This window comes from Hibiscus syriacus, unplaced genomic scaffold, assembly GCF_006381635.1.
Source record: "Hibiscus syriacus cultivar Baekdansim isolate YM2019G1 unplaced genomic scaffold, ASM638163v2 tig00112530_pilon, whole genome shotgun sequence".
In the NCBI taxonomy this organism is placed as follows: Eukaryota; Viridiplantae; Streptophyta; class Magnoliopsida; order Malvales; family Malvaceae; genus Hibiscus; species Hibiscus syriacus.
In genome coordinates, this window is record NW_024063358.1 from 865,070 (window position 1) to 980,898 (window position 115,829).

Sequence of the window (115,829 nt, forward strand, 5' to 3'; positions counted from 1 at the left end):
GTTAACCTGTAGAGTGGGATATAATATAGTTTGATTCCAGAATCTCAAACAACTATCATATCTCAGTCGGTAAGTTAACGTCTAGCTCGAATTATCGTCAATATTTTAACGGAAAAGATGAGTTTGAAACACAATGAATATTTGGATGATCATTTTGTAACTTTTAATAATCAATAGACTTAATAGAACAACATTCTATAATCAGAAGACTATTTTATAATTTTTAATAATTGATGGTTTCAATAAAATAATTATATGTAACTAAGAGATTATTTGTGTACTTTACTCAATAATTATCTAATATATTTACGGTTAATATCACAATTAAGTGAATAAAATCACTAGCTGTTGTCGTTGGTGCTCGAACCCATAACCTCTAAAAAAGTATTAACGATTCTTTTAACCACTGAGATAAATTGATTCGTGCATTACAACCATTTCTTAATATATATATCAAAACACACAAAAGTTTAAAATTTACTAGTGGTAGGTACAGTTATCCTTTCATTTTTGTTGTTGGAACATGAATAGGCATATAAACATCACTCCCGGCAAAAGTGCCCAAAAAAAAAGTATGCGGAAATGTTTAATTTCCAAATTAATTAATGTATTCATTCGATTAATTTTTTATCTACTGTATTTTTTACAGTACCTCCTAAAGTTCTTAGGATATCTCGTTGCTCCATAGGATTATCTGGAGTCTTTAGTTTTTGCTATATAGGATTACCGGCGTCTTTAGTTAAATTATTTATGATTATTGTGTATTTTTTTAGATTTTCCAAAAAAAGTACATTTTCCTTAAATATTTACGTGTCAGACACCCTTTGAGATAATATTTCCTTAAATATCACCCGACAATCCTCTTATCTTTGATTCAGAAGTTCGTTCGATCTTTCGTTGTAAGGTAATTTTTTTAATATATAATTTTTTTTATAATTATATATGATTATTTGAAGAAAAAAAATATTATAGTAATTGTTTTCAATTAATTTTTACGAGAGCATACGTCGAAATATTTTTGTCGATACAGTAATAATATAAAATTATATTATTTAAATTATTTACGTTTATGTGTAAGAATGAAACGAGTTTCAGCTATTGTTTATTATGATGGAGAAATTCAGGAAGATAAAACCGGTGTTGTTTTCGTATCAAATCATTATGTTAAAATATCCTTCGAGAGAAACATAACTCTTGAAGAGGTGATAATAAAGATTTCAAATAATGTTTATGTTAGAAGTACTAGAAGAATGACGTCGCTTCAGTACAGATTTTAACATAATGATTTAAGGAAAAAACAAAATACAAAAAAAATAATAATACAAAGGGTGTTAGATCGGAAATATTATTTCAAAGGGTGTTTAACACGTAAATATTTAAGGAAAATGTGATTTTTCGGGAAAATCTCTAAAAATACACAGTAATCAGAAAAAAATTTAACTAAAGACGCCTAATAATTTATGGAACAAAATTTTAACCCTGAAGACGCTGATATATCCTGAAAACTTTAGGAAGTACTGTAAAAAAATACATTAGATAAAAAATTAATCAAATAAATATATTAATTTAAGAATTAAACATTCACACATACCTTGTTTTGGCACTTTTGCCACTCACTCCCATGTATTTTCACACAAAATTATAATAAAAAAGTCACTTCTTTTTTTTATTTTATTCTTCTTTCTTAATTTTTAAAGGGAAAGGTGGGATGGGGGGATGCTTTCGATTCTTCGATTTTAGATCCACTGCTCCTCCAAAAACAACTGCAATTGCAATTGTTTGTCTGGTTCTCATTCTCCGTTAGGTAAAGTTTTTTTTGTTTGGTGTTACGTTTTATCAACGAACTACAACAAGATTGCCGCCCGCCATTGAGTCCATGGCTTGTAGATTCCGGAACCGATTGAACTTGGATTAGATCGGATCCGATCTTGTGTTCATAGACTTGATCCTCCTCGTTTCTCTTTATCTACTCAGATGCTAGTGTATGATTCGTACTTCTCTTTTATGCTTCTTCTTTTTCGTATGGGCTGAACTATTGATGCTGCATTTGTTGTCAATATCTACTATACCTCTGCTGAAGTTCTCTACTGGATGTTGGCTTTTTCAGTTCTTCTTAGAGGGGAATCGTATTTCTAAACCATGGGAGATTGGGTTATTGGAGCGTTCATCAACCTGTTTGGCAGTATTGCCATAAACTTTGGGACAAACCTTCTTAAATTAGGTCATAATGAGGTAACGGTAGTTGCTAAATTTGTGCCTAAAAAAAAAGTAGTTGCTAAATTTGTGCCTAAAAAAAAGTAGTTGCCTAATTTATGTTCATATTCAGTATCCCCAACTCATGTACTTCTAGACATGATTGTGTTGCTGTGTTAGCATTCAACAACACTAGATTATGTTCCATAAAAAACTCATTGATCTGGTGGATTGGTCAGTCTTTAGTCTATACATCCAAAGTAAATAATTTTCTGCTTCTTTTTCCTAGCGTATGGTAAAGTTGAAACATCATCAAATTTGGAATAAAATGTCATTTTGGTTTCCTTACCTCATTATTGATTAATTTGTCCATTCAAAGTATAGTGTTAACAGCTTTGAGTTTCTATCTTAATACTTTTTCGCTTGTCCAATTGGGTCTTACTTAAATTTACAGAGAGAAAGATATTCCGCAATGGATGGGGAAGGAATGGCTGGAAAGGTCCCGTTGAAACCTATCATATACTTCCAAACATGGAGAGTTGGTACTGAATTTAATAAATGGGTTTTTATTTATGCTATGTGGAGTGAACTATTGTTAAAATGTTATTCTTTGTTTGCAGGTATTCTAATTTTCATTCTTGGAATTTGTCTAAACTTCATTTCCTTTGGTTATGCTGCTCAGGTTAGTACCCCCAGCCTTCTGATCTGAATAGGCTCAATTTCAACTAAATTACATAGAAAGTTTCCTCCATAAGGAAGCTCTGAATATCTTTACCTTAATTGTTGTGGGCTTGATGTAAAGTTTTATCCTTAACCACTTGTTAGTTGTAAGTAGCTTTAGAAAGCTGGACAATCGTTAAGTGTTTACTTACTATTGTGAATAATTGTTTGTTTGGGACACTGCAAAATAACATGGTCATTTGTTTGTGGGTAAAAGAGGCTTGGGTTTGACTTTTTTTTGTTATAACCATTGTACAAGGCTTTGTGTTGTAATTCTGCTTGTTTTTTTCTTTCTTTCTCACATTTTCCTTATTTCTTCCTCTGCAGTCACTTCTTGCAGCCTTGGGATCTGTTCAGTTTGTATCCAACATTGCATTTGCTTACTTCGTTCTAAACAAAATGGTTACTGTAAAGTATGTTTTACTCTGAAGCAAGAATTAAAGTTTGATAACTAGAAATGAGTCAATTTTATTTCCTGGAATATTGTCTCTAACTCTGTCTCATTGACGCTGTCGTTACTTCCAGGGTACTAGCAGCCACTACATTTATAGTTCTTGGAAATTTTTTTCTTGTCGCCTTCGGTAACCATCAGTCTCCCGGTATTTTATCTCACTTGATTTTTAGACATGATTGCATTAGTTTTCAAATCCTGGTTGCTTCCCTTTCTCCTGACCATCAGCCACTTGATGAGAAGGGGAAAAGGGAGAAATACAGCAATACACAGATATAAATGTGTTGGGTCTCTCTCTCTCTCTCTCTCTCTCTCTCGCTTATCCATCTATCTATATATATATAAAAATTACTTGTATATTTATTTATAAGCACTAAGAGAGAAAGAAAGACACTTGTCCGGAGACTGAGCTTTGGTTTCACTGGTTCTAAAACAAAATGCATGGGTGGTTTCTGTTTCCTTTTCAGTTTATACACCGGAACAATTGGCAGAGAAATACAGCAATATAACGTTCCTTCTATACTGGTTGATTTTGATCTTAGTTGTTGCATTTCATCACTATATCTACAGGTGAGATTTGTGAGTCTGTTGTTTTAGTGATGCTAATGTTTTCATCGAACATTTTTCTAACTGATTGTCATGCCTTAATATGAGAACATTCAGGAGAGGGGAAACTCTCCTTGCATTTTCTGGACACGAACTTAGACCTTATTGGAACATGCTGCTTCCTTTTTCGTATGCTGTAGTTTCAGGAGCTGTAGGATCATGCTCAGTGTTATTTGCAAAATCTCTGTAAGTTGGCTGTTTTAGATGTCATTTAAGTAGAAATTAGCATTGTGATAAAATCTAATTCTGAATTTCATAATATCCAGCTCTAACCTTCTAAGGCTGGCAATGTCCGATGGTTACCAGTTGCACAGCTGGTTCACGTACTCCATGATCCTTTTATTTCTTAGTACAGCTGGATTTTGGGTAAGAATCATGGCAGAATTTATATTTTATGCTTCTGCCATGAAGGGTGATTTTAGGAGACTTATACTAAGCTTTCTTACCACAGATGGCAAGGCTCAACGAAGGGTTGTCTCTCTTTGACGCAATCCTTATAGTTCCCATGTTTCAAATTGCTTGGACTTTCTTCTCCATTTGTACAGGATTTATATATTTCCAGGAATACCAGGTTCTCCTTCTCTTCTCCCTCTCTTACTCACACCCCAAAATATATATTAGGTTAAGATTCTTAGTTCAAATCACCTCCCTTCCTGCATTAATTAGTTTTCAATGTAATATACCTCCAGTGCGGTAACATTATTTTGCTGCAGTTTCTTTTTGCAGCTATTGTTTGCAGAACAACCTTGTGTGACATTTGCTTTCAAATAAGTAGTTGTCATTCAGTAAAAAGAACTAAAGTGAAAATTGATGGCCTTGTCCATTTTTCATAAAGCTAGTCTGAACAACCCGTATTCTTCAACTTAGCCCCTACCTTCTGGATAATGAAATTAGATGACCTCAAATGTATATTTTTTTGGACAGGTGTTCGACGCACTGAGAACAACCATGTTCATAATAGGAATGATCTCTGTGTTCATGGGCATTTCTTTATTGGCACCTGATGAGCCAAGAGGTACTTGGATTGAGGACTTTATGTGATTATATATAGATTTAAAAGGTGTGAGCTTATTCTGACTTCTATTTTTCCTCCTCTTAGGTGGTGAAGTAAAGGATAATTCACATATGAATTCTGTTGTCTTCCAGCACTGAAATGGACAGGTAAAAGATTTCTTGGTGTTAATAACTTAGGTCTGTCGTGGGTTGTAATAAGCGAGAGCTGATGAAATGTTGGGCACAAATAATTATTTTTCTGTTCATCATCATTGAAACTATAAGTGCCTTCTTGTACTTGCTTGGTGGTTTAACTATACTTCACCAGTTCTCATTTTTCCTCGTAGATTTATCTTGGCATCCGAAGATGCAGAAAATAAAGAGGTGAAATCACTTACACAAAAAACGATTATGAAGGTCACAGATATACTTTCCAAGGCAAAGGTACTGCAAACCAGATTCGGAGAATTATAACTCAACGAAACCATTGTAACACTAAATTAGTGCGGACATTGATATCGGTAAATCCATTTTTGCAGACATGTGCACTCTCACTAGGCTTCGGAGAGGATTCCATCAATGCATCCGCGGTTCTTGTAATGCCTATGATGTCATCAAAGATAACAGGGTTTAGGGGGAGCGGGTTCAATCGGAGTAGGATATTCTCCATGAGCAATTCAAGTTGGAGTCGGGATGCGGTGGACGAAGAAAGCGCAAAGATGTTGAACGTAGACAGGGTGCTCCCTCAAAGCCCCTGACAGGGGATTGCAATGAGCATTGATCATTGATTCTTTACATCGTTGGTTGTTTAGTAACACGGTAGCCTAAGATTGATTTGATAGTCTTGCGTACGTTATTGAAAGGAAATAGGAGTATGTAATGTAAATTAAGAAAAGAAAATGCACACTGCTGGCTGGAGTGGACTACTCTCCCAAAACAATTGTATTCAAGTGTACGGCAAATAATTTTTGTCACCAGGTTAGATTTTCAAGCCAATTCTTCTTCTTCTCCATTACAATAAATAAAGGTCAAATTATGGTTTTGACCCCTATGCTTTACTGAAATTCCGAATTTAATCCATGTACTTTAATTTAGTTATCTACCTGTGTAATGTAATCCCTTTATCTAAATAATCAATACATTAACTATAATAATTATGTATGGTTTGAAGGTTTTAATCGGTATAATAAACTCTCAATGTTTCGATACCGAACTAACTTCTTGTACGAATTATTTGAGTTGAAGGTTTGGACTTTTTTTATTAGAACATTATAGGTTAAAATTATTTCAAATTATAGTTACTTGATGTTTTGTGTTATTTCAGAGTTATAGTTACTTTAGGTTTTGTGTTATTTCAAAAGGGATAAACTTTTAGTATTTGAACTTCGACATTTTTTCCTTACATAGTCCATGAACTTTTTTTTTGCTTACATTAGTCCTTGAAGTTCTACTTTTTATTGTTTTGATGATGTGGTACAATATCAAAGGTCCATGTCACCAAAAAGAAAAGAGATGAGAAAAAATATAAAATTTAAAAATGATCATGGACAGAGAAAATAAAAGATCATGTTGGGAAAAATTATCAAATTTATAAATTAAAATTACTTTTTCCTGTATCAAAATATTTATAAATACCAACAATAAGTTGGTTTAGTAGGATGAAACATAGATTCCTTAAGCAAGATCAGGTGTTCGAAACCTGATGATTGCGAATGAAGCAAACTGTGTTAGGGTATCAGGTATTTGAAACCTGACGATTGCGAATGGAGCAAACTGGGTTAGGAGGGTCGTTTGCCTCTGTAGTACTCGATCCGAATTAGTCGATCAACAGATTGGATACCGATGGTTATACAAAAAAATTGTTATCATTTCGAGTTCTTGTAGGATTGACTTTGGATTAATTCTAGGACGGACCTTGTTGGAAAATAAATTTGGGGGATAAACAACAGAAAACAGAAGTTTAAAGGGGCTACGACGATAACAAGCAAAACAGCCCTCATCAAAAAGCAGCATGCGGTTCAAGCTGAAGACTCCAAGCAAAGTGGAAGACACATTCATCTCCTTGATCAAGAAATGCAACACCCTCAAGTCTCTGAAAACCCTTCATGCCTCCATCCTCAGAACCGTCGTCCACCTCGATCTCCACCGCTTCACCACCATCATCTCCCACTACGCTTCACTCGGCTCAATTCCCTACGCCTACACTCTCTTTTCCCACCGCGACTCCTCCTTCTTCAGCGACGGCTTCCTTTGGAACGTCATGCTGCGTGGCCTCGTCGACAATGCCTACTACCACCGCTCTTTACTTCTTTATACCCGAATGCAATATATTCCCATTGCGCCTGATAACTTCACCCTTCCATTTCTTCTCAAAGCCTGCGCTTCTCTCCGCAATCTCAATTTGGGTTCTCAGCTTCACGCGCATGCGTTTATTTACGGCTATTCCTCCCAGGTCTTCGTTGCTAACTCTCTTATTTCCATGTATGCTAGATGTGGCCTTTTTGGTTTTTCCAAAAGAGTGTTCGATAAAATGCCTCAGAGAAGTATAGTGTCGTGGAGCGCGATGATTGGTGCGTACTTGCAATGCGGATTTCATGACCAAGGGTTGTTTCTGTTTACCAGGATGCTGGATTTGGGAATCAAACCCAACAGAGCTTCCATTTTAAATGCTGCGGCTTGCGTTCGGAGTGAGGAAGTGGCTCGTCGTATGCATCAAGTCATTGTGGATAATGGATTTGATAAAGATCACTCCGGGCGAAATGCCACCATGCTCATGTTTGGTAGATGTGGAAGAATTGACATTGCTAAAACCTTGTTTGATGGGTTTGCATACAAGGATTTGGTTTGCTGGGCCTCGATGATCGACGCATACTCGCGGGCCGACTTGCCTCTTGAAGCTTTGCATCTCTTTAACGAAATGAGATTGCAGTGTATCTTTCCTGATTCCGTCGTCATTCTTGCCGTGAGTCAAGCTTGTTTGATACTAGCTTCTTCGCACCGTGCACGAGCCCTTCATGTCGTTATTATTCGTTGTCTCCCGGAGAGTCAGTTGGCGCTAGATACCGCGATCCTTTACCTTTACATGAAATGTGGGAGCTTAGCGTATGCTAGAAAAGTTTTTGATATAATGAAAGAAAGGAATATCATCTCCTGGAGCACTATGATATCTGGGTATGGTATGCATGGCTACGGTAGGGAAGCGCTTCGCCTCTTTGATCAGATGAAGGCCTTAATGAAACCAGACCATATCGCATTCGTATCGATATTGTCGGCATGTAGCCATGCCGGTTTAATCACGGAAGGATGGGAGTGCTTTAATACAATGGAAAGAGATTTTGGGGTAAAACCAAAATCCGAACACTATGCATGTATGATTGATCTGTTGGGCAGAGCTGGGCAGTTGAACCAAGCCTTGGAGTTCATCGAAAGGATGCCTGTGAAACCAGATGCTGGTGTCTGGGGTGCACTGCTTGGAGCTTGTAGAATTCATTCAAACATAGAACTGGCGGAAGTTGCAGCCGGATCATTACTCGATTTGGATGCCGAAAATCCAGGAAGATATGTGCTCTTGTCCAACATATATGCATCATTGGGAAAAGGAACAGAAGCTTTTAGGATTAGAAACTTGATGAAAAGCAGAGGTGTGAAGAAAATAGTTGGTCAGACTAGTATAGATATTAAGGGCAATATCTACACGTTCGTGTCCGGGGATCGGTCAAACCCCGAAACGGATCTAATCTATTCGGAGTTGGGAAAACTTATGGAGAGGATTAGACAAGAAGGGTATGTACCGGATTTAAGCTTTGCATTTCATGATGTGGAGGAGGAGACAAGGGAGATGATGTTGTATGCACATAGTGAGAAGCTGGCCATCGTTTTCGGGTTGATAAAGTCGGGGTATGAGAGTTCGATTCGAATAACGAAGAACTTGAGAGTGTGTGGGGATTGTCACACTGCTACAAAGTTCATTTCCAAGGTTACAGGAAGGGAAATTGTGGTGAGAGATTCCCAGAGATTCCATCATTTTGTGAATGGAACTTGTTCTTGTGGGGATTATTGGTGACTTATGTTCTGCCATAGTTATGAGCGTTGCTAATGCAGATTTGAGTTATAAACCTAACTCTTTCTGAACTCGGGTCCTTCACCAGGTATGATTAACTGCTAAGAGTATTTCTTTTTGGACTAATTACATGAAAGAAAGGAAGAGTTGGGTTGTAAATGAGGCGAGACAGATCGTGAGTCACTCGAGATCGACTCAATCAAAACTCGACTCGAGTTCTTAACGAGCCAAAACAAGCTACTTGATACTCGACTCGAAAAACTCATGAGCAGCTCGAAAATATAATAAATTAAGTTTTTATTTTTTTATAAAAAAATTATTAATAATATTAACATTTATATGTTGATTTAAAAAAAAACAGTGCAGTATAAGGGTTTCATGTATTTAAGTTTTAAGTTCGAGTTTAAATTTGAGGCTTCATTCGAGTTAAGTTTAAGATTTGAGTTAATACATATAAAATCAAATTACATTAAAATCTCGTTTCTTATGTGTGCTCTTTTCTTCATTAATTTTGTTTTTATTAATTCTATACTTGTAACACACATCTATAATCAATTCATCACATTTAATCCACACATATAACAATTTTTTAACTCACCTTTATCTGCTCTTTTAGATAGGGTTGTTGTGGAGGGAATCTTCAGGTTTCATCTGAAGTGTAGGAAGATAAACCTTAGTCATCTTTGTTTTGTTGATGATTTATTAATTTTCTGCCATGGTTCCATCGATTCTGTGTTTGGTGTTTTGAGCGTTTTGGAATTGTTTTATGGTTTATCTGGTTTGAAATTGAATGTTGAAAAGACCGAGATGTCTACTTGTGGCATGACTGAGGCCCAAATCAGCTCAATTCAGGTTGTTACGGGGTCTAACGTAGGGCACTTGCCAGTTCGATACTTGGGACTGTCTTTGGTTACAAAGAAACTGTCTGATAAGAATTGTGTGGCTTTGGTGGATAGGATTAAAACAAAGTTGGGACAATGATCTTGTAAGAATCTTAGCTATGTTGATCAATTGCAGTTAATAAAAGTTGTTCTTTGTGGTATGCTGAATCACTGGAACAGGCAGCTGGTTTTGCCTAAGTCTGTGATATCTAAAGTTGAGCAGTTATTCACGAGGTTTTTTTGGCATGATGGTGATTGTCCTATTGGGAGGGCTCGGGTCAATTGGACTCGTGTTTGTGCTGTGAAATCTGAAGGGTGTTTAGGCTTAAAGAGTCTTCTTGGTTGGAACAAGGCTTGCTGCTTGATGCTGATCAAGAAGATCTGAAGGCTCTCTTTCAGTGGCCTGGATTGGGGCTTATATTTTTAAAGAGGCTGATTTTATCTATGCTGTTTGTAAGCCTTGGTTTAGCTGGATTAAAAGGAAATTGCTGAGATTGAGGGAGGATGTTGAGGTCTTGTTTGATGGTGTTGTAAGTTGGTCGACTGTCACTAGTCGTGATAGGAGAGATAAAGTGAGTTGGCATAAGCTCATTTGGTTCCTTATGCACATCCCTAAACATTCGATTATTGCTTGGATGGCTTGCTTGGATGGATTGCCTACTAAAGATAGACTTGTTCGATTTGGTGTTATCTCGGATGGGCTTTGTGGCTTATGTGGAGTGGAGTTGGAATCTTGGGATCATTTGTTCGTTGATTGTTGGTTTTCTAAGGGTATTTGGCTTGGAATCTTGAGGCTTTGTAGGCTTCAGAGTTCCATGGATTGGGAGCAGTTTGTGCTTTGGGCGGCTGAGTATTGAAGAGATAATTCGCTTCTTACTTGTATTCTCAAGCTTGTTTTGGTTGATTATTTGTATAGTGTGTCACATAACTTTAGACAATTTAAGGGTGTTGTTCGGTCGAGTGATCTCATTATAGATAAAGGAGATAAGGTAAACATTAGGTTGTATGCTGCGAGGGAGGCTACCTTAATTGGGGGGTCCTTGTTGGTCAATTGTAGCAGCTTGGTTACTCTCATCTTATTTAATGGAATACTTGAATTATAAATAAATAAATAAAATCAACTCACCTAATTAGTTAAAAGTTTATTAAATGGATAAAAGAAATCTTATACTGAGTTTGGGCTGATGACGATGAAGGTGAAATTTATGAGGAGGATTTATTATATTACTAAAATCACAGAAATTTATCCCAACGGTGGCAGAGACAAATGGCTATGGAAGCAGAAGAGGAAATAAGAAAGAAGGCATTGATAATAGCAATGAAAGGGCATCCATGCCCCGGCAAATCCAGTGTAGCCCATGCCGTAGCCTCCGCCCTCAAATTCCCCCCTCATCGACAAAGACGACATCCGCGACTCCACTTTCCCTCTCCACCAACGCCAGCAACCGGCAGCTTCCCGCCGCCAGCTCAACGACCTCTCCTACGAAGCTATCTGACGAGTCTCTACGACTCAGCGTCATCATCGACTCTCCTCTCTCTCGCAGAACCCATCTCTACCGTCTGCTCGACTTGGCTGCGTCGGTCGGTGCTCAACTCCTGATCGAGGAGTGCTGGCCATCGGATGTGGCCAAGTGGAGGGATAGGCTTGAGGGGAGGGAAAAGAGTTGGCACAAGCCTGCCTCCTGGGGGGAACTTCAGGAGCTGATTAAAGGGTACGACGGATGCTAGGATTACGACGTCGGAAATGTGCAAAGGATGGTTGTTGAAACGGCGGAGCCGAATATTGGGGTAGAGGAGTTGGTTTCCAGTGTGGTGCAGTTCATTGCTTCTGCTTTGTGTCCGACCCCGCTTCCGATGTAATTATGACATCACGATAATACCGTGCTTACAAAAGAAAATACTGCCATAATTTACTCATGTCTTTACTGTTGAATTTTTTTATTACCATTTTTTTAATTTTAATTTATTATTAATAAAAATATATATTAAAAATTTTAGAGTAAGTAATTATTGAATATGTATTTTATAAATTTAGTTGATTAAAATATTTAAAATAATCATGAATAAAGTTTAAAAATTTTAATTTTTAAAAAGTGTCAATAATAGATATAATTAGTGAGACGGAGAAAATAATATAGTTTTAAAATTTCTTTATTTATAATTAATTTTATAATTTTATTTTATGTTTGTAAATAATGATTAAATTTAATTATATTCTAATTTGACACAAATTGTAATTTTATTTAATATAATAAATATTTAATTATGGAAAGTGTGATAATTTATTAACAAATCTTTTATTGATATAATTTCAAATTTAAACGTTGAACAAATTTTCTTCTATCTCTTATAAAAATAATTTAACTTATAAAAACAATAATTTAAATTTTTTTATCGAAACTATATATATATTAACATTACTTATCGCATGCCTTGCCCAATGGGTAAATTTCATTTTCAGTCTCTTCCTAATATTAAAAATTTAATTTACACCTTTAAGTATCTAGTTAAATGAAGAAATTGCGCTTTTGATTCTATTAAAATTTATTTAATTAATTATAATTATTTAAAAAATAACTTTCATTCCTTCAAAAAATTTATAATTTTATCTCAACTTAACACTTTAATTTGTAACTCACTTTGCTAGGTTTTCATGTATGAAAAATGGGCTCATTTAGTTCTTATATTAAATTTAAAATTTAATCCATTTATTTGTTTTCATACCCAATTTCATCGTTAATTTTTTTTATATTGGAATTGATACAGCAATTTAAGTAAAAACTATAACTCTGAAATCTCTTGAATGGTGTAGCAAAGAAGAGTAGTTTTATAAGGGACCTAAATATAATATAAAACCAATAATTAGACTCGATTTCTAAAATTAAGAAAATAAAAAGACTAAAATCAGATTGAATAAGCATCCAATCATTTATCTCTGGTCCTTACAAAATCATGAGATCCTTAAAAATTGAAAAATAATTGTGAGTAGAACGTGGATATAGACCCCGGGCCTTATCTTCAAAGGAAAACTTTGTCTGCAAGGAAACGAGAGGTCATTGGCCCAAAATGACAAAAACGAACCACAAATTATTTTAATATTATAATAAAAGAAGGAAGGAGAATTAAGCAAGGAATCTAGGCCTAGCAGCTTCTATTTCGTACTCTTTCCCCGGTAACTAAATCCCGATATTTCCCGCAATTCCCGTTGATTTGTTGTGTTTGATTCCGGTACTCATCTCCTTTGTTTCTCAACAATTTTTCGTTTTGATTGTTACATTGTTGGAAACCTTTTTTTTTGCTTTTAAATTGTTTTTAGTTGTTAATTTGATGTTTTAATTGCTTTCTCTGCTTTGATGTCCACGTTGAATGCACTTCTCTTGTTTTCTTTTGCCTTGCAGGATGATTGAATATGCTGCCTTAGATCAGTGGTAATTTTTTGTTTGCTTGTTTACTTTTTTAAGTAGCTTAAAATATTATTTGATGGAGGGGGTGACGATTGGCACGGAGGTGATGAGAGGAAAAAAGCCGATGATGGAGGTTCAAAGGTTGGGAAGGGTTTTTTTTGGTAGAGTTTTGGTATCGAGAATGTGTCTTGACTAAGTTTGACTGCTGGCTCGCTCAGCCGGGAGCCGGCCTTCCTCCGTCATCGGCTCTCATTACCTCCGTGCGAACCACCATGGTCCCTATCTTGTATCAATTAGTAGAATAATGAGAACTTCTTTAGTTTTGCTGATGCTTTAGTGGGGCAATTGTATCTCACGGCTGCAAAAAGATCAATGAGAAAGTTTGGTTCTTTGGCTCTGTTTTTTTCGTTCTTCTGAATCATTTATATAAATTACCATTGGTGGGGATGAAACATGCGTTCTTTGTTGATATGAATTAATTGTATATGGTACTTGAATTTGATGTCTTGGTGTTTAATACTTTAATATGCCCTGGGCTATGAAGTAATTCCTTGTTCCAAAAATTTTCTTGCGTGGACTCAAGATTGCTTTTACTGCAACGCAACCTTTAACTTAGATTACTGTTGCTTGATTGGTGAACTTGAAGGTATACGCATTGTAAATTAGTTTCCAAACCGCTAACTCTCTTTTGAGTACATGGTGTCCACATTTTCACATCATAGCCATCCTGACCTTGTCCCTATCTCTCATCGTTTTTTTTATATGGGGTGAAAAAAGTAAGAAAGACATTTAAGATAGTAATATGTTTCCCTGGTTGCCTTTCATACATTTTAGAGGAGAATGCAAAGTGGTGTGCATACTGTATTTGAAATGTGAAGTGCATTATTGTTCAAATTAAAGCAAATTATAGATTATATTTTCCCCTTTTTATATCTTTAATGATATTCATTTTTTCTTAATATTGTTTTAGATCTTAATCATCACAAAGGACGATAAGAATACAGAATAGAAGACATAACAGAAAGTTCATCTTTTTAGAGTGATTGATTGAGGAATTTGCTTCTATATTTGCTTCTGAGAGGAATCTATGGAGATAAAATCTTACCAGGATCAGGCTGAGCTGTTCGTGAAGGAATATTTACTATCTGATTCCATCATCCCATATACATCAGTTATTTGTGGGATTTGTGCTTGCATGATGGTATGTTTCTTAAATATATCTTATGATTGGTTTAATCAGTTTGAAAACAATTAAGTTGAATTCGAATGACTATTTGCATCTATATGATTATGAAGCTGTATTTATACTTTTTCATTTACTTGTGGCTCTTTTTCATCTAGCTTTTCTTTCTTTTTAGTTTTTATTGATATTTCTCTCATTTCTTTTTTCCATTCTTTTAGTATCATTCCCTTTTTCTTTCTCCAAAATTTTGACGATTGCCCTTTTCCAGGTCTATGATCTTACACAATTGTTTTGCAATGTTTACTTTAAGAGCTACCCGAGTCTATCAAAAATCAAGCAGATTGAGTGGAGCAACCGGTGAGTTATATCTCTAGTTAACATGAATGTCTTCTTACCATTTACTCTTATTGATACAGAATTAATATCTAGATTCTTTATGCAGATCCATATCAACCTTTCATGCCATTTTCATAGCAACTATGTCCTTATACTTTGTGTTTTGGTCAGATCTCTATTCTGACCACCAATATGCTGACCTGGTTACCTTCCGAAGTTCTACACTGTCTACATTCACGTTGGGGGTGAGGATACCCTTTGATTTTTACTCTTGGTGGAAAACTTTTGGATTGAGATTATTTTTGATCTTCTATGTTCTTTTATGCTTGGTTTAGCGTATTTGATATTACTAAGAAGTTGTTCTGCCTCACCTTTAGTAAAATGCCTTCACGATAATTTATCTCCAGTGTGAAGATTTATCATCAGAATGAGTATCACCATTACATGCTCGTGGCCTTGTATCCATTATATATGTCTGATAATTGATATCTGGTGCGTGGTTAGATCAATGAAGACCTGTCTCACTAGAAGGTTGATCAGTCGTTTGTCTATGATGTGTCTTAAACTGCCTTGCAGTCGGTGTTAAGAAGCAAATAGTCCAGGTCATGCTTGGAGCATTTCTAGTTAAAACAATCAAACCTAGGGAGCATATCTACCAAATTAAGTCTTTTGGCCTAGTATCTTGATTGTCGTTACTAGGATAACTAAATCCCATGAAAACTTGGGTGATAGCTCTTACTCACATTTGCCAGTACTTTCTGCTAGGATAACCTAATCCCAGGAAAACTTAGTTGATAGTTCTTTCACTATCCATATATCTAGAACAGGATGCAATATCTAGAACGTGCTTCTTTTAGGACTTGGTTGAAGTAAGCATTTTCTTGACTTCATTTCGATAGGCGTAAAATGTTAGAATATGTCTCAAATCTCTCATACCCTTTATAGATATTCCACTCAATTGAGCCCTTAGCCGGGAAATAAACAAGGATAGGGACTAATATAAGAAACTTGGAAAGAAGCTGATTAACTATCAAATGAATGAACACATAAACATGCAAAAAGCCATGAAATTGCATACCAACCTCAGACAAATTTATTTAATCTGTCAATCGGAGTCCGTTTTTGACGTCAACGGAAGCTAATTGTTGCCTATTTTACGTACAAGGGGGAGTGATATTGCAGTAAGTTCATCTTGCTGAAACTTCTCCTTTTTTGACAGGTATCTGTTGGTTACTTTCTGGTTGACCTTGGGATGATCATTTGGTTTTACCCTTTTCTGGGTGGAGTGGAGTATGTAAGCATTTTTATTGTTTGGCTATTATCTTTACTTACTGTCTCTTCTTTCTATAGAAGTCTAGTTGTGAGTGGTGATCGATCTTATTGTGATGTAAATCAACCTAAAATCTTTTATTTCAGGTCCTTCACCATCTTCTGTCGGTAGCAGCTGTAGCATACTCTATGTTGACAGGGGAGGGTCAGCTTTATACGTTCATGGTACTTATCTCCGAGACTACAACCCCTGGGATCAACTTGAGATGGTAAAGACTTAACTGCATATTAGTTGATTCTTCCTGTCATTCATAAAATGCAATTTAGTTTCATATGTTGAGGACACCTGGGTTCGTATAGGTATCTCGACACAGCTGGAATGAAGAGATCCAAAGCTTACTTGATTAATGGAGTTGTAATATTTGTAGCTTGGCTGGTGAGTGAAGTCTGTTTACTGCTTTTTGACCCTTTTTCTCCTCGACCATTTTGGAGTTTGGCTGCAAGGGTTTGAACCTAAGCTTTAATGCCATGCCTCACAGGGCTTTTGAACTTTGATGTTTTTGGCAGGTTGCAAGAGTAATCCTGTTTGTGCATATATTTTACCACATCTACTTGCACTACGATCAGGTTAAGCAGATGAACACCTACGGACGAGTGTTAATTGTCATTGTGCCGGTGGTCCTATCAGTTATGAACCTAATATGGTTCAGAAAGATTATCAAGGGAATGAGGAAGACATTAGCAAAGAGGCAGTGAAATGTGTATGTCAGAACCAACACCGGTAAGTGAGATTCGACAAAGAAAGCCTTCCTTTTTGGGTGTAATTATTGTCATTGCATCCCCTGTTCCACTTTGTTTATGTGTAAATGGTGCAAGTAGTTGAGGTAAAAAACTTGAAACTGTAATGGCTTCTGGTTTCAATGTAAAAAAGATCCATCTTATTAAATCTGTAAAATGATTTATCTGATATGAAATCCGGGCCATTTTTTTTGGGGGGGGGTTCTACGTTTAGGTAGTAAGTACTCGCATATTCTACGTGTAGATTTTCTCAAGTCGTATTGTTTCTGTAACACATCTATCTGGGAGATCAAATAAGAGATGTTATATTGATGAGTTCATTTTGGAAACCCAGTACTTAAGTACTAAAGTTGAGTTCATTTTAATGATGAGTTAATTGCAACACATATCCCCGAAACGTAACAACTAAATCAATAATGATATTTTTCACATTTTATGCAACTTCCATCAACAAATAGATTATTGTATTTAAGCCATGATGTTATCCTATGAATGCCAGCAATTTAGATGGTGTAAGATTAGATGATGTCTTGTTTGCTTATCCTTCTTGGTCAACTCATACTGTAAGTTGTTTTTATGTATGTTCTAAATAGAACGAGCATGTTCTATTGAACTTCGTAGACTTACTATTTGTCTTGTTCTTCAGTGACTATGTTTCAGCAAAAGCATAAGCTTAGATGCATCATGTTTACGTGAGAAATTTGTTCAACAAGACAGAAAACAAGCATCCTTGTATGCACCAAACCTTGTGATTAAAAAAACGGCTGATGCTGCCTTATGTTCAACCCTGAAGTGTTTATCTTTCACTAGCATAAATATGAATACCTCATGAAACTAAAACCGGAAACAAAAAAGGATCGACGAAAACAATATCGACATATTCCGTGCTCTAATGCAAGATGTGCAGGCTATCTAGCGCTCGAGCACTAAAGACCATCTTTTAAGGTATGGGCATGGCATGTTCACTAAAATTCTAGAGAATGATTTCCCTATGCCTCATCAAATGAAACCCAAAGTGGGGGGACTTCCATTGAATATCCAACAATTAGATTCTCTCAAGGTGGAGGGAGTTTTGAGATCTCTACAAATAGTTTGTGCAAGGCTTGAGGCTTTGAGAAAAATGGCGAGTGGTCGGCCCCTTTTAGACGGAATACTTTTTCTGGTGGGCTTGAGTTAATCATGCTTTCTTGAAGCACCATTGGTATGGCATTATCTTCGGGGGTTTCTATGTAAAAACGCCTCACGGATCCATATTTCATGTCAGAAAGTGAAAGCTTCTCCAAAACGGGTGCAAAAGGGATCGGCCTCATTGACACAGATGCTAATGCTACATCCTGGACCAGAGAAAAGTGGAATAAAATCAGCAGTTGTGATGGCACACGATCACAGACGCATTACAGACACATATACAAGAGAGAGAAAGTTTAATTTCAACAACAAAGAACCAGAAGACAAAATTAATCGATTAAGAGATTTCGACAATAAAGTTAGAAAGCGATGTCAAGATACTAACTGCATACTGCGTGCACATTGCCATTTACATATGAAATCATTAATCCCGAGTTCAGCAGTACCTTGGAAGAACTTTGGTTGAATAACAAATCCCTCAATAAAGACTTGTCTAGATCTATAGCAGTTGGAGGATGGTCAATTCCATTAGCATACACAAATATCTGAGCCTGTCGCATTAGATCATTTGAACCTGCCTGCAACAGTTTAAGCACTAGTTACATAAAGTCATAAAGTTGTAATTGTTAGATTAATTGTTCATGGAAAGTACTAACAAGCTATGCTTACTCAAACTCGGGTGCAAGTCAGATACGGATATTTGCTCAACCCAGGTACGTTCAGTTTTTTAAATTTTTTAACTATATTTTAAGGGTCATATCCCCATGCTTATGTCCAAAAATGCATCAAACACGGATGTCAGATACGGGTATTTAAAGAAAAATCAAAAGTTAAACATAGTTAACAAGTACTATATAGGAATATGGATGTCTTAATATATTCAATGTTCCTGCCGTTCTCACACTTGTTGAGAGATAAGGTTAGCTTCACTTCCTTCACAAGATTACAGTTTAAAGACTAGGGCAGACGTATATTGCGAAACAAGATGTTGATGCCAAAGATTCGGGCAAAATCAATAAGTTCCGGTAAAAGTGAAACTACAGACAAAACAGGCAATCAATGGAAGTGCATATTTCAAGTCCAACATCATCAATACACATCTGCAGAGAATGATTTCTGGAAATTAAAATAGTGATTGAACCAATGCAAACCTGTAAAGCAAACATATCAAGAGTACTTTGTCCATCTATCAGCATTGCAGCAGCCACAAAAACAGCCTTTGCAATTTTAAAAGGAAACAGCTCCATTGCATGCGATATGCATGCCCGACCAAAGATCACCTGCATAGTTTCAAGGCTATCAACAATGAGGCTTTGTTACCAATCTCTTAACTATATCAAACTTTCCAATAACTGCGAGGATGAAAAATTGTAAAAAAAAATGTTTTGCAAAACTTGGTTAGCAGAGATATACAAGCGCCGATATAAAGTAAAATTTAATATACCCCATAAGGGGTTATATTAACTATTTTATAAGCTTTCAGGTTTTAAAGCTAGGTATTGAGCAGGACACACGTTTAATTGATTAACAAGCTCGAAATTTAATGTTCATCCATCTCCATTACAAAAGGGTTCTTCCAACCAAGAAGAAGCAAGCTGAAAAGGGAGCATATGTGCTGGAACTAAACAAGGAAAGAAAGAAAAAGAGAAGAACGTTCTCGCCTTCAGAAAGTTTTTCAAGAAAATCAGTTAGTGGCTTTGCATATTGCGAGAGACTAGTGAGCCCTTTGTGCTGAACGAATGAATGCCGGAACCCGTTAGATCAACTGCAGTAGCTTTGAAACCACCTTCCTCTAGGAGTGCAATAGTTTTATACCAACACCAAGCACCGAAGCCTCCCCCATGGACAAGGACAAAATGATTTGTTTCCAAATTATCGAGCTTGTCCTGTCAAAAAAAAAAGAAAGAAAGATCATAATCGACATTCAAAAGGATTAAAGTACACCTAACAAGCAAAGTTACTTATAATAGAATTTACAAATTGACATGAAATGGTAACAAAGAACAGCAAATTAAACAAGACCTGTAAACATGCAGTCTTATAGACAAACCATTAACAGATTGATAGAATTTCTAGTAGGCCATAAAGAATTTGTCCAGAAATTGTATGAGCATAGCTTTATCTTATCCAGTTAAATTCCATAATTAAATAAACTTCTCAAATAGCAAATTCATTTCCTTGAACTCCAAAATCCAGCATTTAGTATCAAAATTAACACCCAGATTGCAAAGAATAAGCAAAAATCTTAATACCACAAGTAACCAATAAAAAAATTTGAATCATTATCTTCATTTCCCTCGTGATTCCAATAATTTAAAGTCATACAATCATCAAAAAATAATATAGTAACCCACAAAATAAAGTTAGAAAATTAAAACCCAACGCCCAACAATAATGACCCGCGCCAACCAAAAAAGCACTTAAACCTAATAAACTGATTAACAAGATGATTAACAAGCTGAAAAAAGTTAACACTAATGACTAACCTGATTAACAAGCTGATGAGGTTGCAAAAGCGGGTCAGTAAGGGACCTGGCTCTAGAACTGGAGCTCCGAGGCAACTGACCCGCTTTCTTAGACCCGGAACCAGAATTCGAGTACCTTAACGAAGCCGCCCTATCAAACGGCAATGAAGCTCCCCCGTTTTGCTGCCTGAATAAGAACGCAGCTGACAAAGCCTGCTCTTGAAGCACATCATCATCGAGCTTGTCCTTCCTCGACGATCGGACCCTGGCCCACCGGTTGCTGGAATTGGCCCCGTTCTGCTGGTGCTGCAACCGTTTCGCGACGGGCCGTTTCGCTACCGTTTTACGAGCAAAGCAGGTGCAAATGTTTCCCATTTTCCAGGCTGCATGAAGAGTAAAGAAGAGAAAAAGGCTAAGGAAAGAGAGAGAGAGACATAGTGGCTTTATATATAAGTTTTGCATCTGTGTATTTTGTACGTATAAATATACGGTATTTATCTACGTAGAAGGAGTGGTGTTGGGGGTGGCTGACGGCGGTTGGATGGTGAGAGATGGACAGTCTATAAAACCTCTTTTTATTTATTTTCTTTTGCAAATTGTAAACCCTACCCTCAGAAGTGTAAATTGCCTAACGTTACACATATATAGAGGGGGGAAATCTACATATCTGATTTTGCGTAAAAAATATCTGAAATTGAATTTAGAAAAAATTAGTTTTTTTAAATCGGATCGGATATTTAAAAATCGGATAGTATAATCGGTTTGAAAAAAAATTGGACGATCGGTTTTTTTACCGGATTAAAAACTGATTTGAAAAAAACCGGATAAAAAATCGGTTTTTATCCAAAAAAAATCCGGTCTGGGGTTTTAAAAACTAGCCGTTGGGGGGGTTTGTGACCCTTTTTTTCTTTAAAAAATCATCATTTTACCACCCTAAACATGTATAAATAGGTTGGGGATGTATTTGGTTGATTACAACTTTCTCAAATCTTATTACACAACACCTAAACATCTCTCAAATCTTATTTTTGTAATTTTTTGTTTATCATGGCTACAAATACCGACCCTAACACGGTTGAATATTCCGTCAAGAGAAACCTTGAAGTCGTGAGAGTGATCGAACACACTCGAAACAAGAGTAGTGTTGCTCACCACCACCGGTTTTTTAATATCCATTTTTTTTAAAATCAATTTTTTCAAACCGAAACCGATTACATTATCCGACCCTCCAAACCGGTTAGGATTCTAACCGATTTTTTTAAAATCCGATTTTTTAACTAGGTGAAAAAACCGGATCGATTTTTATCTGACTTTATGCATGTCTACATGTATATCATCTATATCTCTATATATTTATTTTCTTTTTTATTTATCATCTAAAGGCGATTTTTGTTGATCCTATAATTAAATTTATACCATCTTTATTTCTTTTTCAAATATCCCTAATTGGTTCCTTATTAATATTAGCATTTTTCTTTCTCTTTATAGGTAAATAATACAATATTATGAAATATTAATTCCCAGATAGGAATATTAAATTAAGTCTTGAAATTTGATAAAACAACCCGTTGATAATATAGTGAAAAAAAGGATTTGTTCATATAAGGGCAGATAAAATTATTATTTTTATATATGTCATTGCTACGTTATGTCTCGGAAGACATTTAGATTATCTGACGATATTTGAAAGATGTCTAGATTACTCAGCGTATTGGAGAATATATTGTCCAAACTATAACGTTATTAGCTTGTGGGCATGCATACATCTTGGGGGAGTCACCGAATGATCCATACGTCTTTTCAAAATCATGTGGTTCATGTGCCTTATAAAGTCTCCGGATGATCTAAACGTCTTCAATAAATTACTATAACAATTACCTTATAATTTACCATTCTTGTTATACACATTTGGATAAACTACGTATTTGATCACCTAATTATTCATATGATTCTATTTCGTGCATCCAAATATTTTTTAAATCGTAACTTAAGTTATATTTTGGTTTCATTTTGATCATTCGTCGTTAAAAAATTAATAATAATATTGATGTGTCACCATAAGACAATGTCGCGTCATCACTAAAAAAATGTCATGTTTCGTTAAATTTTTTAACTGCGGGTGACCAAAATAAAACTAAAACATAACATTAAGTATGATTTTGAAAAAGAATATAGTTTGATGACCAAAATGGAACCACATAATTAGTTAGATGACTACGTATGTAGTTTACCCTAACATTGTACAAAGATACCCAATTCTTTATCTCACGGGGAACTTTTCTTTTTCTTTTTCTTTTTCTTTTTCTTCTGAGCCTTTGGCCAACTTTTCCGTCCTTCCAAACAGAAAGTGACACCAATCTCTCTCCACCCTATAGAAATAAATAAATGTATAAATTTAAATTTTCACTAAAATATGTTAGGAAGATTCGTATCAGTGATAATCTTTTTCAAAGTTTTTCTTATTAAAAAAAGTAAAACAATACTTTAACGATGTGTACGAATCAAACGATTTTGATGATAAAAATGTTATTATTTTTTAAGATCCCAAGTTTGAGTACTATGAAAATAGGTGTGAGTGTTCAATTTAAATGATTAAATGTTATCTTTGAACATACATTGCATTGTACTTAGTCTAAATTAATAAAAAATATTTATTGAACGTGAATAATAATTTTATCATTCTTGTTATAAATTTCAATGCATGAATCGAGTGGTCTCCGTGGTAAAGGAACGGTTATCGTTCCTTGAGACCTGGGTTCGAGCATCGAGAATGTTAGGAGTGTGAGCGTTCAATGTTAAAAAGTTCATGATAGTTATCTTAAAACAAATATTATCTTGTACTTATTCCATGTTGATTAAAAAATAATTTTAGTAACTTATTAACTATGGGAGATTGATATATAAATTTTATCAAGTCCAACTCAAAAATTGATAATATAATATATTTAATTGCATTACTGGCACTTACCCTAATATCCATTAGTGTTACATACAATGCAAGATTAAAAAAGGGAAACCCCAACACAAATTTAGTCATGATAATTGAGTTCAACTCCACATTAATTTATGCCTGACCAAAATATTATATTGTCATTGTCAGATATATTTTTGCTCATGCACTGCATATGTTACATGTACTTGGTAGAGTGAACTGCCCACTTGCTTCCTCATTCTTTAAGCTTTCTTTAATGGCTTGACTTTTTTGGTACCCAATTCCTTAATTTAATGCCCATATATGCCATTGCTTAGTTATCAAAGTTTTTGTTAATTTTAGAGGGTTTACTACAATTTTTTTGGTGTCTAAATTATACTTTAAACTCACTTTTGGTTTCTAAGGATTTTTTCGATAAAAATAGATGTCTTATATTTTTTTCACTACACTTTAAGTATCTACCGTTAAAAAACCGTTAAGTGACATGTTTATATTTTTAATTTTATTTTAAAAAAACATATAAAAAAAGTTGAAACTGACATGTATCACTTAATAGTTTTTTTAACCGTTAACACCTAACAGTGTAACAGATAAAACATTAGGCACCTAAAAGTGTAATAGAGAAAATATTAGGCACCTATTTTTAACGAAAAATTCTTTAGGTTACAATGGTCAATTTGAAATACAGTTTAGGCACCTAAAGGTGTATTAAGACAATTTAGTAATATGTGAATTTGTATTGCATTTGTGTATTTTTTGTGTGTGCCAGTATTACATCTAAAATGTTTTATAATTATATATTTTATAAAAATATTAACCTATTAGTATATTTGTGTCGTGTATGATAAGAGTTTTATCCTTTGACTTTAGAAAATATATTTATAAAAATAGAGTGAATGTTACACTAAATACTAAAATCATCGACAAAATTAAATTTAATAAAATTGTTAAATATTGGCTTTTTTAATTATTAAAATGAAAAAGACAAAGGCTAAAGTACATAAATGGTCCCCAATTATAGGATATTATTTTATCGAGTCCCTTGACTATTAAAAGTTACAAAATGATCCCTCGACTATAGGGAGTTGATTTGTTGAGTCACTCAACTATTAAAAGTTATAAAATGGTCACTCGACTATTCATTATATTCCAGACTCGTACTTTTTCGTTAAAATATTAACGATCATCTGAGTTGGACCTTAACATGTTGACTAAGATATGATTGTCATTTGAGATTATGAGAACATATTTTGTCATATATCGGTCAGCATGTTAATGTATAGCTCAGTATGTCGTCAAATTTTTAATGGAAAATGTCGAGCTTAGAGCATAATGAATAGTCAAATAACTATTTCTTAACTTTCGATAGTCAACGGGCTCAATAAGGTAACTCCCTGTAGTCAGATGATCATTTTGTATTTTTAATAGTCGAGAGAGTTGATAAAGCAATATCATAAAGTAAGGGGACCATTTATGTACTTTACCTAAAATTAATTAAAAGTATAGGGAAAGTGATTTCCATGTATATGTGCATGTATGTATGATAACAAAGCATGTTGTTTCCATTTACATAGCGAGAGAACATCTTTTGTGTGACGTTGAGGGGCAAAAGTGATAAATATTTTATTGAATGAAATGGAAATAAAGCAGGGGTTTGAATAACCATGGCAAACATGATGTGCACGTGATCCTAATAAACTCACATGCACAAGCAATTAAACACATGGTAATTGGTTACATTTAGTCCTTATTACTTACATAATCTATCAAAATAGTCATAATTTTAAATTAATTCAATATATTTAATCCTCCATAGAAATGACATAAAATTGTGCTCCATTGGGGGTGGAGGGAATTGAACCTCTGCCTCTTTAGATGATATGGAACCACCTCAACCACTAGCCAAAGGCTATTTTTTGGTATAATGCTTACTTTAACTAATATTTATCTTATAATATAATGAAGGCTCGAACAATAAAAATAAAAGCAACACTAAAACTACTCAAGTCGAGGTAAACAATATATTTTAAAATATATTATTTTTCTGGGTGGGTTGAATATAATAAATATATTACTTTCGCCATTTAAGATATAATTAAAATAGAAGCAATACTAAAACGACTTGATTCAAATAAATTAATATTTTAAAATATATTGTTTATATTCAACCCGCCCCACCCATAAAATATATTGTTTACATTCGCCCCGTCTCGACTTGATTCGAATAAATTAATATTTTCAAATAGTTGAAACAATATTCTACCTTTGATCAAGTTAGAATATTTTAAATAGTTAAAATAATATTCGACCTGGATCGAATATATTATTTGAAAATATTAATTATACCAATTTTATTAACTGTCACGTCAGCACTTATGTTAACTGTTAACGGCTAGTGGCTTGGTTAAATGCATTTAAATAGTTGGGCGGTCTGATTGACAATAATTTAAAAATGGTGGTCGAAATGAAAAGAGGTTATAGTTGGATGGTCTCTGGTATAGTTTACCCAAAAGCTTTTGATCAAATAGTTATTAATCACGAAGTAACAGAATCAGCTGTGGTTAACCAACTCATAAATCCCTCTGAGCCGATTGATTTTCCAAATCCTTGTACTTCACTTGATGCAAGGGGGTGTATGGGGATATTATGATATGAGAATCTTCTTTTGTTTCTTTGTTCTAAGAAGGGTTTGAGTATGGGGATATTGTGATATGAGAATCTGGCCCCCAAATACATAAGAAGGTTTGGGGAAAATCGAACATATCCGCAACTCTTACTCGAGTTCGAGTAGCATAGGTTTGCGATGTAATATTTTAGCAGAATTCACTTGAGATCAATGGAGAGGGAGTTTTAGTTTCAACGGATAACGAATAGCGTCGAGCTTAAATTTAGTAACATACATTGCCTATGTTATGCTGTCAAGTTTGCTTCTGTGTAACTTTAGAGATAGGCAAGGACATTGCGCTGGCAGAGGTAAGATTAAGATCGTTTATAGAACGGGAAACCGAGTTTGGGAAAAGGATGGAAAAGCAGCAACCTGGTTCCTCAGATAATGGTGGTGAAGATCAAACTGATAGCATTTCTGAGAAATGGAGAGCCACATCCAGTGGAATCTGTAATTGATAGAAGTAGGTATGTACAGATAAGTAATCCTAAGATGTAGATGTGTTTGTAGTGCTATGCAACCCTTTATTTCGAGTGTGTGCTGCAGATATTTTGTTCTTCGAATTGAGGAGATCTTTTCTTACCCCCTTTCTTCAACCTGAAAGGATGTTTTTAGATGAACTGTGAGCACATGTCCCATAAGGATTATCATGTAGTTACATGCATTGTTTGTGACGAGCTGCTGGACATGCATATATTCCTTGATTATGTTCTTCCTTTCTGACGCTGTAAACCATGTAAGGTTAAATTTAAGAGAATAATAACAGAAGGAACACTTTGAAATCAATTAGAAACTCCTGTGGATCCACACCTCAATGTTTCCCTCCGAGAAGGAAAACCAAACATTGTATGGGTTTTATGCAAGGAAAGGGAACAATCCATCTTTTGTAATGAAGACGCAACTACTAAAAGTCTCTAGCGGACATTTTATCAAACAGTTGAGCTACAAAGTGAGCTGAGTCGGGCCGAATAAACCACCTGAATATTTCCCTTGCAATCAGATGCAGCGAGTAGGGTTGGCGGGCCGAATAAGCCAAGTTGAACACGTGCTGAAATCACTTATTTTATTGTTTAGGGTAAACTACATTGGTAATCACTATATTGCCCTACTTCACTTTGCTCATTTATTAGAGTTAATTTATGGCTTAATTATAAAATAAGAGTCCAAACTATAGTACTTTTCACGAATAGGTGCCTAAATTATTTTTTGATTGATCCCGGTGTCTAAAATATTTTTTGAATGATCCCGATGCTAACGTTATAAACGTTACCACTTTAGGTATTCGGGCTGTAAACACCGTTAATTCACTTCTTTAAGTGATATGTGTCACACTCTTGTAATTTTAAAATTTTTATTTAAAATTAAAAATTAAAATTATATACTTAAAAAACATAAAAAAAATAAATAGCCCAAGACTTTGAAAACCTTCATTTTGACCCCTAAACACATGTCGATCGCCGTCATTTGTCGTTAACGAAGCTCCACCCGACCTCACCTCCCCCGACGATCAATACCCCTAAGAAATCACAATCGGTCGACGATCAATTGACGCTTTGTATCCCTCGAATCTAAGATGAAAATCGTGATTTTGATTACCAATGACAATAACTACAATGGTGTATAAATAGGAGGATGACATGGAGTACGTTGTCAGTGATAATCATGGCCAGAAAGGGCGGCGACGGGGTAGAGAAATTAGGATTTTTAGGGAATTGGATTTTTATTATAATTTAAGAAAAATTATGGTTTTTTATAAATATAATAATGTTTTTTATTTTTTTTAAATAAATAAATTTCAAAATTATCAGAATGTAACACGTGTCACTTAACGAAAAAAACTAACATCAGTTACGAGCCGAGACCTAAAATAGTAATGTTTATAACATTAGACATATGTATCATTAAAAAATGATTTAGACATCTATTATGTGAAAAATGATATAGTCTAAACACATATTTTATAATTAAGTCTTAATTTATCGATAAAATTATACAATAACTTTTATTATTTTTGTCATAATTTAATCTAAATACATTTTTCTCTGTCAAAACATGACAAGTTGTCTTGTTTAGTTTAGATGTTGACTCTTTGTCGTTACTCTTAAATATCTTGAGTTCAATCTACCTTAATTTATTGGGAAAAAAACATGAGTGTATCAGTACCACGCCAACTGAACTGTTAAAAAAATAAATTATAATACAATAAGTAAATATATAATTTATGTATAACATAATGGTTAATAATAAAATTCAAATTATAAAAAATAGGATAAACTATATTGATAATCACTGAACTTTTAAGATATTTTCATTTTGGTCACCAAAATTGTATAACTTCCATTGGATTAACTTTCTTGGTATTATATTCATATTATTTTTAATGTTAAAATTGAACTGGATGCTAAATATTTGATATAATTATGACATTGCCACGTTATTGGTTGTATTAATTTTCTTTTATTTTCGTTTAAATATAAAGTTATAAAATAATCATTGATAAGATACAAATTTTTCTTCGAAATGATGACATGACATACTGTAAAGAATATATATATTGAATTTCAACGTACAACTTACTACAGCAACATATTCTAAAGAATGTCAAGCTCAAGCCAAATGACGATTGAAGTATGAATGCACTGGGGAAAAAGAACAACATTTCCTAAAGAAAATTTTCTCAAAGAGTTCTCACACAAACTTGTTTTCCCCTATAATATTTAACCGTACAACATCAAGACTGTGTTTGTGACATCTATTAATGCAGGAAACATTACCGTTTCACCGACGTTATTGGCGATGAGCAAAGTAGTAGAACCCCGAGAGCTGAAAACCAGCGGCAACACTCTGCTCGGTATCTCCTGTTAAAACCAGATTTCGATCAGACCATAACACATCGTCACAACAAATAACCGAGGTATGATGTGAGAGTAGCAATCGCGGATGGGAAAATACTAGTGGTGAATCCGGAAATACTTATAGGAATCGACTTATTTATCAAGGGATTATCAGAAAACCTACTAGGTTTCGTCGAACGGGACATTGTTTAATCTCTAAAGATGATAATCTTGATCCTCCATCTCCTCCTCAAGGATGACATACTTTGCGGCAGGATTACTTGGAGGTGACTCCTTGTGCAGCTTTAGGTACCTTAAAAAAGGGGTAAGAAAAGGCCATGTTGGTCAACTTGGCCATAGTACAAACCAAGGAAACACCGGCGCTGTATACATTCGATTTCTCAGCCACGGCGCAAAAAAGTAGATTAATTCACCACTTACTTGTACCAGTTGAATAAACCGACTCCGATCATTATCGTGAGAAGTCCGGCTCCTTTTAACCAGGTAAACTCATCATGGAAATAAAACACCGCAACCTGAATAAGTATCATAAAAAGAATTAGAAAACACACACAACTCAATCAGCTTTAGCAAGTAAAACAAGAAAATAACATTATGCATGTGAAGACTGCCACCGGATGAACTAAAGGGGGAACGGATTCAACTCCCAGCTCGAATACAAGCCAAAAAAATTAGTGAAAATTAAGTGAAACCTTGAACTAAGCAACTCCATGTCACATTCTTTCTTGTAAGGATTGTTCTAAAAATAATATTGAAAAAGCTAACCCAGAGAAAAACAGAAACTCAACCTAGTCCAAGTTGAATAGGCAAAAGTGTCTAGCACCAAACATATGCAATTCAAACCCCATAAACTTAAGACCCTGCAGAACCCAAACCCGATCCATATTTAGGTAATCGATTTTGGCTCAAGTTGAACCATGCAGATAATTTTTTTTCCATTTTCAATCACTCTCTGAAGTTACAAACTGAAATGTAAGTCTAAGGTAAGAGGGCTATATTCACCTTCGGACCTAAGTAACAGAGAGTCAAAATGCCACATGCGAACCTTAAGTAAAAAGCCAAGATTTTGCGAAAAACTATTAAACAATTCTACAAAACATATACCAATATGGTGACAGCCTCCTTCACAACTCCAGCTATTGTCACTGTCACTGCACTGGTTACAGAAACAAGGATGTACTCTGTTAAAACCTGCAAGAGAAGCAAAAAACTAAATTTCTTCAAACCACGACATATATCACAGCTGCATGAAGAGAAATGTAAAGCCTGTAATTTCAACAACGAGCGCTTCCAAAAACATTTACAAAGAAATAATCTCACCAACCTTCTGAAGGGTGAGAAAAGAAAATATTAAAAGAGAAAAGGATGCTATATTCCTACCATAAAGAATGCTAGAGTTCCACCAAAAAGCATCAACAAGGAAGTTCGAGCAAGATGCCATGAACTATTAAAATAGTTGTTATATCTGAATTCATGCCATGGATCCAAGAAGAGAGAAAGAACAGCTGTCGCAACTGCCATTATGGGTGTCACATAGCTCATGAAGGTAAGAGGGTTTTTCAAACCTGGAGAAATTAAACAGAGAAAATTAGACTAGCTTATATTTTTAAAATAATAATAATAACTTTTAGCCAAAATACTCGCAATATATCACTACATAAAAGCTAAACTTTTTTGTCATTAAAAGGAAGCTTACTAGAATAACATCATAAAAATGAAAATTAGGTTCCATATTGCCAACTCAGCATCCACTAAAATAACTACCCCTATTATAATTTATAAACTTTATATGCTCAACAAAATGATCACTAAAAAATAAACTATGACAAAACTAAACCAAACTATCAAGCAACCATAGATCAAATTCAGTTGATGCAACCCTATCACACTTATGAGTTACCTGGAGAAAAGAATAACACTGAGAATGCACTCTACTCTCTAGATTGAAAATATATGATGGTAATACCATGCAAACATACTGATCCAGAAACATAGAAAAAGCATGTAAATTACATCAAGATAATAAACCAGAAACAGGAACAAAAACAAATTAACTTAAGCAAAGAGGAGGGTATGGAGACCCTACCATATTCTTCTTTCTTTAGATAGCATCCCAATCCAGACGGCAGTATCATTGAAAAGTAAATTTGGAGACAAATAAAACAATTAATGTATTAGTAAAACGAAATTAAAAAACAATTTGAAAACTTGATAAAATAACTGAACTCTAATGTTTCATGCAAATAACAAATGAATCAAAGCTATACCTGCAAAAGTATTTGAGTCATACACCAGCGAAATCCAGACATGACAGCAGCAAGCATGACAAAGACAAAACCCCAAAAATCAAATTCTGTCTCCCTTGCAACTGGAATAAAAGAAGATCAAGTTTTGCAGGTGTTATAAATATTTGTAAAAGCTTGAGAGATAGATAGACAGGCAACAGAAGCACAAAGGCTGTCACAAGCTTCACAAATATTACACTGTAGAATGTATAGTCCGTGAGATTGATTTGGATGATTAGGGAATAGGGAGAGGCAGATAGATTTAAGATTGGAAAGAGCTTGTAATATTGCAATACAATGACAGCAATGTGATGAGCACTAAAATGACCAATAAGAATATCAATAAAAAAGATTTTTATAAATTACATATTCATGTCTAATTTTATAAGGCATTTGAAACAACCAAAGATAACAAGTCAATATTACCAGATAAATGATTTTCTTGAAAAATACAATCTTTTGCTAAAAAAATAAAAATATGTCACAATTACACAATAAAAGTAAACAATCGTTTGTTTTATGAAACATAGCTTCCAGAAAATTATTTCTATATTTTCTACTGTCATTTCACGGAAAATAACCTGGTCAATGAAAAATAAACATCAGTTCAACAGAAATTTAACCAAATTTCAGAAACTGTCTTACGTTATGAACTAAGACAATTACCAAAGCAAATTACAGAATTGACGAGAATCTTATACCTGTTAATAGAACCCCAACAGAGATTACCATCATGATACCAAAAAGTTTAAAGCTTGGGGACTCCAACCTTTCAAAATCAACCGTCAACATTAATATAAATGTATAAAAGAGAGCTTAAACAACCATATTACTAATAACTGTAAATTTTTTTAGCAGTAAGCACAAAAAACTTGAAATTTTCAGAGTTATACATGGTTTCAAGTTACTAATAAGCATACCAAATCCCTACATTTACAAAAGCTAGCTTCATTCCTACATTTGAAGACTATCTAAACAGTTCAGCATCATCCAAACATTAACGGACATGAAAATTTTAAAACTCACCTGAGTGCAAAAGCAAATATGAGAAGAAATATTGGAGCTGCAGATTTACACTGCAGGGTATATCCGTATATGGGAAGAAAATTTTAGTCAACAACACAAACAAGAAAAGAAATATCCAAAAGCAGATTCAGAGTATGAATGCTAATTTGTTCAGGATGAGACTAAATATTCATCACAAGATACAGAAGAGTTAACATACCATTGTGGCAAAAGTAACAGATATGAAAACCAGGGATGCATTGCTCAGGTTAACGTCCAGTGCAGTTGAAAGAGCCGTTGGTACAACTGTGAAAGGCAAAGTCTATCTGTAAATTAGTTCATACAAAAGTTAATTAAAAGAGAAATGCAGTTAGAAGAACAGGAAGGCACTTTGAAACCCTAAATCTAAGTGCAATGATGCACCTAGCTAATGATGCAGTCTTGAAAATAAATTACAAAATGTTACACAACGGACCATACGCAAGCACCATATTCACAATATAAAGAAGCAGAGAAAAGAACATTGTTTGATGAACTGACCCCTGTAAAAGTAATCCCTATATGACATTGGAACAGAGGGCTGAAATCTATGAGACCAATACCACGTTATCGCCTTCGATAATAAAGCTTGCAATGTGAAGTGGATAGTATTCATCAACAAGGGAGCAGGAAACTTCCCCAATTCATCTCCCAACAAGGTTTTGTTGTACCTACTCACAGCAAATTGTAAGAGTATAAAAGAACAAGCTTAAAAAATATGGCCTTAAATATAGCTAAAAATACTACAGCAATTAATTGACTCTGGACTTACAAGGTCAAAAATGTGCTGAAAGTGTACCACACAAGTATAAAGAACAATGTCTTCAACACATCCGCTGTAGAAACACTGTTGCTAGATGCTTTCGGACTGACAATAGAACTAGCTCCATCAACACCAATATTTGCTGATATATCCCCAACACACTCATTTTCAACATCGAAAGGTGTATATTTCCCGTTTCTATCTTTCCCGTTTAGATCTTCCATGGTACTTCCACCATTCAAGTGCATACGATGCTCTGGAAATTCACTGTATCTAATCCCTTCAACAAACCGGTTTTCTAACTCACTCTGATTAAGCATAGGCAACTCAAAATCAGAACCTTCTATGCTAGAAGCAGTATTCTCAGAACGGCCTTCCAAATGAATTGTCCCATCTTTATCAGCCCAGCGAGAGAAGGATGGCTCCCTGCGAAGACCTGAACCTTGATTTGCCCTATGAGTATCAGTTATCTCAATGTATTCAACTGTTTCTTTATTAAAGTTACTCTCTACCATCTCCTTTCTTACTCTAAGTTAATGCCATCTATGCACAGCATTGGAACACGACTATTATCATTTTGCTCGGGTTTATCAATCAAAGCTAGTATACAAACAAATATCCCGGGCATCAAATGAACTGAGAATCAGCCACTCAATGCTTATGTTAGATCAACCAAAATCCCATATATCACCTATGTAATCAAATATAACAACAAAACTTGTCAAAATTTGAGTACAAAACAGCCTCATCTAAAGATGTCAATAAAATATTAAGTTATGGAACTTTCAATTCCCTCTATCGACTCATTAGAACATATAAACCCCAAAATAGGACCAAATAAACAGAGAATAGCAGCCGGTAACTGGAAAACATGTAATACAGATAAATAAATTTCTTTTTTTTTCAATTAAAGAAAGAAGCAAGCTAAATCAAACAATGAAGAAGCTTCTATGAAATTCAAAAAAGAAAGAAAAATATGCAAAAAAAAGGGAAAAGACATTGAAGTGACCTGGTCAAGTTCCGACGAGATCCATAACAGCGAAGAAGAAGACTGAGAGGATCTGAAACAAAGAGAGGATCTTCAATATATATAACTATAATTATATATATATATAACAACATGAACCATTTGAGATCAGATCTGGTAATGGTTGAAGATGAAATAATATCAATCTTGGTTTGAGGGTCGTTATCTACTTTCTGCTTCCGCTGCTCTTTATAAATCAAAATCGTACATTCAATCGTAAAATTCAAACTACCAAAAAGAAATCATAAAAAATTCAAAATAACATATTAAGATTTTATTCAATATGTAGTTTAAAATGATTTTGATCCTATATAAGTATGTATAAGGTTAGTTGGTAGAGCACAAGGGTTTTAATTTTGTGGTCGTAGTATCGAGTCCCACTGAGGGCAATTCATAACGGAGATCTTCCATGGAAGTTGCTCTTAATCTGTCGTTGGGGCAACCTATTACCCTACCTACTCTTTATCCATTACATATGGGAATAGGGTTAGCTAATAAGTATGTATAGGGCAACTAAAGGGATTGATGCAAGTAGTAAGCAACTTGATATCGTTTATGTAAGGTCTCAAGTTCGACTCTTTGTGTATACAAAAAATATTTGTTGGAAGACTCACCTATTAAAATAAGTCAGTTGTGTGACCTAAATTGATCTAAATTAATCAGGACAAAACCTTGAAACCTAAGAGTAACAAAAAAAAAACATATGTATAGGTAACGTGTATGTTTAGTCACTAAAATATATGATAAGTTTTATTTAAATTATTGAACTAAAAATAAATTCAATCATATCACGTAATTATTTAAATAGTTTCAAAATAATTTCACCTATTTAAAAATAATGTATTTTTTTATTAAACATGATTTAATTAATATTATTTAAATAATTAAATAATCTTAATAAAGTTATTTTTTTCAATTGTTTGATTTTCTGTCTAGATTCATTTATGATCTTAAGTAATTAATTTTATATTAATAACAAAATATATTTTAATTAAATATTTAATTTATACTCATGATCATATTATAATATTAATAAGATATTAAAAATATTTAGTAACTTTAAAAAGACAAAAAGAATACTTGAGATATTTTAAAGTCGTCAGGTGTTTTTTTAGTCTTTATACTAATATTGTAACAAGAGTCTATTTTAAATGAATTCTTATTATCCTATGTAATTTATTTTTTTCAACTTCATTATTTGAGCAAATTTATCATAAACCATTATATATAAAATAAATATCTAATTACGCCAAAAAAAAGAAGGTAATTTTATAAAAAAAACAAAAAAAAATTGTATATCCATTCCTGAAAATTTATCAAACTAACACCCTTTATTAAATTGAGATAAGAAGGTGTATTTCCTGTAATATGCCTTGTCTATGTAGTAAGAAGGCGCATTTTATAGGATGCGCTTTCTCTGAGTTCGGTTGGCCTTGAAGATGCATTTTACAGGAAGTACCTTCTCTGAGTTCGGTTGATTTGGTAATACACCTAGCAAGCACATTTTATAAGCAGAACCCTCCCTAAAAATATATTTAACAAATAAAATTATAAGGACCAACATTGTAATTTAATACATATTATGTCCATGTATTCATGTTATGTTTGTTAACGATATGAGATAAAAGCTAAAACAAATATTATTTGTTATATTATCTTTATATCTAGCGAATCCAATTATATATTATTGTTAAATTCCATTAGTTTAATATAAACCTTAATAATAAATATTAACCCAATGAATACAAACCTTAATAATATTTATTAACCTAATAAAATTTAACAATAATGTATAAGTAGATTCATTAGATATAGAGATACTATTAAGAGGTTAAAAAAATACCCATTTTAACTTTTATCCCATATTATTAACAAATATAACATGAATACTTCAATGTGCATATAAAATAATAATATTAAACTCTTAAACTCACAAGATTATATGATATGTAGTAAATTACACTATCAATCCCTATAATTTTATTTTTTAATATATTTTTAGAAAAACTCTTCTTATGAAACACGCTTCTTGCGTGTACTGTTAAATCAGTCAAACTTAGAAACGACGTCCTGTGAAATACATCTTCTTTCCACATAGACAAATGGCGTTGCAGAAAACACACCTTCTTGCCTTGGTTTCACAAATGGTGTTAGTTTGATAAATTTTCGGAAATGAGCGTCAATATGAAATTTTTTAAAAAATGGGTGATTTCTTAATAAAATCGTAAAAAAAAATAGCTCCGTCGGAACAAAATTAATTTCCAACACGAACATATTCGGACAAGGCTGAAACTTTTAGAATAAAGTTCAATCATCCAGAGCAGATGCCATAATTTTAAGCAAGGAAAAAAAGAATCTGCATATAACAATAAGGGAAACAAAAATATGTGGAGCAGATCATAGAAGCCGATCGATTCGAAGAAAGAGTTTTTAGATTCAGATATGAAACAGATGAAGAGAAAATAATTCAAATCCGAAAACACGATTTGGGGATGGGAACTGCTGATTTCAATTTATAATTCTCTGTAAACCCTAAAACTCGCCTCCATCTAACAACGGCTGATTTCAAGACCAAAAAACAAAGGCTTTTTAAGGACTCGTAACGGGCTTCAGTCCAGTAACTGACCCAAAGATCGAAGATCATGTTTCATATATATATATATATATATATTATTTGCCTTTTTTTTTAATTTCATAATATTATATATTTCTTTGGAGATAATTGTTCAAGATGTATTTTAAATTTATATTTAAAATTTTAAAATATTTATATGAATTTATAAATTATGAATTTATTCAAAATTAATCTTTAAATTTCAGTATATTTATATCAATTCTCAAACTATTAATATCCTCTCGCTAATTTGACATTAATTTATTGATTAGAATATTTTAACATATTTTTAAATGTCTTAAGAATTAAATTTGTGACCTTTAAAAATATTTATAAAATTTTTAAAAATAAATTAAATTTACACATTTTGAAGACTACAGGTTCAATTCTCAATACATTTAAAAATAAATTAATTTTCTTAGAAAGTTATATGTTTAATTCTCCAGACCTTGAAAAAATAAAATTACTTTTAAAAGGTTACAAATTTAATACTCATGACTTTAAAACTCGTTAAAGTTAATATCACGTTTATGGAATGATCAAAATATAATCGTATCAATAATTTGAGAATTAAATATAGAGTGCTTCAAAATTTAAGACTCGATTTAAAATAAGATCATAATTTAAATAATGATATGAAATCTTAATATTTAAAATTATCTTTAATTATCGTACTAATAAGAATATGATAAAGTTTAAAATTTATCTTTGACAACTCAAAATCAATAAATTTTATCATGATATTTTTATATCTCACATTATTTATATGTATAATTTTTAAAATGTTTAATTATAATCCTATAAACATACACTTATTTAGTAATTGAAGACAATAATTATGCACACACGCCGTAATAATCGTCCGATTGATTCATGTAAATGCATGCCTTAAACACATATTGCATATAATATTTATTTATTTTTAAATAAATACAGTTATCTCATTTACATATTATGTAACCTATTTCACATAAATATTAAGAGCATAATACCAAATTACACCAAATATAGTGCTGATAAAAAATTCTAGCCGCTTTATTCCTCATTTTCTCTTTTTTTTTTCTTTATAATTTATGTCAATTTTATTGATCAATCCAACTTTTTATTCTTTAATTTTGTTTCACCGGTGGTGGCACCAGTTTTGATTCTGGTTGTCGCCCGTCGGTTATATTTTTTTTAATTTTTTAATTTTTTTAATAAGAATAATTATGTCTTTGAGGCATGTTTTCTGCCTTTATGGCACGTTTATATATACCTTTTGTGACACATTTTTCTCTGCCTTTTGGTAACTTATGATTTTTTGTTGTTATTTTCATTTATCTTTTTTCACAATGTTAGATTTGACAACGTCACGATTAATCAAGATATCGCTTATTTGTTACCATGATGATCTTCCCTGCTTTGGACCCTCAAATTGATTTGGAAACGCGTTTTGCGCTAGTGGATAGTTTTCTCACATCGCTTGACTCTAATTTACGATTTATCGATGATCTTTCAGTAGTTTCATCCCCTTTTATGATTCGTTTATCGATGCAGTCAGATTTGTTCGTATCTTTATTTTATTCGAGCATTTGTTAGGTTTTTTAACATTTTCATTTTATAGTCCTTGTGTGATCTAGGTGGTTAGTTTTTGTATTAACAATTATAAGAAAATGTACTAATTATAATTTAATTTACATTTACGTTTATGCTTGTAAAATTTTATTGTAATTCTGAATATTTTCCATTTTTAATAAAACCATAGGCTTTCTATATATAAAAAAACATAATACCATAATATAAATTTTGAAGATATATTAAATTATTTATATTTAAAAATTTAATAAAAGAATATTTCTATTATTAGATAAACATCGTGCAAATGCTGATATGATTTTAAGCTATCTATTTATAAATCTTAGCTAGGGTTACGCTAATGGAAATCGAGGGATCTTGAATGCTTTATAATTTCACAAATCTCATCATTTTCTTTAAAATATAATAATTACCCTCAAAATAATTTCTAGTTTGAATATATAATTGCAATCCATAAACATATACATGTAGCCATGTAGGTATGATAGGGCCGATCTCATGGACGGACATAAAATTTTATATTAGAAAAGTGATCTAAAATTTTAGAGGGATGATCTTATAAAATTATAAGGAAGCAAAAATAAAGTATCAATAAAAATATAAAAAATATCTAAAATATATGATGATTGAAATTTTCAAAAGGCAACTGTCCTGCCCCGGCCCCTGCCCTTCCCCTCGATCCATCCACCGAGGATTTGTAAGTACCCTCCATGAACATGTCCATTTTACCAAAAACTATGAGTCTTCGATTAAGTTTCTCAGAAATCTGTTGGTTCCAGAGTCTTTCAAGTGAAAAAAAAAATTCTTCAGCTCATATCAAACTAATAACTAGAAATCTCCCGGCCAAGATTCTGAACAGTGAACGAGGCCAGGATAATATTACAGGTTCGACATTATTCACTCCTAGTGTCATCACTAGAAGAAGATTCGGCCAGCCTAATATCACTGGAATACTTTTTGATCCTCAACGAAATAAGAATGCTCGACATAACCCCGAGTAAAGGGAAAACGTAAGACCAAACCTTTGATTTCTGAGAGCCAGATGCTGACGCAACCGCCGCACCAGCAAGGCTACCAATGGAAGTGTTCTGCAGGATCATCGGGATACCACCAATAACAGTAGGAAGCAGAAAATCCAGTATGAACCTAACATTTGTGGCAGCTAGAGCATAATTAATGACATACGAAGGGATGGGAGAGAAACGTGCAAGAATGACAAATCTCCAACCATCACGTTCGACACCACGAGAAAGGATATGGAAGTATTTATTGCTATGGACCCAGTTCTTTGCAGAAGATGAACTTTTGAAAACCAGCCTAAACAAATTGACAATACCCAAATTGGTTATTATATGCGAAGAGAAATACCCAAAAGAACGAATAATATTATAGTTCTCAAAAGAAAAAAAGATCAATCTAGCAACAGATTCAGAATGGCAAGGAAAATGAGTAGGCACACTCCTGGAATACAAAGCTAGATTTGGTTATAAGAAACCAAGTATAAACAATGTAAACTTGGTGTACTAAGATCATACCCTTTTCCAAAAGTCTTTACTAGTATATTTTTCTCAATTCTTTCGGTGAAAAAAAACTCTTGAGCTGGTTTTAAAACCAATATTTACTCAACTTCCAAGTTTTATCAAGAATTTCAGATCAGAAAGCTCTCATAAATTAACCAGCTATGTAGGTAACTGTTACTGTCCTACATCAGTTTCATGTTATAGCTTAAAGATCAAAACAATGCTGTAAGTATGGTTAAATATGAAGACAATTGCAAAACCAAGTCAAAGGCAAAGCTCTTTATCAGGATCAAAAAAGGCTGTACCAAGTGCGGAATGCTCTTACAATAAGCAGGAACAGGGGAAAGGTTGAAATTTGATTAAAAAACATTTTTTAATTCTTTAGTGTGTGTGCGTGCGTAAATGATAAGGTTTGAACTTTTAACCTTTGGTGTTATATTACAGAGCATACATTAACTCAACTGCATAATTTATATATTTAACAACTAAATTAATTTTTATCAAACCAACCAGTCCAATCGGTCAGACGATAAATCGGAGATCAGACTGGCTGGACTCCAATCTAGATATTATTAAGCTTCGGCCAACATCTCTTAGCTCGATATTTGAATTTTATGTCTCAGGTAAATGGGAATAGAATTGATAGTTCTAATGGGATTGACATCTTAGGAGTCTATTATTAAAGATTTTCAAGTATTGTTTGTTGCTCTTATGATATTGTAATTCAATTGACCTTAGGTGCCGTGCCGCCACTAAGGAACCCTGGGCATGAAGCTAGGGAGTTTCATCACTTCTCCTCTTTTCATTACTCATTTTCTCTATTTCATCAAGAAATCCAGATCAAAATAATATGATAAAGATAACCCAAAGATGCAAAGATAAATATTTAAATTGAAACTAATGAAGATCCGATCTAAACTACGCAATGGAAAAAGGTTGACCAACTTTGATCCGTTATGTAATTGAAAACCTAATTAGATAAGGTAATGTTCTACGAAATCTAGCTTTATTCTCACCATATCTACCCAAAATCCACTGGATTAATGAGGAGAAATCAATTCATTCAACCAAGATATATATGATAAATGGTTTACGAGAAAGATAACCGATATTGAATCAGAGAAGTGCCGTTCAAGCTCAAAAGAACACAAATTGGAACAAAAAAGGAGAACAGAGATGGGTACCTGCCAATCCAGAAAGAGAGGGAAGCCCCCATAAGCTTAGCGGAAAAGACGCAGAGTACGGCGGGGAAGAACCCGAAGAGCAAAGAAGCGCCGGCCTCGAAGAAGACGGCGTAGGGCAAGCAGAGGGAAATGGAGAGGGTGTGGAGGGAAACGTAAAGAGGGATGGCCCAAATCCCTAATCGGTCCGACCATTGCTGGAAATAGTGGAGAGCGGCGTCTTTGTCCAGTCCCAATGCGCCTCCGTATTGCTTGGCTATGGCAATTACAACCACCAAAGCCCCTACTTTGATCCACCTCCCTACCTTCATTTTTTTTCCTTGCACTACAATGTGTTACTCCTACCATCATGTATAAATACCCTTATTTGTATTCTTCTCGATCCACACCGCCTGAGTTTACAATTAGTCCACCATTAAGGTGATGGAAGCGAAATTGGATGGTCCATAACCAATTTTTGTAGTACTTGTCACAAAATTATTATTTATTTCATTTTAAAATTTGATTGAATTAGACGTTTTTTTATGTATTATAATATAATTGAATTTGACAAAATGGAATGAAATTTTCAAAAGTAATTATTGGTTTAAGGATTATATTTGTCTAGACTTAATTACCATATTTATATTTATAGTTTTTTAATATCAATTTAGTGTTTGAAGTTATTTGGGACATCATCTTAACCCTCAAAGTTTGTTGTGACTAACAGAATTGTTAGTGTTCTGCGTTTATCGACACCAACAACTTCCACATCAGCTAATATTATTGATGTTGCTTGAAGATGATGCAACATTTATTAAATAATATATAATAGAATATTTACTAAATACAATAGTTAGAAAAAAAATCTAAAAAATTTGATTTAATCCATTAACTTCATTGAAATAGATAATAAAATTTTGAGAATTTTTTTATGTTTAGTAAATTTTTAAGCTTCCTCTTAATTAAAATACTCATCGGATGCCCATCAGTACCTCCAGGGTCTACCTTACCATCAATGTGCTTCAGCAGATGGTCCAACAGCCCAGTATCACCAATAAGATTCCGGCTGCCATTCTCAGAGCAGGCCGAGATATTGGATGCTCATACACAGCCCCTTCAGCCTTCATGATCTCTAACATGCTTTCCTCAGCCAGATTATACCTTCAATAAATGTACGAAATAAAAGAATTTTTTTAGCATTAACAGAAGGGGAGAAAATTAACCAGTGGGTAACCAAAGTTTTCACCTTTCAACAGACCATCTATCTATAAATTTTTAATGTTTGTTTTGCTTGCCCTTGTTAGGACCATTACTTGGGCTTTGTTTCCCACATCTTGCAGCCTTCACATCCATGAAGGTATTACAAGCACAACAGGTGCTCCATTCACATCCAATCCATCCCAAAGCTCAAGCCAAGGTTGAGGATAGGAAGAACCAAATTTATAATGTCACATAATTAACCTTGACATAACAAATGACGTGATTCCTTGACTCAAGCGACCTCTGCCCGTGGAAGCCGGCCAATTAATGCAGGCTACTATACAGTTTTATTAGTAAGTTCAAAATGCAGTGGGTGCTCTGTCCTAATTTATACGGCGACAAAAGAAGAGTCTTTAACTGAGGGGCAGTTAAAGGCAGGTGACAGATTTCTACTCGAACCAAGTAAAAAAGAAAGAAGATGAGTTTCAAGCCGTTTAAATGAAAGGTGACAGAGCGGAAATGCTTAACCGATGAGAATAATTGCAGCAGATAGAGAGCATGTTGGCGGAGATGAAGACACCAGGAATCTCAATTACTTAATCTTCATCCCTCAAAGCAATAGCTTTCTAATCGTTTCATCTTACTCAAAATCCTCAGGAATCTCTCCATTCAGAGAATAAAATATTAATTAAATAATTTATTTATAATTGATTAAATAAATGTAATTATATTATGTGATGTTAAAAATATTATATATTGATACGATATATATATTTTTTTTAATTCTTTAATCATGAAAATTTCAAATTTCACATATCAGTAATTGAAAAGAATATTGTAAATATTTAGGTAATAATATAGATTCCAAGCATAAATTTCATTGATATCTTTTTTTCCTTCAAAATTAGCTATCAAATTATGAGAAAATCATATGAACTTTCCTTTTTTTTCACATTTAATTTTATTATAGACTTTGATTTGGTCCAAATCACCTTCAAATTTTTCAATTTCGTCGTTGAATTGGAACCTTTACTTTCACTTTCACCCATGACTTTAAGTCCTTGCAATTCACCTTCAAACTTGGGATTCCTTCCAAGTCACCATCTAATTTCAAATTATTTATGGAGAGTACTTTCATACAAACGTATAATTTTAGAAGAAAAAAAAAGTAAAGCCGAAAATCCGCAATAATAAAGCAGATTCAAATATCTAAATCTGTAGTTCGAATCTCTGCAAATCCGAATCCGAATATCCACCGGCATCCCTAGTTTTGCCTGGGGTCTGTTGTATGAACAAAAGATAAACCATTTAGGCCATGGATATTGTCATCTATAGGTTACTGGCTTTGCTAATGTTCTCAAAGGCACAAACTTTTCTTCCATTCTATTAACTAAATAACTGTACTACTCAAACCCCAGGTTCGATCTTCAGCACCCAACGCATACAATCCGGGTTTTGCAGAGATCATTCGAGAGTGGATGTAAACTAATAAGCTCAATGGAATAGTAACTCTAACCTGTCGCATTGAAGTTGCATCCGAGACTTATCAGTCTGCAGTTGTTCCTTCAGGTTATAGATCAAAGCAAAGGAAACCCAAAGCATTAATGGACCTGTTGACAGTCTAGAAGAGATGCATACGATAATGCACGCACAACATCAAGCGAAAACCATAGATAAGAAATCAACTAGAGAAGATGTTCAAAGTCCCACGTTGCCGATCAAATTCTAGGTGGAATGCTAAAAGACGCTTTCAAACAGCTAAATACAAGGCACTGAATATCAGAACAGGAGAAGGCAGGAAACATGATATGAAATTCAGCTGGTCTCTTATCTTATGCATGTACAATACATATTTATGAAAATTATACTATTCGTTCGTAGCATAAGGAATTATTCGACGATGACAGTTTAGGTAGAAATGTTCATTCACATTTTACTTTGAGGAGCGAGGTACTTAGTATGACGCCCCTGTGCGATAATTTTCCCACTCTTTTTCTTCCGAATCTCAACAGTGATGACGGCAACAGTCTTCCCAACACGCAATGCCTTAGCCTCTATCTCAATTTCCTCCTGCATGAGCAACAATATGAACATTAATAAAATGTCTTTGCATATCAGTTCTTTCTGCAAATGAAAGAGAGCCTTATTTTCCTCAAGAAAGATGCATTAGAAAAGCCTCAAGTAACTTTCTGGGCTAATTCCAGCATAGAATCATAAAAAGGAGCAATATTTTTCCCACCTAAACCCTTTTTTCCCAGCCTAAAATGGAACCACATTTTTTTCTTAGCTTTGCAGTCACTTGGGGTTGTGAGCATGAGATAGCTCCCCAAAGTTCTTTTACCAGAGCCCAAGCGTGCTACTCTAAACCTCTTCAAACATATTTAACAAAACAATGTTGGATTGAGTTTTTTTCGAAAACCGAGGTCTCTGAACTTTACAAAACATTATATTTCCAACATAGTGCATCTCATACAATTTAACTCCCATTTATGCTATTTTTTACTCATGGATCACAAATTCAACTGAAACCCCTTCATCAGATACTAGATAGCTTGACAGAAAGGACAACCACCGGAAAAACTAAATATCACAAGAGCTGTAAACTTGCATAACTAAACTAAATAAATGAAAAGAGATCGTGAGTTGAAACTCCGGCAAATAAATCAAGCAATCTAATAAATCAATGCAAATTCCAAACCCAAAGATTTCACATTCAAATGAACTTTGAAATGAAGTACAGACCATGTATCATGCATGTTAACCATCAAATATCATCAAAGTAAGGCTATTGTAGTCAGATATCGAATGTAAGGCTATAGTAGTCAGACGAGAAATGTTGGGAAAAGGTTAAATAAACAGATGGACTTAATTATTTTGTCATTAAATGCAATTAGGGTAAATAAAATAATTTCTCATGTATTGCTAACAATTAAAATTGTGTTAAAAAAATTGAACAATATTGTACCTGTATTTCAATCTGATATATTTCGGATGCATTTTATCAACAAAAAACAAGAGAGGCGAAAGAAAATTGTTTCTTAACAGAAGGCATAGTTTTGAGAGGGCTTTACTTTATCCGAAGACTACCTATCATCTGGTAGCCAAACTGGTTCCGATTCGAGCCGGGTCAATAGGGTCCTAGCTTCTATTTTCTCTGTTCACAATACTCAAAACCAAGATTACGGTGAAGGAGCACCTACGGATGGACCGATGGGAGCCTGGCAGGGGCGGTCCCCTGGAATTTTCAAGTTCTTATATAATTTCGATATTTTCTTTGTATTTTCTATCGATAATGTGTTTTCATCCCTTAAAATTTTATAACTTTGCTTCCTGGCATAAAATCATGCCTCGTGCCTGTGAGCACCTCCTACCACTCGGTTCAATAGGCGTTGGACCCGGAGACAAATTGTAGTTAACTAAACATCCCCCAAGATCTAAAGCAGTTTTCAGGAATTAACAAGCAGTTCTAAGATTCCTATTATCAGACCTCGGAGGGCAAATGTTGAATCAGTTTCCTATATATCTTTCAAGGAAATTCAAAAGATTCGAATTAAAAGATCAAGTCAAGCAATCAGGCAAAATTAGCAAATCCGGGAGGAAATTGGACACAAAAGATGAAAAGTAGGAGAAAGTCACTAACACCAACAAAAGCAGAATCCAAGTAAGTAATACTGATTTCAACAGAAACTCCACTCGAACTGGCTCCGTAGGTGAAAACAACCGCTGATCCGACCAAATCCACCAGCGATGCAGTGGCTCCGCCGTGCAAAAAATTGCCCGCGTTCTTTTTACACGATTCAAGCATCAACCCAAAAAAATCCAGATTAGAAAAAAAACAGCAACGATCAATTAAACTACCGAATTAAGAGCCACAAAATCAAATTTGTAGCGAAGAATTGAAAATGAAAGAACAGATCATACCAGCAATCGAGGTGGGACTTTCATGGAGCAAAGAACTCGACCCTTTTCGATGTGGTCAACATGTAGACCTTGCATGATGAAGTTTTCGAAGAACCTGGAAGGCATGCCATTGATGGTGGCGGCATTCTTGTCTTCCCCTTCGCCAACTCCTTTCTCCAAGTATTTCTTCACGCTTTCCAAATCCATCGGAAATTTTGTTCAAAATGACTAAACGAATTCATCTACTTATCGTAGCTTTTACCCCAAACGCAACGTTTTTCTAGATAGTCAAAGTGGGCGGCTGCTCGGCTCTCTGTCTACGATTTTTATGCATTATTTTAATAATGTTTTTAAAAATTTAAAAATAAATAATAAATTATTTATTTAATCACTCTTTTTTTTCTCATTCTCATATTATTAATTTAATTATTTTTATTTTAAAATTATACATAATGTTATATTTTATTTTTTTCACTCGTAATTAGAAAATCAATTATAATGTTAACATGATATTTTTTGTTTTTTCAATTTTTATATCATTATATTTTAGTAATATTTATTAATTAAATGATGATACATGTCATAAAAATAAATAATTTATTTATACTAAAATATCTTAATAAACATCTGACTTTGTTTAAAGAAACCAGTGTCTCATCCCACTAGACCAACTGATTGTTTTTAAGAAAACCAAATGTTTTAAAACTATGTTTAGATGATCTTTTATCACTAAAATCTAAAAGTAATAAATTGATTATAAAATTTACCAAATTATTTTAAAATGATCGTTAAATTTATTAAACTGTTATAAAATGGTAATTAATTTTTATTGAATCGTTACAAAATAGCCATTAAATTTATCGAATTGTATAAAAATGATCATTACATTTAGTGACCTTTATGATCATAAAAAAATTGGCGTTGATCATTTGTAACAATTCGATAAATTTAATGATCATTTTATAACTTTTAAAAGTTTAATATCCAAAAATATTATTTGAGAACAGTTTAGACACCTTTGATGTATCTTACCCTTTCTTTTTTAATCGCGTTAGGGCCTTCTCGTGATGTATTTTATCCATATTTTGGGCTCTATGGGGCTGTACTATTTCTTTGACTTATTAATATATTGTTTTAGTATGACTTATTATCATACTTATTGTATGAATAAAAAATATTGGATTATTTTATTTTATTTTCATCATTAAAAACATTGAAATATTTTGCCACGATTTATTTAATATTATAATGGTTGTTGGTCTCATAGACTATATGTTAAATGGTGTCGCATCTAACAAATTCAACCAATCATTGCCACCATGAAAACAATCCTTTGGCATAAGAATTAAGCTACTTTGTGCTAGATTCAATGTTTCTCTATTATTTTCGTTTATTCATCATTTAAACATGTTGTGTTCTTTTTTTTTTTATTAAAAAAATTAAAATACGATGGTTTAAACAGTTATGTTTGTAAAGCATGTATAATATTAAATTGATAATCGAACATATATAGGTATACAGAGCTCATTTATAATGTTAAACATGATGTGTTCTTTTCTATTAAAATTTGGTGGTTTAAACAAATGTGTTTGTAAATTACGTATAATGTTAAATTTGGTTGTTGCACAACATAATCACTCTATTAATGGGCATTTAAGAGAAGCATAGCATGTGGGGATGGAATTAGACAAGTAGAGGGTTTTTAATTAGTCCACCATTAGAGACCATTCATGAGAAAGCATGCCCCGACGCAGGGTGGACGGCAATTAACTTTATGAAACCAGTTAGTCAACAACAAGTCAGCCACGTTTATCAATCTTTCAAAGTTTTGGCCCACACACCCCTATCTCATTAGTTCTTAGGGTGTGTTTGGTTCACGGAATGTAAGATTATCAGTGAAAATAAAAGATTACCAGTGAGAATAAAAGATTACCAGGGAATATGATTACTGAGAATATTGTATTTTGTGTTTTGTTGGTTTAGCATGAATGTAAGATTATCGTGTTTGGTTAAAGTCTTAAAAGATTATTAAAATGTATATTTTATCAAATTGTCCTTATTATATATTTATTTTTTATCGAGTTGGAAAATATTTATATATTTTCTTTAAAAAATTTAAACTCATAAAATTTATTTAATTTTTTTACAAAATTAAAAATATAAAAAGGTTTAATGAAAGGGTAAATTTTATTTTAACCCATGAACTTCATATAAAATTTTAAGTATAGATTTTTTTTGTAAATCTAAAATATTTGAAGGATAAATTTGTAATTTAACATTAGTAGAATTTTTATTATTCAATGACAGAATAAGGATATTTTTTAAAGAAAAAAAATTTAAGGACATTTTAGTCCAAAACACCGATAATCCAACAATACCTAAGGAAAGGGAGGTAATGACATTCCCGATAATATACCCCAAAAAATCTACTATTGGTAATGTAAGATTACTAGGATTTTTTTGTAAATCTAAAATATTTGAAGGATAAATTTGTAATTTAACCTTCGTAGATTTTTTATTATTCAATGACAGAATAAGGATATTTTTTAAAGAAAAAAAATTAAGGACATTTTAGTCCAAAACACCGGTAATCCAACAATACCTAAGGAAATGGAGGTAATGACATTCCCGGTAATATACCCCAAAAAATCCACTATTGGTAATGTAAGATTACCAGGAATGACATTATCGGACAACCAAACGAGGGAATGTGGATTTCATTCCCATGTAAATCTTACATTCCCTCAACCAAACACACATTAAGGTAAACTTTAATTCCTTATAACTTGATTTGTCTTATTTTATAAAATAAAAAAAATTAGTCTCGTTTAAGAATGAGTTGGATCAAATCAAAATTGCTGACCTCAGTTCTTAATCAATTTAAAATTTAATTTGGTTTTTATAATAAAATTTATATTCGATTTGTTCGAATTCAACACAAGTATAAATATTTAATGATTACAGAGTTTTACAAATCAAGCGATCCCGATGGTAAAAGAGTTATTACTATTGCTTGAAATATCGAATTCGAATACCATGAATACAAACCTTCAATGTTAAATAGATAAAAGTTTTCCATAAGCAAACATTATCTTATACGTTTCCCTGATTAATACAAATAAAATAATTATAAATAAATAAATAAATAGAACATAAATAATTATCATAGAAATCTCAATTATTTATCAAAATATACTTAAAATGACAATAAAATCTTATTGTGTTATTTGTATTATCCAATTTATACTCCTAACAATCCGGCGTTAGATGGAATGACTCATAGTTGCTGACTTCGTAAATAATTTCGTCTTCTACTCGTATAAATATTTTCCTCACAGCCGCTCTCGACTCTAATCTGGTGAAATCAGCACCACCGCAAAGAGAGAACAATGGCGACGGAGGATTTTAGCTTCCCCCAAATCACCAATCCTTTACCTCAATTCACGTCTTTACCATCGTTATGGCGCGCATCTTCCTTGATCTATCCCGAATTCGAAGAAGAAGAACCGGCGAGCCTCCAAAGGAAGAGCTTCTCGATCTCCCCCCCGTCGGAAAGCGAAGCGAACGAGAGATATCCGGAGAGAATGGACGTGCTGTGGGAGGAGTTCAACGACGAACTCAAGCGAGCTGGTTCGTTGCGCAGCCGGAAGGAGGTGCAGGCCGTGGTGAAGAGGACCAAAACAGGCAACGGAACAGAGCTTATTTGCATAAAGAAACAGAGTAAGAGCTTGTTGACGGTGATGAAGAGGTTGAAGATCAAGATGTTTTATATTTGCAACTTTTGGATAAAGAACTGATTTAACACCATCGCCGATGAGGGAAAGGCCGTGCTTTATTTGATGTTTCACTTGTCGAGCGGGCTCTATCTTCTTGTTTATGCAATTAAGCCCATCATCAGTGTGCTTGCACTTCGCCCTCAAAAGTAACCTTTGGTATGTACATTATAAAATTAAGGGTAAAGTATATAAATGATCACTGAACTTTTCAAATAATAGCATTTATGTCCCCCAATTTACAGTCACCAAACATTTAGTTCGTTTATAATATTGTCCCCGACGTAACGGCCGTTTCACTGTCGTTAGGGTAAATTATATAAATGGTCACTGAACTTTTTAGACTCTTGTATTTAGGTCCTCAACTTTTAAAACTTGCAACATAGTCATCAATTATATTCTAAATCCCAAATTAAAAAATGTTTCAATTACATTCTAAACCTCAAATTTCAAAAAACTTCAATTACATACCCAACCCCAAATTCATAATCCATTCTCAAAACCTACCATAATAAATTGAACTTGAAACAACAACCCTAAACCCTCAAAACATAACTCTAACTACTAATTTTCCCCACCAATTAACCCAACATAATCAACAATATTTAGTTTATTTTGGGTCCATAACAATAAGTGATTATGTTGGGTTTAGGATTTAAAAGTTAGATTTAACCAACTATAAGTGAACAATACTCAACTTGATTGGAAAAAAAAAATACTTTTTTGACTTGAATTGATTAAAAAAATTGATACAAATTGCCTTTGAGTTGTAATTTCATAAACTCAACTTAAAAAAAATTCAAGTTAAAATCGAGTAGTAAAATACAACTCGAATATCTCAAAATTTTTAGTAATTAGTGGATTAATTTTTAAGTTTGAGTCAAGTCCATTGACTCTGTATGATATATGTATATCACATATGGAAAAAATATGAAGAAATATATGTATTGTATATGGTTAAAGACTATTTAAATTATAATCAAATAATTTTGTAGTATTATAAATATTTATAATTAAATTTAAATAGAAACTCGAAAATTCAATTCAATTCGACTTGATTTAAATTTTATAAACTCAAATCAAAAAAAATTTGAGTCAACTATTTTATAAATTGAACTAAATTAGAATAAAATAATATTATAATATGATAAATATTTATAATTAAATTGAAACATAAACTCAAAAATTCAATTCAATTCGACTTTATTTAAATTTTATAAACTCAAATCGAAACAAATTCACTTATAGTTCACTTATAATTGGTTAATTTTTTTCAAAATAGTTATGTTTTGAGGGTTTAGGGTTATTGTTTCAAGTTTAGTTTGTTATTACAAATTTCCAAAATGAATTATGAATTTGGGGTTGGGTATGTAATTGAAGTATTTTAGAATTTGAGGTTTAGAATATAATTGAAGCATTTTGGATTTTGGGGTTTAGAATGTAATTGATACATGTGTTGCAAGTTTTAAAAAGTTGGGGGACCTAAATGCAAGCTCCTGAAAAGTTTAGTGATCATTTATATAATTTACCCTAACGGCAGTGAAACGACGGTTACGTAGGGGACCATATTGCAAATAAACTAAATATTTGGTGAATGTATTGATAGTTTTAAAAGTTAGGACCTAAATGCAAGTATCTAAAAAGTTCAGTGACCATTTATATACTTTACCCTAAAATTAATTTTATTGTGAGTTTTTAAAATTTAAAATTGAAATCAAAATCGAATGACATAAAAATCGTGATTTTCGGTTCGGTTTGGTTTTGCATTTGTTGACTTTTCACTATTTTTAAAACTCAACCTTACAAAACAAATTTAAAGCAAATCAGATGCATATATATAAATTTATATTTATATTTTTTTTATATTTTGTTTATTTAAATTTATCTTATAATAAATTTAAAATGAATTTATTTTTGGTTATTTTTTAATTCAGTTTAATTCATTTCAAACATGTTTCATATGAAAAAACCGAAATTAAACTTATTGTATATTTATTTTTAAAATCTGAATCAAATCGAACCTTATAGTTCAATTTGGATCGAATTTTCAATTTTTCGGTTTCGTTACCGAGCCCTAATAATGTCAACGTTAGTTTTCAATGTTTATCAAAATGATCATTATTTGTATTGTTTTGGAACATTTTAGTCTTTAATATTTTATTTTAAGTTAAAAATGATTGATGTTTGATAGAATAGTCATTTTGACAATTATTTTTTTCTTAAATATTTTGACCATAATATTTTATTTTAGAATAAAAAACTCTTATTTAAAAACGTTAACCGTTTGTTAACTAACGATTTATGTTTATATACAAACTTTTTTCCCCAAAATAAAATATCAAGGATCAAAATATTTCTAAAAAAGAATAAAAACCAAATTACTTATTTTGATAAATTTTGGGGGTTTAATTTTGACATTACGTATGAATGCAGTTACTTGTTTTGAACTTGTGTTTACATAAGTTTTTTTTTTATTAATCTAGGGTGCGTACAAAGTAATATATTTTCAAAGATAAACTCTCAACATTTCGATATTGATCGCTCACAACTATGATATATATAGTGTTCAAACCGTAGTCTTCAAGAATAAAAACAATTCATTTATCACGAAGAACACTTGATTTTTGCGTGTTTACATAAGTTAAAGCCTTGAACAATCTGTTTTTGAAACCTAACTTCTTCGATAATCGAATGAGATATTTTTAGTCCGACCAAGTCTCCAAAACAAAGAGAAGATGTTACAAATAAATAATTATTTTAATTTGATATGAAGTGGGATAGAGCAAGCATTAATCAAAACTGCTCTACTCGTCTACATCCAGCTTAAAATCAATCTTCACGTGAAGCATATTGTGCAAAATTTAAGGGTTTCACCATCATTAACGTGACGTTATTAAATGAAAAACCTCCATTTATTATTTTATTACAAAAACAATTCCTAAACAGTATTAATTGAAAAATAATTTTTAAACTATTCATGTATAACTCGTGTTATGTGAAAAAATAAGGTTAGATCGTATGTTTTACGAAAATCGAGTTTCATGCATTTATTGTGTCTTTATCTAAAAATTAAATGAAAATTATAGGAAAAGTTTATGAATCTCAAGTTTTACAAAAATATGAGGTCTTTAAAAGCACGTTTCGTAGAATGCGAGATAATTATATGCGTGTAATTTAAAAGATATTTTTAATTAGTGATGTTTGAGGTTTATTTATCAATAAAATAATAAATTAGTTTTTTATTTAATAACCCCCTTAACGTTGAGCCATCTGTTTGACATTGATGGGATAGCATGCAGATTGGGGGCCTGAATAGGCCTTTTGAGCAATAATCTGATTGAAAGCTTGAGTCGGGTGATAAGCATCCCAGAAGACATATTCATCCCTGTTGGAGCACGGGATGGAAAATGGAAGACATGTTATTTCCCCCTTGTTTTTCCCAATGCCACAACACCCTCTGTCCATCACTTGAAACCCTGCAATTAGGGATGGGATTAGATCAAACTTTAAGATGAATCAACCGATTTGGTCTAATGAGATGAGAACTATATTCCTTAAGCAAGGTCAATGTTTGAAGCTCGACATTTGTGTATGAAGCAAACTATTATGAAATGATCATTAAATTTTAGGAATTCTTACACTTATTATAATGTCACAGTAATCATCTTATAATAGTTCAAGAAATTTAATGATTACTTTGTAACTTTTGAACATTTAATAACTAAAACGGTTGTTTTAGAATAGTTCTATGACCTATTGATAAACAGATGTTTTCCACATAGTTTAAGTTCTTACCGCAAGTCTTCGGATTACTTAGTATGTCGGTGAAGGCTCCATAGGTATTGCCATAAACAAAAATGGCATTGTTGGTGTAGTTAGCGTTCAACTGATCAACAAGAGTCTTGAGCCGCCTGTTGAACACTTGCACCACGTCGTTCACGGCCGTTATACACTTCCCCGGCGGCGCAAAGCCTTTGGCCAGCTGATTCGGAATGCAACCGAGTGGTCCGATTCCGGCCAACAAAAATTTTCTCAGCCCTGTTTTGTATAGTTCCTACAACAAGTGAACCAATTCCACAGATTCAGCACCAACTACATTCTAGCATAGCAAGTTACTTTTTAAATATTAATAAATAAATGGATAAACTACATTATTAATCCCTAAGTTCTAGATGTCATCTCATTTTAATCATTAAACTATAACAAGAGGAAAGGAACAACCTGCGAAAAAGGAAACTGAAAATTTGTGTCATCACATCATTAGTAATTTAATAATCCAATAACTAAAAATAAAACACTTTATAGTTCAATGATTAAAGAAGAGACAATACCTAAAGTTCAATAACTAATGGTACAGTTCAACCTATATAAATGGTAAACTAAGGTTCTATTCGATACACAACTTAGTAAAATTTATATTTTATAACCTTGCCAACTTTAATCCTAAAACCATACTCTAAATACAATAGACCTTAAATTCTAAATAAATCATATTAAAAAGATCAAAGTTGTGGAGTATGAATTTCAGACTGATTGGTCAAATTGCTCATCTTTGTTCCGTCGTATTCTCTTAGGTCATAGGTTCTAGATCTATTAGGGACATTCTCTTTTTTCTCCCGTAAAATCTTCTTTCCCTCTTCTCTAAATAGAATTAGATTTAAAATTTGCCCAAAAAAATAAAAATAGATAGCATGTATTACCGTTATTTGACCTGCATATTTGTTTATTAGAAGATTAGCAAAAGCTTCAGGTGTGTAAGTGGAGCTTGATGAGTAAATAGAGGGCATGAGATAATTGTTGATGTAGTCGTTGCTGCCAATGTTCGTGACAAGTAAAGATTTCCTCAAGTGTTGATTCAACATCTCCTGGTCCATTTGGTTTTGAAGCTGGTCCAATGTGCTTTTGAAATTCTCAACCTGCTGAGTCAAGCTGAACCTGTCCCCCTGCTCCATCAATTCATTCGTTAAGGGAGAGAAAAACTCAACCCTAAACTGATTTGATATCAGTTTTTACCAGATTTAGGCCACTTTCCTCGAGGATCCCAGCCGCGGCTGAAGCATAGTTCACTCCGGTTTCAATGTCTACTTCGCCGCCGAACGTTTCTGTGAAGGCGGGAAGTAGTGGAAGACCTAACAAATCTCCTGCAAAATGAGAAAAGTCATATTATGGATCTGAAGCCCAAAAAAAGAGAGTAAATTACGCAATCAGTATCTAAACTATTAGCTTTTATCTGTTTTAGTATCTAAACTTTTAATTTTTTTAAACCATACCTAAAGTATAGTTTTTGTTTCATTTTAGTACGCTTCCGTTAAAAACCTTTTCATTTTAGTACCCATTCAAAATTTTACGTTAAGTTTTGAAAAAAATTAAGAGTTTAGGTACTAAAACGGACCAAAATTGATAGTTTAGGTACTAAACGCGCTAAGTTTTTAACGATGAGGTACTAAAATGATATGAAAACTAAGCATTAGATATGATTTTAAAAAAATTGAAAGTTTAGATACTAAAATGGAATAAAACTGATAGTCTAAGTACTAAATGCATATTTTACCAAAAAAAGTTAGGGTCTAACAATGAGAGAATTGTCTCGATTGTTTTCTATAATACGTAATTCAGATTAATTAATCAACAAATCTAATATTAATAATTATACAAAACAAGTCAAAACTTTGTATTAAAAATATTTAAATTAAATTATTAATATAAGAAAAAGGCCAAAAGCCCAAAAGTATAAAAAAAAAATCATTTAATCAGAGACTAAGAAAATTTGGATTAAATGTATAAATATTTTAGATAAACTATAAAACAATTTATATTTAAGCAATGGGTAAAAACACTTACCTTCAATTGATATCAGTCATTTTTACCATTTATATCATTATCATAAACTCTAAAATATTCTACGATAATCCTCAAATTATATGGTTTACTCTAAATTAGTATTTAAACTTAAAAATATTTTATAACAACCTTCAAATTGCTATTGTCATTTTATTTTTTAAGATTTTGAAAATTTAACCACATCCTTCGAAATGTTAATTTATTTTTTAAAGTCTTAAGAATTAAATGTGTGACTTTCTAAGAGTTTTAATGGAAGAATTAAAATAAAATAATAATAATAATAATTGAAGGATTAATATAGAACATTTTAAAAAATTAATAATTAATTTAAAATGAAAGTTGTAATTAAGAAATAATATAATATTTTTTAAATTTAAATATCGATTTAAAATGATAATATAGTTCAAAAATGTTTTTGTAATTAACTCTGGTAATAATAATTCAATTCTGTGTTGAAATTTCTAGATATCATCTACCTGCGAACTTATATAAAACTTGGCTTTCTGAATAAAATTTTAAAATGCATAAACTAATTAAAACATGGTAGTAAGGTGGAAATAAATTTTCGTAGCTGCCAAACAATATATATATACTAAATCACGCACAGGGCTGAAACATATGAAAGAGAGAGATTGGATAGAGTTGGAGAAAAGCATGTACCGAGGAAATCTATGATGGTTTTCCCGTTGCAGAACCTCCCCGTTGGACCTCCATGGAAATCAATACCGTAGGGAGGATAATTTGATTTCGCCAAAGAACGCAAGCCGTTATTGTTCCCGTTATCCACTAACGAATCGCCGATCACAAACATCGCCGGAAACAGGGGAGCTCCCGCCGCCGCCACACCACCGGAGACCGAGATTGCAGCCGCCAAACAGAAGGCCAGTACTCTCAGGTACGCCAGCGTCGTTTCCATATCTTCTGTGTCGCTTTTAATTCCCTCCTCTGCAACAAATGTTAGAATATAAAGATAATTAAGCTAGCGGTGAATGACGATGGATAAGGATGATGCTAAACCGTGTTTAAAAAGGTTAAAAACGGCTTTGAATCAGCAATGATGCATGAAAAATAAAAGGCGAAAGAAGGATTTAAGAGGTGATGATGAGGATGATGTTCATTTTCTCAACTCCTCTGCAGATTTTCAGCAATTTCTCGTCCTTTTCCCCATACTTTTTCGGGCTGTTTTGCGAGAGCGTTTCCAAGCGTATTTTCCAATATTCTCATGCTTTCTGAGTATTCTCCTCGCACCAGCGGTTCCCTATACCTACAAATCGATTCTATTTTGTTAAAATCTAGTTTTTTGTACGTGTCTTATTTTATGTTGATATTATTTTGGTTATTTTTTCCGTTTACGAATTTATAACCATCTTGTCGAATTATTGAGAAAAAAACATGTACTGACCATCCCAACTCGAAATCCATGGCTCTCATTGCTGCCTCCATATCGAGTGATGTGTTTGGATATGGCTCAACATACTGTGCAACAAGACTTATTCCAATTTGTCCCCCTTGTGTTGCCTACCAAACCAAATTAAAACAACCAATGCATTAGTATGATTGCCCGAGTTTTCATTTCACATTGTATGGTATGGGGTTAGGGTTTACCTGGTAGTTTTGTTTGTAGAGACTAGCAGCAGTTGCATGGACCGCGAGAAGCAGGTTATGGGAAACAATGTAGGGCTCGGTTGCAGCATTACCATTTGGACAAAAGTTTCTATCGGAGCATCTGCCTGGTGGACCTATTCCCAATGCATACCCCATTTTAGCCATAATCAATGGCTCATTGATTGTAACCCAATGTTTAACCCTATCCCCATATGTTTTAAATTAAATTTCGGCATAGTCCTTGAAATCATTTCTGCAAGACTGCAAGAAGACAAATGAGCTCCAATTACATTTATTACAAGTTGCTGTGTTTTAAGAAACCTCCATACTTGTTCTCAAGGGCTTCCGGTTGATCAAAGTGTATTAGTTTGGTTAAGTTAAAAAATCCCGAAAAAAATCGATAAAGAAAAAATTCGATTAAAAAATTTTAAGTAGTTCGATTCGCTAAATTAATAGATTTAACACGAGTAAAGAATTTGTACAATCAATCCAAACATAGTCGGTTTTGCCTGCCTCATATAATAAGACATGCATTCGTATTAGTCAATCATTGCCACAGGTAGCCCCTTCACATGCAATGGACGTATTCATATTCCTTACTACACCTTTTCTGAATAATTAAATTTGACCTTCCCAAATCATCATGGAAACCAGTGGTTAGGTCAAGCCACAAACTAAATTAGCGTAAAATGTTTGATATGTTCGAGACATAAGCTTGTGAAGCAATAGGAGGGGACATGATATGCTATTTATTTCTAATAACAATTTAGATATTATAAAGGCTTAATATCGAAATAAATGTCTAAACTATACCTATTTTTCCCAAATAGGTGTCTAAACTATTTTTTGACTCGTCCAGGTGCCTAATGTTACACATTTAGGTGCCTGAGTCGTCAACGACATTAATTTCTTCCGTTAAGTGACACATGTTACAATCTAATGATTTTGAAATTTATTTTTTTAAAAATATTACAAATATTATGATATTTATAAAAAAACTAACTTTTCTTATATTATAAAACAACACTAAAATCCCAAAATCGTAACCTTAATCCGTTGTCGCCGCCCTTTCCGGCCACGACCACTGCCACCAACATAGTCCCTACCATCCTCCTACTCATACGTTGTCGTAGTTTCCGTCGATTGGCCGTCAGAATCGATTAGGATCACGATTTTCATCATAAGGTTCGCAGGTATAAAACTTTGATTCGTCATCGATCGACTGTCGATCGTTCACGATTGCATGGGGGTTTCGGTCGTCGGGGGGAGGGGAGGTCGGGTGGAGCTTCATCGACGGAAAAAGGCGACGATCGACGTGGGTTTAGGGGTTGAAATAAAGGTTTTCAAAGTTTTGATTTTTTTTCAAAATTTGTGTTTACTTATATATATATATATAATTTTTTAATTTTTTTTTTAAATTACCATGTTGTGACACGTGTCACTTAACGGATGAATTAACACCGTTGACGGCTCAGACACCTAAATGAGTAACGTTAGACACCAAGTTAAGTTAAAAAATAATTTAGGCGCTGTTGAAAATATTTTGATGTTTCGATATAACAAATTAAGTTAAATGAATTTTAAGATTTTACAAAAGATTTTCTAAGTATATTTGATGTAATTATTCGAATATCAAAATATTACTCCAAGTCTTTCAAAGTTCATTTGAATCCTTACTAAAGTGTAAAATTGTGTTTTATACTTAAACTATTTTAAAACAATTTTACAAAGTATTTTGAGCCTTAATCGAGCCAAAAATATTTTCTTTTTAAAGGGTTTCAAGAAAAATCAGATTGTCCGAGGGTACAGATTCCCCCCAGGGGGAACAGATTCCCCCCAGGGGGTATCGATTCCCCGGGAACAGATTCCCCCCAGGGGTATCGATTCCCCGGGTACAGATTCCCCCTGCATGGTTTGGCTCCGAGAAATAACAGATTACTCGGAGGGAACCGATTCCCCCTTGAGGGTACCGATTCCCTTACTGTTCATCAGCCCAACGGTCATAATATTTGAATATTATGAAGGGGTATCGATTCCTTATGAAGGGGTACCGATTCCCCCCATTCTGGGAAGCTTATTTTTGCAGAAAAATCATTCTCAAATGGCTCCAAAACATCCCCAACGGCTAAATATGACTTCAAACATATTCCAAGCTATAAATACAAGCTAAGGACACTTGAAGAAGTAAGAGAACAACTATCCAAGCAATCAAACACAAGAGAAGAGTTTTTCAATCTTATTTCATCTTTATCTTGTAAATATTTTGTTCTTGTGAGCTCAATCTTGTAAACACCTACCTTAGAGAGGTTTTCTTGTTTACATTTCTTATCCTTTTGTAAAGGGGAAATGTTCTAGCTAATCCGGTGTAAAAGCTAGGGAAAGGTTCTAGTTTATCCCGGAAAAATTAGGGAGTTTGTAAGGTTACTCTTTATCCTCAAAAGAAAGAACAAATTAGTGAATTTGTTGGAAAATCCTTGGTGATGAGCTAAGGTAGTGGACATAGACTTTGATTGAGAAAGTCGAACCACTATAAATCACTGTGCAATTCTCTATCTTTCAATCTCCTTACTCCCTAAACACAAAACCGTTTCGACCCCTCTTTGTAAACCGTTCCGATTGTCGATTCGAGCTTCCGAAAATCCTAACAATTGGCATCAGAGCCTAACTCATTAAGAAGGTTTAACCACCTTGAGACGATCCTAGAAGAAGCTCTACCAATTCCTGACGCAACCGACAAAGAAATGACTTTTTCCTCCGGTGCTTATTATCTTGAAGAATATCCTATTATGGATTCACAACCGGTCAACAAGCCACCCTTCTTCAATGGAGAAAATTATGCACATTGGAAGAATAAGATGATTGACTTCATTCAATCATACAATCTAGGAGCTTGGTACTCAATCATGGACGGTTACTCCTTTCCACCCGGCAAGTACAACGATTGGAGTAGAGAAGAACAGAAAAATTTTCAGCTTAATTCTAAGGCTATACATATTCTATTTTGTGCTTTAGGCCCATATGAATATGGAAAAGTCTCATCTTGTTCCAGTGCCAAAGAGATTTGGGATAAGCTCCAAGTCACTCATGAAGGAACCGACGAAGTGAGGGAATCAAAGAAAAGTCTTCTCAACCATAGCTACGAGAACTTCAAGATAAAACCCGATGAAGACATCAAAGCTATGACGGATAGATTCTCTATGATTGTCAACGGTCTCAATGGATATGGAGAAGTAATCCCAAATGAGAAGCTTGTGAGGAAGATGATTTACTCTCTTCCAAAGGAGTGACAATAAAAGAAAACGGCCATTATCGAAGCAAGAAACCTAAAGTCTCTCACTCTCGACGAGCTAATTGGTTCCCTTCTCACTCATGAGATTATGGTGAAGGAAGATGAAGAAAGGGAAGAGAAGAAAAACAAGAAGAAGAAGAATGAGGACGTAGGCATCAATGAAAGCTATCAAGATTCAAGTGATGAGGTGGGTGAAGACGATGATAAACAAAAAGAAGAGATGGTCAAGCTCTTGAACGAACTCAAGAGATTCATGATTTCCAAGGAAGTGAAACATGAATCAACCAAGAAGAAGAGTCCCCCGATATGTTTCGATTGTCAAAGAAAGGGGCATGTCATGTATGAATGTCCTCTTCTAAAGAAAAAGGGGAAGAAGGCATTTGTTGCATCTTGGAGTGATGAAGATGATTCCAATGATGAAGATGAAGTAGTCAACCTATGCTTCATGATCACTCAAGAAGAATTCGAGGTATCTTCTAACTCAAATGAATTTAATTCATTTACTTTTGTTGAGTTACAAGATGCTTATAATAGGTTGTATTTGGGATTTAAGACCATGAATTCCAAATATACGAAATTAATTTCAAAACTCAAAATTGAAAATAAATCGATTTTGAAAGCTAGAGTTGATTTTGAAAATCAAAATGAAATTTTGAAAAATGATTTAGAACTTTCAAAAATCAAAATAAATGATTTAAAAAAGAAAAATTTTGAGTTAGAAGTTAAGCTTGAAAGCTTAACAAAAGAAAAAGAATTAATTTCTAAAAACAATCTATTATGTTTAAAAATGGAAAAATGCTCACATTGCCATTATCATGGTCATATGGAACATACTTGTCCTTTGAAGAAAGGAAAACATTTTAAAATTAGGCAAGTATGGGTTCCAAAAGGAACAAGGGGCATTGTAACTAACGTTCAAGGATCCAAAGCAATTTGGATACCAAAATCTACTTAAATGTCTCTTGTAGTTGTGTGGAAGCAATTGTGATGAAAATGATGATATTCAAGATGCTCTAGCCACACATGAAAAAGGAATGGGTAACCTCTAAGCTTAATACTTTTAATTTTGGATTATTTGGTTGCTCATTTGATTTTAAGCATGCATGAGTTTTGGTTTTAAATGATTATGCATCATTGTTTTAATCTCATGTATGTTGAAAAGATGATTATGATGAACATTTTAAAATTGTAATGATTTTTCAGAATTTTTAGATCATCATAATAAAATTTTGGTCAAAATTTGTTTTAATGCAAATGATATCTCTCTAACAATTGATATCAACTTTTCAAATACTTTGATTTTATAAATCTTAAAAAACAAATTGACCTAAATTTAAATGTTTATGCATGTGGTTTAAATAAAAATGATATCCCTCTAATAATTGATATCAAAAATTTTCAAATGCATAACATTTTTAGAAAACTTTATGCATATGATCTTAAATTCAACAATTGGTATTGCATAAAGTATTTTAGTATTGGATATATTGAATTTCATATGCTACTAACATGTTTGTTATTCTTTGTTGAAATTCAATTTTGTTTAAGTGTCAAGATCCTAAAAGAAAATTTTTATTTGGAATGCATTTATTGAGGGGGAGATTTGATTTTTTTTTCAAATGATTTTTAAAATGTCAAATTTACTACTTACTCTCCAAAGTTATTTTGAACTTCAAAGATTAGAGTCTTTTTGATTTAACAAAAAGGGGGAGAAGTGTGAAGGTGTTAAAGTGGAGAAGTGTTAAAGTAAGGGGGAGTAATTTCAAACTTGATTTCAAAATCTTAAAATTACTCAAATGTTTTGTTATATCAAAAAGGGGGAGATTGTTGAAAACATTTTGATGTTTCGATATAACAAATTAAGTTAAATGAATTTTAAGATTTTACAAAAGATTTTCTAAGTATATTCGATGTAATTATTCGAATATCAAAATATTACTCCAAGTCTTTCAAAGTTCATTTTAATCCTTACTAAAGTGTAAAATTGTGTTTTATACTTAAAGTATTTTAAAACAATTTTACAAAGTATTTCGAGCCTTAATCGAGCCAAAAATATTTTCTTTTTAAAGGGTTTCAAGAAAATCAGATTGTCCAGGGGGTACAGATTCCCCCCAGGGGGTATCGATTCCCCTAGAACAGATTCCCCCAGGGGTATCGATTCGCCGGGTACAGATCCCCCTACATGGTTTGGCTCCGAGAAATAACAGATTACTCGGAGGGAACCGATTCCCCCTTGAGGGTACCGATTCCCTCACTGTTCATCAGCCCAACGGTCATAATATTTGAATATTATGAAGGGGCATCGATTCCCTATGAAGGGGTACCGATTCCCCCCATTCTGGGCAGCCTATTTTTGCAGAAAAATCATTCCCAAACGGCTCCAAAACATCCCCAATGGCTAGATATGACTTCAAACACATTCCAAGCTATAAATACAAGCTAAGGACACTTGAAGAAGTAAGAGAACAACTATCCAAGCAATCAAACACAAGAGAAGAGTTTTTCAATCTTATTTCATCTTTCTCTTGTAAATATTTTATTCTTGTGAGCTCAATCTTGTAAACACCTACCTTAGAGAGGTTTTCTTGTTTACATTTCTTATCCTTTTGTAAAGGGGAAATGTTCTAGCTAATCCCCTGTAAAAGCTAGGGAAAGGTTCTAGTTTATCTCGGAAAAACTAGGGAGTTTGTAAGGTTACTCTTTATCCTCAAAAGAAAGAACAAATTAGTGAATTTGTTGGAAAATCATTGGTGAGAAGCTAAGGTTGTGGACGTAGACTTTGATTGAGAAAGTCGAACCACTATAAATCGCTGTGCAATTCTCTATCATTCAATCTCCTTACTCCCTAAACACAAAACCGTTCCGACCCCTCTTTGCAAACCGTTCCGGTTGTCGATTCGAGCTTCCGAAAATCCTAACAGGCGCCTATTTAAGAAAAGTGGTATAAAGTGATTTGGTTTCCTCTTCACATACCCAAGCTCAACATTATCACTTGGATGGCCATTCTAGATCGCCTTCCTACTTGTGATAGGCTTATTAGAATGGGAATTGCTTCCAATAGTCTTTGTATTTTGTGTAATGAGGATCATGAATCCAGAAATCACTTGTTTGTTGAATGTAATTATGCTACTTATCTCTGGAATTCTATTATGAATCTATCTAGCATGTGAGATACTCACATGTCTTGGGATTCAAGGATTGAATGGGCTGCTAAAACATGGAAAGGTAGATCTCTCCTTTCCACTATATTGAGGATCGCCTGGACTGCTTATATATACTTCATTTGGGAGGAAAGAAATATAAGAATTTTCAACAGATGATCACGAACAACAGATCAACTCCTCACGTCTATAAAGGAGCTAGTTTGATTAAAAATCAGAGACAATGAGTTCAATAGACTTGATTATGTAAACTCCAGACTTTGTAATTATTGGAATATTGACTAATCTTTTTGTTTGTACTTATGTTTTTCTCCAAATTGGGAGGATTGTTGTACATTAAACCTTTTTACTTGGGTAATAAAATCTACTTATCCAAAAAAAAGTGGTATAGTTTGTGCACTTATTTTAGTATTAATTCTATTATAAATTATAAGATAAATTACATGGTAAAATATACAAATGGTCCATCGACTATAGGACATTGTTTTGTTGATTCCCTCGAGTATTAAAAATTATAAAATGGTCCATTGACTATAGGATGTTGCTTTGCCGAGTCATTCGTCTTCTAAAAGTTACAAAACAATCACTCGACTATTTATTATGTTCTAAACTTGTCCGTTTCTTTTAAAAAATTAACGATAGTTTGAGGTGGATGTTAATTTGTTGTATGAGATATGATAGTCCTTTGAGATTCTGAGATCATATTTTATCATATCTTAAACGATAAATTAACATCCAACTCAGACTATTGTCAATTTTTTAACGGAAAATGACGAATTTGAAACATAATGAATAGTCAAGTGATTATTTTGTAACTTTTAATAGTCGAGCTCAACAAAGCAACATCATATAGTCGAGGGATCGTTTTGTAACTTTTAATAGTCAGGAGACTCAACAAAGCAACACTCTAGTCCATGGACTATTTGTATACTTTATCCTAAATTATATTAAATATCATTAAATTTTAACTTATGTATCGTGTTTATTATTAAAACTTAAATTGTTTTCATTTTAGTGTGGAATTTAAATTTTAGATTTAGTCAGTATTGAATTATTAAATTATTAACAACATAACATAATCTATTTTTCATAAATTATAGTTTGCGTATCAATTTTATTATCAAAATGTAAAATATTTTAATTATAGTCACTGAACTTTAATTAGTATATTAATTTGGTCCATACAAAAAGTCATTAACTCCTTTGATGTTACAGTTAATTAATTATTGTTGTTTATCATTCGTCATTCATGATAATATAAATATCAAATTAAAAAAAATTAAATATAAAGGACTAAAACTATTCCATCGCAAATAAAAGGATGCCATGTCAGCCTCGCTTTTACTTATTTTAGCAAAGGTGACTTGATTGACACTAAAAGAGAAGTTTAATGATTTAATTAATAAAATTTGTTGTTTAGTGATTGAAACAGAATAAACCTATAATTAAGTGAGTAAATAGTTAGTTTACCCTAATAAATTATAATAATTTGGGTAAATTATATATTTAATTCACCCAATTATTATTGCGATTCTTTTTCCACTTAAAAGTTTTTTTTTAAATTATACCTAACATCACATTTTGATTTTATTTTGATCACTTATAGTTAAAAAATAATAAAATTATTAATGTGTTAATTTTTTTTAATGATGACATGCCGTTATCTTGCATTCTTGTGGTGATACATTAACATTAATATTAATTTTTAACGATAGGTGACCAAAATAGAATAAAATACAACATTAGATATAAATTTGAAAAAAAGAGTTGGATGGCTAAAACATAATCACAAAAATAGTTGAGTGATTAAATACGTAATTTATTCTGATAATTATTATTGGCGTGGCATGGCATGGATGAATCTCTGCCGGTTGCTGCAATGAAATATTATCGTCCTAGTTAAAACGCAGGCATGCTCTCGCGCCTTCCTCTTCCCTTTCCTCGGCCACTCCCACTCATTTCATTGCTTTTTCCTCATTGTATATGTTATTCTTTTCAAAATTTGGGATTCTAGGTTAGGGTTTGCATGATCGAGATTGGATTTGAGAATTTGATTAATTGGGAATCAATCGTGGGAGTAGGGGCATGGAGAACGGTCACGATGAGAAATTGGCGGAAAAATTGTCCGGATTGGCCCTCAACGACAAGGAGTCCTTCAACGACGATAGCTTGTTTCAGGTCATGAAAGCCGTCGAGGCCGCCGAAGCCACCATTAAACAACAGGTCTTCTTCTTCTTCTCGAATAGTAGTAATAATAGAATCATAATTTCTTCTTTGTTTTCTCAGGCGGAAGAGAACAGTCGATTGAGGTCTGAGCTCCAGAAGAAAATTGAGCAACTCGAAAAATATGTAGGAGAATTTATCTTTTTTCCCCTTCATTCTAATCAAAATTAAGCTCTATGTGACCGTTATGCTTCTTTTTTTCTCCTGCTGGAATTTGTTTATATTTAATGGAAATCAGAAAGTGGAAAGTGGTAGTAATCCAAATGCTTCCGCTAACGAAGCTGCCAATGCCAATTTTTATGGAACATTGAATCCACTTACGAGTGCTGCTTCTTCTTCTGACAATTACGTTGGCCCTTCTCTTTCTCTTTTCTCTCCACCCTTATCAGCCATTTCTTTTTCCCCTCCCAGGTTCATCTTCTGTACACTGCGTAGCTACAGTAAATTAATAACTGTAGGTGTATTAATATGAAATATACTGTTTTTCTGATTCACTTGTTTTGATACGGTAGGCATCAATTTGATGGAGAATATGATTCTAGATTGCCACAAGGTTTCTTGCCGATGCCCCGAGTAAATAGTTCCAATTCCCTATGGAAACAGGTTTCTTCATGCCCTTTTACCATGTCTTATTAGTAATTATTATTCATATAGAGATTCAGTAACCTCTATTTTTCTGCAGGATAATACCCATAAGGTTCGGGAACAAGAAGAAGAGATTTTACAGTTGCGCAAACAGCTTGCTGAATTTTCTGTCAAGGTTGTGTCTTGGTTATTTTTGCTTTTCTCTCTTCTTTGAATACGATTTAGTTTTGGATTTTTAGTAATCTATGGTTAATCACAGGAAGCCCAAATACGCAATGAAAAATATGTTCTTGAAAAGCGCATTTCCTATTTGCGAATGGTAGGCTATATCCCAGCTTTTCCTCTTGCACTATCACTAATTCTCTTCTTCCTTTTTTGATTACTTGTTCTGGAATGGAAATCTAATATATAATATATATTTTGACAAATATTCACATCAGGCCTTTGATCAGCAGCAACAGGACCTCGTTGATGCTGCATCAAAAGCTCTCTCTTATAGGCAAGACTTCATAGAGGAAAATATTCGTCTTGCTTACCAGTTACAGGTATTTTCATTTATTAGTATTATTCAATTTTTACTTTGATGGTTAATATATACTTATAATTATGTGATTGCTACTTGTCTTCTCTATATGTCTTGAATAATATGTGCGTGTATTCTATTTGGGCATTGAACCATGTTGTTTTCTTTGTGTTAAGACTTCTGATATTAAAACTCAAACTATTTTGCATGTGAAAATACTTTGTTTTCTTCACACTTTTCATGTTTGAAAATCTTCTATCTCCAACTTGCGTGGTTTTGGTTCTTTATATTGTAATATTTTGTTTTATTACACTGCTCATGATTACATCTGTTTTTAACATTGATTTTTTCAATGTTCTGTTTGTGGTTCTTTTTTCAGGCTGCACAGCAAGAAAGAACAACTTTTATTTCATCTCTGCTTCCTCTTCTAGGAGAGTATTCCCTGCAGCCACCTGTACCAGATGCTCAGTCCATCGTAAGTAATGTCAAGGTGAGTTTCAAAATGCGTTCAAATTGCATTGATGGAATTACACTTGTACAATCTATTTTGACGCAAAGCCCATATAAACCTGCAAGATAACTGGGAGGTAGTCTGTATTCTGTATGATATAATTTATTTTTTTAAATTCAAATACAAGTGTTCTATTCTATCCTATCAACAATGTCAAAATGTGAGTGACACACTTCAATGCTATTCATTGGGGCTGATTATCCATGCTCAGATATTAATACGGTCATTGTTGTGATAGCCTTGTTCTATCAAATCATTGAATCCGCTGATGATTTGCAATTGATTGGGTCATTTTCACTGTAGTTAGGCTAATTCCTTTTGAATAGGATAAAATAAGATTGCATCGTTAGAAATTTTATTTTAAAAATTGCTTTCATTTGTGGGTTTATTGGCATAATATTCCATTAGACAAATGGGGGATTTTTTTTTTCATTCCTTTCATGCATTCCTTGCATTTTATTTGTGTGTTTGTGAGTGTTTTTTTTGTTCTTATAATTTAAGGGGAACTTTAGCGACCATAATAGTACTTTGATTTGAAAGTTTATTAGCATTACTTGTAGCGAAGTATATTATATACCTAGTTTCTATTTGCTTTTAACCTTGAAATCTCTGAAGAGACCCTGTTAAAAAATTAGGCATATGTTAGATAAGGGCACAAGGCAGAAGAGCGAACAATTTTTTTTGAATAAGTTTAAACGTTTTTCTTTTCTTTAATCAGAAGCATGAGGCTAGTACTTTTGCAGGTTTTATTTAAACATCTGCAAGAGAAGCTTATTGTTATTGAGGTATTTTTTTTTCTTCTCGAAATGAAGTTGTTTATAATAGCTGAATGCAACTATTTTTTCAGTTCTGATGGAGTCAACCTGGCTTAACTTTCTAAGTGTATATATTTTTCTAAATACTTAATCATGTCTACCATCTTCTTTTATGGCCTCAGTCAAAGCTTAAGGAGTCGCAATATCAATTGGCACCTTGGCGGTCAGATGCCAATCATTCCAATTTCGCCCCCCAATCACCTTTACATTCCCTTGGTGCAGCATTGCCAGCATCGGTATGCTCATATATCTTCTTTTGGTTGTACTTTTATATCATATTGATTTTCTTAAATTCTTATACTTCTTGTTAGAGCAAAAATGGCCTTGAATTGGTGACACAGCCGACATATTCCCAAGGAAAGATGCAGATAAATTCTGATGCTCAAAAGGACGCACAATGGGATCTACCTGGTCAGCACCAAGGTGGCTTGGGTGGTGGTATTTTGTCAAAAGATTTGGAACTTGATGATTTGGGGAGGTATTCACCAATACCAAGCAGGTAAGCCTGGTCAAATGGAGACTGCTACTATGAACTGAATGTACAAATTACAACCATCTGCATTTGTTGGTGGGTTCTGTTTTCATTAAATTCTTTTTGATGCCATAAATAATTTCAAAAATTAAATTTTCATGATGCACCAATGTAAACCTTCCATTGTGACATATTACTGCTTTCACATATGATAATCTGTCAACTGGTTAACCTTAATGGTAGGCTTTATGTAGATTGTAACCGTATAAGTCCTAAAAGGTCATTACTTCATGTCATTGTGAATCACACCTGAGATATTTGCCTCTTGTTTTATGCTTATAAGTATTTCTGATAAATAGTCAAATTAGGATACAAAAGTTATGAAAAGATAATTGAGGAGTCACTTTTTCTTATGGTTTTTGTTTGATGAAAGACATGTAGAATTTTCTTTAAGAACATGCTGAGCATTCTTGTATGAAAAGGGCATGGCAACATTGAAATATGTTAACTGAAAAAGAAGGTTGATGTTAACGGTTGCCAGGACTTCCACTCCCAATGAGATAACAATACAGCTGGCAGTTACTCATAGTGACACACATACTACACGATATGGTGAAGAAAATATTAATAAACAAGTTACATTTCGTAACCCTGTTAGCAATAGTGAGATGGATTATCCTGATGCCGAGGGACACCAGAATGAAAGAGAGCCTCCCTCCAACTGGGGTTCAGGAAATACTCCTTACGCTGCCGCAGACGAATCCAGTTCATCATATCCTCCTTATCCACCACCAGTTCTTAAAGAGGCTTCATCTTCTTTTTCTGAGAGTACAGTTTTACAGCACTTTGTTGGTTGCAACTATTAATTACTTTATACTATCTTAATTTCTTTATTGCTTTCTGCAGCAGCAGAGGATGATCCACTTCCAGCTATAGAAGGTCTCCAAATTTCAGGGGAAGCTTATCCAGGAAGGGAACTCCAGGCATGTGGATATTCTATTAATGGAACTACCAGCTGTAATTTTGAGGTGTTTTTTCTGGATTTTCTTGCCCTCTATTTTAAGTTTTTAGGATTTTTGAACAATTATTTCTTTGATATTTTTGAAGAGGCTGTGGATTAGATAACATTCCTTTAGATTCTGTAGTATGAATATGTAATCCAGTAATGTGCTTGCGATGGCAGTGGGTGCGCCATATGGAAGATGGATCTGTTAATTATATTAATGGTAGTTGCTTATCCTTAATCTTTCCTTTGCTTCTCTTTCCATATAATCCCTGTTATTCATCGAATTCGTTTCTAAAGGAGCTTTGAAAAACAGGAGCAAAGCAACCAAATTATCTTGTTACTGCTGATGATGTTGATACATACCTTGCTATTGAAGTCCAGCCTCTAGATATCAGGAATCGCAAGGTATTGACTTTACTTCAATGCTGTTTTCCATAACGGGGACCTTGTGCATTCATGTGTAGTTTGTTATCTTTGGCTTTTCTGTTCCTGCCTGTGAATGTGGTTGAAGATTACTCTTGAACATTTTAGGACAAATTGCAATTGTGTTTAGAATACTGAGAAAAAAAGCCTTTTGAGAATGCAGCCACTTATTGAATTGTGGCTAAGAACCATAAGGGATATTCTAGAAGCTAAGAATCTAAGCCTTTAAATTGTGGCTCTTGTGTTTGATTCTTGGGATGGAAGAAGCAATAGGGGGATGGGAGACTTCTACTTCCCATTATGTAGCCAGAGATCATATAGTATTGAAAAAAGGAAAAATAAAAAATCAACACTTATTTGATTCTTTCCATTTTTGTATCTGCATTTTCTATTCTTTGCATCATTGGATTTCTTCCTACGATTCATATTGGTCTGGGTGCTAAACTCTGAAGTTCCCCATGCTGATGTGGCATCAGTAGGTGCTAAGTAGATTGGAGGGTGATTGCCATCTATGAAGATCAATAGTATTTGTTGTAAATGTTAAGTTTGCAATTATTTTTTGGGTATATTGCACTCAATAGTTCTGAAATTTGCACTAGGCACTATTTTGCAGTAGGGAAGCTATCTTTTTATTGCTGCCTGCCAAATTGTATAACACTTTTTTGTTGTCAATTTAGGGAGAGCTGGTGAAGGTCTTTGCCAATGAGCACAAGAAGATCTCATGTGGTGAGTGATATTGATAGTAGTACCTGATGTTTATCTAGAACACCTTTTCTTTTTAATGTTTTTAAATGAAATTAGAGAAAACTAACTTAGGGTGTGTTTGGAAAGCCACCCGATAATTGGATTTGGGTAAAAAAAATTGTAACTACACATGCATGGTATGTTTGAATAACTATTGAAATTAGGTGGTCTCATTGAAATGAGTGTAATTGGAGAACCCCATTTATGCTCTTCAATTCTTATATGAGGTTCTCCTTCCGCTGATTAAGGAGCTTTTTACGAGCTCCATTAATCATGAAGGGGGTTTTTAACGAGGCCTCTTATTCTTATCAAAAAAAAAATCTTATATGGGGTTGAGAATGGGGGGAATTACGTGAGTAATTAGCCACAGTGACTTTCAAACATTTTCTTAATCCATTTCTTTAATTAATGGGTCTCATGGAATTGTTTGTAATTACACGAGGATGTAATTACTACCCTAGACCCTAGTAATTACACTTTCTTGCAGTTAATGTGTGTTCAGTTGATTTTAGTAGTGTAGTTGTTGTGTATGGTGTTTAATAAAGAGTGCTAAATAAACAAAGACCCAATAGTCAACTTTTTTTAGATTGACAATTGGTCAACAGCAATAGCCATGCAGGTTTGGCTCTCCCCCCCCCCCCCCCCCCCCCCAAAATTACATTTGTGTTCAATACTTTCCAGTACACCACCAACATCATTTGCGAATTGGGGATCCATTATTAATAACTGAATCCCATATATCTAAATGATGATAGCTAAGGTTTTGGAATTTAATGGAGGGGATCTCAATTTGTATCTCCATGATCTTAGTTTTTATTTTTTTTACTCATAGAGTTGTAGTCTGTTTTGGTTATATATGTCTCTTCTTCTGATCAGATTAAGTTTGTCTTGCTTTGTGCTTGAACTATTTCTGTGCATTTTATCATTTGAAAATTGTTAGCATCTTGTTGACTCATGTTCTTGCACTTGATATGGAAAATTTATTTCCTGGCTTTTCTTTTTTCTCTCTTTCCCTTTCTTTTCTTTTTTATTCTACTTTAACAGATCCGGAGATGCTAGGCTATATAGAAAAGACTCTTTATAGTGGTCATGCTTCATACAAAGTTTCATATTCGGTACGATTTCTACACTTGGATGGTTGTTTATGTTGCTCATTGTTCGATAATGACTCCATCTAGTTATCCAATGCTTATCAGCATAATATGTACAGGCTATTATTTAGCTTGATAACGTCAGAGTAGTTTCTGACTCTTTTATATTACAGACAGGATATCTTGATATCTGGGAGCCGGCTACATTGGCTATTAAAAGGGACGGTTACACTATTAAGTGTAGTGGACCCCATGGTCTTGTAGTCTCTGAAAAGTTTTATCCAACTACTGAGGTAATTCACATAATTTATATATTCTTTTGAGATCCTGTTGGAGTGATGCAGGAGTAGGAGGTTAAGATTTATAGCAATTCTCAGGTTTGATTTGATGGAAATCATGAGAAGAATAGGGAAATTAATGATTAATGGATAAGAAAAAATCCCTGAAGATAAGCAGATTTTTTTTTTGATAAAAAAGGCCTCATTAAAAACCCCCTTCATACCCTACATGTTATAAACATAACATGAAGGGCATAGGAAGAAGGAAAAGAGTTATTTTATTATAACAATAGGGATCCAGGTTTACCCTAAGCTAAAAATATTGACTTAGAGGTGAACTTTCAGATCCTAGTCATAATTGATATTAACTTTACAATGTACCACATAAAATTCTGCATTTCTTGTTCATTCAAAAAAGTGAACCCTCTACTTAAAAAAAAAACCCAGTGAACCTTCTGTGCAGTTATAAAATTGCCTAAATATGTATATGCCCATTTAGAGCTTTTTGATGGACATATTGAAATTGAGAGCACTGATCTTGCTTGATTTTGATATATCATATTTTTTCCCGAAGCATTAGTGACGATGAGGAATCCCGAATTTATACTCTCATATATTTATATTGATATCTTTTTTCTGTGTTGTTTATTGTTTTCTCTAGATTAAGATAACATTTGGAGAGCCTACAGAGTTTATGATTGTGGGATCAAATGGTGTTCAGCGTCTCTTACGAGCAGATAGCAGCCCTACAGATATCAGCTGGTAAGTTTGAAGTTTCTCTTGTAAGAAACAAATAATTGCTGATTTAGAAAATAGCATGCCCCACATCCCTAAGCATAGTAAATCAGAGAAAAATGCCTCAGTTTACAAAATTAATATTATTCCAAGAACAGACAAGGTACTTCCATTTCATCTGAATGGAGATCATAATGTCCTTTGATGTCTCATCCTGGATGTTTTATGCTCTGGAATTGAAAATTTGGGTTGATTAGCTGTTCAAGAAAAACCAGATTTGGAAACTGCTTATTCTATCGTGAAAAGTACCGTGGAAGTACAATTGGGATTTTGCGGGCTAAATATTATTAGTATGTAATGCTGGTTGGTTTTAAAGAAATAAATCAGAACCTTTTTTTTTGCAAGTGCATGGAATACGCCATAGGTGGTTGGTTTAAAAGAAATTCCATGTGATTTCATAGATATGGTGACTAAGGTTATTTCCATTATGAACTTATAATGGCAATCCGCTGAAGACGGGGCTCTGATCAAATATGAGGAAATATTGGACGCAAAACACTTATCTTACGGGCGTCTAAATTTGCCTAAAAATATGGAGTGGCCTGTGATTCGGTTTCTATTATAACTTATAATGCCATATCGTGGAATTGGTGCATGCCAACTTAGTTTCATTTCAATTAAAACTTAGACATCTGTTTTCTGTTCCATTCTAAACTTATTTGCTCCCACTTTTCTCTCATCCCTAAGCTCGCACTTGTGCTATATGTCCACAACTTTGTCTCTTTAATATCTCTAGATAGAAAATCGTGAAATGTATAACTATTTTATTTTTACATTTCACTTGTGCAGTTCAAGAGATACAATTGTGCTCACCTTGAGATTATTTATCATACGGGTATTACTCATCTCTTCTATCCACTTCTCTTTAATTTCTATGTCATTTGCCGAAATTTCTTTACACCGTATGTTATCACGCCATTCTGAACTCTGCTTAGCCGAGTTTCTAGCATTTATATCGAATGTTGAAGGAACAAAGTTTAGTGTTCTGATAGGGTTTTATTGGGTTTGTAATAATCCTTGCATCATGTGTTTACTATTGTTTTTTTTTTGGGTATGTGATTAGCTTGCGCAGGCTGGTGAGAGAAAAAAGGGGAAAAAGAGAGGATTATTCTTTCACAAGGTACACAGTTAATTCAATGTGCAGCTCAGTATTGAGATTGTGTAGTATTCATTATTTGAAGACAGGCTATCTTGGCAGCGGCATAACCTGTTGAGTAGCTCTAGCTAGCTACCTTGTGTCCGAATATTTTTGTTTGCAGGCAGCCATCAATGTTGAGTTTTTTGTATTCAGCTAATTGTGTCGATATTTCCCCTCCAATGCTGCATCAGTCCAAATATCTTTGCTATTATTATTATTATTTAATATTTTTTTAATAGGTTTAAGGATGTAAGAAGCTCTCGAACTTTGAAAAAAATCAAGCCCCTAAACTAATTTTTGTGCTCAATTATTTTTATTTTTTAATTTCATTCATTCACATCTTTGACCAATGTCGATTGTTAAATCTAACGGCCTTTTGAATCAATTGGTGTCGCATGTTGTTATGCGACATTTTTTCAAAAAATTTATTTTTTTAGATTTTTCTTTAAATATGTACATATCATGATAAAATTATAGTATGCCATGTGACAATAATATATATATATATATATATATTTAATACACAAACTGTATAAACTCTAATGGTATCTATTCTATTTAGGGTTTAGGAAGTTGGGTGTAGAATTTAGAGTTTTAAAGTTTATGATTTTGGGTCTAGAGCTTAAAATTTAAAATTAAGGAATAAAATAGATATTTTTTAGGATTATAATACATATATTATGTAAAATTTAGGCTTATGATTTTGGGATTAGCAAAGTCTGCAAGCATGCTCAACATCATATTTCGCTGTAGATTATCTCTTTTAATAATAAAATCTGGGTGTGCATTAGGAAATCAGTGCATTGATGCTTGTGGGTATAAAATGATATGTATCTTTAAATATTCAGCTCAAATTCGTTACCAAGTGTATGCGTACCAAAACTGAATCGATGGACACGACCCTTGGGATCCTCAAATTTGAAACAAAATGAGTTTCCAAGGCCTAGGGAAGGATAGGATGATAGCTTCCCGGCATCTGCCCCCTCAGATGTCATCACTGCCGATATTTCACTGAAACGAACATTCTGCAGGGTTGGTTCATGTGTATAACATGTTGGAACCATAAGTGAGGCAGAATTAGTTACCTCTGTGTGTCATAATCATCTGGTGGCTGCAAAGAAAGGGCGGAATCCCAGAATTTTTGCATCAATGTACTTGCCATGCCATTAACACCTCCAGGGCTACTTTCAACCTTCAAAAGACGAAAATTTCAGAAATAAAAATTTAACTTGACCCAAAGGAGTAAGAGTACATAGAAAGCTAAACAGATAATGAAAAACATTAACCATGTTCACATAAGAAGCATACTACAAAGTATATGTTAAAACCTTACAATAGGGAATTTTTCCCTTTAACTTTTTGCTTGTTACTAGTAAGTTATATCCAGTAGGAAAGTCCGTAGACATGCCAAGTGCAATTGAATGACTCAATACCATATCCAACAACAGGAGGAGAGATTAACCTATACGCTGCCATATCTACAACTATCTCAACAACTCAAGAAGCATTGGACTATACATATCCATAGATCTAAGTATGAGATTTGGGAAGGTGCTGAAAATGTTCAGGCTACACATTTTGAAGGTTGGTACTTGGAATTAGAATCAAGGTTAGAATAAAGTAATTGTCATAACGACCATCAAGATTTGCAACTTCCAATACCATGCTTTTCAAGCTTGAATACATCTGTTCAAGCAAACTTGCAAGTTGGCTTGACTCAGAATTGCACCATCATATGCTCTTTCTTTCACACAGGGTAAAGGTAACTCCTGGATCTGAGTGTACAGAGACATCCTATATTAAGGCCATGATTAGCTGTTTCTTTTGCTACTTGCTTTTTTGAAGTATAAAAAAAAAGAAAATGCTTTTTGAAAATCATAATTATATATTTTGGAGAAAGATTTTCATGCTTTTTTTAATATATAACATAGTTATGTTAGGGTCTAGATTTAGATTTTAGTTATTGGTTCAATTTCTGATAAATTATTTTATTTTGCTTTTCAGAAACACTTTGCAAGCAAAAAAGCAGATAGGAAAAACCAAGTAGGAATAGGGATGGCAACGGGCCGGGTTCGGGCCGGGTATTGGTCTCCCGTCTCCGTCCCCGTTTAAAAAACCCGTACCCGTCCCCGCTTAAAAAACCGCGGGGATTTAAACGGAGATCCCCATCGGGTAATCGGAGAAAACCGCGGGGAAACGGGTATCCCCGTTTAGCATAAGCGGTTATTTAAACGATTATTTAAACGGTTATTTAAACGGTTATTTAAACGGGTATCCCGTTTAGCATAAGCCACAAATACAATTTACATGCAAAGACACAACATATAATACACTTTCCAAGGCAGTGCCAAGACATGTTCCTTGGATAAAAAAATCTATTTACAAAATTGTCAAGCCTACCAATTACAATCACATAAATGCTCACCATGTTGCTAAAGTATTTACGCATAAAACAGAGTTGAAACTCAGTTTAAAATTTATTCCTACATAACAGTGGAGGGTGAATAGCAAAGGCTACAATGTACATCAAACCAAATGTACAAGAATGAACCTTTTCCACCAGAGTTAGCTCAGGGGAGAGATTTTGTGCTACAACTCGCATAAGGATGTCCCTTGAGCTGCAATGCATAGAGGAAAGCTAGTAAGCACAAAAATATTGAAAGAGGTCTTCAAATCCGCACCAAATACATGTGATGGTGCAAAGAATCTCAAAAGCTAATATTAATCAATTCATGAGTTAAACAAAAGGTTTTGTTAGTATCCCCTGAATTTTGTTCCCTGTCACTATAACAACTGAACTAACTCGCAGCTCTCGCATCTTTTTTGCAGCAACACAGACGGGATCCGATGATGAAACAATTGCAACCATGGAAGAGGATCAAGGAAAGTGTGAGACCCCTACTTCGGATGTTTTTCGTTGACAGGTCAGTTGCTTGAGCAGTTCGTGGAGCACCGTCACAGCAAGATTTCTAGCATCTCCTTCAGAGTACTGCATTGTAGTTTAATGTGCATATATATTCATAGAACCTTACTCATGTATTCAGTTCATTAAACTCAGAGTTTGTATTATTTTGGTTTTAAATTATATGTCACGGAGTTCAAGTTTTGTAAAATGTTTTTATAACATTTATTTATGTTTTATTTATGATACCATTTGGCACGTTTAAAAGGAAAATGAATAGGTTTTGAAACTCAAGGGTTGTCTTAGTAGCCCAGTGTGTCACTTTAAATCCAATTAGATTTAGGGTGTTACACCCACCCATTGATTTAGAACACAAAACTGAACATTATTTTATTCAAACCCTACAAAAAAATTAAAATAAACCTTAGAACCCAAAACTCAACGAAGAAGAAACCCTAGAGCAAAAGAAATCCCAAAGTCTTTAACCACTTATCATATCCCAAAGTTCTATCTACTCATCACGATGATATATGCTACCCATTTTGATTTTTCAGTTCAAAACTCCAAACGAAGAAGACACTCAGAATATCATTCAAATCTCTCTCAGAACTTCTCTCACAAAGTGTTTCAAGGGAAGAGAAGAATGATTTCAATCGATTTTAAAGATTGACATGAAAGGACTTAGTGTTTTAAGGAAGCTAAACGGGTTAAACGAGTTCGTGTTTCCAATAATAAGGCATTAAATTTTTTAAACATATGTCTTTTCCTATTTCCAAATTGGCTTTAAGAATATTATAAAACTACATGTCTACTTCACCGTTAGTAGATAAAAGTCATCTCAGATGCCCGTTTTGTTTTTAACGACAAGTGGTATGATTGAACATAATTACACAGTTAAGTAATATGATTGACAAAATTTAAAGATTGATGCTAAAAGTAAACGAGCTAAATAGTTGAGTGATCAATGGAATAATTTATCATAATTTTAAAAATCTTTATTTTATAAATAATAAAATTCATAATTTTTTTTAAAAAAATTCGTGCATTTACTTTGAAATTTTTCACGAACTAGATGTTAAAGTTAACGTATATTTTATTTAAGGTTTAAAATTATAATTTAAAATAAAAAATTTGAGATTTATGATTTAAAGATTAAAACTAATGTTTAAGATTTAAAATTATTTAAACATATCATATAACATACAAATAATATATTTAGGAATTTTTTTCATCACTCATATATAAAATAATAACTTTTTAAAAATAAACAAAAAAACCTATCGTATAAATCATTAAACAATAAATATTGAGCAATAAAACACTATGGTTCAGTTTATTCAATTTATTAAAAAAATAACATCTCAATAATTTATATTTTTATAGAAAAACTTTATGAAAAATATATATTAAATAATGAATAGAGGAAGATCTTCTAATCAGGTCCGTCTCAAAAGAAGTGGAGGTCATGTGTTATTTTTTAAAATGAAATCCTTAAAATATTTTATATTAAGATGAAATTGTAAAATGTCAAAATTTATTAAATTACGATTATTTCTTAAAAAATAAAAAAATTCAAAACATATGAAATTAAGTTTTCTTCATTGAATTTTCTTCACACATATGTATATTAAGAAAAATATTTTTTCAACTTAATAGATTTATCATAGCATGAGACCCTCAAATTTTGAGACCATATAACGTATCACAAGTTACACTTGCCAATGGATGTGCATGCTTTAACGTAGAATAAATTTGATAGATTTTATTTTATTTCTTAATATAATATTTAAACTACTTGTAATCATTCAAATCTGTCTAAAACGAAGGTTAATGCATCCTTTGTTCATATACATTTAACCTTTTATCTTATAAAATACTGCAATATCAATGATATTAAATAAACTCTATTGAAAATAACACAACATATATAATACATATATAAATGAGATGACACAGACTTTGAACTGTAAAAGGTATGACATATGATATGATCCTTGTCAACAATGGCAACTTACAAATAATCAAGCAACACTATGTATTGCTACAACCCATGGTAAGTTAATTGTACAATGTCATTCCATATCAAGAGAAAGATGAGCCATATTGAAGGCAAGAGCCTTGGTGTGTTCATGAATTCTGCTGTCTCACTTCTTGTCAAGAATATCATAGAAAACCTTTGGTTTTCTGTAATCTGTGATGCACAATGCCTAGAACAGAAATGTACTTTTAGACGTTATCGACCGAAATATATATAGGATTATTATCTAGGACACATCGGTAAAAGTTCACGACAAGCGACCTACCTGCATTGCAAGAGCTATGTGCATTAAAGTGGGTTCTGACCATGGTTTCCCTATGAATTGAAGGCCAATTGGCAAACCAGCTTTGTCATAGCCAACCTATGTAAGCATGGAGGATTTGATATCAGTAGATAGTAAACAACAACATAAAAACTTCAATGATTAGTGGTGGTAAGTTAATTACGGGAACGGTGATCGCAGGTAGTCCCAGAAAGTTTCCGGCGATCTGATATCGAATAATGTTAGCTGAAATGACAGTAATATGGTCAGCTTCTTTTGTCATGAAGATTTAAACATAAATGCATACTTGAAAATGTGTTGGGATTTCATTACCTCCGTTTATGTAGTCAAGTTCACCAGTCTTTAGAGCAGCTTTGGATATGGGGTATGCTGTCATACTGTTTTGAAAAGAAACTGGGTAAATATAGGGATTGCAAAGTTTAAGTAAAATACTGAAGGTGAAAAAAGTACAAAAAAAGTAAAAGACAGAAGAACAGATGCAAGCTGTGGCAGTGAAAAAGTATCTACCCTGTTGTTGGAGTGACTACGACTTCTGCCTTGGTGAATATTTTGTTATGAATCTGCATATGGCGGTACCTGCACATTCATGGTCAAGCACCTTAGTTTAAACCAATTCACGATAAGTGGAGAGGACTAATTATAATTTAAAATTGTTGATTGGAAAAGTTAGGTTGTAGCATATTTTGGCGATATACTTCTTTTTTGTTTGAGTGAAGAGTCAAGATCGATTGCTTGAGGGAGGAAAAATAGAGAGTAGACAGGCTGAAGACGACGATAAACAGTCAACGATAAACAGTCGAGAGATTAACTTTGTATGGCGCTTATATACAAGCCTTTAGTGCTGGTGTTATACCTAGGTCATAATAACTACTTGTCGACTAGCATGTCAAATAGATATGACTACATGACAATAGATTTGTATTTCATAGATCACGTGGGGCTTATCGAGATTATCTATGTTGGTAATGCTCAATCCCACATTGAGTGAGAAATACATTGGGATTGGGTATTTAAGGTTTACATTCTCCACTCCTTTGTTAAGTGATAGAGAACAAGGGGGCTTCTCATACACCACCGCTGTTGTTGTCTGTCTCGGCTCGACTCAACTTGTGGCATACGTGTCTTCGATACATTCACACGAATTATATCTTTTTAGGTAAGGAATTTTTCTTTGAAAGATCAAATGGAAAAATGTAAAAGAACATGTCTGATATTTATAGGATCAAATGGTCTGTTCGAATTTTAAATTTATAGGTTTAACAGCTTAAGACAATGAATTAATACAGAAATAAAATCAGATTTTATATATGATCTACGTTGGACGAAAATACACCTGCATGCAACCTATAAATAGAGAGTTCATTTTCACTCTCAACTCATTCAATTTACTCTCAAACAATTCTCTCAAAAGCTCTCACAGCTACTAAGAGATCTCCGGCAATCTAAGGACCAATACCACCGGCAATCCACTCTGGTTCCGGGTGTACGAAATTTGGAGCAACCGTATTAACCTCGGGGGACGATCCGCCTATTGGAGTGATTACACACATCGGGGCGAATTCGTTTCTAAGGCAGTAATTTCATCACAACATGGTTAAGGGTTTTGATTTTTTCCTTTAAATTTATTATTCTCAGTCAATGCTAATGGTGTGATTTTGTGGTCTATATTTCCAATAATTTAGAAACAAATTTCTCTCGATATACTGCAAAATGTCAACACCACTTAGCAAGTTGATTCAGAATTTATCAAAGCTCGATGCATTCAATGGAAATAGTTATCGAAGGTGGTCCCAACACATCCTTATATTCTTTGAGCAGCTTGATCTTGATTATGTGCTGCTCAAGCCTCCACCAACCACGTCGGTGATCCCGACTGTCGCTGATGTCGTAGCTATCGGAGATAACGTGTTGTCTAAATTCTGATACAGCTGTCATTGCCATTGGAAAGTACCAAAAAGACAATAACATGGTTTGAGGCCATCTCTTAAGTCACATGTCAAACAAACTCTTCGACATGTTTCTTAAGGAGTAAAGTGCGAAGGTGATTTGGGACACACTCGAGAAGATGTATGGTGCGGATGATGCGGGCATCAAGAAGTATGTTGTCAGAGAGTGGCTCAAAATCCAAATAATGGACGTCAAACCGATCATGGATCAAGTCCATGATTACGAGAACCTCATATCTGACATTTTGGCAGAAAAGATGTATATGTGCGAGGTGCTCCAAGCAAATATTCTGATCGAGAAACTCCCTAAATCGTGGTCCGACTATCATAACACACTCAAACACAAAAAGATGGATATTTCGCTTCAGAAATTGGTAAGTCATATGAAGATTGAAGAGGCTAACAACTTGAAAGATAAGGTGGCGAATAATTTTAGTCAAGTGTCTTTTAAGTCTAACTTGGTTGAACCTGGTGGTGCATTAAGGTCTAAGTTCAAAAAGATCAGAAAAAGGGGGTTTTAGAATAAAAAGACGAAACCACAGAAAAACACCAACTTCAAGAAGCCAACCAAGACCAAATCTAACGGGAGGACCCTGAAGTGTTATGTCTACGGTCAAGCCGGTCACAAGGTGTACCAATGTCAACACTGTTCAGCCTCCAAAACGAGAACAAACCACATCTGAACATGGCAGAGGACAATGTTGGAGATGTCATAGCCGTGGTGGTTTCCGAAGTCAATCTGGTGGACAACATTTCTGAATGGGTCGTGGACACTGGCACATCCCGACATATCTGCGCAAGGAAAGAGTTCTTCACTGAGTTTTAGGATGGGAACGACGTTGAACGTGTGTACATGGGGAACTCTAGCAGCTCTGAAGTGCTAGGCAAAGGCAAGGTTTTACTCAAGCTGACATCCGATAAAACTTTAGTGCTTAACTATGTCATGTATGTACCTGCCCTGCGTAGAAATTTAATAAGTGACGAACTTTTGAATACGGCAGGCATTAAGTTAGTTTTTTAGGCAAATAAACTTGTACTCTCCCGTAATGGTGATTATGTTGGAAAAGGTTTTCTGAACGAGGGTTTATTTGTCATAGAAACTCAAATTAATGAAAATAAAGCTATCACTTCTGCTTATATGATTGAATTTGTTGATATGTGGCATGCTAGACTAAGACACATTAACATTCATGCTTTAAAGAAATTAATGTAAATTAATGTCGTGCCTAAACTACACTTAACTAGCTTTAACAAATGTGAAGTTTGTGTAGAATCCAAGCATACTAAACCTCACTTTAACACTGTTTCTAAGAAAAAGACTAAATTTTTAAAACTTGTTTATATTGATCTAGTAGACTTTAGAAACACTAAAAGTAAAGGAGGAAAACACTATTATATGACCTTTGTAAATGATTACTCAAGATACACAAAGGTTTATCTCCTTAGAACTAAATACGAGGCTGAAAACTTCTTTCTTATTTATAAGGCAGAAGTTGAGAATCAATTAGATAGAAAAATCAAACGACTTAGATCTAATAGATGTGGTGAATACGGATCAAAATTCTTAAAAGATGTGTGTGAGAAGAATGACATAATTCTCGAAACTTCCGCTACTTATTTTCCTTAACAAAACGGTATAGCCGAAAGGAAAAATAGAACTTTAAAAGAAATGATGAACTCATTGTTGATAAGTTCTGGGTTGTTTGACAACAAGTGGGGGAAGTCATTCTATCGGCAAATCATTTTTTGAACTGAGTACCTCATAAGAAATTATATTACACCCCATACGAACTGTGAAAAGGATATACACCAAATTTGCAATACCTTAAAGTGTGGGGGTGTTTGGCTAAAGTAAGATCGCCAGAATTCAAGAAGTCCACCATTGGACCTAAGATCGTTGATGTTGTGTTATTGGGTATGCAACAAATAGTGTCGCATATAGATTCATGTTCCTACATGACCATTCTATTTGTGAGTCGAGAGATGTCGTTTTCTTGGAAGATTATTTTCCTTTAAAGAAACCTAAACTGAATGAAGAAACACAAATAGAAAATATTACATCCACTTCTTCTAGTGTACCTGCTAGGTCTACTCAAGAAATTGAATTCGACTTAGAAGAAGCAAAAGACAAAGAACTGAAACCTCTTTTGGACCAAATTTCATAAATTCCTTTATTTCTGAGATAAATGATTTAGACACCTTGTCTGATCCGATAGCTTGAGTCTTTCTAATAAACGAGGATCTGAAGACTTACGAATACGCTATGAGATCGATCGACACTAGTTTCTGGAAAGATGCGATTAAGGACGAACTAGATTCGATAATGTCTAATCACACTTGGGAATTGGTGGACTTGTCTAAAGAATTCAAACCGATCAGCAACAAGTGGGTCTTCTGGAAGAAACTCAGACCAGATGGTTCGATCTAGCGGTACAAGGTAAGTTTAGTCGTCAAATGATTCACTCAAAAGTTTGGTTTAGACTTATTCGATACTTACTCTCTCGTGACAAAAATCTCAATGATCCGTGCATTGTTTGCATTAGCCTCCATTCACAAATTGCAAGTACAACAAATGGATGTAAAGACTGCTTTCTTAAAAAGAGATCTAGACGAGGAGATCTAGACGAGGAGATCTATATGGAACAACCGCCAGGTTTTGAGACATCTAGTATGAAAAGCAAAGTGTGCAGGCTCAAAAAGTCTCTTTACGGACTTAATCAAGCTCCTAAACATTGGTTTGATAAATTTCATAGAATTATTCTTAGTTTTGGTTTTGTTGTGAATGGTTTAGACGTATGTGTGTATTCGAGGATGTTCGGTGCTGATTGTGTCATCATAAGTTTGTATGTTGATGATATACTGATTTTCAGTACGAACATTGAGTTCAATAACAAAACAAAGAGTTTCTTATCCACTAAGTTTGAGATGACTGATATGGGAAAAGTTGATGTGATATTGGGAGTCAAAGTAACCAAAATTGAAAAGGAGTTTTCTTTAAATCAAATACACTACATTGAGAAAGTGTTAAAGAAGTTTGATAGCTTTGATGATGTCCTTGTTCGAACACCTTATAACTCTAGCATACATCACTTTTAGAATAAAGGAAGTAGTGTTTCCCAAATTGAATATGCTAAGATAATCAGGAGTCTTATGTTCTTAATGAACTAAACTTTGCTTGATATTGCCTACGCTGTGAGCAAACTTAGTAGATATACCCATGATCCGAGTAGTGAACATTGGTTTGCTCTCAGACGCTTACTAAAGTACCTTAGAGGTACAATGGATTAGAGACTTGAGTTTGTTGGCTATCCTGCCGTATTAGAAGGATATTATGACGCCAACTGGACTTTTGATAATGATGAGGTAAGCTCTACGAGTGGGATTATTTTTACTTTGGGAGGAGCATCAAACTCGTGAAAATCTGCAAAGCAGACGTGCATTGCTCACTTTACTATGAAGTCAGAGTTTATTGCTCTTGACTTAGCTGGACAGGAAGCCGAGTAGATCAGAAATTTTTAAATAAAGATTCCTTTATGGGGAAGACCGACACCTCCAATCTCCTTGTTGTGCGATTCACAAGTTGCGATAAGTGTGGCCAAAAACCAAGCTTACAATGGTAAGAAAAGACACATTCACATAAGACGTGAATCGATTAGACACTTGATAAGGAATGGAGTACCAGCTTACCAAAGGGTTAAGTTGGAAGTTGGTCTTAGATTCGTCGAGGGGGATGGGTTTAAAGCCCATTGGTTGAGGAATTCATGGTGGATACCCAACTTAGTTATCTAAGTTCAATATGGTCAAACCACACCATAAAAAGACTCATAGTGTACATTAATCAATCAACCCCTATGACGAACAATGTACATGCCCATGATGAGCTTAATTACTCTTAATAAATTCATAGCCCAGGCTTTGGATGGTCTTAGTGAAAAAGACTTGTTGAATTTACCGATTTTGGCTGTATATTTATTTTTAATAAGTTCATAACGCAGAGTTGAGTGGGTAGTCCTAATTGAGAAGGATAAGTTGAACTTACCGCTAGAAAATGTTGAGTTTTATGAAAAAAAACTCTTAATGAATTCAAATCCAAAGTTTGGATGGTCCTAGTGAGAAGGAACATTGAATTCACCAACTAAAGATGTTGAATATTTATTCTTAATGACTTCTTATCCCAAAGTTTGGGTGGTTCATTTATAATGAACTTGAAGTAAGTCACCATACTCTCTATGAGGTTGAGCTATTGTATAAGCTCTTAATTATTTTATAGCCTTATTAAAGGTGGTTTATATCGAGGTAAACCTGATGAAATAACTTATGTAAGTGAGAAGGATTAGCCATCTTATATGAAAAAAGATGGGCCATTTTTTCTAGTACACTTACTAGAATCCTAAGGTAAGATGGTTCATCCACCTGAGTCTTCGATGTATATATATATCTTACACATCGAGGACTCAGGTGGATGAAGGGGTTAGTTGTGTGCTATGAGTTTACCCCTATCTTAGAAAGTTCAAGACTAGTTCCACTTATCTAAGAGAATGATCACTCATTATCACTATGTATTAGTTCAAGATACGTTCACTAGTGCTTTAGCAAGTAATCCTGCTATTGTTCTTCTGGAAAGATTATTTTCTAGTTTCAAAAGAATTCTTTCAGATTAGTGGATGATTGTTGGTAATGCTCAATCCCACATTGAGTGAGAAATACATCGGGATTGAGTATTTAAGTTTTACATTATCCACTTCCTTGTTGAGTGATAGAGAACAAGGAGGGCTTGTCACGCACTGCCGCCGCTGTCGTTCATCCTTCTTGTCTCATGGTCGTGACAATACGTGTCTTCGACATGTCCGCGCGAATTCTATCTTTTTATAGAAAATTTGTAAGGAATTTTTCTCTGAAATATCAAATGGAAAAATATGAGATTGTCTTTCGATTTATGAAATTAAAATTCAAACAGTTAGTTTTTGAAATTCAAGTCTGTAAAACATTGGATGAACCTAGACAATATTCAGGCTATGTTCCTATGTTCACAACGTTTTATTGAGCTGGTACATGTTTAATACAAGAGTTACAAAGCTTTAATGCAAGAGTTACATAGTTTTATTGCATGAGTTACAAATTGCTAGATTTATATCCACGAACCTGGACAGAATTGAGGTCAGATTTATTCGTTTGTATAACAGCTTCAGACAATGAATTAATGTAGAAATAAAATCAGATTTTATATCTGATCTATGTTGGACGAAAATACCCCTACATGCAGCCTATAAATAGAGAGTTCATTTTCACTCTCAACTCATCCAATTCACTATCAAACAATTCTCTCAAAAGCTCTCACAACTACTAAGAGATTTTCGGCGATCTAAGGAGCAATACCACTAGCAGTCCACTCCAGTTCCATGTGTACGGAATTTGGAGCAACCGTGTTAACCTCGAGGGACGATCCGCCTATTGGAATGATTACATATATCGGGACGAATTCGTTTCTAAGGCAGTGGTTCCACCACAACACGGTTAAGGGTTTTGATTTTTTCCTTTAAATTTATTATTCCCTGTCAGTGCTAATGGTGTGATTTTGCAGTCTATATTTCCAACAATCTAAGGACCGTAACAATCAGGAGAATATCGGATTTCGAGGGTTTTTAGGACCTCTGGAGTTGTTACTATGGAGGTCTCAAATTGGAGGAGGATTGATGGTGGAGATGTGACTTCAGAAGAAATCCGGAGGAAATATAACAAAAATCATAGGAAACCTAATATTTAACCTATGTATAAATTAGAATCATTGTACAACTTTAACATGCCTCATCATGTGTAGGCAAAGAGAGAGTACAAAAAAGCCACGTGACAAACTGGAAAGGGATAATAACGTAACAGAACTTGAGTTCTGATATCATGTTAAGTATCTAACCTAAAATCAATTGACAGTGAGCGGAGAGATCCAACTTTAATGTAAAACTTGAGTTCTGATATCATGTTTATGTGATTAAGAGTTAAGACAATAGGTCATCCTAAAAGGTATCGCTCCAAAAATTTCTAGACGATGAATAACCCATTAAATCACAAAACCACTCTACAATTGATCAAAAATCCATTGTCCAAGACTGTTAATGGGTGATAATTTATATTCTAAATGACAAAATTTTTTTTCAAAAAGATACATGAAAGTAAAAAATATATTGGCTGCAGTTTAGCTTACCTCAGTTTCTGGGCCTTTATATACTCATTGCTGTCAAAAGCACCATATATATCAACTACTATTCTTGCATCCCATCCCATTTCTGAACGGTCCCTACTTGAACAAGCTTATACTGTCAGAATATGAACTTAAAATTCCTGGAGAACATGAACATCAAGAGTAAATAACATGGTGGTTGAAGTGTAGAATGTAACATACAAATTTTCCAGATAAGAACTGAGTGAAGTGCTGCACTCGGAACCAATCGTCACATAATGTGCCTGACGCATTACTTCTATCTCCAGTATGGTAACCTCTACAGTCTTTTGAATGATATACATTGGTAGGATTAGTAAGCAATCACTTGTGTTTTGTTATAAAATTGTTAGCTAATTTTTCATATTAATCATGGGAAAGTTTGTCATTTGATTAGGCTCTAAGACGGGGAAATTTATTGCTATAATAACAAACTATTAAGCTTTCAACCTAAAACCAATTGACAGTAAGTGGAGAGACTCAACTTGAATATAAACTAGTTGACAGTAAATAAAAAATGGAGATGCAAAACTTGAATTTAACACCATAGGAAACCAACCTTTTTAATAGATTTGGTACAACACCAGTTAACAACTATAATACAAGGGTTGTTATTAATTTATACCTTCCAATTGTAACGCTCACAGAGGAAATGCAGAGCGTTAGAGCAGCATAATCTGACTTCTTCGTCACAATCATTGAACCACTAATAGAATTAGTTTATAAAAAAAAAGAATGAAAGGAATTAGAAATCTCATCCTTTTTAAGCTATAATTGAAGAAAAATGGACTTAAATTTATTGATCATATAATTTCATTACTTACCGCTCCATATCTTGCAAGCTTGATGTTCGATATTTGATTTGTCGAGTTCAGTAGCGGAAAATACACTTTTGGCTGGTAGGTTATCCATATGCCAAAGAAGGGAAGGTTTCCAAACTTTAGATTCTCCTGTAAAAACAATATAGGTGTGAAGAGTTATGTTACGCTGACATAGGTGAGCATAAGGGTACTTGTCTAATATGAATATGTTCAACTTTTTTTCGAATTATATATGAAAAATCGGTTTGGCACATAAATTGGTATTGGAATCAGCTTTTCTTTGAAGGGAGGTGATCTGCATTGAAAACAACAATTAATACCCAGAATTCTTAGTGATCTTATACAACTGGTACTCACAGGCAAAGTGGTTGTCTCATCTGATGGAAGTTGGCCACTAACAGCAGCATAACTGAAAACAGAAAATCAATCTAAGTCAAATCTATAACAAAGTGATAAAAAGTCAAGGAACCTGAAGCTTAGTCCCGTTGATTCATGCAATCACTTTTAAGAGGCGGCATCCGCCATCCGGAAGTTTTGGGATTCAAATCCCATCTGCAACCACCTCCTTATTCCAGTTTGTGGCCTCCACTGTACCAAAAATAAAGAAAACAAGGAAGATAACACTTACACAATAAATGCATCCTCTATGGTACCTGCTAGTATTCCAACCATTCCTACTGTCCAGTTAAGAGGAAGAACACTGGAACGAACAAAGCATTTTTAGATATTGCTTAAATTTTACACCTAATGAAACTCAGATTTGCTTTACGTAAACAAATTCTCACCCTGACTGTGGTATGCGTCCAAAAGTCGGTTTGAACCCGACAACGCCAGAAAGGGATGCAGGCATTCTCACAGATCCTACACAGAAACCATATATAAAGTGCATAAATTAGTCCATGGATAATGAAATTCTAGTTATTACTATGTATTTTAACTTTCTTAAGCAGTTGTCCAAATGCTAAAGGTGATATAGTCAGAATTCATTTTGCTTAATTTTGTCAACAGTGTTTGGTGGTTTGCTCACTGAAGGACAGTCTTTACCTCCTCCATCCACACCGAGGGCAGCAGGGCATAATCCTGCTGATACTACTGCCGCAGATCCACTAGAAGAACCACCAGAGATTTTATTGGGATCATAGGGATTTCTTGGAGCCCTGCAACATTCATAGAATAAAACATATTACCATTTTAATGTTTCTGAATAGAAAGAAATTACACAAGATAAAGAAAAATGTTGCATTTAGTCCGGTTTTGTTTCCTGTATATTAATTCTTATTTATGAGACTTCATGTGCAGGAAAATGTAAAAAGAAATGGTAATTTTGGTTTATGAAAGGAGCAGGTCTCACCCGTAGTGAGGATTAGTCCCACTTGGTGTAACTCCAAGCTCATGCATATTGCTCTTTCCAACAAGTATAGCACCACAGGATCTGAGTCGCGCAAAGCAGCATGCATCACCTGTGCAAGGTCTAACCCTGTGTAGCCACTTTGTACCTCCTACAAGAAAAAGGACTGAGATAGAGATAGAGACAGAGAATAACCATTAAGAAAAAGGAATTGATGTTCAAGCGTAGAATTTAGGAGACCTGCTGTAGGATATGGAGAACAATCTATTTCATCCTTGACAGCCATTGGAACTCCATCTAGAACTGATATTGGAGCCCCTGAATTAATAAGAAAACAATTAGATCTATATGAACATCAGATGGTATTGACAAAGGAATATTATAAATACAAAAAGATACTATATGAAAATGCAAGTCCACTTCTACAAAGTTAGTAAACCTGCGAACTTGTTTTTCACTTTGATCAACGTCTATAATATTGAAAAACTGAAGTATCCTGCTTAATTCTTTATGATTCAATAAGAAAGCACGTTAGGGTATGTATGATTTAATAACGGTCAAAAGTTACCTCTTTCATACCGAAGAGTTGATTCTGTAGCTTGCCTTAGGATATCTTCAGCATCATAGTTAATGAAGAAGGACACCGGCAAAGGACGACGAGACGATTCACGAACAGCATCTATGAACCGCTCTGCAACCTGTAGAATGTTAAAGTTGACTTTTCCATGATCATTGAAATGTACATTCATTATGTGAAAATGTAATCATGATATATCAATGGGATATTGACAACATGGCCATAAACAAAATAACCAAGAGTGATACCTTCAGCGGAGTTATTTCTCCACTTCTGTAGGCTCTCGAATAATCCATTACTGTCCAACGCCGGAAGTAGCCCGGCTTTAAAGATTCTAGCGAGTTCTCTAAGGTTGAAGGAAGGCAAACCGTAGCCCGTTGAACTTTTTCTGCTGGAGATGCATCAGGGTGAATCTCTATAACTTCTTGCTCATGGAGCTCTGTGTCGGTGCAATCAAATCAGACACAACACTAGAAGTTCATAATTTGAAAGGATATAAAAGGATGCTCATAGAACTCTAATTCAGAAAGATAGCAGAGCGTGCACGTGTCACATGGCCATTACCTTCTTCCTAAAAGACATGTTCGATTTCACGTTAAACATCCCAGTAGATAAAGTAAACAAGATGGACAACCAACCACCCGAAGGCATCATAAGATTGAAGGAAAATGTCAAGCCGTAGAAAGGTGGGGATATTAATCTCACATTGAAAAGAAAAATGGAATTCCTAGAGTTTAAAAACGGGAAAAGAATAACACACACTCGCGCACGCACATATATATATCTGTCCAATTCTGAAGACATGATCACTATAGCACACGCTTGCACGCGCGCTCTAATATAAGAACTTGACTATAACGAGCACTCTTATAGGTTCTTACTGTCCATTGGATGAAGCTTTACAATTCATCAGACACCTTTGGAGCATAAGAAACTTTAAGCATTTGGAAATCAAAAAGTGGTAGAAAATTAAGAGATTAGTTAATGGCAGTAGATATTTTGGATTCGTAGTTTAACTAGTTTTACGTTGATTCCAGTTATCTATATCATGCGTACCAACAAAAGGATGCAATGGAACAAACATGGGTGGCTCCTCCAGCTTTGCATGAGAGATAAACTGCACAAAAGGAAAAAAAATAATTTAAAATTTCCGAAAATATTATAGATTTACTATAATAATATTTACTATCGTGTTTCCCTCAATTAAGTTTATGATGTATTGATATTATATATCATTTTAATTTTAATCGACATTAAATTTTAATTTCGATCACTTGAAATTTCTTTTCTTTCTCTCTTCTAAAAAATATTTGTTTTCCATCTAATTAATCATTAACACTAACTCAAGCAAGAATTTAAATAATATATCTATAATATTATAAATTAATTAATTCTTGAATTTGTCAATTATAAATCATAAGTCTAGACTTTGTTATATTCAGTATGCATGTCGTACGTGTTTATGTTATGTTTTATACTTATATTATCTTATGTTTTAATTATTTAGTATTTTACATAATTAATAATATAAAATTAAATTTAAAAGAAAATATGTACGAATCTAGTTGACTTACTTTTTATGTTGAAAGTTCTATAAATTGTATTTTTTTTATCAAACATAAATTACATATGCATAAAAAAATTACATGAAATTTCACGTGTATAAAATTATTTTACGTTCATGTTTATAGGTCGAGTCAATAATATATTAAAAAATTAAATAAAAATTCTGTGATCAGTAGTACCTAACCCCAAATAAAAGTTTATGTTATACTTTTACTTAATGTCATATTCAAAAATTATATTTACGTTTAAATAAAGTTTCTTACAAACTTTAAAAAGGATATTAGTTTTGGTCAATAATCTTTAGAGCATGTGGTTGACAACTTCAAATTGACACATTCTCTCTTCTAGGTTTTGAGTTCGATACATGTTAGGAGCAAAAATTACCCTTCCCCCTCCCTTACGGTGGTGGCATACTGGCATGCCAACGGCAGTGATCAAAATGAGTTCCGATTATAAATTTAGTGACTTCAATATAAGTTTTAAAGGCTTAGTGATCATAATACAAATGATCTAACATTTTAGGGACTAATAACATATTTTACCTTTAAAATATCTACAATTACGATAGTTAATCAGTTTTATAATCATAATCAACGCGGTCATTCATGAAAGAAAATGAAGCTAATTAAGTGCTTACCTCGTGTACTCGATTTATCCTTTTCATTATGTACAACACCAGAGTTCCAAAGATCCCTGCCTCCAGAGTCCAGGCGAAGATTTTTGCCAGAAACCCACCCATGATAGGAGCTATACATGCACATCCATACATACATTCAGAATTCTTTTGGGAAAAAGTGATGAAATTCAAACACAGTGATAAGAAAGAGTGAATTGCAGTAAAAGGAGGCAAAATTTGAACCCGAAGCTCATCGGCAGCTGTTTTAAGTTCCTAGAGTAGAAAAATAGAGCATCTGAGATTCCTGATTTGGCGGGAATTGTTGATTCTTTAAACCAAAAGAGATTTCTCGTACTATTTGATGAATCTCGAATTCAAACGAGAAATTTCAGAGCCTGACATACTTAATTTGAGACAATTTTGTTCTCCGAGTAGCCATTTAAGTAATTGAAAAGAAAACTGAGAAAAAGAGTTGACGACGACGAAGAAGAAGAACGCAGCAAAACAATGGAATTAGTGAGATCGAAGAGGAAGAACCTTTGATATTGGCTTCGACGTATAATTCTTTGCTATCGGGACCGAGATCCAGTTCCTCGACTGGCTTGTAAACGGAGCCAGCAGCTCTCAACAATCCCATTTTCCTGGGAAACAAACAGAAAAATAAGAAGAAGAAGCTTGTAGCTTGCTGCTGCTGCTGGTTTGCGCAGATGCGACTGTCGGATTCAATAAATGCATACGTACATACATATAGAAAATAATAAGAGAGATGAGACGAATGTGGGGAGATGGTCACAATATTAGACGTTAATATCAATGTTAAATCATCATTAATTTTGACATTTTTTGTATCAATTCTCAATTCCCGGTGAGGAAAAATCAGAGCCAATTGTTTTTATCATTTTGTTTTTCTGGAGTTCAAATCATTTAGCTGAAATGAAAAGATAAAAAAAAAGGGAGATTTTTAATATCCTCGAAAGAGCCCGTTAATTATACTTTTAATTATTAATATAAAAAATATATATTTTTTAAAAAAATAAATAAAGAAAAATTTATCAGACATCTCTCAGTTAAAAAATTGTATTTATAGAAAATAAAAAAAATATTTTAACTCCGTTATAATAAATTTCTAGTTCCGCCCTTAGATGCGGGAAGACTTAGTTTTCCCGATTTGAGAAACTTGTAGAATATAAATGGATCGAAGGAAGAGTAAATTCATCTCATAATATAAAAATTATAAAATCTTACATCGATCCAGAATCTAAAAAAATAGGGTAAAATACACGAATCATACCCCAACTATATGATATTATTTTATTAAGTCATTCAATTATTAAAAATTATAAAATGATCCTCTAACTATATAATATTATTTTATTAAGTCTCTTGACTATTAAAAGTTATAAAATATTCATCGACTATCATTCTTTCTAAAGTCATCATTTTTCGTTAAAAAATTGACAGTTGTCTAAGCTAAACGTTAGCATAATGACTGAGATATGATAGTCGATTGAGATTCCGGATCCGATTTTATTATATCACAGTTAGCAAGTTAACGTTCAACTTAGAAAACTATGAATTTTTTATGAAAAAATGAAGAGTTTAGAATATAATGAATAGCGGGTGATTATTTTGTAACTTTTAATAGTCAAAGAATCCAAAAAAGTAATATTATATAGTCATAGGACTATTTTATAACTTTTAATATTTAAAGGACTTAATAAGTAATATCTTATAGTCAATGGACTATTTATGTACTTTACCCTAGAAAATAAATGTACACTAATGAGTTAGGTGACGGTTACTTATTGAGTGGATAGTACTTCATAACAACTTGTGCGGCCCAATGAATGTGATGTTGATTCATGATTAGTTAAACTACTTTCAAGCTTTTATTTATTCTCTTTCTATTGCATTTTTAGGGTACGTTTGGTTTACGGAATGAAAGATTACAAATGAGAATGTAAGATTAACAGATAATAGGATTATTGGGAATGTTGTATTTTGTGTTTTGTTGGTTTAGCAGGAATGTAAGATTACCATGTTTGGTTAAAAGAATAAAAGATTAGTGGAATGTATATTTAACCAAATTATCCTTATTATATATTTATTTTTTTAAAAAGTTGGAAAATATTTATATATTTTCTTTAAAAAATTTAAATTCATAAAATTTATATAATTTTTTTACAAAATTAAAAATATAAAAAGGTTTAATGAAAGGGTAAAATTTTATTTTAACCCCTGAACTTCATATAAAATTTTAATTATAGTTTTTTTGTAAATCTAAAATAGTTTAAGGATAAATTTATAATTTAACATTCGTAGAATTTTTATTATTCAATGACAGAAAAAGAATATTTAAAAAAAATTAAGGGCATTTTAGTCCAAAATGTCAGAAATTCAACAATACCTAAAGAAATGGAGGTAATGACATTTCCGGTAATATACCCAAAAAATCCACTATTGATAATATTACATTACTGAGAATGAGATTCCCGGGCTAATCAAACAGGGGAATGTGGATTTCATTCCCATGAGAATCCCACGTTCCCCAATCCAAACATCCCCTTAGAGTTCTATTTCATCCTATTTATTCTTAATTTTTATATGAGAGGCGGAACTTGACAGAATTCGATTTCAGTTAATTACAAAAAAAACTATTTTAGTTGGGTTGAAAATTAAATAAAATTAAAATAAGGGACTGAAATGGTAAAAATAGATAAATATATTTAAAATGTGCTTAGTAAAAAAATATAAAGGACAAAAATAAGATGAATTATCAATTTTCTTCTTCATGTATAGAGATAAATTATTTAAAAGATGAGAGAAAATATAAAATAGATATGAGTTCAAAGTCTGTATTTTTAAGGGTAAATATTTATTCGATCATACATCCATTTTTACGCTTCTATTTTGGTCTACTTAACATTATATTTATTTTATTTTGGTCACTTAAATATTTTTTTAAATCATACCTAACATTATATTTCATTTTATTTTGGTAATTCGTCATTAGGGTTGACCGTTGGTTTAATGAAAATTATAATGTAGCATGATATAGTAGCAGTTTTAATCCTCAAAATTTACACATTCTATCAAATTGATCATAATTTGAAATAATTCAAAAACCTTAATATTTGGAAGTTGATAGTGGCTTAAATATTAGATATTTCTTGAATCATTTCAAATTATGATTAATTTGGTAAATGTGTAAGTTTTAAGAAATAAAATTATTGTTATAACATATCACATCACTATTTGTACTATAACAACAGTTAAACCTAACGACATATGATCCTATTATAAATAAAATATAATGTTAAGTATGATTAATAAATAAATCAAAATAAAATTGTGACTGAGTGGTCAAATAAATAATTTATATACCAAATCATTATGTTAGAGATTAGGGTCATATTGTAGTTAGTGATTCATTTTCTAGCAAAATTAAAAAATTCAACATTTAATTTAATATATTGAAAAAATATATATTTAATTAATATAGCCAAAATGTAAAATGAAAATCCATGAGAATTATTGAGAATTTCGTGATAAAGGCAGCACGGCACAAAAAGAATAATGGACTGAGTGTATGTAAAGGGGAAAAAACATTTAATTGTAGCACGAAGGAAGCCCTGCAATATTTCATCATTAATGGTCGCATTCAGGGATGGGTATAGGTTATGTTTTCGGTTAATTCGATCCGACTTAAAATATATATAATTCATTTGAAATTTGACTCGACCTAAGTTTAGTGGTAATTTTACTTGACCCAAGCACGACCTTTAATTTTTAAGATAAAACTCAAATCTGACTTAATTTGACTCGAAATAAATATATTTATAAAATATTATTTTTATTTAATAAAAATAATAAATTAATTGAAAAAAATAATATATAGAGAGTTATTGTTGCAAATATCCTTAAATGTATAAGGAAAAGTTACATTATTTTTCGGGTCGGTTGGATATTTTTCACCCTAAACATAAATCTTACTCAACTCGAACATATTTTTTTAAAAAAATATGATCTGATCCAACCTGAACCTAACTTCTTTTTATTCTAACATGATTGGATCAGATCGGGTCGAAACCCGTCGAGTTCGGATCACGTGCCCATATCTAGTCGCATGGCCTCATTATTAGGGACCAACAACGGTTTTTTTCACATTTGGCCAAATGGAAGAAAAAAAGTTAGCCCTATACAACACAAACAAATTTATTTTGGGATCTACGTCATTTGCTACCGTCTTTATGGAACTCGTCATGTATATATTTTAATGGACCCGATCGTTAGGTCCAAAATTTTATTATTTTTCTTGGAACACGTCGTGTCAAAACCAACGGTCAGGATTTCACAAGGGGAAAAACGCATGCTTGTATTTTTCTTAAACAATCTACTTTTATTTTATTTTATTTATTAAAAAAATGGCTTGAATTAATTGTATAAATATAGGGAAAAAATAAAATCCAAACCATTAGTGGTTTGAATTTAGCAGCGTTGTTAAATGGATAACCAATTTCCAAATTTAAACTAATTTTCTTTTAAAATAATTTTTGCATCGAAAATTCTTTTAGTTGGAAACCAATCTTCCCTTGAGGCTGGGATTGTTGGGAAATCCTCCTTCCTTGTCTTCCCAAAACATTTGACTTTAAAGTTGGTTTCTTTTTGGGGACCTGAATGCTTATTTCTGGGTTTTAATTTTTGGATAAGGTTTAATACCAAAATAAGTGATCAAACTATATCTAAATTCTCGAATATGTGCTTAAACTATTTTTTTACCCATTCAGGTACCTAGCGTTATAAACGTTACCCATTTAGGTACCCGGGTCGTCAACGGTGTTAATTTCCCACACATGTCACAATATGGTGATTTTAAAATTTTATTTAAATTTTAAAAAATAAAATTATATATTTTTAAAGAAAAACATAAACTTTTTGAAATAACTCCAAAAACCCTTAAACCCAAGTCGGCTATCGCCCTTTTCCGCGACGAAACTCCACCAGACCTCATCTCCCCCTCGACCAAAACCCCCATGAGATTGTGACGATCTACGGTAAATCGATGTTTTACACCTCGTAAACCCTAGAATGAAAATCGTGATTCCACGCGATCTCAACAGCCAATCAACGGCAACTACGACGGCGTATGGTTAGGAGGATCGCAGGGACTACGTCGGTGGCGTGGTCGTTGAGGAAAAGGAGGGGCCGACAGGTTAAGCATAGGATTTGGGAAATTTATGTATTTTGGGGCATTTTTATAATTTAAGAGAAATTAGGGTTTTTTATAGATATAATATTTAAAAAATAAATTTCAAAATACTAGATTATGGCATGTCACTTAACGTGGAAAATTAATATCGATGACGGGCCGGATACCTAAATGAATAACGTTTGTAATGTTAGACACCTAGATGAGTCAAAAAATAGTTTAGGCACCTATTTGACAATTTAAGTATAGTTTGGGCACCTATTTTTCGTATTATGCCTTTGGATAATGATGGGAAAATGATTACTTTTTGATTTGGTTGATGCAGAAGAAGTTAAAGAAATAGAAGAAAAAAAATCCGGAAATTGTATCAAATAAACAACCATCACCAAGAGGTGTGTTGGAGAATTCTGAACTGGAATCAGACTCCGACAGTAGCTCCACCACCACCATCAGCGACGGCGGTGAAAATGATAGCCCAGATACTCAAAAACCCGTTTTCAGAAATTGGCAGATTCTTATAGTAGTTTTCAATGGGGAAGAATATTTGAATCAATTAAGTGGAAATCAGCCAACAGTTTCTCTGTGATTCCTTTACTGACAAAATCTACAAAACGTTACGAGGAAGAAGAAGAAGAACTGCTTGAACGCACACGTGAGAAACCTTCATGGAGGAGCTTTTCTTACTCGGAGCTTGTTGACGCTACTGATAATTTCAATCCTGGTATCAAATTATATCCATTTTTTAAGATTTCGAGCTCGTTTTTAACTAGATTAACGAGCTTTGAGTATGCATGTTACATTTTTTGTAGAAAATTTGCTCGGAATTGCGGGCCATGCAGAAGTATACAAAGGGCACTTACCCGATGGTCGAATCGTTGCGGTGAAGAAGATAGTAAGTATTGATAAAGAAGAAGATGATCAAGCCCGTGATTTCTTGACAGAACTTGGGATTATTTCTCACATCAATCACCCGAATGCGGCTCACTTGATCGGATTCGGCATCGACAGAGGCTTACATTTAGTCCTCGAGTTTTCCCCTTATGGCTACCTCACTGCCATGCTTTTTGGTACTAATATCAATTTCCCCTGTTGCTTCAATTGGTCTCATTTAGTTTCAGTAAACATACTTTCATGATTTCATCTCCTATGTTAATCGGATTCGGGTATGATCGGAAACCGTTGCTCGCTGCAGGTAGTGTGTGTTTAGATTGGAAAACGAGGTTCAAGGTTGCTGTTGGTATAGCAGAGGGATTGAAATACCTCCATCACGACTGCCGTAGGCGGATTATACACCGAGATATCACGGCTTCGAACATATTGCTCACCGAAGATTACAAAGCTCAGGTACTTCGATTCCGTGCACCGTTATCGATTTCATCGATTGTGAGCAAGTTTCTGACTTCTTATAGCATTGCAGATTTCGGATTTCGGTCTTGCGAAATGGCTTCCGGAACAATGGCATAACCATGTTGTTCATCACATTGAAGGAACATTCGGGTTAGAACTGCCAGTTTTTCTCCTCCGGTTCATTTGTTATTAGCATTGATTCATTTTATATGGGCTAAAACAAAGTTGCCTGCAGTTATTTAGCTCCGGAGTACTTTATGCACGGGATTGTCGATGAGAAGACCGATGTTTTTGCCTTCGGAGTTCTATTGCTGGAGATAGTAACAGGTCGCCGTACAGTCGATTCGTCCCAAAAAAGCCTTGGGATATGGGTAACAAAACTCCCGAACCATTCATTTAATATACTTCAGAAACATATGATTTATGAACTTATAATGTTCTGCAATTTTTTCACAGGCAAAACCATATCTGGAATCGAATCAAGTGAAGGAATTGATCTATCCTTGACTCGAAGACAATTTCGATCCTAATGAAATGCAACGAGCAATGGTAGCAGCTTCAATGTGCATCAGCCGCTTAGCCAACATGCGTCAAACCATGACCAAGGTATGAAAATCAACAAATCTTCATAGGGGGGAAATTCCATTTTTCCTGGAAAATTCAAATCGGAAACCGCGGATTCTTCGGTGATTTTGCAGGTTGTACAGTTGCTTAAGAACGAAGACGAAGACGGTCCTGTAGAGCTTCACCGAATACCTTGTGGAAGGAAAGCAGTGATCGTAGACGGCTCACTTGAAAGATTACAACTGCAACAACTATATAAATGACTTGAATCGTCACATGCGGCTGGTTTTGGAATAATTACTATCTATGTAATTTTCGACTGTTAGTGTCGGACAGACGAACATGTACGTCCGACACTAATTTTAGATGCGAAAATTCAAAGGAAAAGAAATGAAATTCCTTGACGTTTGTTGATAAATTCCTTGACGTGAGTTTTTTTCTTCAGGTTTTCAGCTTCCTATTATTTAATTGGATTGTAAATAAATTATATTTAGGGTCTGTTTCGACACCACAATCTTATTGTATAAAAAAATATAATTACTAATTCTTTGTAGTTATTTATGTAATGTTTGTACAAATTGTAATTATATATATTTAAATTATAGAACAATCTTAATTGTTATGAAAAGCTAATCACAAATCTTAAAATCATTCTCTTAACATTTAAAAATTAAAGTATTTAAAAATGATAAAAAAATATTAAAGTAATTAAAACTTTTGTTGACTGACACTTATTTCTGTTTACATTGCAAACGCTGAGGCTAGACAACAAACTAAAAGCTGATTTGGAGGTGCGGGGAATCGAACCCCGTGCCTCTCGCATGCGAAGCGAGCGCTCTACCATATGAGCTACACCCCCTGTTGAAATTGTAACTATTAATATTTATAATATTTATAAAATCTATAAATATAGATATAATTCTTAATTCATTAGAGTAGCTATCATCATTCTCTTTCGAGTGAAGTAGAAAGTTAATTTTCTAGTTATCGTATGATGATCCCCAATTAGCAAATCTGTTTTCACATCAACTTCCGATTCTGAACAGTTGGAGATTTTATTGATCCAGGGCGGGGCTGATCGAAGTTGCAATCAACATATATCAGCTATAGTAACGACATCCGGCAAATCTCGGATTCGAGTTCGACTTGGGATACCCCTTCACCTATCTCAAGTTGTGGCCTCTGTATTTGGATTTTTTCGTATTCCTTATCGATCTTTCGACTACCAAGCAATCGAGACGAAAACAAACGAATGACAAACTGGTTATCGAACAAACTACCTTCCAAACCTTTCAAATGGAAAATCAGTTACAAAGATGTTATTACTAATTCTACTATTACGACTTTCATGTTGCAAAAGAATCATCATGTATTTCTTCTAGCCCACTCACTGACCCGAACCATCGTCGAGATCACTTATGCGCGATATCGAGAAACTTACTTCTAGTCCCCGACCAGGATGGAACTTCTAGTTGAGTCACGAGCTGCCTTGTGCCAAATATTACGTACGCAAACATCTCGAACAACAACAAAGGGAGGCAAATTTTCCAGGCAGGGAGTAATCTGATTGCAATAATGGATCGGTCACAACATCTTCAGGACGTGACCAAATGTACACCCCACGTTCTTGCCGGCTGCCCGGGACAGTGTTGTCGAGTATAAATGCTACCAAGAATGTAACCACCATGCTCATGGACATTAGTGCATTTACAGCGAAATCAAGCTGACACATTCATAAAACAAGTGTGAAATAGGGGATAAGCGTGTATACATCTTTGTATCACCTAGATTCGGGGAAAAAATATACACATCGCGAACTTACTTGTTCACTAGTGGTGTGGACTGGTCCATCGGATGCAGCTGAATATGGAACGAAATAACTTGGCAGCATCAAACTCGACATGGGTTGGTACTGTTGGAAATAAGCAGGAATGGACAAACCGAGTAACAAAGACACCCCGACTATCGTCATGTTCCTAAAACTTGCTGTTTGAGTGTATTGCAAGGTTGAGAGGCCGACGGCCACAACAAGGGCCCACATGAAGCACAAAATCGCAGCAGCCAAGGACAGTGGTATCGAAGCAAGAATTGCACCGACTTTTCCTGTTATACACAAGTCAAGTAGTCAACATAATATTGACCTCATACATGTACGAATACGATAAACTAGATAAATTATCGAGCAGACATATTGAATACATAGGCAACCCCATGGATACCATATACAAAATTCCATACAGGTATCGAGCAGTAAGATCAGAATGGGGGAAATATGATTTAGTACACCCGAAATCATATTCATATCCCTGGAAGAACGTTCTATCATCTATCTACCGTGCACCAAGAAGCTTTTTCCAGCCAAAATTGATTTCCGACTTTACCTACAAATGAGAAGAGGATCAAGAAAAGTGCTCCGAATACCACAGCTCTTCGGCTGGCCATCTTTGTTATATTTATTGTATGAGTATTTTCTGTCAAAGTTGTTGAGCCGGTACCCGAACCCCAAATTCCAGCCAGCAGGCTACAGAAACCTTCCAATGCAATGCCTCTGCTCACTACTCCAGGAGTTGGAGGCTTCAAACTGACTAGTAAAGAAGCAGAGTGATATGTTCCGACCTGCATGTTCACTCACAAGCATCAATGTTGGGGCCATTACAATTATCTTCCTGTTCAGTAACAGATATTAAGAGTTAACACACATTCAACTTCGAAAAACCAGTTTTGCTGCTTCGTTTCCTTGTTGTTGCTTTTTCTACACGTGACTATTTAGCATTTCATAAATAGAACCATGTTCGAAAATACTAGAGGGTAATTTTTTTTTCCAAAATCAAATATTTCCATCACAGCGTCCATTTGATACCGATATTTTGGAGCATTATAGACTACTGACCGAATCCACTGATGCAACAAGTGACACAATGATCATAATCAAAGACGTCCGGACATGGAAGATAGGGACACCCCACTGTAAAGGGTACGGAATTCTAAGCCAAGCAGCAGCTCTCCATGCATTCGAAACATCAGCTCTGCAATGCTTCATGGTATATGCATGTTTTTTACACTCGTCAAGTAAAATGTTTGAACTCGGAATGTCAGGGCTGCAATCTTTGTAATCATAAGCTCCTCCCGCTGTCAGAAGAAATGCATATATCCATGTAAGCATAACACTCAGAGGAACCTGCAGTGATCGAACAATGACACGGTGATCGATTAACAATATCTCTACCAAAAACAAAGAAACTACCATTTACCTGGACAAACCAAAATATATAATTCAGTAAAGGAGAGAGGTATACTTTTTAAAAACAAAATTGAAATAAAGTTTTAGAAAGAATAAACAAGATGGAAAGGTGAGAGTACGTACTGCATATATTCTGAAAAATCGATGCCCAAAAATGGATACTCCTCGAAGATACTAGAAAAAAAGTATGCATCCTTAAGAGGGGTAATAAAAATCAAACTATCAACTCTATTTATGTGCTCGGTAGCTACATAGTATTCAACTTTGCTAAATAAATTACTCACAAGGGTGCATGTAAGAACCAACAATATCAATGGAACACTGACTTCTACACAACTACCAGCTTGTGGAAAACCGTAGCTGAAGAATGCTAAACCGACAGCGGCAACAGTTGGGGCAACCACAACTGGGTTAATCAATCTACAAAACAAAAACAGTGTCAAATCCATAGACGATTCCAAGTCCTATTAATATACTAGATGGTGTACATATGCTTGTTTCTCATGATAATGATAGTTCATTTTCAAGTACCAAAATCTTGCCTGGTCGAATAAGATTGTAGAAACATTTGGAGATAAGAATATTATGAACCATTAAATTCCTTTTATTTTAGCACAAAATTGCACATTGAGCGTAAATGAAAATTTCAAGATAGAATTACCTCAGTAAAAGTGACATCAAACTACTGAATCCCAAGATACTTTGGAATACTGAACCGACAATTATAGCTCCTTGCAACTCTCTCATTATGTGCCTGAATTTCTACAGTATTTAAAAAAAAAGTATTATTGAAAACTAGAATAAGATGCTATTGCATGAACACTAGATTAAGTTTGTATGTCATGAGCTAAAGATGATCTCAATTCGTCTCACCAAATTAGAATTGGAAGCAAATTTTTGATGAAAATAAGGAGACCATATTTAATAAATTGATCAAACTTTGGAGCATCAAAGCCATTTACAGCCAAGATAAAACTTTATAAATAAAAATGAAGGGGGACTAACTGAAGATACAACACTCATTTTCTTTTGCATAACTTACATGTTCAGAGAGGTTTCTATAATCTCGAGCATTGATGATAACTAGTGCTGGTGCCAGATAGATGAACGAACTACCTTGAACTAATGGAAGCCGGGTACCAAAGTAGGAGTGCAGAATTGTACTAATGCCAGAAATTAGCAGCATTGTAGAAATCACAGTGGCAGTATCTTTCTGCATCGCATATCAGAAATATCATGGAATTTCATATTCCAAATCTCTTAAGATGTCAAGTAATCAATACTTCTATGGGTAAAGAAGCTTACATCTGTTCCGCCCATGGCTGGTACCATAACCGATGGAATAAATATAAGTGAGCCCGCCAATGATAAAAAGTGCTGCAGGCCGTAATATATTAGTGCTCCTGTAAAAATTGATAATCAGATGAGAATCAGTAGGATTCAGTGGCAACTACAACATTCAATTACACTGTAACCATGGAAAACAATTCATGAACCATGATATTCGTTTTTAAGTATTTGGTAACTACTTAAAAATTAACGATTTATGTCCTTCCCTTTGGTTAAAGCCTCAAATACATCCCCATAATAAAAATAAGAACCATGTTCGAATTGGAAATTTCATATAAATGTTCGACAATATCCAAAGCTGAACATGCATCGATAAGTCACCTTTCATGCTTTTCAAATGATAAGCATAAACTAAACAAAAAAACTATCGAAGTTAGAACATGAAGCCTAGAAAAATCCGAACTCTCCATCTGTATCGAGAAATTTCCTACAAGTAGAAAAACTTGAACAATTTTGTTTCTTTAAATACACACAAAGCCAAGCAACAAGAGACATAATCACCATATCAGCTTCAGCTTCTAGATATTGGAAAACTCAAATTCTGTGATTTCATTAACTAACATTGCATCTACATGGAAAGAAATCTAAAGTAAATAACAGTTTAACTCGACACTAGCTAAGAAAACAGAGTTCAACGCATCATCAACAATGAACATAAACAAAAAATAAAACAAAAGCAAGCACAAACAAAACAAAAGGTGAAGTAAAGGAAACTAACCAAAACCCGGATTATCTCTCAACCCGACCTTCAACCCGGGATGATTACCATTCCAGCCTTCATGGCCCTGCTCTTCAGCTCCTGGAAACATCCCAGTTTCCACATCCCTTTCACCCTTTTCTCCCTCATTCTTCTCTTCAACTACTGGTGTAACACTTGCAACTCCATTCCCATTTCCATTTAACCCAGGTTTCCTTTCCTCAACTTTCTCTCCCAAACCATTATTCCCATTCTCATCTGCAACTGCCCTCCTTCCTTGCCTGGATCCCGATCCGAACCCAGGATCCATTTCGATTTCAGTTCCTATATTGAGTCTACTCCGGCCCAATACCGTGTCAGTCTCGGTTTTTGGAGATGACCTACCTGCTCTATGATCACGGCCACTCCTTTCAACATTAGACACAGTGGAACTGTCGAATCTTTCAGTGGAACTAGCGGTGCCGGTTTCTCCAGATAAGTGAGACACAAAGCCGGTTCTTTTAGCCCAAGATCTCAACTCCCTTGGGTTATGGTTTTGATCTCTTTTAGGCACAAAAGGTTCAATCTTTGGCAACATTGAACCGAGCTTGCCTCCTCTTCCATTTGAAGTCTCCGACTTTTCTAGTGAATCTGCGTTGGACTTTTTTCCCATTTCAGCTTCTTCTCAAATGGGTACCAATTGTTTTCCTGGGAAGCGAATGACTAATAAAAAAACAACTAAAAAAACTACTTAAAACCAACAACCCAGAGGAAATGTACGAACTAAGTAAAGGTAGATCGGTGAAGGAAAAGGTGAGAAATTTCAGAAGAAATTATACGGTTTGATTTGTTTTATATTGAGTAAATTGGTTTGAAGAGTGAGAGAATTCATCTTCTTTTTCGTTTTCTTTCTTCCTCATGGCCATAGAGGCCAGTCGCTATCATTAGAAGTGCGTTGGAAATTACCAAGCTGCCACTGTAACGGCAAAATGAGAATCAAGCCCCTTGAAATTGAATACACTCCTGTCTGTGTTTGTCCTCTTATGTCTATTTCTTTCTCTTTCAATTAATATCCAGAATAAATGGACTTTTCAGACATGAAATCCAACCAAAATAAATAAAAATATGTGAATTTCTTAGTTTCTAATAAAAATAAAAACTTGGATTAGTTTTCACTCATTATCTAATAAGCGAGAATCTACTTTAAAATTACATCATCAATCAATGTATATCTCAAAACATAATAAATGTCGAAACGATTTTTTTTAAAAAATGTGAAAGAAATGTGAGATTTTGAAAATCACATTAATTCTTAATTATCTCTTTTATTTTAAAATATATACGATTTAAAAGACCTCTCGTTTCGAAAATTTTTGAATTTATTTTACGATCGAAAAATACGGTTCGAAGAGTCGCCACCAATCTTTGATTAGGGTGTAATTGGGCACCCAAAAATACTGTCATTTTAAATAAAAATTAATTTTAATTAAAACAACAAATTGAGGTATGCGTTACCAAAATCCGAGTTCGGGAGTCGGTTACGTGTGGGGAAGGATTAACACCCCCATAACGCCCTAAATCGGTACCTAGTCGATTAATTAACGTCTTTGCAATGAACTTTACAAATTCGAATTTATTTTTATTTTTGATCCCATAAAATAAAAATGTAAATTTAAAACATTCAAAAACACTCAAACAAATTAAATTAAAATTACCAAGTCGTTTTAGAAAGATAAAGAATGTTTGATTATTTACAAATATCGAGACCAGATCTTAAAGATATAACAACCTTTTCTCGATATATTTAAATAAACGAACATTTCTTTTTCTCTCGTTCTCAAATTTTAGGTGACGAATCAATTTTTTTGTTTCACTTTCGGGATACACTTTTATTTTAAAATCATTAAAAGTGGACCTCAAATCAGTTATGACTGCCCACTTAAAACAATTTTAAATTAAAAATATATTACCCTTAATCCAATTATGAATATGTCAAGTTATGCAAGTGAGGCTATCATGCATATTATGCAAAATAATGTCATGTAAAAACTAATTAAATAATATCCTATATTCAAATGAACACCTAAGTCTAAAATAAAGTATGGTGATATGGTATATACATGCATACAACGACATTGGCATGCATTAGCATAAAACAATATATACAATAAAACATACTATTAGTAACTCGATTTCATATTCAAAATTACCATGAATGACCAGAATAAAATAAAATTAAACTAAGCATGCAAAGTATGAATTAACCATTAAATTAAAAAAAAACATGCTAAGTGACTAAATTGTCAAACAACCAAAATTACAAATTACATTTCAAAAATAAAACATAAAAACATTTCAGGACTAACATGAAAAGTGTTTATAAATATGAAGACCAAATTAAGAAGGCGCAAAAGATTCGTTCAAGGACCAAAATAAAAGTTTCGTAAATTACACAACCAATGTAAAAACAGTGCAAAAATGGCCCTAACATGATTCTGGGCTAAGATATAAAATGCTTAAAATTAAGATACGAAATCAAAAACCCAATAAAATTCAATTTAAGGACCATAAAGAAGCAGGCCGAAAACCGAATGACCTATCACGCAATTAACCCACTATCCTAGAACACAGAAGGTTCCAGCCTGATGAAACACCGCCGTTTTGGACCTGGCTAAACGACGCCGTTTGGACGTTCTGATATATGGGATTTTAGGGTAACACTTCTAAGCCTAAATCATTCTCATCCTCTCCTAACATTCCCCAACGCCATTCTCTCTACCCATTTCCCCTCTACCTTCTTCTTCTACTTCTCTCCCTCAACACGACCGTGGCCCTTAACTCTTAATCTCGACCACTATAAACGGTGGTCCAATGACCTAAACCAATGATCCCGAACCCCTCACAGCTCTTGCCTCACCTTGCTAACCTCCAATCTAAAGTCTAAAATGCAAAAAACAAACTCTTTACAGACACAAATTGGCATTTCGACTTCACTCTCTCTTCAACGCCGTTCTCACCAACCCTCTTCATCTTTCGACCTCTAAGGCTTTCTACGCACCAGACGAACGCTGCTCAACCAACGGGTAAGGTAATAACAATAACTCATCTTCTCTATCTCTGCTTTGGTTTCAAAAAAATGTGAAGAAAAGTTGTCTATGGTCCGAAAGAAAATAAAAAAACTTTAGAAACTTTTGATGCTTGCACTACTTCACATGGATTTTGTTTTTTAAAAGAATATTGTTTAACTTCCTCTAATTGTAACACAACACAAATGCACACGAAAAGAGATATATATATATATAGAGAGAGAAAAACCGAAAAAGAATACCTCGAAATTCCTCGTATTTCTTTTGCTTTCTCTTGTTTCGAATTATGAAGTTACACTATCGTTTCTCTTTGTATTCTTTTATAGTGTAAAATTGTTAATGACTAGTAGGGTTCTCAGCTGATAGTCCCTGATTATTGCTTCCCTCGTTTCTAGTTGCCTTCTTCCTTTATTTCTGTGTTTTTTGTTCGTTTTCTTTTCAATGGTTATCTGATTCTTTTTTTCTCTCTGTATTTGGTCGTTTTTTGTGTTGATTGTGTTGCTCTCCCTTTTGTTTCTGGACCCCCTTTCTTTGTTCTCGTGTCCCCTCTTTTAGCAATGATAATGGTCAATAAACCCCCACTTACAAAACAGTTTACTAATACAGTTTTCCTAATTAATTAAAAAACTGACCCGATAATTGCTTTTAGTCTTCTAGGGAGTATTCACGTGGACTTGAGTTGGGCCTTCAATTGCTCAGCTTTGGGTATGCTCCGATCTGTCCCCGGACAAAACCGAGCATCTACAGCTGCCCCTCTTTGCTCATTGTCGTGTAACGAGAATAGGGCAAAGATCAAAAGATGATCGAATTTGTCTGGTCATGAGAACTTCAAAAAATTAAACCACTCACTGTTACGTCGGGATAAATGAGACTTGAAAAATCTTCAAATGACGAGCCTGCTCCCTATTCCTTCAGGAAGTATAAGACTCGAACAATCTTCATAAAATGTGTATGCTCTCTATTCATTCAGAGAGTATAAGACTCAAATAATCTTCAACAAACGGGTCTGCTCCCTATTCCTTCAAAGAGTATAAGACTCGATCTTCAATAAACGTGTCTGCTCTCTATTCATTCAGAGAGTATAAGACTTGAACAATCTTCCATAAAACGGGTCTGCTCTCTATTTCTTCAGAGAGTATAGAACTCGAAAAATCTTCAATAAACAGGTACGCTCCTTATTCTTTCAGAGAGTATAGGACTCAATCTTTAACAAACGTGTCCGCTCCTTATTCCTTCAGAGAGTATAGGACTCGATCTTCATAAAATGAGTTTGCTTCACTAATCTTCCGTGAAGGCTTACAGATGGTTTGCTTCACTACTCTTTCATGAAGGCTTAAGATTGACTTATTCCGAAGGTCCAACCTGAAAATCAAACATTACCAATCATTAATGTATGTTTGAAAATATTATATTCAAAAATTTAGAATTTGATAAAATTTCTAAAAATCCATCTCCATCGCGAAAACTTGTCTGGAAACTATTGGATATGTGAATCTGCTTTGGCTCAGTTTTCGTATAAACATCATTCTTTTCAAAATCTCCAAACCAGTTATGTTCATCTCGATGCTTCAATATCTTCAACTATCCCTGGAAAACCTGTAACTGCTTAAGTCATCATGCAATTATGAATGTTATGATCCTAATCATGCCTAAAATGTATACAATTATGCAATTCAGTGTGTTTTCTTCTTCGAAGGAACTCTATCTCCTTTTGATCTCGATAAAACTCGGTTTCATCTTGGGTACAGAACATTTGACCAATTCACCCCAGTTAACAATCTCAATTCCGTATCTCTCGGCTTAACAGAACCTTGACTCTTTCCTTTCTTGAAACCCGCCAGTACCCATGACCAACTTCTTGACCGATGACAATCTCTTTGGGTCTTCTTATCATGGTTGAGATTTTCTAAGAATTCCAAGGTTTTAGCTTCCCATAGCCACACAAGCTTATATGTTTAAACCATTGTCAACTTCAAAATACATGTATTTTCCAAAACCTTTTGCACAATAGTATAAAATGATCTCATGTACTTCAAGTTAAGCTATATGTTTTAACTTTTCAAAATAAGATGCTTACAAAAGGGAAACGAACAAGGAAAGACATCTCTTTATTTATATAAATACAGAGAATTTTAGGCAATTAAATGGCAAACTTTTAACTGGAAACAGTAAAAGAACAAAAGAGTAGGCGTCTTCAAATATCAATAATGCAAATGCTTTTGAACCGGCACGTCGTTAGAATGTCTCGAGTGTAGCTTCTGTCAAAAAGATCTCCAAAATTATGATGCTTAAGAGTATGAAGCTACTTCTAAACTCCCAAATCTCTATCATTGGATGCCCTAAACCAGTATTGAATCTCATGTGCATTCAATTTCTCTTGGTTATTTCAATCGAGACACATTAATCTTTAGTCTCGTCCCTGATCACCAACTGTCATTGTTACTATCCATATTAGAAGCTCTTTCCACTTCCAAAATTGATTCAGAACCTCCACCATGCACGAATTCTGAATTTCAAACTCAACTCAAGTCGCCCTTTGCGGGTTTTCAACTTGAGACCTCCTTTGGTTTCAAGACGCCCTTTTTCGGATTTTCATCTTGAACCCTTCCTTTATTTCTTTTTCTTTTTCTTTTTTCTTCTTTTTTCATTTTTCATTTTTCATTTTTTATTTTTTCATTTTTCATTTTTCATTCATTATTATTATTTTTTTCATTATTATTTTCTCTTTTTTTTTCTTTTTTTTCATTTTTCTTCAAGCGAAATATCTCTTAACAGCGTCAGAATTCACTGGATAGGGTAATTCTAATCCATCCATTTCATTTAAGACTAGAGCTCCCCCAGAAAAGGCTTTCTTGACAACATAAGGTCCTTCCATTTTGGGCATCCATTTTCCTCTGAAATCCTTCTGAAAAGACAAAATCCTTTTAAGCACCAAATCTCCCTCATGGAATTCTCGAAGGCGAACTTTCTTACCATGTGCCCGTATCATACGTTTTTAGTACATCTGACCATGACAAATAGCTTTCAATCTCTTTTTATTCAATTAAATTTAATTGGTCATACCTAGCATGTACCAATTCTGCCTCATTGAGCTTCACCTCTGACAAAATCCGAAGTGAAGGAATTTCCACCTCAATAGGTAAGACAGCTTCCATCCCATAAACCAAAGAAAATGGAGTTACCCCAGTTGAAGTCCGTACTGAAGTTCGATAAGCAAACAGAGCAAAGGGCAACTTCTCATGCCAGTCCTTATAGGTCTCAGTCATATTCTCTATGAGCCTTTTGATGTTTTTATTAGCCGCCTCTACTGCCCCATTCATCTTTGGGCGACAAGTGGTGGAATTATGATGCTTTATTTTGAACTGTTTACGACCGAGTCCATCATCTTATTGTTTAAATTCAACGCATTATCGGAGATAATCCTCTCTGGTAAACCATATCTACAAATGATCTCCTTCTTTAAGAATTTGCATATTGTAGACTGGGTAACATTTGCGTAAGAAGCTGCTTCTACCCACTTGGTGAAGTAATCTATGGCTACCAGGATGAAACGATGACCATTTGAAGCTTTGGGCGAAATTTGTCCAATAACATCCATGCCCCACATTGAGAATGGCCACGGAGCTGTCATTACATGCAAAGGATGAGGAGGAGTATGTATCTTATCTCCATAAATCTGAAATTTGTGACATTTTCGGGCATAATTGATACAGTCTGTTTCCATAGTTGACCAATAATACCCAAATCTCATAATTTGTCTAGCCATAACATGCCCATTAGCATGTGTACCACATATTCCTTCATGCACTTCTTCAAGAATCAACTTGGCTTCTTTCGTGTCCACACATCTTAACAATACCTGATCCAGACTTTTCTTGTATAGAGTCTCACCATCAAGCACATACCCTGATGACATTCTTTTAATGGTTCTCTTATCATTCTCAATCGCATGTTCTGAATAACTCTGATACCTTATATATTGCAAGATATCATAATACCAAGGGTTTCCATCTTCTTCTTCTTCAATATTAAAACAATGGGCTGGATACTCATAAGCCTTCATTTTAAAGGGCATCATATTTAAATGCTCGCTCATCTTAAATGTTGCTGCCAGTGTGGCTAAGGCATCTGCCATTTGATTCTCTTCTCTGGGGAGGTAATTGAAAGTTACTTCTTCAAATTCTTCAACAAGTTCCATAACCAACTTACGGTATTCTACAAGCTTCGGATCTTTTGTCTCCCATTCTCCCCTGAGTTGGTATATTATCAAAGCTGAATCCCCATACACCTTGAGCATTTTTATTTTGTGATCAACGACAGCTCTAAGACCCAGAACACAAGCTTCATACTCGGACATATTGTTTGTACAATCAAAATTAAGCCCGACTGGTGAAAGGATAATGCTCTCCCTCTGGTGAGACCAAAATTGCCCCGATTCCATGTCCCATGGAATTTGAAGCACTATCGAAGTTCAACTTCCAATATTTGCTAGTGGATGCAACTACTTCTTCTACCGAAATAGCCATTAAATCTTCATCTGGGAAATCAAAGCTCAACGACTCATATTCTTCCGAAGACATGCTTGCAATGAATTCCGCTATAGCACTTCATTTAATTGTCGTCTGGTTTACATACTGGATGTCAAACTCGGACAATAGGATCTGCCAACGAGCTAATCTTCCAGATAATGCAGGCACACCCATTAGATATTTCAAGGGATCAAGCTTGGATATAAGCTAAGTAGTATGATACAACATATATTGTCTAAGCCTTTGGGTAGCCCATACTAAAGCGTAACACAACTTTTCAATGGGTGAGTATCTAGTCTCACATTCAATGAACTTCTTGCTGAGATAATATATAGCCCTTTCTTTCTTCTCAGTTTGGTCACGTTGCCCCAGCACACACCCCATTGAATTTTCATAAACTGACAAATAAAGAATCAATGGTTTGCCTGAGATGGGTGGCGCTAAGATTGGAGTGCTCGACAAATATCTTTTCACTGCTTCAAAAGCTCTTTGACAATCCTCACTCCATTCCCCTGAGTTATTCTTGCGAAGAAGGCGGAATATGGGATCACACTTTTCCGTCAGCTGTGAAATAAACCGAGCTATATAATTCAATCTCCCCAAAAATCCTCTGACTTCTTTTTGTGTTCGTGGGGGTGGCAAGTCTTGAATAGCCTTTACTTTATCTGGGTCTATTTAAATTCCTTTTTGGCTTACTATGAATCCCAACAACTTCCCAGATGTCACCCCAAAAGTACATTTATTTGGGTTGAGTTTTAGCTGGCATCTTCTTAGTCTTTTAAAAAGCTTTTTCAAATTCCCAATATGTTCTTCCTCTGTCTTAGCTTTCACAATCATATCATCGACATAAACTTCTATCTCTTTATGCATCATGTCGTGAAATAACGTCACCATGGCCCTTTGATATGTTGCCCATGCGTTCTTCAATTCAAACGGCATTACTTTATAACAAAACGTTCCCCACATAGTAACGAACGTTGTTTTTTCCATATCTTCAGGGTTTATCTTAATTTGATTGTAGCCAGAGAAACCATCCATAAAAGAGAACAAAGAATTTACAGCAGTATTATCCACTAGTGTGTCTATATGTGGCAAAGGAAAATTATCTTTTGGACTGGCTCGGTTGAGTTCTCTATAGTCGACACACATTCAAACTTTCCCATCCTTCTTTGGTACTGGGACAATATTCGCCACCCATTTAGGATATTTAGCCACATTAAGAAATCCGGCATCAAATTGTTTCTTCACTTCCTCTTTAATCTTGAGCAGCATCTCGGGTCTCATTCTTCTCATTTTTTTTGTACCGGTTTACATTCAGGCTTTATTGGCAGTTTGTGAACAACCAATTCTGTATCTAAACCCGACATATCTTCGTATGACCAAGCAAACACATCTTTGTATTCTCGAAGCAATTCTATCAGATCATGTCGACCTCCAACTGACAGAGTGGTACCAATCTTTACTTCTCTTTTATCCTCATCTGTCCCCAAATTCAAAATCTCAGTAGGCTCTTTATGAGGCAGAATCTGCTTATCTTCATTCTCCACCATTTTCAGCAATTCAGAAGGTAGTTCACATCCCTTATCATCATCACAGTCCTCGATTTCTCCTTAACATATAGGCTTCTCGAAATCAATCTCCGGGTCAGAGTCATTGGCATTCATATTATTGATATCTGAGCTCCTGAAAAAATAATGAAAGAGAAGATATATATACATATATACATATGGGAGGATCTTTTCCCATATAAATAAATAGAAATAAATAAATACATACATATATACAACAATGAATGAATGAATGAAATGCATGGGAGAATGTTTGCCATTTGGAACTAACAGAATGCATCTTTTATTGAAAGCAAGAAAAAACAAACAACTTAACCCTTTACATAAAATCACCTATTGCCCCAGGGTATGAACAACATGGAGAAAGTTCCAGTGCATTACTCTGTAACAGATTTGTAAACTACAGGTAGTTCTTCTGCGGTCCAATTGTTCAACACGAAGCCCGGCGGTGCAGGATAAATGCCCATAGCTCTCATTTCCTCAAACTCATCATCAGTTATAACGTTAATGCCTAAATCTCCCAAGGCATCCTCAACCATCACCTCAGTGTTCCTTGAATTCCCTTGAAACATATGTCCCCCAGATATGAAAATGCTGCTCAACGGCGGGAAGATCATGGGTTCCCAGCTAAGGTCTTCACCAGCCAATTTGACCTTTCTCATTTCCTGACCCTTCTTAATTCCCCTCAGCTTATCCCTCGGAGTTGGCTGATACCCCAAACCAAATTGATCTCTTTTAGTAACAGGCTATATTGGATTCACTGGTCCTTGTAACTGACTTACTAACCCTTTCCCAACTTTTGCTCCTCTTCCAAGGGTCAGCTTGAGTCCCATTTTGGTACAATTTGACAGTCTAGGCTTTGGTATCTTCCTGCCTTCAGCCACAAATGTAGCATTGACAAACTCCAACGATCTGAAAGAACACTCGACCGCTTGCTCATCCACTTTAATGTACGGAGCAGTAGTAGAAACAGATGCAATAATGTCCTCTTCAGCATGAATACATACCAACCTTCCATCAATCACAAATTTCAGTCTCTGGTGCAATGTGGACGGAACTGTACCGGCCTGATGAATCCAAGGCCTTCCCAACAAACAATTGTACGTAGGCATAATGTCCATTATGAGAAATTCCACTTCATAAGTTGCTGGATCAATATTCAGAGGAACATCAATCTTGCCCAACATTTTTCTTTTAGTCCCATCGAAAGCTCGAACCAGACTTTGACAGGTTCTCATAAGTGTACTATCTAATGGAAGCTTCTTTAGAGTCACTAAGGGCATCACATTCAAAGCTGAACCATTATCAACCAAGACCCGGGACAACACATGCCCTTTACATTTAACTGTGGTGTGCAAAGCCTTCTGACTACCAACCATCCCAGAAGGGATTTCATCCTCAGAAAAAGATAAAAAATTATCAGCTTGTACATTAGAAACTAACCGATCCAACTTTTCAATGGGCAACTCTTTCAGAACAAAAGTCTGGTTCAAAACCTTTAACAGAGCATTCCTATGGGCCTCTGAACTCAAAAGTAATGATAAAACAGAAATACGGGCATGCAACTTGTGTAATTGTTCAACAACATTGTACTCACTGTGTTTCAGAAACTTCAAAAATTCTACCGCTTCACTCTCGGTTACTG

General features: G+C 34.0%; 10 protein-coding genes, 1 non-coding gene and 4 pseudogenes across 13 annotated transcripts; 6 read left to right on the top strand and 9 right to left on the bottom strand.

Annotated features, from left to right (window-relative positions):
• The first annotated feature begins 1,706 nt into the window (after positions 1 to 1,706).
• LOC120181685 lies at positions 1,707 to 5,959 on the top strand (annotated as a pseudogene).
• Positions 5,960 to 6,971: 1,012 nt separating this feature from the next.
• LOC120181684 (pentatricopeptide repeat-containing protein At3g26782, mitochondrial-like) lies at positions 6,972 to 9,105 on the top strand. The gene has a single exon (XM_039186770.1). It carries the CDS (start codon positions 6,975 to 6,977, stop codon positions 9,024 to 9,026), a length of 2,052 nt encoding a protein of 683 aa, XP_039042701.1. The 5' UTR covers positions 6,972 to 6,974; the 3' UTR covers positions 9,027 to 9,105.
• A 1,962-nt stretch (positions 9,106 to 11,067) lies between these two features.
• Positions 11,068 to 11,799, top strand: LOC120181753 (annotated as a pseudogene).
• Positions 11,800 to 13,038: 1,239 nt separating this feature from the next.
• On the top strand, positions 13,039 to 16,957 carry LOC120181686 (TLC domain-containing protein 4-like). 2 transcript variants are annotated; one of them, XM_039186771.1, is made up of 9 exons: positions 13,039 to 13,132; positions 13,303 to 13,332; positions 14,279 to 14,509; positions 14,760 to 14,848; positions 14,934 to 15,072; positions 16,047 to 16,121; positions 16,244 to 16,365; positions 16,457 to 16,532; positions 16,664 to 16,957. In XM_039186771.1, the coding sequence occupies exons 3-9, from the start codon at positions 14,396 to 14,398 to the stop codon at positions 16,850 to 16,852; spliced, it is 804 nt and encodes a 267-aa protein (XP_039042702.1). In that variant the 5' UTR covers positions 13,039 to 13,132; positions 13,303 to 13,332; positions 14,279 to 14,395; the 3' UTR covers positions 16,853 to 16,957. The 2 variants fall into 2 exon arrangements, with proteins under 2 accessions (XP_039042702.1, XP_039042703.1); XM_039186772.1 differs by lacking the exon at positions 13,303 to 13,332 and having other exon boundaries at positions 13,040 to 13,132.
• A 715-nt stretch (positions 16,958 to 17,672) lies between these two features.
• Positions 17,673 to 21,017, bottom strand: LOC120181687 (annotated as a pseudogene).
• A 7,766-nt stretch (positions 21,018 to 28,783) lies between these two features.
• LOC120181657 (probable sugar phosphate/phosphate translocator At1g06470) lies at positions 28,784 to 34,149 on the bottom strand. Its single transcript, XM_039186743.1, has 13 exons — positions 34,041 to 34,149; positions 33,041 to 33,722; positions 32,770 to 32,939; positions 32,450 to 32,535; positions 32,251 to 32,300; positions 31,926 to 31,993; positions 31,207 to 31,307; positions 31,026 to 31,038; positions 30,320 to 30,504; positions 30,044 to 30,130; positions 29,360 to 29,454; positions 29,103 to 29,231; positions 28,784 to 28,942 (listed from the first exon to the last, which is right to left on the bottom strand). The coding sequence occupies exons 2-12, from the start codon at positions 33,544 to 33,546 to the stop codon at positions 29,135 to 29,137; spliced, it is 1,458 nt and encodes a 485-aa protein (XP_039042674.1). The 5' UTR covers positions 33,547 to 33,722; positions 34,041 to 34,149; the 3' UTR covers positions 28,784 to 28,942; positions 29,103 to 29,134.
• Positions 34,150 to 38,978: 4,829 nt separating this feature from the next.
• LOC120181658 lies at positions 38,979 to 41,288 on the bottom strand. The gene is made up of 2 exons (XM_039186744.1): positions 40,952 to 41,288; positions 38,979 to 39,564 (listed from the first exon to the last, which is right to left on the bottom strand). Exons 1-2 carry the CDS (start codon positions 41,257 to 41,259, stop codon positions 39,141 to 39,143), a joined length of 732 nt encoding a protein of 243 aa, XP_039042675.1. The 5' UTR covers positions 41,260 to 41,288; the 3' UTR covers positions 38,979 to 39,140.
• A 2,636-nt stretch (positions 41,289 to 43,924) lies between these two features.
• LOC120181659 (acyl-coenzyme A thioesterase 13-like) lies at positions 43,925 to 46,262 on the bottom strand. Its single transcript, XM_039186745.1, has 3 exons — positions 46,052 to 46,262; positions 45,771 to 45,914; positions 43,925 to 44,200 (listed from the first exon to the last, which is right to left on the bottom strand). Exons 1-3 carry the CDS (start codon positions 46,235 to 46,237, stop codon positions 44,057 to 44,059), a joined length of 474 nt encoding a protein of 157 aa, XP_039042676.1. The 5' UTR covers positions 46,238 to 46,262; the 3' UTR covers positions 43,925 to 44,056.
• Positions 46,263 to 53,040: 6,778 nt separating this feature from the next.
• Positions 53,041 to 57,405, bottom strand: LOC120181754 (GDSL esterase/lipase At5g08460-like). The gene is made up of 8 exons (XM_039186825.1): positions 57,250 to 57,405; positions 57,047 to 57,162; positions 56,772 to 56,908; positions 56,305 to 56,589; positions 54,817 to 54,944; positions 54,504 to 54,746; positions 53,599 to 53,857; positions 53,041 to 53,279 (listed from the first exon to the last, which is right to left on the bottom strand). Exons 1-8 carry the CDS (start codon positions 57,403 to 57,405, stop codon positions 53,059 to 53,061), a joined length of 1,545 nt encoding a protein of 514 aa, XP_039042756.1. The 3' UTR covers positions 53,041 to 53,058.
• Positions 57,406 to 65,648: 8,243 nt separating this feature from the next.
• On the top strand, positions 65,649 to 74,452 carry LOC120181788. Of its 2 annotated transcripts, none has more exons than XM_039186850.1 (21): positions 65,649 to 65,922; positions 65,986 to 66,048; positions 66,161 to 66,333; positions 66,435 to 66,525; positions 66,605 to 66,682; positions 66,767 to 66,826; positions 66,948 to 67,052; positions 67,410 to 67,505; positions 68,285 to 68,326; positions 68,479 to 68,592; positions 68,668 to 68,855; positions 69,370 to 69,656; positions 69,735 to 69,856; positions 70,012 to 70,054; positions 70,148 to 70,239; positions 70,935 to 70,983; positions 72,046 to 72,116; positions 72,266 to 72,385; positions 73,032 to 73,132; positions 73,955 to 74,000; positions 74,229 to 74,452. In XM_039186850.1, exons 1-21 carry the CDS (start codon positions 65,785 to 65,787, stop codon positions 74,295 to 74,297), a joined length of 2,148 nt encoding a protein of 715 aa, XP_039042781.1. In that variant the 5' UTR covers positions 65,649 to 65,784; the 3' UTR covers positions 74,298 to 74,452. The 2 variants fall into 2 exon arrangements, with proteins under 2 accessions (XP_039042781.1, XP_039042780.1); XM_039186849.1 differs by having other exon boundaries at positions 65,653 to 65,922; positions 67,410 to 67,520; positions 74,229 to 74,451.
• A 567-nt stretch (positions 74,453 to 75,019) lies between these two features.
• Positions 75,020 to 75,620, bottom strand: LOC120181690 (CBS domain-containing protein CBSCBSPB3-like). The gene is made up of 2 exons (XM_039186773.1): positions 75,389 to 75,620; positions 75,020 to 75,314 (listed from the first exon to the last, which is right to left on the bottom strand). The coding sequence occupies exons 1-2, from the start codon at positions 75,463 to 75,465 to the stop codon at positions 75,140 to 75,142; spliced, it is 252 nt and encodes an 83-aa protein (XP_039042704.1). The 5' UTR covers positions 75,466 to 75,620; the 3' UTR covers positions 75,020 to 75,139.
• A 3,566-nt stretch (positions 75,621 to 79,186) lies between these two features.
• LOC120181666 (fatty acid amide hydrolase-like) lies at positions 79,187 to 98,456 on the bottom strand. Its single transcript, XM_039186754.1, has 21 exons — positions 98,442 to 98,456; positions 93,152 to 93,255; positions 92,636 to 92,745; positions 91,489 to 91,549; positions 90,681 to 90,871; positions 90,424 to 90,553; positions 90,096 to 90,173; positions 89,859 to 90,006; positions 89,552 to 89,664; positions 89,293 to 89,368; positions 89,136 to 89,207; positions 88,865 to 88,916; positions 88,511 to 88,582; positions 88,312 to 88,392; positions 87,870 to 87,973; positions 87,672 to 87,764; positions 80,034 to 80,102; positions 79,839 to 79,903; positions 79,690 to 79,751; positions 79,509 to 79,604; positions 79,187 to 79,412 (listed from the first exon to the last, which is right to left on the bottom strand). Exons 2-21 carry the CDS (start codon positions 93,249 to 93,251, stop codon positions 79,350 to 79,352), a joined length of 1,836 nt encoding a protein of 611 aa, XP_039042685.1. The 5' UTR covers positions 93,252 to 93,255; positions 98,442 to 98,456; the 3' UTR covers positions 79,187 to 79,349.
• Positions 97,761 to 100,031, top strand: LOC120181756 (annotated as a pseudogene).
• A 489-nt stretch (positions 100,032 to 100,520) lies between these two features.
• TRNAA-CGC lies at positions 100,521 to 100,593 on the bottom strand. Its single transcript has one exon. It is a non-coding gene; the product is annotated as a tRNA-Ala (tRNA).
• Positions 100,594 to 100,998: 405 nt separating this feature from the next.
• On the bottom strand, positions 100,999 to 105,755 carry LOC120181587 (nucleobase-ascorbate transporter 11-like). The gene is made up of 10 exons (XM_039186679.1): positions 105,044 to 105,755; positions 104,281 to 104,378; positions 104,018 to 104,188; positions 103,637 to 103,737; positions 103,260 to 103,395; positions 103,099 to 103,149; positions 102,625 to 102,912; positions 102,116 to 102,350; positions 101,557 to 101,837; positions 100,999 to 101,457 (listed from the first exon to the last, which is right to left on the bottom strand). Exons 1-10 carry the CDS (start codon positions 105,672 to 105,674, stop codon positions 101,236 to 101,238), a joined length of 2,214 nt encoding a protein of 737 aa, XP_039042610.1. The 5' UTR covers positions 105,675 to 105,755; the 3' UTR covers positions 100,999 to 101,235.
• Between the last annotated feature and the right edge of the window lie 10,074 nt (positions 105,756 to 115,829).

What these genes read in the sequence shown, in the direction of transcription:
- LOC120181686 (XM_039186771.1), top strand. Translation starts at nt 14,396, where the DNA reads ATGGAGATAAAATCTTACCAGGATCAGGCTGAGCTGTTCGTGAAGGAA. An exon ending in TGTCTACATTCACGTTGGGG is followed by an intron (nt 15,073 to 16,046) that starts GTGAGGATACCC and finishes CTTTTTTGACAG; the next exon opens with GTATCTGTTGGTTACTTTCT. An exon ending in TTCTGGGTGGAGTGGAGTAT is followed by an intron (nt 16,122 to 16,243) that starts GTAAGCATTTTT and finishes CTTTTATTTCAG; the next exon opens with GTCCTTCACCATCTTCTGTC.
- LOC120181659 (XM_039186745.1), bottom strand. Translation starts at nt 46,237, where the DNA reads ATGGATTTGGAAAGCGTGAAGAAATACTTGGAGAAAGGAGTTGGCGAA. An exon ending in AAGTCCCACCTCGATTGCTG is followed by an intron (nt 45,915 to 46,051) that starts GTATGATCTGTT and finishes TCGTGTAAAAAG; the next exon opens with AACGCGGGCAATTTTTTGCA. An exon ending in TGGATTCTGCTTTTGTTGGT is followed by an intron (nt 44,201 to 45,770) that starts GTTAGTGACTTT and finishes TTGCTCATGCAG; the next exon opens with GAGGAAATTGAGATAGAGGC.
- LOC120181666 (XM_039186754.1), bottom strand. Translation starts at nt 93,251, where the DNA reads ATGGGATTGTTGAGAGCTGCTGGCTCCGTTTACAAGCCAGTCGAGGAA. An exon ending in AACTCTTCGGTATGAAAGAG is followed by an intron (nt 90,174 to 90,423) that starts GTAACTTTTGAC and finishes TTATTAATTCAG; the next exon opens with GGGCTCCAATATCAGTTCTA. An exon ending in ATGAGACAACCACTTTGCCT is followed by an intron (nt 88,583 to 88,864) that starts GTGAGTACCAGT and finishes ATAACCTACCAG; the next exon opens with CCAAAAGTGTATTTTCCGCT.
- LOC120181754 (XM_039186825.1), bottom strand. Translation starts at nt 57,405, where the DNA reads ATGGGGTATGCATTGGGAATAGGTCCACCAGGCAGATGCTCCGATAGA. An exon ending in ATGGATTTCGAGTTGGGATG is followed by an intron (nt 56,909 to 57,046) that starts GTCAGTACATGT and finishes ATCGATTTGTAG; the next exon opens with GTATAGGGAACCGCTGGTGC. An exon ending in AGGAAAGTGGCCTAAATCTG is followed by an intron (nt 54,747 to 54,816) that starts GTAAAAACTGAT and finishes TTGATGGAGCAG; the next exon opens with GGGGACAGGTTCAGCTTGAC.
- LOC120181690 (XM_039186773.1), bottom strand. Translation starts at nt 75,465, where the DNA reads ATGGCAAGTACATTGATGCAAAAATTCTGGGATTCCGCCCTTTCTTTG. An exon ending in GATGATTATGACACACAGAG is followed by an intron (nt 75,315 to 75,388) that starts GTAACTAATTCT and finishes TGTTCGTTTCAG; the next exon opens with TGAAATATCGGCAGTGATGA.
- LOC120181658 (XM_039186744.1), bottom strand. Translation starts at nt 41,259, where the DNA reads ATGAAGGTAGGGAGGTGGATCAAAGTAGGGGCTTTGGTGGTTGTAATT. An exon ending in CTCTCTTTCTGGATTGGCAG is followed by an intron (nt 39,565 to 40,951) that starts GTACCCATCTCT and finishes CAATTTGTTTAG; the next exon opens with GCTGGTTTTCAAAAGTTCAT.
- LOC120181788 (XM_039186849.1), top strand. Translation starts at nt 65,785, where the DNA reads ATGGAGAACGGTCACGATGAGAAATTGGCGGAAAAATTGTCCGGATTG. An exon ending in AGAAGCTTATTGTTATTGAG is followed by an intron (nt 68,327 to 68,478) that starts GTATTTTTTTTT and finishes TTATGGCCTCAG; the next exon opens with TCAAAGCTTAAGGAGTCGCA. An exon ending in CTACCAGCTGTAATTTTGAG is followed by an intron (nt 69,857 to 70,011) that starts GTGTTTTTTCTG and finishes TTGCGATGGCAG; the next exon opens with TGGGTGCGCCATATGGAAGA.
- LOC120181684 (XM_039186770.1), top strand. Translation starts at nt 6,975, where the DNA reads ATGCGGTTCAAGCTGAAGACTCCAAGCAAAGTGGAAGACACATTCATC.
- LOC120181657 (XM_039186743.1), bottom strand. Translation starts at nt 33,546, where the DNA reads ATGGTAGAGAGTAACTTTAATAAAGAAACAGTTGAATACATTGAGATA. An exon ending in TTCAGCACATTTTTGACCTT is followed by an intron (nt 32,940 to 33,040) that starts GTAAGTCCAGAG and finishes TGCTGTGAGTAG; the next exon opens with GTACAACAAAACCTTGTTGG. An exon ending in GGTTTATTCAACTGGTACAA is followed by an intron (nt 29,232 to 29,359) that starts GTAAGTGGTGAA and finishes CCCTTTTTTAAG; the next exon opens with GTACCTAAAGCTGCACAAGG.
- LOC120181587 (XM_039186679.1), bottom strand. Translation starts at nt 105,674, where the DNA reads ATGGGAAAAAAGTCCAACGCAGATTCACTAGAAAAGTCGGAGACTTCA. An exon ending in GAGAGATAATCCGGGTTTTG is followed by an intron (nt 104,379 to 105,043) that starts GTTAGTTTCCTT and finishes CAATTTTTACAG; the next exon opens with GAGCACTAATATATTACGGC. An exon ending in TCCACACCACTAGTGAACAA is followed by an intron (nt 101,458 to 101,556) that starts GTAAGTTCGCGA and finishes TGAATGTGTCAG; the next exon opens with CTTGATTTCGCTGTAAATGC.